General features: G+C 43.2%; 1 protein-coding gene across 1 annotated transcript; it reads right to left on the bottom strand.

The window, feature by feature from the left end:
• Nucleotides 1–49493: 49493 nt before the first annotated feature.
• On the bottom strand, nt 49494–124470 carry EFEMP1 (EGF containing fibulin extracellular matrix protein 1). The gene is made up of 11 exons (XM_066595744.1): nt 124281–124470; nt 107873–107951; nt 94525–94573; nt 91612–91899; nt 75818–75940; nt 71486–71605; nt 67568–67687; nt 62027–62146; nt 57061–57187; nt 53535–53730; nt 49494–51879 (listed from the first exon to the last, which is right to left on the bottom strand). Exons 2-11 carry the CDS (start codon nt 107948–107950, stop codon nt 51718–51720), a joined length of 1383 nt encoding a protein of 460 aa, XP_066451841.1. The 5' UTR covers nt 107951; nt 124281–124470; the 3' UTR covers nt 49494–51717.
• Nucleotides 124471–144179: the final 19709 nt, after the last annotated feature.

Here is a 144179-nt window from a genome sequence, read left to right as displayed (position 1 = left end):
CTATAGCTGGGTGAGTGATAGCCAATCCTATCTAGCTGCAGCTATTCTAGCATAGCATTCACACCCCATCCAGTTTTCTGATGTGGCTGCTGGAAGTTTCTTTTTGGTTCCTGACGAAACCAGGCTTACTGGTAGAAACGCGTCGAACCGTTTTATAGAACCGGGTCGTGATAACGATCTCCTTTAGATTTGCTGGTCGTGATAACGATCGCCTCTTTGATTGGCATATATTACTGGTTTATCCAGTCTTTTGGCAGAAAATTTAATATTTTCCAGGGTTTAAAGTCACAGGGACATATAATTGTCCTACAGGACCCTTTTATATTGATGTGAGCCAAGCGCTTTTTGGTCTGGCTTTCTTGATTAAGGATACCTGTCCTGGTATAGAGGGCTTTCTGCATAGAGGCATTGTTCTTGGCCTCTCCCTCTTGCCCTCTTTCTTCCTTTCCCTCCAGCCCTGGTTTCTACTCATATAGTAGGACTATGAGGAATTTTTTGTGACTTTTTTATGTTTGTGTCCTATTTCCAGACTTTCTTAAGTCTATTTTAAGTTTTGAGTGGATATTTATTAAAAGTTACATTTTAAGCTGCAAAGAATCCTAAACCGTGAAAATTCTTAGTCACTAACAGTGCCGTCCTGCGTCTGTTAAGACCCTGTAGCTCTGCTGTGACACTAGGCACATCACCTGGGTCGAATAGTGGAAGTAACACTGCTTTTTCTCTGCACTACATACTGTGTTTCCCCCGAAAATAAGACACTGTCTTATATTAAATTTTGCCCCAAAAGAGGCACCGTGTCTTATTTTTGGCGGTGTCTTGTACTTACCCAGCCAGTGGCATATGAGTCCCTTGCACTGGTATCTGGCACTACGGCAGGCTGCCATGTCCTCAGTGTTGGCATAGCACTCTCTTCCTGGTGATGGGACTTTGAATACCCCGCCTCCAGCAAGTGAGTGCTGTAATTGGATGATGAGCGCCACTGGCTCAGCCAATCAGAGCCGGCACTCGAGGAATGAATCGCAGCCATTCAGGGATGTCATTCAGTGAATGGCTGTGAATGATTCAGCGCTGGCTGTCATTGGCTGAGCCAGCGGCGCTCGTGATCTAATCACAGCATTCACTTGCTAGAGCTGGGGTATTCAAAGCCCTGTCACCAGAAAGAGAATGCTATGTCAATGTTGAGGACTCGGCAGCCTGCCGCTGCACCAGGGACGAGCGCGAGTGGCTAGGTGAGTATTGTTTTGTTTTTTTTCAAGTAGTTTAGCTAGAGCTTATTTTCGGGGCAGGGCTTATGTTTAACCCCTCCCCCCTGGAAAATCGGGGTAGGGCTTTTTTTTTAGGGAAACATGGTAGTACTCATTGAATGCTATGTAGCCTGTAAAGGAAAAGGCAGAAGCAGTTAAAAAGTACTTCTGCCTTTGTCTCTGGATCCTTGGCTGTGACTAACAGCCGAAGACCCGACCTGCTTTCTGCTAGCTTGCAGAAGCTTTTATCCAGCGCCATACTTTTGCTATCAACTGGGATTAAAGCTCAGAATCAAGCACTGTAAATTTACCGCACTTGGTGCTTAGGGCTCAGTCACACGGGCGCATCGGCACCGGTGTACAGATGCCGATGCGCCCGTGTGACTGAGCCCTTAAAGTGTTAATGAATGTGTTTTTGAAAATGAAGACTTTTTGTAATTGGTTTTCATTAAAAACTTCCTATCATTTGATTTTTATGCTCATATTGTTTTCCAAGGTACTGTAGACTGGAGGACTGAAATCGTAGCAAATTCTGTCAGTCGGAGTAAATTGATAGGTTGTTGCTCAGCTCCTCCCTTAGCCTGCCCCCCTGTTCTGAATGTGCATTCACTGCCTTTCCACTGAGCTATTACAGAGGACTGTATGACAGTGCCGGGGCATGGTTAAAAAGATTAGGAGGGCAGAGAGCAGAGGAGAAAAAGCTACTGTTACAGAGGGCTGTAATTTTCTGATCTTATTAGCAATGGGAGGAGGAATGGGGGAACAGACCAGCAACTTTTCAGAGATAGGATGAGATAGATGGAGAGATAGATGTGTAGCAGAGGGAGACCAGCTGATCAGTGCTGGGAATGTCCCTGAGCCAGAAACTTGTAGGTAGAAGAGCCTGCAAACTAAGTATGAGGCTTTTTAAGTGTGAGAATTAAAACTCAATGCAAAAAAAAAACATAGAAGTGCATCATTTTTTCTGCAGGTACTTAGTACGATATGTGTGCTGATAGTTCATCCACAAAGGTTCCAACGGCCTTTAAAAAAATGTATCTTGTACAAGGTGATCATTATTAAACTGGAGGTGTTCAAAAGTCTCTAGCGAAGAAAAAAAACTATGGGGCAAAACCCTATTAATTTGGTGTGTATGCTCAGTGGGGTGTGAAGTTTAGTTTTCTCAAAGAAAAAACAACAGTACCATATGTTACCAGGGGAATATTTGGCGCTTTATTTGAATGGTATGGTGTATAAATGCATCAGATAAAGGCATTCCGTCAATTTGTTGTTCAGATCACTACAGTACAACTGCAGTGCATTGACTCATATTGCCTGAATAAGCCTTGCTGGTCAAACTTTATGACCAGTGAGGTGGTAACAAATTCAATAAACAGGTACAAGGAGCACACATTGTCTGTAGAAACGTGCAAGAAACACACATTAATTCATATCTATAGGTTTTTCCAACATGATAAATCACTGAGCCATTATACAGTGAGCATAATGCACAATGGATGCTTCCAAAGGCCCTTTTACATGGAACGATTATCGTTCAAAAAAAACATTCAAACAAACGAAAATAAATGATAATCATTCACTGCCAATGCAGCCAACAATCGAACGATAAATCATTCGCTTTACGTTAATCGTTCACTTTATGAAGGTGTAAAAATCATAGTTGGCTCATTTGCTAGTCGGTCGGTTTAAATATCGATCATTTGGTTGTTCTCATTCACTTATACAGTAATTGTGAAGCCTGAACGAGCAGCCCAGATTAATGAGCAAACTTTGACATCTTTCACTCTTTGAAATGACAAATGTTCATTTCATTCAGCCTTGTGAAGGTCCCCATGGCTGCCATGGATATTTCCCATAGGCAGAACTTAATAGGATGCCCACAAAAATATAATCTATTGTTATAGAGAAGTATTGCATATTTTGTATAAGCGATCAAAGGATTGCAAGTTTAAGTCATCTATAGGGACTAAAAAAACTGGAAAAAATCAATTAAAAAAATACTATTTGATTATTTTACCCATTATTACTAGAGATGAGCGAGCATACTCGTCCGAGCTTGATGCTCGTTCGAGTATTAGGGTGCTCGAGATGCTCGTTACTCGAGACGAGCACCACGCGATACTCGTCTCGATTAAACGAGCACTGACCATTGAATTCAATGGAGCCGGCAATACAGCCGACTCCATTGAAAGCAATGGGCTGCCTGCGTACGCGGGATGAATTGTCGGGAAGGACTTAAATATATAAGCCCTTCCCTGCAATTCATCTAGAAATGTGTAAAAATAAAAAATATATATATACTTACCTTGTCCCGGCAGAACGATGTTAGCCCATTGAATTCAATGGAGCCGCAATACAGCCGACTCCATTGAAAGCAATGGGCTGCCGGCGATCGCGGGATGAATTGTCGGGAAAGGGTTAAATATATAATCCCTTCCCTGCAATTCATCCAGAAATGTGTAAAAATAAAAAATATATATATACTCCCCTGGTGCCGGCAGGCTGCAGTTCTCCTGAACTGCTCTGAACAGCTGTTAGTAGTATTCAGCAGCCGGGGATTTAAATTCCCCACCTGCTGAATAAGATGCCTCTGATTGGTCACAGCCTGACCAATCAGAGGCCAGCCCTCACTCACACCCATTCATGAATTCATGAATGGGTGTGAGTGAGGGCTGGCCTCTGATTGGTCAGGCTGTGACCAATCAGAGGCATCTTATTCAGCAGGCGGGGATTTTAAATCCCCGGCTGCTGAATACTACTCACAGCTGTTCAGAGCAGTTCAGGAGAACTGCAGCCTGCCGCGCTGAACTCCGTCTGCCGGCACCAGGTGAGTATATATATATTTTTTATTTTTACACATTTCTGGATGAATTGCAAGGAAGGGCTTATATATTTAACCCTTTCCCGACAATTCATCCCGCGATCGCCGGCAGCCCATTGCTTTCAATGGAGTCGGCTGTATTGACGGCTCCATTGAATTCAATGGGCTAACATCGTTCTTCTCTGCCACAGCTGTTACAGCTGTGGCAGAGGAGAACGATCGTTATGCTGACAGTGCAGGGGGGGGGGGTCTCACTCTTGCCGCTATTGTGGCTTAATAGTGGGACCTGGGAACTTGAGATACAGCCCAAAATGTAGCTCCTCTCCTGCCCTATTCGTTTCTGTGTCGTTTCCATCACTTTCTTGTGTTTTGCAGATTTTCACAAATGAAAACCTTAGCGAGCATCGGCGATATACAAAAATGCTCGAGTCACCCATTGACTTCAATGGGGTTCGTTACTCGAAACGAACTCTCGAGCATCACTGAAAGTCCGACTCGAGTAACGAGCACCCGAGCATTTTGGTGCTCGCTCATCTCTAATTATTACCCAATTATATGCCCATTTTTAATATTTCCATCAAATAATTGTCAGATATTAAAAAAGTGATACTTTTTTTAACCCCTTAAGGACGAAAGTGTTTTGGTCCTAAAGGAACAGACTCTTTTTAGGGATTTCACCCATGTAGTAATTTAACTGCTCTATTTTCTTTCTTCAGCTACCAAAGTTATTTTTGCAGCTTTTTTTGTTTGTGGCATATAGGGCTATTTTTAACGCTTTGCAATCCAATTTTGGATTCAGGGTTTCCTAGGGTGCTTTCTCTTTCTGCCATTATACAATGTCGCCACCTGCTGGCTAGAGCCAGTACTGCAGTATGGGTCATGCTGAAGAGGCCCCCGCCAACAGAGTGGCCAGTAATATACAGTAAGAATACCCTGCTAGACGTCTTGCGACATCGGAGCTTTACAGCCTTCTATCAGAATGTCTTCAGACGTCAGACAGTGGATTGGAAAGGGGTTAATATCTTTTTGCATTCGTTTTTTTCTCCATTTTTTAGTTTCATTGGTGGTAAAAAGCGAAAAAAAATTTTTTTACAATTTATAGGTGGCTTCACACGAGCGTGTATTTTGAGCGTACATACGCACGTACAAAGACACGGTTCTATTAGAACCAATACCATATATACCGGCGTATAAGGCGACGGGGCGTATAAGACAACCCCCCAACTTTCCCCTTATATGCCGGTATACAGTGGAGAAAAAAAAAAATCATTACTCACCTCCCCCGGCGTTCTGTCGCGCTCCGGCAGGATGTCGCTCGCTCCTCGTCCCCGGCGCAGCATTGCTTTCTGAATGCGGGGCTTGAAATCCCCGCTTCCAGAAAGCTAATACACACGCCGGCAGCCATGACATCATTGAATGGCTGTGATTGGCTAAAACACACGTGGCTTCAGCCAATCACACTATTCAATGACATCATTGAATGGGTGTGATTGCTAACACGTGCGCCTTCAGCCAATCACAGCCATTCAATGCTGTCATGGCTGCCGGTGTGTGTATTAGCTTTCTGGAAGCGGGGATTTCAAGCCCCGCATTCAGAAAGCAATGCTGCGCCGGGGACGAGGAGCGAGCGACATCCTGCCGGAGCGCGACAGAACGTCGGGGGAGGTGAGTAATGATTTTTTTTTTTTTACACTTTTTTTTTTTTGTATTACCGGCGCATAAGACGACCCCCGACTTCAGAGCAGATTTTTCGGGGTTCAAAAGTCGTCTTATACGCCGGTATATACGGTACATTCCCAATGGTGTGTTCACATGTCCGTGTTTTACAGGTGCGTGCCTGTAAAGATAGGACATGCGTGCACCATAGGGAATGCACGCATTGTCTTCAATGGAGCCGCAGCGGCTGCCGGTGGCTCCATTGAAGGCAATGGTCTGTCAGCACTCCTGAATTGTTTTTCAGAGAAGAGTTTTACATGTAAGCTTCTCCCTGAAAAACAAGAATTTTAGTGTAAGCAAAAAAATAAAATAAAAAAAATACTTACCTGTCCGCCACTGCTGTGTCCCCGCGTGGATGAAGAACACATCTGCCGCATGTGGCAGATGTTTCCTTCATCCCTGCGAGGAAAAAGAATTCCCTGCTGCACCTGCCACATCTGTGACACATGCAGCAAATGAATTATTAATCCCTGCAGGGAATAAAGCTGTGGTAGGGAATCCAGCTGCTGGCATCCTGTAATTGTGTTTCAGGGAAGGGATTTAAATATAAGCCCTTCCCTGAAAAACAAGAAAAAATGGTGATGAAAAAAAAAATACTCACCTTTCTTCAGCTGCCGGGGCTCAGCTGCCTCCAGCTGCCTCTTTTCCTGCACTTCATTGAGGAGTGTCCAGCAGGTGGGGATTTAAAATCCCCGCCTGCTGAAGGGGCTGTCTCTGATGGGCTGAGCACTGTGACCAATAAGACGCAGCTCTCAGCTATTGAATGGCAGCTGGGAGCTATAACTGATTGGTCCCTGCAATCAGCCAATCAGAGGCAGCACTGATTCATGAATTCATGAAAAATAACACAATTGCTTTTTTTCACCCCACTTGGACATTTTTAAATTTTCTTAGTACATTATATGGCATTTCAAATAATACCAATTAAAAAATGCAATTTGTCCAACAAAAAACAAGTCCTCATGTGGCTATGTTGGTTTATATAATTAACATTTTTTATAATTTTTTTTAACGATTCACGAAATAATTAAATTAGCTTCAAAAGTAAATTAAAATCAATCTGGCTAAAACCCAAAGTTATGTGCGTTAGTAAAGTAAACACATTACAGCAGTCAAATATAAACATTTGAGCTTTCTGCTGAATGTTCCTCTAAGGTTTTAAGAACATGATGTGTATCAACAGCATAAAATGAATTCCATGAGTGATATGCAGCTTTGATTGGATCTAAATCAAATTATACAAATTATGGTATATTTCTATTTTAAGAGTTTGAGTGAAAATATACGGAATGAGAAACAACATAAGAAAGTCCATTTAACAAATTGTGGCATAATATAAAGTGTCAAATTATACTATATCTGGCTATTATAAGACTTGTGTAATTTTCATGTGTAGTTTTTTTGCCTTTGCTCCATCTGTAATTGTTGGTTTTCCTTGTACTTTGCTCCAGGGTGGTTAGAGAGTTGGTTATATGATGTCTCTCATACTCTGCACACATATGGATGAGATCGCACTCACTGAAATCTCAGTAACATACCTTCCTGAGCAGCAACATGAAGGACATTATACAGCAGTACTGAGCAGTACAGATGTGAATCCAGCCCTGGGTTAAGACAATAGAACACCTGGTAGTGGCAACCATAATTTCTGTGTGGCTCTACCTCTCTCTCTGTCTGCAGCTGCTCCCTCCTCCTTCTTTTCCCCCTCACTATTCATTTCAACCAGCATTCAAGGCCTAAATGCATTTCTTGAAAAACATAATATTACAAGTTGTGGTACCAGACTTCTGGACATAAGACATTGATTCAGGGATTTATTTTGATTGCCATATTTGGTGTCAGGAATTTTGCCCCTAATATGGGGCAATAGGGCAATTGGCTTGAAGTAACTACTGTATGGAACTATGTAATAAATTAATTAACCAAAAATTTTGTGTATATAAAGGACAAAAATAATGTGATGTTCAAGGGTAGAAATTCACTTTAAGGCCTCTTTCACATCAGTGCATTTTTACATTTTCACGTCCACACCATTTATTGTCATAAATAGACCTTTTTCCGTGATCGCGGCCAGCTTCTTCTCATCCATTCACATGACCATGAGCGTCGTTTTTAGCAAAAAAATACGTTGACCCCGAAAACCCTCGCTCTTCAAAAATCCTAGGGATGCCTTCCAATGCCTATACAGAGGCACCTGTAAACCTTTCGCAGTGTTGGACGCTGTTAAAATGTCACCCCCTCCCTTTCTTTGCCCAGCTCCCATAGGAGTCTATGGGAGCCTCTGATGTATATCAGGCAGAAGATAATTTCAGAACTGTCTTTTTGCCCAGCGTATATGTGTCTGCACAAATTTTGGTCACGTATGTTCCATTTTTCACAGTTCGACATTTTTATGCACCGTATATTCGCCCATGTGAACAGATGCATAGGAAACCAATAGCTCAGATAGTCTCGTATATTGGTTGGGTATAAAAACGCCGCCATTTATGCACTCATGTGAAAGAAGCCTAAGGTTGAGATATGCAACCTGTGACTTTCCAGTTTCAAGAATGTTCATCAAGACGTGATGGATGTTTTCACAATGAATATGGTTATTTAAGACTGTTTGAAACTCTAATTTCAATTATACCAATGACCGATACAGTTAACTCCGATACTCATTTATTTAACTCCTGTAGCTAAAGTTCATATGGTAGATTTAATTTATTACCAAACAACCACAACCTGCAAAACCTGTAGAGAAGTCTGATTAGTTTACAAAGATATTGGGATTTTATGTTTTTTTTGTAGCAGCCATTTTATGTCAAAAGTGACAACAGGAAAGGCAGCCATATTGGTTGTCACTTTTGAAACAGGTTTTCAGAAGCTGTTCGTAAAACTGGCACATCGTTTGATTTATTTTTAAGAAGCTAATTTAAAAGTGACAACTGATATAAGGCTTCTTTTCTTGTTATCAATTTTAAAAATGAACTGTACAACAAAAATAGAGGAAATTTAGTACAAGGTGCATTCAAATTGTACATTCTCCTAATTTTTTTTCTTGGGAATAGGAGCAGATAGAAACATGGGACGCATTTTAGTAGACATTAGAGATGAGCGAGCACCAAAATGCTCGGGTGCTTGTTACTCGGGACGAAATTTTCGCGATGCTCGAGGGTTCGTTTCGAATAACGAACCCCATTGAAGTTAATGGGCGACTCGAGCATTTTTGTATATCGCCGATGCTTGCTAAGGTTTTCATTTGTGAACATCTGGGCAATTCAAGAAAGTGATGGGAACGACACAGCAATGGATAGGGCAGGCAAGGGGCTACATGTTGGGCTGCATCTCAAGTTCCCAGGTCCCACTATTAAGCCACAATAGCGGCAAGAGTGCCCCCCCAACAATTTTTACTTCTGAAAAGCCCTCATTAGCAATGCATACCTTAGCTAAGCACCACACTACCTCCAACAAAGCACAATCACTGCCTGCATGACACTCCGCTGCCACTTCTCCTGGGTTACATGCTGCCCAACCCCCCCCCCCCCCCGCACGACCCAGTGTCCACAGCGCACACCAAAGTGTTCCTTCGCAGCCTTCAGCTGCCCTCATGCCACGCCACACTCATGTCTATTTATAAGTGTGTCTGCCATGAGGAGGAACCGCAGGCACACACTGCAGAGGGTTGGCACGACTAGGCAGCGACCCTCTTTAAAAGGGGCGGGGCGGGGCGATAGCCCACAATGCTGTACAGAAGCAATGAGAAATATAATCCTGTGCCACCGCCATCAGGAGCTGCACACGTGGGCATAGCAATGGGGAACCTATGTGCCACACACTATTCATTCTGTCAAGGTGTCTGCATGCCCCAGTCAGACCGCGTTTTTTTATAAATAGTCACAGGCAGGTACAACTCCGCAATGGGAATTCCGTGTGCACCCACAGCATGGGTGGCTCCCTGGAACCATAAATATATCCTATTGCAGTGCCCTGGACAGCAGAGCTAACGTCAGATTAAATGCAGGTGGGCTTCGGCCCACACTGCATGCCCCAACCTGACCGGGGTTTTTAATTCATAGACACAGGCAGGTACAACTCCCTATTGTGAAGTCCCTGTGGACCGACAGCATGGGTGGGTGCCAGGAAGCCACCGGCGGTACATAAATATATCCCATTGCATTGCCCATCACAGCTGAGGTAATGTCATGTTTAATGCAGGTGGGCTTCGGCCCACACTGCATGCCCCAGTCAGACTGGGGTTCTTTAGAAGTGGACACATGCAGTTACAACTCTGTGTGGACCGACAGCATGGGTGGCTCCCTGGAACCCACCAGCGGTACATAAATATATCCCATTGCATTGCCCATCACAGCTGAGGTAATGTCATGTTTAATGCAGGTGGGCTTCGGCCCACACTGCATGCCCCAGTCAGACTGGGGTTCTTTATAAGTAGACACAGGCAGGTACAACTCCCTATTGTGAAGTCCGTGTGGACCGACAGCATGGGAGGGTCCCAGGAAGCCACCGGCGGTACATAAATAAATCCCATTGCATTGCCCAGCACAGCTGAGGTAATGTCATGTTTAATGCAGGTGGGCTTCGGCCCACACTGCATGCCCCAGTCAGACTGGGGTTCTTTATAAGTAGACACAGGCAGGTACAACTCCCTATTGTGAAGTCCGTGTGGACCGACAGCATGGGAGGGTCCCAGGAAGCCACCGGCGGTACATAAAGAAATCCCATTGCATTGCCCAGCACAGCTGAGGTAATGTCATGTTTAATGCAGGTGGGCTTCGGCCCACACTGCATGCCCCAGTCAAACTGGGGTTCTTTAGAAGTGGACACATGCAGTTACAACTCCGTGTGGACCGACAGCATGGGTGGCTCCCTGGAAGCCACCGACGGTACATAAATATATCCCATTGCAGTGCCCAGCACAGCTGAGATAATGTCATGTTTAATGCAGGTGGGCTTCGGCCCACACTGCATGCCCCAGTCAGACTGGGGTTCTTTAGAAGTGGACACATGCAGTTACAACTCCGTGTGGACCGACAGCATGGGTGGGTGCCAGGAAGCCACCGGCGGTACATAAATATATCCCATTGCAGTGCCCAGCACAGCTGATGTAACGTCAGCTTTAATGCAGGTGGGCAAAAAATTAATTGGATTACACTGTAGGCGAGGGCCCAAAAAAATTGGTGTACCAACAGTACTAATGTACATCAGAAAAATTGCCCATGCCCAACCAAGAGGGCAGGTGAAACCCATTAATCGCTTTGGTTAATGTGGCTTAATTTGTAACTAGGCCTGGAGGCAGCCCAGTTAAAATAAAAATTGGTTCAGGTGCAAGTTTCAACGCTTTAATGAGCATTGAAACGTATAAAAATTGTTTACAAAAATTATATGACTGAGCCTTGTGGGCCTAAGAAAAATTGCCCGTTCGGCGTGATTACGTCAGGTTTCAGGAGGAGGAGCAGGAGGAGGAGGATGAATATTATACACAGATTGATGAAGCTAAAAGGTCCACGTTTTTGATGGTGATAGAGAACAATGCTTCCATCCGCGGGTGCAGCCAACGTATTGTTTAGGTATCGCTGCTGTCCGCTGGTGGAGAAGAGAAGTCTGGGGAAATCCAGGCTTTGTTCATCTTAATGAGTGTAAGCCTGTCGGTACTGTCGGTTGACAGGCGGGTACGCTTATCTGTGATGATTCCCCCAGCCGCACTAAACACCCTCTCTGACAAGACGCTAGCCGCAGGACAAGCAAGCACCTCCAGGGCATACAGCGTGAGTTCAGGCCACGTGTCCAGCTTCAACACCCAGTGGTTGTAGGGAGCAGAGGCGTCACGGAGGACGGTCATGCGATCGGCTACGTACTCCCTCACCATCCTTTTACAGTGCTCCCGCCGACTCAGCCTTGACTGGGGAGCAGTGAGACAGTCTTGCTGGGGAGCCATAAAGCTGGCAAAGGCCTTGGAGAGTGTTCCCCTGCTTGCGCTGTACATGCTGCCTGATCTCCGCGCCTCCCCTGCTACTTGGCCCTCGGAACTGCGCCTTCTGCCACTAGCGCTGTCGGATGGGAATTTTACCATCAGTTTGTCCGCCAGGGTCCTGTGGTATAGCATCACTCTCGAACCCCTTTCCTCTTCGGGTATGAGAGTGGAAAGGTTCTCCTTATACCGTGGGTCGAGCAGTGTGTACACCCAGTAATCCGTAGTGGCCAGAATGCGTGTAACGCGAGGGTCACGAGAAAGGCATCCTAACATGAAGTCAGCCATGTGTGCCAGGGTACCTGTACGCAACACATGGCTTTCCTCACTAGGAAGATCACTTTCAGGATCCTCCACCTCCTCAGGCCATACACGCTGAAAGGATGACAGGCAAGCAGCATGGGTACCCTCAGCAGTGGGCCAAACTGTCTCTTCCCCCTCCTCCTCATCCTCCTCATGCTCCTCCTCCTCAACGTGCTGAGATATAGACAGGAGGGTGCTCTGACTATCCAGCGACATACTGTCTTCCCCCGCCTCCGTTTCCGAGCGCAAAGCGTCTGCCTTTATGCTTTGCAGGGAACTTCTCAAGAGGCATAGCAGAGGAATGGTGACGCTAATGATTGCAGCATCGCCGCTCACCATCTGGGTAGACTCCTCAAAGTTTCCAAGGACCTGGCAGATGTCTGCCAACCAGGCCCACTCTTCTGTAAAGAATTGAGGAGGCTGACTCCCACTGCGCCGCCCATGTTTGAGTTGGTATTCCACTATAGCTCTACGCTGCTCATAGAGCCTGGCCAACATGTGGAGCGTAGAGTTCCACCGTGTGGGCACGTCGCACAGCAGTCGGTGCACTGGCAGATGAAACCGATGTTGCAGGCTGCGCAGGGTGGCAGCGTCCGTGTGGGACTTGCGGAAATGTGCGCAGAGCCGGCGCACCTTTCCGAGCAGGTCTGACAAGCGTGGGTAGCTTTTCAGAAAGCGCTGAATCACCAAATTAAAGACGTGGGCCAGGCTTGGCACGTGCGTGAGGCTGCCAAGCTGCAGAGCCGCCACTAGGTTACGGCCGTTGTCACACACGACCATGCCCGGTTGGAGGCTCAGCGGCGCAAGCCAGCGGTCGTTCTGCTCTGTCAGACCCTGCAGCAATTCGTGGGCCGTGCGCCTCTTCTCTCCTAAGCTGAGTAGTTTCAGCACGGCCTGCTGACGCTTACCCACTGCTGTGCTGCCACGCCGCGCGACACCGACTGCTGGCGACGTGCTGCTGCTGACACATCTTGATTGCGAGACAGAGGTTGCGTAGGAGGAGGAGGAGGTGGAGGAGGATAGGGGGTGGTTAAGTGGAGGAAGCATACACTGCCGCAGATACCACCACCGAGCTGGGGCCCGCAATTCTGGGGGTGGGTAGGACGTAAGCGGTCCCAGGCTCTGACTCTGTCCCAGCCTCCACTAAATTCACCCAATGTGCTGTCAGGGAGATATAGTGGCCCTGCCCGCCTGTGCTTGTCCACGTGTCCATTGTTAAGTGGACCTTGGCAGTAACCGCGTTGGTGAGGGCGCGTACAATGTTGCGGGAGATGTGGTCGTGCAGGGCTGGGACGGCACATCGGAAAAAGTAGTGGCGACTGGGAACTGAGTAGCGCGGGGCCGCCGCCGCCATCATACCTTTGAAAGCCTCCGTTTCCACAACCCTATACGGCAGCATCTCCAGGCTGAGAAATTTGGCTATGTGCACGTTTAACGCTTGAGCGTGCGGGTGCGTGGAGGCGTACTTGCGCTTGCGCTCCAACACTTGCGCTAGCGATGGCTGGACGGTGCGCTGAGAGACATTGTTGGATGGGGCCGAGGACAGCAGAGGTGAGGGTGTGGGTGCAGGCCAGGAGACGGTAGTGCCCGTGTCCTGAGAGGGGGGTTGGATCTCAGTGGCAGGTTGGGGCACAGGGGGAGAGGCAGCGGTGCAAACCGGAGGCGGTGAACGGCCTTCGTCCCACCTTGTGGGGTGCTTGGCCATCATATGTCTGCGCATGCTGGTGGTGGTGAGGCTGGTGGTGGTGGCTCCCCGGCTGATCTTGGCGCGACAAAGGTTGGACACCACTGTTCGTCGGTCGTCTGCACTCTCAGTAAAAAACTGCCAGACCTTTGAGCACCTCGGCCTCTGCAGGGTGACATGGCGCGAGGGCACGCTTTGGGAAACAGTTGGTGGATTATTCGGTCTGGCCCTGCCTCTACCCCTGGCCACCGCACTGCCTCTTCCAACCTGCCCTGCTGCTGCACTTGCCTCCCCCTCTGAAGACCTGTCCTCAGTAGGCATAGCAAACCAGGTCGGGTCAGTCACCTCATCGTCCTGCTGCTCTTCCTCCGAATCCTCTGTGCGCTCCTCCCTCGGACTTACTCCAATTACTACTACCTGAGTGATAGACAACTGTGTCTCATCGTCATCGTCCTCCTCACCCACTGAAAGCTCTTGAGACAGTTGCCGGAAGTCCCCAGCCTCATCCCCCGGACCCCGGGAACTTTCCAAAGGTTGGGCATCGGTCTCCGACAAACTCCTCCAGTGGGAGAGGATTCGGAACCATTGCTGCCCATTCTGGGCAGGGGCCCGAGAACAGTTCCTGGGAGTCTGCCTGCTCCTCAGAATGTGTCATTGTAATGGAGTGAGGAGGCTGGGAGGAAGGAGGAGCAGCAGCCAGAGGATTCAGAGTTGCAGCAGTGGACGGCGCAGAACTCTGGGTGGTCGATAGATTGCTGGATGCACTTTCTGCCATCCACGACAGGACCTGCTCACACTGCTCATTTTCTAATAAAGGTCTACCGCGTGGACCCATTAATTGTGAGATGAATGTGGGGACGCCAGAAACGTGCCTCTCTCCTAATCCAGCAGCAGTCGGCTGCGATACACCTGGATCAGGAGCTCTGCCTGTGCCCACACCCTGACTTGGGCCTCCACGTCCTCGCCTGCGTCCACGTCCTCTAGGCCTACCCCTACCCCTCAGCATGCTGTATTACCAGTAGTGCAGAAACAGAACGCCGTAATTAAATGTGCCGCTTATTGGCCTGTGGTTGGAGGCTGACTTCGCTTACGGAACGCACAGCAGAGCCAGGAAAGAATTTTGCGCAAGCCTGCTGTAACACTTAGCTGGCTGCGTATGAATTAGGACAACTACCCCCAGCAGAGACGCAGTACACTGAGGACGGTCACAGGCAGCCCAAATAGATTTTTTTTCCCAAATTTTTTGGAAAAGCCCACTGCCTATATAGACTGTATATGTCTTTCACTGTCCCTGCTTTACCACCACTACTGGCCCTGGACTATGTAAAATTACTGCAGACTGTTTCACTCTGGACAGGATGACAGCGGTGATGTAAGAGGCAACGCAGAGCCAGGAAAGAATTTTGCGCAAGCCTGCTGTAACACTTAGCTGGCTGCGTATGAATTAGGACAACTACCCCCAGCAGAGACGCAGTACACTGAGGACGGTCACAGGCAGCCCAAATAGATTTTTTTTCCCAAATTTTTTGGAAAAGCCCACTGCCTATATAGACTGTATATGTCTTTCACTGTCCCTGCTTTACCACCACTACTGGCCCTGGACTATGTAAAATTACTGCAGACTGTTTCACTCTGGACAGGATGACAGCGGTGATGTAAGAGGCAACGCAGAGCCAGGAAAGAATTTTGCGCAAGCCTGCTGTAACACTTAGCTGGCTGCGTATGAATTAGGACAACTACCCCCAGCAGAGATGCAGTACACTGAGGATGGTCACAGGCAGCCCAAATAGATTTTTTTTCCCAAATTTTTTTGGAAAAGCCCACTGCCTATATAGACTGTATATGTCTTTCACTGTCCCTGCCTCACCACCACTACTGGCCCTGGACTATGTAAAATTACTGCAGACTGTTTCACTCTGGACAGGATGACAGCGGTGATGTAAGAGGCAACGCAGAGCCAGGAAAGAATTTTGCGCAAGCCTGCTGTAACACTTAGCTGGCTGCGTATGAATTAGGACAACTACCCCCAGCAGAGACGCAGTACACTGAGGACGGTCACAGGCAGCCCAAATAGATTTTTTTTCCCAAATTTTTTGGAAAAGCCCACTGCCTATATAGACTGTATATGTCTTTCACTGTCCCTGATTTACCACCACTACTGGCCCTGGACTATGCAAAATTACTGCAGACTGTTTCACTCTGGACAGGATGACAGCGGTGATGTAAGAGGCAACGCAGAGCCAGGAAAGAATTTTGCGCAAGCCTGCTGTAACACTTAGCTGGCTGCGTATGAATTAGGACAACTACCCCCAGCAGAGATGCAGTACACTGAGGATGGTCACAGGCAGCCCAAATAGATTTTTAGACTATGTAAAATTACTGCAGGACGCAATGCTCTGCACGGCCGATATACAAAAAAAAAACGTGCAACACTGCAAAAAGCAGCCTCAACAGTACTGCACACAGTCAGATGTGGCCCTAAGAAGGACCGTTGGGGTTCTTGAAGCCTAAAATCACTCCTAACACTCTCCCTATAGCAGCTCCACCATCAGCAGCACTTTCCCTGAGCTATGTCAGAATGCATCTGTGGCGAGCCGCGTGAGGGGCTGATTTATATACTCGGGTGACACCTGATCTTCCCAGCCACTCACTGCAGGGGGGTGGTATAGGGCTTGAACGTCGCAGGGGGGAGTTGTAATGCCTTCCCTGTCTTTCTATTGGCCAGAAAAGCGCGCTAACGTCTCAGAGATGAAAGTGAAAGTAACTCGAACATCGCGTGGTGCTCGCCTCTAGTAACGAGCATCTCGAACACGCTAGTACTCGAACGAGTATCAAGCTCGGACGAGTACGTTCGCTCATCTCTAGTAGACATGGACATTCTTTGGAGATGAGTGAGACAGATGACAGCATTGTCTAATGATTAGAACCCACGCGACTGTGGCTAAAGTTAGAAGCGTTTTCAGTAGTTAAATTATGATGTTCACATTTCAAGAACAGCGTGCAATCATCTGTTTTCACTTGCGTGGAATGACACCCATAACATTCATGGTCAGTTCGGTGAGATATCAAGTGAAAATGTCATGGACATTAAAAATGTGCGTTCATGGGCGCGACAGTTCAAAAAAGACTGAATGTTGTGAGAACAAACCCAAGTAGCCTCAGCCACACACCAGCCGGTCTGACAACATGATTGCTTTTCTTGATTGCGTTTCTTCAAGCCAACAACTTTGAAGCGGCTTCTCATACTTCTTACTGCCCTATGCACTTGACCTTGCATTAAGCATTTTTTGGCTTTTTCCAATGATGAAAATCACTCTTTGTGGTCACATGTTTTCCAGTCATGCCGCTCTTATCAGAGATTTTCCACTGGGCATAACAGACCCCTAAAGAAGCGTTCATGTACTGATGGTGTCAACATTGTAATAAAATGTTTACATTAAGTGGGAGATTATCTGGAGAAGTGACAAAACTTTCAGCTTTTTGGGGTACATAGTAAGTAAATTAGGAGAGCTTAGAACTTCAATGGACCTTGTATTTCTGAAAGTAAATGAAATATAATCGCCAAACTGGGCTATTACTCTTAAAAGTGCTTTTAGATAATAATTATCGTTCAAAAAATTCATTAAAACCGGCAAAACTGAAAATAATGGTTTGGTCTAAGTGCGAGTCAATGACACTGAATGACAAACATGAATCGTTCCCTTTTTGCTCGTCGTTCGTTTTATGCAGGTATAAAAACCATCGTTGGACCATTGTCTTATCATTCTGTTTAAACAGCACTCATTCAGTCGTTCTCAGTCACTTATACAGTGAATGTGAGTAGGTATATAGATGTAAGCAGCACCATATAGAGCTCTTAGAAAATCATTGTGAAGCCTTCACGGAATAAAATTCCAATTTTCATCTTTATTGGTAAAAAAAAACTCCATTAGCAAGAAAGGAGTAAATGTGAAAGACTGAAGGTTGCTTATTTGAACGAACCAACAATGTATTTGCCTGTCTAAACAGGCTGAATGAAAGCAAATGAGCTAGCGATATCACTCACTTGTTCAAATGTAAATTGGCTCGTCTAAAAGCAGCCTACATTTGATTTAACAATATATGACCAATTAAATGTTTTAGGTAAAAACCCTCTTCAACTTAGGTCAAGTTTATAAAAACTAGCTAACTGAATTTACTTTTCTGTCATTATTCACTTGGGTTTGCTCAATGTATTATATCCACTATTGGCTTGTACAGTTTGATTAATTTGCTTAATTACTTTCATCCTACAGTACATTTATTACTATAAGTCCAGCGTGCCATGCTAACTTAATCAGAACCTGTGATATTCTATTGTAATCACGCTGTTTCTGGGAGGAAATCCAGGCTAAACATTAAAGAAATGAGAAAAAAGTATTTCAATGATCTCTTTTGGACGACATACTTATCAGTTTTTGGATGCCTCCCATATTCTGAATTTAGTTGGAGTGGAAGCTACACTGGTCTCCTTTACCTATTCGGCCTGTAGTAATAGAATTGACTATAATCACATAATAAGAAGGTGTTGAATGCTATTTAGTGCCACACCATTTATAAGCATACAATATTCTTACCACACCTTACCCTCCTCTTCATCGTTTATCATTAAAATCATTAGAGACCCACAGCGTGAAAACATTGAATTTGTAAACTACAAGTTGAACATATTTTTCATACATGCAGATGAGTAAATTGGGGGTTATAAACATGGAGCAATGGGATCATTATGGTGGAGAGAGGTCATTAAAACCAGCCTAGGGTGCAAAAATGTTGAATTTGAGCTTGATTATTATTACAAGCTTCCAGCTGCTCCCCTGGACTCTTTTTAACTTTGCATCCAACTTTACTACAAAATGAGAAATTATTTCTACATCAAAGAACATGATGTTTGTGTTCTTTACATCAAACAATTAGAGAAGATGCAAATGCAGCAAATAACGCTTAGAGTTTTACTGCACAGTCTAAACAAATTTCCATAGAACAGCCACAAGAAAAAGTGTAATGCTACAGCAGCTTGTAATATATAGTTTTGAAGTGCAGAGTTTTCTGTTTTTTTCTGTTGTTTTCACTGTATAAATAAAAAGTTCTCAGTTGTGACTAGCAGATATTTAATAAAAATGTATTGAACCATAAATAAAAACTTCTACAAGTTTCTAATATACTATTCTTTCAACTTCCTATTTATAGCATTTCTAAACTTTCAGATGACTTTTCAGAATAAACTGTCATGTGTACATGAGGAATAACACCATTTCTGGTCATTATGTTACTTGTGGATACATCTAAAACATATATTGCTGCCCTGATCCAGTCTTGCCTTGATGACTACAACTTGCTAAGGATCAGTCTTACCCTCACTAAACTCTCTCCTTTCCTATCTATCCTGAATGTAGTAGCCAGTCTTATATTTTTGTCCAGCTGCTACACTAATATCTCCACCCTGTGCCGGTCACTATACTGACTGCCTGTCCATTACAAAATACAATTTAAACTCACCATTCTCATCCATAAAGCTCTCCACAGTGCTGCACCACCCTATAGCTCTTCCCTCATCTCTGCCTACCACCCTACCCATGCTTTCCTTTGCTAATCACCTTAGACTAATAACCCTCTTAGAGGAGCCGATTCTCGTTTGACCTCACTAGAGATGAGCGAGCACCAAAATGCTAGGGTGCTCGTTGCTCGAGTCGAACTTTCCGCGATGCTCGAGGGTTCGTTTTGAGTAACGAACCCCATTGAAGTCAATGGGCGACTCAAGAATTTTTGTATATCGCCGATGCTCGCTAAGGTTTTCATTTGTGAAGATCTGGGAAATTCAAGAAAGTGATGGGAACGACACAGAAAAGGATATGGCAGGCGAGGGGCTACATGTTGGGCTGCATCTCAAGTTCCCAGGTCCCACTATTAAGCCACAATAGCGGCAAGAGTGCCCCCCCTCCCAACAATTTTTACTTCTGAAAAACCCTCATTAGCAAGGCATACCTTAGCTAAGCACCACACTACCTCTAACAAAGCACAATCACTGCCTGCATGACACTCCGCTGCCACTTCTCCTCGGTAACATGCTGCCCAACCCCCCCGCACGACCCAGTGTCCACAGCGCACACCAAAGTGTCCCTGCGCAGCCTTCAGCTGCCCTCATACCACACGCTGGCCTCATAGCCACACCACCCTCATGTCTATTTATAAGTGCGTCTGCCATGAGGAGGAACCGGAGGCACACACTGCAGAGGGTTGGCAGGGCCAGGCAGCGACCCTCTTTAAAAGGGGCGGGGCGATAGCCCACAATGCTGTACAGAAGCAATGAGAACTCCAATCCTGTGCCACCTCCGTCAGGAGCTGCAAACGTGGGCATAGCAATGGGGAATCCATGTGCCACACAGTATTCATTCTGTCAAGGTGTCGCATAGCTCAATCCACACTGCAAGGGGAAAGCCGTCAGCGCTCTGCCCTCTACCCAAGTCAGTCAGTGTCTTTGCACCAGACAGGTCAAACACCGTGATGGGAACTAAGTTTTCACCAACAGCATAGGTGGGTCCTAGGAAGCCCAAGACATGAACAAACAATTGATCTGAGCGGCCAAACATGGCAGACTTGCACCGCGCCCACGACATAGGCCTCGGCCCACAGCTTCAGCAATCCTAGGCAGGGAGCGGACTTTCACTGCACCCAGGACATAGGCCTCTGCACAAACCATCAGCAATCGCGTGCCTACAGCGGACTCCAATGCTAGCGTAGCTGTGCATGTCTCATTAGCGCTGTATTGCTCCTGTAGTTTGTCCCATTGCAGTGCCCCGGATAGTAGAGCTAACGTCACATTAAATACAGGTGGGCTTCGGCCCACACTGCATGCCCCAGTCAGACTGGGGTTCTTTATAAGTAGACACAGGCAGGTACAACTCCGTGTGGACCGGCAGCATGGGTGGGTCCCAGGAAGCCACCGGCGTTACATAAATAAATCCTATTGCATTGCCCAGCACAGCTAAGGTAACGTCAGATTAAGTGCAGGTGGGCTTCGGCCCACACTGCATGCCCCAGTCTGACCGGGGTTTTAATACATAGACACAGGCAGGTACAAATCCCTAATGTGAAGTCCGTGTGGACCCAAAGCATGGGTGGCTCCTTGGAACCCACCGGCGGTACATAAACAAATCCCATTGCAGTGCCCTGGACAGCAGAGCTAACGTCAGATTAAATACAGGTGGGCTTCGGCCCACACTGCATGCCCCAGTCAGACTGGGGTTCTTTATAAGTAGACACAGGCAGGTACAACTCCGTGTGGACCGAAAGCATGGGTGGGTCCCAGGAAGCCACCGGCGTTACATAAATAAATCCCATTGCATTCCCCAGCACAGCTGAGGTAACGTCAGATTAAATGCAGGTGGGCTTCGGCCCACACTGCCTGCCCCAGTCTGACCGGGGTTTTTAATACATAGACACTGGCAGGTACAAATCCGTAATGTGAAGTCCCTGTGGATCCACAGCATGGGTGGCTCCCTGGAACCCATCGGCGGTACATAAATGTATCCCATTGCAGTGCCCTGCTCAGCAGAACTAACGTCAGATCAAATGCAGGTGGGCTTCGGCCCACAGTGCATGCCCCAGTCAGACTGCTAATATGTACCTTAACAGTAACCGCGTTGGTGGGAATGTGGTGCGACTGCGGACCTAGTAGCGCGGTTTTATTTAGTTGGTTTTCGGAATGTGGCCAGGATTAAGTGGGCCGTGGCGGGGGGATGGTGGGGGGGCTCTCTTGTTGTGTCGTTAAAGGTGAAATTCTTGGACTGCCACCAGACGGACCAATGCAAAGGTATTTGCCAAGAATGTTTTCATTGTTGGAGGAGGAGGGGGATGTTTTTGAGGCACTATGTGTCCTCTCCACGTGTCCGTGGTTATATGCACCTTAACAGTAACCGCGTTGGTGGGAAATGGCTTTGCCGCCATCATGTCTTTGGGAAGCCTCCGTTTCCACACCCCAGTGACATAGCATTAGCAGCGGTATAGGCAGAGCCCAGAATTAGTAACATTTCAGCGGTAGCATTAGGGACAGGCCCCAGTAACATATCACTAGCAGCACTATAGGGGGAGCACAGTATTAGTTCCATTTCAGTAGTAGCAGCAGTCCAGACAGGCCCCAGTAACATATCACTAGCAGTAGTAAAGGGGGAGCAAGACTATCTGTTGCGATACCTGTATTTAATCTAAGTCTTGATCAAACCTTTATCATAAGAACAAAAATTTGGGAAGAAATGCGCAATTAGAAATAAATTCGCCCTCACCTAAATCCGAGTTTTATGAAATAACGACAGCTACCGTATTATCGTAGAAATACATGGCCCTTTCTGAATTTTAAAAGGGTACGAAAAACTAAGCGAGTGGCTATAGTCGTTTACCTCTTGAATAAGGTCAACATACTAACAATTTAGAGGGTTATCTGTAGTGCCCTGTTGTTTGTTTTATGTTTTTTAAAAAAAAGTTATTCAATAAAAAGAAGTCATTTTAAATTATGTCTAAACTGTGAAGGGCTTAAATTTGAGAAGTTAGACTTTTTTCTGCCTCTGTGAGTACATTTCAGTAATAGTAGCACTCAAGACAGGCCCCAGTAACAATTCCGAAGCAGCAGTATAGGGGGAGCACAGTATTAGTTCCATTTCAGTAGTAGTAGCAGTCAAGACAGGCCCCAGTAACAATTCCGAAGCAGCAGTATAGGGGGAGCACAGTCTTAGTTCCATTTCAGTAATAGTAGCACTCAAGACAGGCCCCAGTAACAATTCCGAAGCAGCAGTATAGGGAGAGCGCAGTCTGAGTTCCATTTCAGTACTAGTAGCACTCAAGACAGGCCCCAGTAACAATTCCGAAGCAGCAGTATAGGGGGAGCGCAGTCTTAGTTCCATTTCAGTAAAAGTAGCAGTCAAGACAGGCCCCAGTAACGATTCCGAAGCAGCAGTATAGGGGGAGCATAGTATTAGTTCTATTTCAGTAGTAGTAGCAGTCAAGACAGGCCCCAGTAACAATTCCGAAGCAGCAGTATAGGGGGAGCACAGTCTTAGTTCCATTTCAGTAATAGTAGCACTCAAGAAAGGCCCCAGTAACAATTCCGAAGAAGCAGTATAGGGGGAGCGCAGTCTTAGTTCCATTTCAGTACTAGTAGCACTAAAGACAGGCCCCAGTAACAATTCCGAAGCAGCAGTATAGGGGGAGCGCAGTCTGAGTTCCATTTCAGTAATAGTAGCACTCAAGACAGGCCCTAGTAACAATTCCGAAGCAGCAGTATAGGGGGAGCGCAGTCTTAGTTCCATTTCAGTAAAAGTAGCAGTCAAGACAGGCCCCAGTAACGATTCCGAAGCAGCAGTATAGGGGGAGCATAGTATTAGTTCCATTTCAGTAGTAGTAGCAGTCAAGACAGGCCCCAGTAACAATTCCGAAGCAGCAGTATAGGGGGAGCACAGTCTTCGTTCCATTTCAGTAATAGTAGCACTCAAGACAGGCCCCAGTAACAATTCCGAAGCAGCAGTATAGGGGGAACGCAGTCTGAGTTCCATTTCAGTAATAGTAGCACTCAAGACAGGCCCCAGTAACAATTCCGAAGCAGCAGTATAGGGGGAGCGCAGTCTTAGTTCCATTTCAGTAATAGTAGCAGTCAAGACAGGCCCCAGTAATGATTCCGAAGCAGCAGTATAGGGGGAGCACAGTTTTAGTTCCATTTCAGTAGTAGTAGCAGTCAAGACAGGCCACAATAACATTCCCGTTGCAGCAGTTTAGGGAGATAACAGTCTCTTGCACATTTCAGTAGTTGCAGTATAGACAAGGCCCCAGTTACATTTATGTAGCAAAAGTGTAGGCCAACCCCACACACCTTGCTGTACCATGAGTGCAGGCGAAGCCCTTAAAAATTACTAGGATTACACTGTAGGCGAGGGCCCAAAAAAATTGGTGTACCAACAGTACTAATGTACCTCAGAAAAATTGCCCATGCCCAACCAAGAGGGCAGGTGAAACCCATTTATCGCTTTGGTTACTGTGGCTTAATTTGTAAGTAGGCCTGGAGGCAGCCCAGTTAAAATAAAAATTGGTTCAGGTGCAAGTTTCAACGCTTTAATGAGAATTGAAACGTATAAACATTGTTTACAAAAGTAATATGACTGAGCCTTGTGGGCCTAAGAAAAATTGCCCATTCAGCGTGATTACGTGAGGTTTCAGGAGGAGGATGAATATAATACACAGATTGATGAAGCTAAAAGGTCCCCGTTTTTTATGGTGATAGAGAACGATGCTTCCATCCGCGGGTGCAGCCTACGTATTGTTTAGGTACCGCTGCTGTCCGCTGGTGGAGAAGAGAAATCTGGGAAAATCCAGGCTTTGTTCATCTTTATGAGTGTAAGCCTGTCGGCACTGTCAGTTGACAGTCGGCTACGCTTATCCGTGATAATTCCCCCAGCCGCACTAAACACCCTCTCTGACAAGACGCTAGCCGCAGGGCATGCAAGCACCTCCAGGGAATACAGCGTGAGTTCAGGCCACATGTCCAGCTTCGACACCCAGTAGTTATAGGGAGCAGAGGCGTCACGGAGGATGGTCGTGCGATCGGCTACGTACTCCCTCACCATCCTTTTACAGTGCTCCCGCCGACTCAGCCTTGACTGGGGAGCAGTGACACAGTCTTGCTGGGGAGCCATAAAGCTGGCAAAGGCCTTGGAGAGTGTTTCCCTGCTTGCACTGTACATGCTGCCTGATCTCCGCGCCTCCCCTGCTACCTGGCCCTCGGAACTGCGCCTTCTGCCACTAGCGCTGTCGGATGGGAATTTTACCATCAGTTTGTCCACCAGGGTCCTGTGGTATAGCATCACTCTCGAACCCCTTTCCTCTTCGGGTATGAGAGTGGAAAGGTTCTCCTTATACCGTGGGTCGAGCAGTGTGTACACACAGTAATCCGTAGTGGCCAGAATGCGTGTAACGCGAGGGTCACGAGAAAGGCATCCTAACATGAAGTCAGCCATGTGTGCCAGGGTACCTGTACGCAACACATGGCTGTCCTCACTAGGAAGATCACTTTCAGGATCCTCCTCCTCCTCCTCCTCCTCCGGCCATACACGCTGAAAGGATGACAGGCAAGCAGCATGGGTACCCTCAGCAGTGGGCCAAGCTGTCTCTTCCCCCTCCTCCTCATGCTCCTCCCCCTCCTCCTCCTCCTCCTCAATGCGCTGAGATATAGACATGAGGGTGCTCTGACTATCCAGCGACATACTGTCTTCCCCCGCCTCCGTTTCCGAGCGCAAAGCGTCTGCCTTTATGCTTTGCAGGGAACTTCTCAAGAGGCATAGCAGAGGAATGGTGACGCTAATGATTGCAGCATCGCCGCTCACCATCTGGGTAGACTCCTCAAAGTTTCCAAGGACCTGGCAGATGTCTGCCAACCAGGCCCACTCTTCTGTAAAGAATTGAGAAGGCTGACTCGCACTACGCCGCCCATGTTGGAGTTGGTATTCCACTATAGCTCTACGCTGCTCATAGAGCCTGGCCAACATGTGGAGCGTAGAGTTCCACCGTGTGGGCACGTCGCACAGCAGTCGGTGCACTGGCAGATTAAACCAATGTTGCAGGGTCCGCAGGGTGGCAGCGTCCGTGTTGGACTTGCGGAAATGTGCGCTGAGCCGGCGCACTTTTCCGAGCAGGTCTGACAAGCGTGGGTAGCTTTTCAGAAACCGCTGAACCACCAAATTAAAGACGTGGGCCAGGCATGGCACGTGCGTGAGGCTGCCGAGCTGCAGAGCCGCCACCAGGTTACGGTCGTTGTCACACACGACCATGCCCGGTTGGAGGCTCAGGGGCGAAAGCCAGCAGTCAGTCTGCTCTGTCAGACCCTGCAGCAGTTCGTGGGCCGTGTGCCTCTTCTCTCCTAAGCTGAGTAGTTTCAGCACGGCCTACTGACGCTTGCCTACCGCTTTGCTGCCACGCCGCGCGACACCGACTGCTGGCGACGTGCTGCTGCTGACACATCTTGATTGCGAGACAGAGGTTGCGTAGGAGGAGGAGGAGGAGAAGGAGGAGGGTGGTTTAGTGGAGGAAGCATACACTGCCGCAGATACCAGCACCGAGCTGGGGCCCGCATTTCTGGGGGTGGGTAGGACGTGAGCGGTCCCAGGCTGTGATTCGGTCCCAGCCTCCACTAAATTCACCCAATGTGCCGTCAGGGAGATAACCTAGTGGCCCTGCCCGCCTGTGCTTGTCCACGTGTCGGTTGTTAAGTGGACCTTGGCAGTAACCGCGTTGGTGATGGTGCGTACAATGTTGCGGGAGACGTAGTCGTGCAGTGCTGGGACGGCACATCGGGAAAAGTAGTGGCGACTGGGAACCGAGTAGCGCGGGGCCGCCGCCGCCATCATGTTTTTCAAGGCCTCCATTTCCACAAGCCTATGCGGCAGCATTTCCAGGCTGATCAATTTGGCTATGTGCACGTTTAACGCTTGAGCGTGCGGGTGCATGGCGGCATACTTGTGCTTGCGCTCAAACAGTTGCGCTAGCGACGGCTGGACGCTGCGCTGAGAGACATTGCTGGATGGGGCCGAGGACAGCGGAGGTGAGCCTGTGGGTACAGGCCAGGAGACGGTCGTGCCTGTGTCCTGAGAGGGGGGTTGGATCTCAGTGGCAGGTTGGGGCACAGGGGGAGAGGCAGTGGTGCAAACCGGAGGCGGTGAACGGCCTTCGTCCCACCTTGTGGGGTGCTTGGCCATCATATGTCTGCGCATGCTGGTGGTGGTGAGGCTGGTGGTGGTGGCTCCCCGGCTGATCTTGGCGCGACAAACCTTGCACACCACAGTTCGTCGGTCGTCTGCACTCTCAGGGAAAAACTGCCAGTCCTTTGAGCACCTCGGCCTCTGCAGGGTGGCATGGCGCGAGGGGGCGCTTTGGGAAACAGTTGGTGGATTATTCGGTCTGGCCCTGCCTCTACCCCTGGCCACCGCACTGCCTCTTCCAACCTGCCCTGCTGCTGCACTTGCCTCCCCCTCTGAAGACCTGTCCTCAGTAGGCGTAGCAAACCAGGTGGGGTCAGTCACCTCATCGTCCAGCTGCTCTTCCTCCGAATCCTCTGTGCGCTCCTCCCTCGGACTTACTGCCCTTACTACTACCTCACTGATAGACAACTGTGTCTCATCGTCATCGTCCTCCTCACCCACTGAAAGCTCTTGAGACAGTTGCCGGAAGTCCCCAGCCTCATCACCCGGACCCCGGGAACTTTCCAAAGGTTGGGCATCGGTCACGATAAACTCCTCCGGTGGGAGAGGAACCATTGCTGCCCAATCTGGGCAGGGGCCCGAGAACAGTTCCTGGGAGTCTGCCTGCTCCTCAGAATGTGTCATTTTCATGGAGTGAGGAGGCTGGGAGGAAGGAGGAGCAGCAGCCAGAGGATTCAGAGTTGCAGCTGTGGACGGCGTAGAAGACTGGGTGGTCGATAGATTGCTGGATGCACTTTCTTCCATCCACCACAGGACCTGCTCACACTGCTCAGTTTCTAATAAAGGTCTACCGCGTGAACCCATTAATTGTGAGATGAATCTGGGGACCCCAGAAACTTGCCTCTCTCCTAATCCCGCAGCAGTCAGCTGCGATACACCTGGACCAGGAGCTCGGCCTGTGCCCACACCCTGACTTGGGCCTCCGCGTCCTCGCCCACGTCCACGTCCTCTAGGCCTACCCCTACCCCTCAGCATGGTGTATTACGAGTAGAGCAGAAACAGAACGCTGTAATTAAATGTGCCGCTTATTGGCCTGTGGTTGGAGGCTGACTTCGCTTACGGAACGCACAGCAGAGCCAGGAAACAATAATGCGCAAGACTGTAGTGAGACCTAGGTGCGTATGACTGAACTACTGGAATTCACAGCGCAGAACCAGTCAAGTGGCCTTAAGTATTTTGCTTCTATTTTTTAAAATGGTGAGGTGAAAAACCAGACAGTCACCGTATGCAGCGTATATTATATATACTGTTTCCCTCTGGCGGGATGACGGCGGTCATGTAACGGGCACAGCAGAGCCAGGAAACAATTATGCGCAAGCCTGTAGTGAGACCTAGGTGCGTATGACTGAGCTACTGGAATTCACAGCGCAGAACCAGTCAAGTGGACAAAGGCCAGTGGTAGGCCTTAAGTATTTTGCTTCTATTTTTTAAAATGGTGAGGTGAAAAACCAGACAGACACCGTAGGCAGTGTATATTATGTATACTGTTTCCCTCTGGCGGGATGACGGCGGTCATGTAACTGGCACAGCAGAGCTAGGAAACAATTATGCGCAAGCCTGCTGTAACACTTAGCTGGGTATTAATTAGCGACTACTACACCCAGCAGACACGCAGTAAACTGAAGATAGTCACAGGGATCCCAAATATAGTATTTTTCCCCAATTTTTTTGAAAAAGCCCACTGCCTATATAGCCAGTATACCTCTTTCCCTGTACCACTGTCCCTGCCTCACCAGTACTGCCCCTATACTCAGTGAAATGACTGCAGACTGAGGACGCTATGATCTGCACGCCCGATATACAAAAAAAAACAAACTTGTGCAACACTGCTAAAAGCAGCTTCAACAGTACTGCACACGGTCAGATGTGGCCCTAAGAAGGACCATTGGGGTTCTTGAAGACTGAAATAACACCTAACACTCTCCCTATAGCAGCAACAGCATCAGCAGCACTTTCCCTGATCTCTCTCAGCGTGCATCTGTGGTGAGCCGCGGGCGGGGCAGATTTAAATACTCGGGTGTCATCTGATCCCCCCAGCCACTCACTGCAGGGGGGTGGGATAGGGCTGGAATGTCACAGGAGGAAGTTGTAATGCCTTCCCTGTGCTTCTATTGGCCAGAAAAGCGCGCAAATTTCTCAGGGAAGGAAATGTAATGGAGTCGAGCACCGCGTGGTGCTCGTCTCGAGTAACGAGCATCTCGAACACCCTAATACTCGAACAAGCATCAAACTCGGACGAGTACGCTCGCTCATCTCTAGACATCACCACTAACTCATTTGCACTTATTCAGTCTGCTTAGACAAGCAGATCATTGTTGAAAATCCTTCACTTCTATGTGAAATATTGAGCAGGAAGTGTTTAAACGCAACGATAAGTCTTTAGTCTTGCTAAACTGAACGACGAATGAAAAGTGCACGATTCTCATTCATCATTTGTTCGTTGGCTCACTTTTAAACCGAATGATTAGCATTCACTTTCGCTAATATGAACAATTTTTTTGAACTGTAATCATTACATCTAAATACAGCATTAGTTCCTCTTTAATCTAAACCTCCCACTTTCATCTTCAAGACAGAATGTGAGGTTCCGATTATGGAGAATTTAGGGTACTTTTCGACCAGCCGATTTATTATTTGGATGAGTGAAGAAGCAAGTGATGTTACTGCTAGCCCATTCACTCTCATGCAGCCTGTTAGGCAAGCAGATACATCGCTGGTTCGTTCAAATGAGGGATTGCTCAGAATCGCTCAGTTTTTCTTATTTCTTGTATAAGTGATAAGAATGACTGAACAAGCGCTGTTTAAACCAAAGCTAACGAGCCCGTGATGATTTTTATGTCTACCTAACATGAACGATGAATAAAAAGTGAAGGATTACCGTTCATCGTTCAGTTATTCATTCGGGTTTAGACTTAACGATTATTGTTCTCTTTTGCTTGTTTAAACAATTTTTTGAACGATAATTGTTCGTCTAAAAGCACCTTTAGTATGAAATCATTAATAAAATGGAGAGCATGGGTAAGGAGGTAGACAGATGTAGGGTGGTGCAGCGTGTTGGAAAGCTTTATGGATGAGAATAATGAGTTTAAATGAAACTACTAATGACCAATTGTCTGTTAGTATGTGAGTGATTCTCATGCTCCAGCCCTGATGACATCATCGCTCCACCCCCTGATGACATCATCAAAGGTCCTACAACTTATATAAAACATAGATCCTGACTGACAGAAAAACAACGCAATTAGGGCTCTTGAAAAGGGGAGGACAAAAATAACAAAATGAGAATACAACTAAGCTGTTATTATCTCAGACACAACTCTGTGGTCCTCACAGAAGTCACCGACCTACCACCACCCACAAAGATCCGGTGGGCTGAAGAACCTGCGGTGATGTCACTGCTGTGGGAGGAGCCACTGTGCAGTTTGGTAAAAGAGATTCGGTGGTCTGAAGGATGTGTGGTAACATCACTGCTGTGGAAGGAGCCATTGCGCAGTTTGCTGTGAAAGTACTGTCTACTGGGTAAACCAACAGCAGCTACTACCAGAACCTGTGATGACGTCACCGCCATGTGATCACCTGTGTGGATGGTGTTAGGAAGCACATGACCAGAGGTGATCACTGTATCCAGGGTTCTGGTGATGTGTGGAATAGCAGATCTGTGTGTGAATCAGGATGTAGCAGAGCTGTGTGTGGGTCATGTGCTGTCTGTGTGATGTGTTGGGTAAGGATGGATGTAAATGGATTTAAAATGTAGCAGAGCTGTGTGTGTAATGTGCTGTGTGTGTGATGTGTTGGGTCAGTATGCATGTAGTAGAGCTGTGTATGTAATGTGCTATGTGTGTAATGTGTGGGAAACAAGATAGATGTAGTAGAGCTGTGTGTGTGATGTATGGGAATCAAGATGGATGTACTACAGCTGTGTGTGGCAAGTGGTAGAGGTGTGTATGAAATGTGTTGTGTGTGTAATGTGTGGGGTCAGGATGGATGTAGTAGAGCTGTGTGTGGGGATCATAATGGATGTACTATGTAGCACAGCTGTATGGCACATTGCATCACCAGAAACACTGGTACTATAATTTCACAATAATTACTAGTTGTATTTTATAATGGACAGGCAGTCAGTTCAGCGATACACACAGGATGAAGGCATCAGTGTAGCAGCTGGACAAAAAGATAAGCCTGGCTACTGCATTCAAGATAGATTGGAAAATGAAGAGTATAGTGCAGACTAGTCTTTTACACGGCCCAATTATCATTCAGATTCTCTCAGCTGGGTTGCTAGGTTGACTGTTGGTCATCGCTCAGTGAATGGAGGCAGAGCCGGACACAGCCTGCCATCCTGCATTCTCAGTAAACAGGCAGTCGATAGCATCTATGAACAACCGCCTGTGTACATAGGCCTATTGTTGTTTTATTTTTATGCTTACACGATCCGAACGACGAATGAATTATTGTTTGTTGGTCAGATCGTGCAGATTCCTTTGATCCAGAAAGAATCTGAATGATAATAATCGTTCGGTGTAATAGGGCCCTAAGAGTAACGTCAATAATGTACCAGGGCAACAGTTAGCATTTTTGATGTATTCACAGTAATAAAATGGTAGTTTCTGGAGATATTTTGAGGTGCAGGTGACATGAGTATGCAAGAGATTGAGTATAAGGAGTGTAGGAAAGAAAGAAATCAAATATGACCCTGAAATAGTGGGTATGCTGCCCAGGGGTTATGGAAACACTACACACCAAGATGGAAATATCATGTTTAGGTAGGATAATATATAGCAAACATAGGAAGTCCAGTTTTTAAAAGGTTCATTAAAAAATAAGAAAGATCATGATCTTAGAGACAGCAGATAGACAATCACTGGTGTTTTTTTTCAGTAATGCAGTACTGAGCAGTGTAGCTGTGAATCCAGCACTATGGTGAGATAAAGACTTACTAGAGGCTATAGGTACTTTTCTTTCTGAGTTTCTCGGCTTTCCTTCAGCAGCTCCTTTCTTCTTCCCCTCGTCTATACATTTAAGTTAAATCATACTAATTCAAAACCTGGCTTTAATTTTTCTTCATGGAGCATGGGGGTCAATGTTAAGTATACCGGTGTAAAAATAACTTTTAGTGCTAACAGAAGATCTTATCCCTTGTGTTCCGATTAAGAGAATTGTATCATCAATCCAACATCTGTTCTAGATTTGTAAGATTGTTTTACAGGGGTAAACATTCACCATTAGTGAAAATTGAACATTATTTGTTATTATGAAGAATAGAATTCAATAACATCCTCTTATTTCTGAAGCCTCAATTGTTGAATTATTCCTTGGTGACATACAATATCTTATCAAACTTGTACGAGGTTCCAAACTGCTATTTTGTTTACTTCTCGTAAATCCCTTTTCAGAGTAAACAGCGTACATAAATAGCCTTAAGAGACACTAGGTCTCTCGTGAAAATGACCTCCATGGCAGATTCACACCATTCTTCTGACATTAAATATGGAATTTACAACATCAGTAAGTGGTTTCATCTGGTTGTGATCTGGAGGAGGACTCTCCCAAAAGATCGGATTAAACATGTTTAAATCATCAAAAACATGTCACTTTAATTCAAGTGTTTGCTGTTGCATAATCACATTCATAAATCATTCCAACATATTCTGTATAGCAGGCTTAGGAAATATGTAATTCTCCCACTTGCTCTGGCACTGGAATACTGGGTTGATACAAAACTCTCTATACTTCGAGGGGCTAAGGCAAGTTAAATTCTATCTGTTGTTTCGCATGACTTCAGGATCAATCATCTGTCACGGCCCGCTGTTTGCCTGTCAATGGAGCCACATTAGGCGCCACCACTCCCCATGTCCTATATGCCACACTTCCTCCTCACTCTACTTGGACTCTGTCCGTAGGGCTAATGCACAATCTTGCCCACTTTCTTAAAGGACCAGTACACACGCCTTAATTCAGTTCTTCACCAATCTTACTGCACCTCCGGTTGTATTAGGCATCCACCCTGCATGGTGATAAAGCCCCTGGTTGTGTTTATTCTGGGTCTGACACTTGCCTGGTTTTGAAAATTCTGATGTCTGTACTCCCTGACCTCAGCTGACCTCTGGTCTCTGTTGTTATCTGCTTCCTACCTTGACCTACAGCCTGGACCTCATTATTGCATATGTGCTGCCAAGTTGGACTACATCCTGTTGCCCTGCTACGCTGCTGTTCAGACCTTCTGGTACCATGCTTTGGTCCGGTGCAGCATCCACACTACTGGGAGTCTCTGTGCAAGTAACAACTTAGAGGCGCTGCAGCAAAGACTGTATCCAGCTTGGACGAGTTAAGGATAAAGACCAGAATTCCCCAAGTGCAACTCCCAAAGTCAAACCAGTGTATGGCAAGATGGATCCATATCTACCTGCCTGACACCATCAAGTCTGTGTACATAAGGAATAGCACAGCTCCTGGTTATTATATAATCTATACATACTGCATTCATTGGTAGATTTGCTCTTTGCAGGCTGTAATTGTCAGTTTTCCCTGAGCTAGTGGGTAAAGACTAGCTGCTATGATGTCTACCATATACAGCACACAGATACAAGAAGAAATCCTGCTTTCCTGTTTCTAACTCAGTAGCAAGAACATGGAGGACATTATACAATTATATTATTTCCACAGATGTTTTTTTGCTGCAGCATATACAAAAATCCAACTAGAATTTTTCCAGAACATGTGAATGGGGTTACAAAAAACACATTGACGTACATTGTATACGGAATGTTACCGGTTTTGATGGTGATTGAGGCGCAGAATCTATGCCTAAATTCTCAGCAAATCCATGATATGTGAACTTGGCCTGAGTGTTCTGTTATTTGACTAAGCAATGACTTTTTAACTGGCCAGTTCAACAGTTAGCCAGAGCCTATTGACAGCAGTCTTCATATTTTTTCCCCTTATTGCTTTAATTTACTCAATTATATATCCCTGGTCAGACCATGATGGAAGTGTGTACATAGCCTACTAACTTGTCACAACCTATGCCCCAGCTAATGAAGACAATGTAGAAGTTTCAAGCAACAAACAGACCCTTAAGCTTCCTCAACTGATCCCCTATGGTGGTAAGCTGTTCTGATATTGATTGTACATCTCCACGTATAGAATCTTGCATGATGAGGATGATTAATCTATTTAGAAGAAAACTAAATGATATTCAAGGATGGCCATTCGATTTAAAGGGTTTGTTCAGTCTTCAGAGCTTTCTCATCCTAAGGGCTCTTTCACACGGCTGTAGGCGTTTTTACGTGTGCCCGCTGGTGCCATAGAAACGCGTGAATGGGCACACGAATCTAATGTCTGTGCGGCATCGGCCCAGTGCATATACGCCGAGGCCCTCATGCTGTTCCCCTTTCCCTCCCCCTCATTGGCTCACCCCCTCTCTCCTTCCCTCTGGCTGTTTACAATAGGACGGGGGATGGGGGGGCAGAGCTAAGCTCCTGCCCCCTCCCCGCCCCTTGTCCGCCACCAGCAATGGGAGGAGGCAGGACAGGACAGTGCTTAGCCCTTCCCCCATTCCGCCCCCTCCCATTGCAAACAGTCGGATGGGAGCAGAGAGAAGGGGGAGGGAGTTCAGCAATCATGCTGCTAAACTTCCTCCCACCTCCCTTTTCTGGCCGCTGTCATTGGCTCCCATAGAAGCAGATTTAGCGGGTGGCGTATTCCAGCCAGAAAGATAGTTCCAGGACTATCTTTTCAGCCTGATGTAAAAGCGCCCAGCACTATATTGGCCGAGCTGGGTGCTTTTACACGGCGGGAATTTGGCCATGCGATCTGATGCATTGGCTGATATACGCTCGTGTGAAAGAGCCCTTAGGCTAGGTGTACAGTAACTGAGAATGTGAGATGTGCCCATGAGGCTCTGGCGCACATGGACAGATTTACATGAACACAGCACATTGACATGCATTGGCATGTCTTATTAATCCTCATTGATACAGACAGGAATAGGACATGTGATGAGTTTTTTCAAATTGACCATCAGTCCATGTGAAAAAAACTTCAATATGTGCAGCCTTATAAGTGGATATGCATTAATTTCTGGAGATGGTGAACTGTTTAAGGAAAAAGAAGGGCAGCCGTCTTATCGCTCCAGTATATATCCACCTCCTCCGATGCATGAATCTTGCATAGCTAGGCAACAATCACATAGATTGATAAACACTGTGGAACTTTGTTTTTCGCCATATATTATACTACATCTATGTATGTAAGCATGTCATAGCAGGGGACCCCTGTCATATGAATGTTGATTGGGCATTTGTTATTTTAACGCTTTAAGGACATGGCCTATTTTAGCCAATAAGGCAGTTTCAAATGACGAACTGTAGTTGCCTAATACATGCTTTCCTGGCCCCCTCCATAATGTCATGCATGTATGTTTTCTGTAGATGCTCTGTGCAAAACTGTCTCATCATTCTGTTATGTGTATTGCACAGCTTCAGAAAATGAGAGGTTAATGCCTGCAAAGTGAGAGCTGACTATCTGTGAATGTATCAGTTTATATCCTGTCATGTGGTATGAGAGAGTCTATAAATGCGAGTGATTAAGAGCGGGAAAGGAGTTCCATGTCTTCTGGAGTCGTAGTCAGGAGGTCCAGCTGCATGTGGGGACCTTCAGCTCTCATGTAGTGGAGTATGGAGGAGGAGGGGAGATTTCCCGAGTGTCTGTATCTATGAAGAAAAAGTGAGCACCCAAAAGAGAGAGAGTGAGCAACAAGTGAGTAGGACTTTCTCAAGGCCCCGTACAGAAGTACCCTTTTTATTCTTCAACTGTTCACACCCAAGCATCCTGAAGTTTGGGACCGCTGGGTGGAGGTACTCGTCCGCAGTTGTCACACGCACAGGCGTAATCAAGTCTGGGATTGCTGTGTGGAGGTACTCATGATCACGTCTGTCTGTAAATATTAATAACTCTTTCTGCACGTGGAATACTGTATATTTTTGCCTTGTATTGCTTGGAGTTTCAAGTAAAGCTATTCCAGGCCCTGACCGTTTCCAGGGACTTGAGGTACTATAATATTGTCTGTGGCTCATTTATTTTCCCTGCCAAGGTTCATGCTGGTGGGTGCCAGAATGGTGGCGTCACCTGTGACAAGCTCCGCACCTGTTCTACTGTTTATTAGGCATCCCCATGCCGGGGGTGTCCGGAAGAGGCCCAGCGCTGCCCTGGCCTTGGCTGCGTGCGTTCCCCCGAGAGGTAGTGTGGTAAGTGTCGCCGTGACAACCTAGCACCTTGCCCTCCCAGCTCCTCAGTGTATGCCATGTGTCCGGGGTCACCCTACGGGATGCTGCACAAGCGCAATATCAGGCCGTCATTCACAGCTCGATATCACCCTCACTATCCATTTAAAAGCCCAGTTAAAGCAGCACTAGCCCCATTAAAAGTAATGAAAGTACCCCGTGATCCTGTGTCTACCGACAATCTAACGTTGGAGAGACAGTCTATAGAATCCTTTATGGGTGACACCAATTAATAGGGAATACCATTCTGCTATAATCCTTGACTGTGCAATAGGGAGTTGGGAACAATCTGTGACATTCAAATCTCGTAATTTTATTACATATTGGTCCACTCTTGCTCAAAAGATACATCTGTTAAAGAAACAGGAGGGGGGGGGGGGGGGTTGATGTTTAGTTGTGCCATATATGTGGAGGCCCACAAATGATTTTATTTACCTATTATTAAATGTTAAGTTTTAAGAATCGATCCAGTGAAAACTTTATATGTTGTGATTTACATTGATCGTGCCATGAAGGGGGTTAACAGTGGGGATCACTGTTCCCATTGATCCTTGTTGTTGCAGCAGGTGGTCGGATGTCAGTCACAGATGGCTTCCGTTATGGATCCCGGGCCATCCACAAGATATAAGTTTACCCTTCAGCCAGGACTTAAACTTACGTCTTGTAGTATTAAGGTGTTAAATATGGTGGTAATTTTTGGCAACATTGCAATGAAGAAGGACGTTTGTTACATCTGAAATTTGTTTGCATATGGTGAGCTGTTAAAATATATTTTTTTCTAAATAATATCTGATTAATTACTATATACCAAGACCCCCTCCTCCCCCACCAGACTCTGTATTTCAGAGATGATATGACCCATTTGTTTAGCTTTCACAATTTGACTCCTATCAAAGTCTCACATATATTTTTTCTTTCTCATTTTCCTGCTTCGAGCACGTCAACTTTAAGAAATGACGGTTCACTTGCTCTGTAATAGAAATGTTTTTCTAAAAGACACATTATAAAATGAATCATCACATTTTGGATCTATAAAGAGAACATGTTAAGATCCAATATTTCATTTTTATTGGGTGGATTACAAGGTCTATAGTTACATTAGCAATTGAAACTACAATAGTATTAGGACAAATCATTGTTCCCATGATCTTTCCCTCCATTTGATCATATTAATATGGGAAAACATCAGATATTTATAGAAATTGATTCCCTTCAGATCTTTCTAAATGCTGAGTCAACTTCATCCAATACTGGATAGAAAACTGAAGAATAATAATGAAAGTTTGGTTAAAAATGAAAATAGCCAGAGGATGCATGGACATATTGATGGCATACATCCAATATAGTAGATTTGAAAAGCCTGTGCATCTGAGAACAATCTTTCTTTCCTCATTTGGTCATTTTGGCTCATTTACATTCATTGCTTATTTAATTTCCACTCAAATAAGTCCAGTATTACCCTTGTGCTTTTTCCCGAGAAGAAGCTCAGAGAACACATAATGTAATTCATCCTGCTATATGATGATGTTCTACTAATACATGCTGTATATAACAAACCTCAACGTAGTTCTATATTTTAGCCTCATAGCTTCTTAAAGCAAATTCCATCGTGGGAGGTCTTGGCATGAAACCAAGGGTTGTGGGGTGGTTTCTATTTATGTATCAGCTGTATTGTAGCAAACAGTGTTTGATGCATGTTGACATTGTTTGCCTTGTAAGTGTAACCCCATGTACGTGGCTATTGACAAGGACTTTCCTACGAGTAACATCTGTTTTCTGTACGCTCTTAAGACAGGCAGCAAAAGCAAAAACATGCTTTTTTTTATAATGGGGAACAAAAGGTGAAGTTGTAACCAAGAGATTTGTATTTAAAATGTATATAATATGTACAGATGCCTGCCTATTCAATGGATGGGGTAAGGGCTTGTCTATGCAATGGCCCACAAATAGAAGAACGAAGTTGCAAAAGGGCAACCAAAGGCCTATTAGTTATGCCCCCACCAAAGTAAAACATAACCTTTATTATATAAGTGAAATAAAAAAAAATCCTAGGAGGATATTAAAATCACAAGACTCTTGCAGCTCCCGTAGACTAAAGTATTCATGGATCATGCCATCATAGTATGGAAATGGCTCCTATCAAGCTTTGGTATGAAGGGATTGAATGCTGGCAACAATCCCCCACACCTACAGTCTATAGAGAGAGGCAATAAGGTCCTGGGCCAAAATGTAGCCACTAGTCCACGCCCCCCCCCATCCCCCCTCCTCAACATGTTTCACCTAACTAGGCATCATCAGCCCTGATTCTTTCCCCTGATGACTTCTAGTTAGGCGAAACATGTTTGGAGGCTAGTGCCTACATTTTAGCTAGAGACTTAATTGCAGTTTCTATATATAGTATAAATAGAGGATTGTGGTTGGCATTCAATCCCTTCACACTAAAGCATGATTGGGGTTAGTTTGATGACTACTCATTTCCATACTATGATGGCGTGATCCATGAATATTTTAGTCTATATGAGCTTCAAGAGTTTTGTAGTATTAAATATCCTTTTAGGTGTTTTTTCGCTTTTATAATAAAGGTTATATTTTACTTCGGTGGGTTCATAACCAATAGGCTTTTGGTTGCCCTTTGGCAACTTTGTTCTTCTATTAGTGTAATAACCTGGCATGACCCTGGGCAATTCCTTAATTATTTTTTAATATCTGTTGCTGACCTGCACCTCTGAGCTATAGGCATTATGTCATAAAATGCTGGATTATTGAAATATTGGATCACTTCTATGAAAAATTCACACCATTATATAATGTCTAAAATCAGAGATATGTAGAGGTGTGGAAGGCCACACAGAAATCTATGGCATTATATTGCAGCTCTGTAAAACTCCACAATACACTTGTGTACTTGAGACCTTATGAGAAAAGACTTGAAATCATGACTAGTTACTCGGATTATGGTTCCATTTTTAGGGTAGGTTCACGTGTTGCGGAATACACATTGGCTAAAAGTTGGCTGAACTTGACGATTTTGGTGGAACTGCCTGTATATGAGAATGTCCCAACTTTCTAAACTGAGGAAAACCTAAGACTTGAGGAAGGGAGAGGACGCACAAACATTACAGCATGTCCAAGTTTGAGGGTGTGAAGGAATGCTGGAAAGAGATTGGTGCTTCAAAACTTGTAGGAGACTTTTAAAAAATAAATTAATGAAACCTTGTGTATTTGTTTAAAAAGAAGATAAAAGTGGTAAAAATACAAACAAACATTGCTGCATGTGTTTTTTTTTTATTGGTGTTTGATGTTCCAACTTCCAACCTTTCCTTGATGGCACATATTGGAGGAAAGATGGATTGGGCATGTTGGGTTTTAGCATGCTTGATGCTTTGTTCCTTTAGGCTATAAGCAGCTGCCAGAGGTGTATGGCAGGTGCTTGTTCATCTCTCCCCTTTGAAAAGACATGCACGCTTAGCCTGGCTCTTTGTTCAGCTCATCACTGTCATCCATAAAATACTCCAGAGTGCTACACTACCGTATATCTCCTCCCTCATCATCTCTGTCGACCACCCTACATATGCTCACCATTCTGTTAATGATCTTAGACTGCTTTCCTCTTTAATCCGAACCTCCCACTCCTATCTCAAAGAGTTTTCCCCGAGCTGCTCCAGTTTTCTGGAATGTGCTACCCCAGACAATCAGATTAATTCCTAATGCCCACAGTTTTATCCCGAACCCCTTTAGCCCATTGTATCTCTCACACATCCAAACACCGTAACATACTGCATATGTGTATTTACATAGATACTAACTGGTGACTGGCTAATACAGTTCTACGAATTCTATTAAATTTGCATTCTTTGCCCCCAAAAAATCAAGCACCTAGAAGGAGTTGTTGTTTTGCTGGAAAATTCGGCATGCAGTTACATCTCAGGCAGATATACAAATGATAAGAGATGTGGTGTGATTAGATGAACGGTCTTGCTACCTAAGGCCCTTAAAGTAGTTCCACCCTTAGCCTATAATAAGTTTTTCAGAGGCTCCTTGTGTGCAGTCACCTCTTTTTCTGCTTGTGTAGAGCTTGTTGACCACTAGATGCCTCTACAACACAGAGAATAGATTTCACCCCATTACCCGAGTTTAAGAGGGGCACATTATTTTAATGCGAGAAACTGGATGGTTGTATCGACAAATTGCCAGCACCCTGTGCCATTCTGACCAGACTGTTAGGCGGTGTTGGAATCAGTGGATGCGTGAAGGCACACAAACAAAAGGCGACCAGGCTCAGGACACCCTTCACAGACCACCAGTAGAGAGGATTGTCTGATCATCTGACAAGCATGAGCAGCTCCAACTGTTTCATTGTCCGCCATTTAGAGACAAGTGGCACCATTGTTACATGAGCCCATTATATGTACTACGTTTGATTCCCACCGTCGCCTCTGCTTGCAGTTATGTTGTGAACAAAAAACGGAGTGGAACCATGTTGTTCTCAGCAACAAATCCGAGTTTAGTTGCTGGTGTGATGATCAGGGGCTCCAAAACATATGACAGTCAGTCACCCCTAACAGCAGTACAAAGGAAAATGACAGCTCAGCGATATGTTCAGGACATACCGCAGCCACATGTGTTCCTCTCATGACAAAGCTTCCCAGAGGCATTTTCCATCAAGATTATGCTCGGCCGCACAAACAAGGGGGTCACAGGAATGTCTCCATAACTTGCAACACTTCCATGGCCTGCCTGGTCACCATGAACAGCGCTCAAATGAATTTATATATATATATATATATATTCAAAAATATATACGGAGGGGGGGGGGCGTGGCCTGGAAGGAGAGCTAGATGGTCGCATCCTAACACAGCTCTCCTCCTAGCCTGCACAGCGACGGCAAAAGCGACTAAAATATCAGCCTAAAACCTAACATTTCTACTCCTGCAGAAGGCGAACACCTTCCACCATGCCTAGGAGGGTTGGAAAGCTGTCTCCGAAAAAATTAACGGACTTTTATGCCACAAGAAGCCGAGGAGAAGAGCCCAAAGATGGAGGCCTGCACTCCCGCGCTCAGGAAGAGAGGGGGGAGCCTCTGGACGCCATGGAGAGATCTGCTGAGGGGGATACAAGCCGCGGCGGGGGACGAAGCCTCCCTGAACTGCCTACAAGCAGAAGAACTCTCCCCTCCACTTCCACGCAGAGTTCACCGCTGAAATCGTTTCGCAGAGACAGCACAGCCGACCACTTGAGCCGGAGACCGAGAGACCCCCCCCCGCTTCCATTGTTATGGACTCCCTGCAGAGCTCTCCGACCGCTGATGCTGGAGACCGCTCAGACTGGAGACACGGAGCTTCCCTCACAGCCCCAGGCTTACCTGCGGGACCTCCGGCGGCACTGCATATAGAGAGGGAGAACGGAGGCTGGATCCAAACTCTCCGCAGCTCCCCCGTCCTCATGGAGCCTGCTGTGGAACTCTTGCCCGTACCGCTTGCTATGAGCGCCGCTGACAAGCCGGACTGGGCACAAGAAACACAGGTGGGTGAAGTAGATCTCTCACACCATATCCCAGCTGTCAGCCCTCCTGGCCAACCTGCCGCCGTTGAAAGCTTCCATGGGTGTCCCTCCCCAGCCTCTCGGGCTTATGCTACTGGCCAGACCCCCTACTGTGCTACACCACAGACCAGTCACCAAACCACCAACAATGACTACTCAGAGCCAAGGGCTGAAGCCCCAATTAAAGCAGGGGATACCCCTCAAGACAATATAAATGCTGTTTCCTGCTCACCAAGCACCTATAGGGAGAATGAGAGCAATGTGGGTCCGAAAGACTCACGGATCTCCCCCCGACTAACGCCGGTTAACGGGCTGCCGACAAAAGGGCCCCTCTTGACTGGCAAAAACCATTCAGACCAGGCTTGCATGAACCAAAACAACTCCTCCCCTGCCGACTTAGCGGTAACAAGCAGCAAAAGAGGCATCCAACACTCCCCACTTAACACAGGAGGGATGGAGCACAAGTCAAATTCTTCTAGCCCGCAAAAACAGGGAGCTCCCTACTCTTCTGGCTACGATCGAACAATCAAACCTTCACTAAAAGACATGCCAGCTCATAACCACGCTGCTTCGGAGAGGTTTATGAAAGAAGCAATGCTGGCGCTTCATACATCAATACAAAAAGATATCCCCAATAACCTTGCAGGCATAAACGCGACTGTGGAAGAACTAGGAGAAAGAGTGGACCATACAGAGCGTAAAATGGGAGACTTTGCAGCAGCCCACAACTCATTAGTGGACTCCCATAACAATTTGGAAGAAGAGGTAGAATCCCTGCGAAACAAACTGACGGACATAGAAGACAGAAACCGCAGAAATAATAATAAATTTAGAGGCATTCCTGAAACAACACCTCCTTCTGAACTTATTGCGTATCTTAAAAGCCTAATTCGGGCGATTATCCCACAAATTTCAGCCTCGGACCCCACAATAGACCGGGCCCACAGACTGCCAAGAGCTCAGTCTGTTCCACCATCCTACCCTCGAGACACAATCGCACGGATACACTTCTTCCACATCAAAGATCAACTTATGCGAGCCTCAAGACAAATACCCACACTACCAGCTCCTTTCCAGAATATTACACTCTACGCTGACCTTTCCCAAGCTACAATAACAGCAAGAAAGAAATTGTCCCCCATAACTTCAGCCTTACGAAACCATGATGTAAGATACAAGTGGGGCTTCCCGACTAAAATTATCATCACAAAGAATGGGAGAACCCACGCAATTGCCACCCTGGATAAAGGACTGGAACTACTAGAGAAGTGGAACATCCCTTGTCCAATACAAACGGATCAAAACCTGACCAAGAGGAACAACCCTTCCCCCATGATCGCACAGGAGTGGAGAGATGCAACGCGTCGCTCATTACCGGCTCTACAAGGACAGGTTATGTCACCATATTTCTGCAGACTTTCCCCAAGTTTGTGCAGTTTGACTCACTGTACGATTATGTTTTTACTTACACTCACACTTATTCAAATGTTTTTTTCTCCCCATAAGGTACCTAATTGTTTGTTCTTTACAATCTGCATATCTTCGTTAATTCTTTACAATATCTGTTGTTATGCAGAGTGGCTGTCATCAAGTTACGGTTTCCTTAGCGTAAAATCACCACAACCCAGATGGCACTGAAGATTATGTCTCTTAACGCAAAAGGCTTGAATAGCCTATTCAAAAGATCCCTTCTGTGGAGAGAAATTAAAAGGTCCAAAGCGGAGGTGGTTTGCGTTCAGGAAACTCACCTTCAAAAACGCAACTCCACCAGATTGATTAACAGGGACTTTCCCCAAATTTTCTATGCTAAGGCCCAAAGAAAAAAGCGGGCGTTCTTATTGCAATAAAAAAAAATGGTTGCTTTTCAGCGACAGAATGAGGTTCTGGATGAAAGGGGTAGATATGTCGCTTTAGTATGTACAATTAATAACGTGACCCTAACTATAGTGAATGTCTACGCCCACAACACTGCACAGCTCGCCTTTCTAAACGCTCTGCTTAAGCAGATCTCGCACATAATCAAAGGCAAGCTCCTTACATGCGGGGACTTTAATATCATTTATAGTCCAGACTTGGACTCTACATCGAAAAGCGACAGAGCTCCCCCTCATCTTTATGAGTGGCTACGGAAAGAAGATCTTTACGATGTATGGAGATGCAAACATGCATCAGAGAGAGACTACACATTTTTTCTACCACAGACACAACACCTACTCTAGCATCGACATGTTTCTAACAACAAAATGGCTCTTACTAGAGATGAGCGAGTATACTCGCTAAAGGCAATTACTCGAGTGAGCATTGCCTTTAGCAAGTACCTGCCCGCTCGAGATGAAAGGCTCGGGAGCTGGCGGCGGGAAGGGAGCTGCAGGGGAGAGCGGAGCAGAACGGAGGGGAGATCTCTCTCTCCCTCTCTCCCCCCCCGCTCCCTCCTGCTGACAGCCGCTATTCACCGCTCCCCCGGCCCGGCACCCGAACCTTTCATCTCGAGCGGGCAGGTACTCGATAAAGGCAATGCTCGCTCGAGCAATTGCCTTTACCGAGTATACTCGCTCATCTCTAGCTCTTACCAATGGTAGCAGAGTGTGAGATAGGAGACATCACCTGGTCAGACCATGCCCCGATTACCCTGTCCCTCCGCCTGTCCCACTCGCCCTTAAGCACTTTCATTTGAAGAAACAACACTTATGTCATGTCCCTTAAAAGCAACAGCACTACCATGGGGAAAATGCTCACTGAATTCTTTGCTCTCAACTCTCACCCCTCCATTAGTCCTTCTACGTTATGAAATACGCATAAGGCATTTGCAAGAGGTCTTCTCATTCAACAGACAGCATATTACAATAAGCAACGCAACTCAATCACACTTGACCATCTAACAAAAGTTTCCACTCTGGCTGCGATTCACAAGACAGACCCTTTCCTGGGAAATTTACTCCCCTTTAAAAAAGCAAGAACGGAACTACAAGCGCACCTTGCATTAGACCACAAGAACCACATAAAAAGACTTAAAATGCAACACTATTACTCACACAACAAAGCGAGTAAATTAATGGCCAATAGAGTCAAAGCAACTAAAGCAAACTCGAGAATCCCTTACCTAATTTCTCAGACAACGAACAATAAGATTTACAGCCCACAAGAAATCGCCGACGAATTCAGTAATTACTATAACTCACTCTACAATTTAAACCGCGACAAAGACACCCCCCAACCTAATTAGGAGGCAATCGACGCATTTCTATCCACACTATCTTTCCCATCTCTCTCGTAAAAACAAACACAAGAGCTGTGCCTACCCATCACACGTCAAGAAGTAGAACAACCTATCCGTTCATTAAAACCTGGCAAATCCCCAGGCCTCGGCGGATTTTCGAACGAATATCTAAAGCTATTCATACCAGCTTTGCTCCCACATATATGCGACTTCTTTAATCACATAATGTCAACAGGCAAAATTCCCCCTGAAAACTTAAAATCAATTATAGTCACCATTCCCAAGGAGTGTAAGGCCCCCGAGTCTACAAGCAACTTTCGACCCATTTCACTCCTCAACTCGGATATCAAACTTTATGCAAAAATAATAGCCAACCGACTATTTCCCATCCTGCCCCAACTTATTAAAAACGACCAGGTGGGTTTCACGAGAGGACGGCAGGCTCCGGATGGAATAAGACATCTGATCAACCTTATAGCCAAGGTCGGCGCTACGCGGATGCCTTCTCTGCTTCTTGCTCTGGATGCAGAGAAGGCATTCGACTGGGTGCACTGGGGGTACATGCACCCTGTGCTGAAAGGATTCGGCTTTTCCGGGTCGATTCTCTCGGCTGTGACTGCCCTCTATACTGCTCCATCAGCTTCTGTTCTAACAAATGGTGTCCTGTCTAACCCATTTCAAATAACCAACGGCACACGCCAAGGCTGTCCATTATCCCTACTCGTATTTTCAATGATAATGGAACCATTGGCGGAGGCAGTAAGGTCCAACCCACATATTGAAGGCATCCCCATAGGAACATGCATGCACAAAATTAACCTATTTGCCGATGACATAATATTGACTCTAACAAACCCGAAAGCCTCGCTTCCCCAGGTGATGTCTACCTTGCAACAATTCAGTGCTATCTCCTACTATAAAGTAAACTCTACTAAATCACAAATGATGGGCATTAACTTATTCAAAGCAGACGAAAAATCCCTGAGAACTACGTTCTCATTCCAATGGTGTCCTTCCTTGTTGCCCTACTTAGGCATACTCCTAACGCCTTCAGTAGATGACCTTCCTTCAACAAACTTCCCCCTGCTAAAAACGCAATTACAAAAAGAACTGGATCGCCTGGCCAAATTTGAGCCTAGCTGGATGGGCAGAGTGATACTGTACAAAATGCTTATTCTTCCCTGCATTTTGTACCTTTTCAAGACCATCGCTGTGCTCATTCCAAACTCTATATTCCTATCACTTCATCAACAAATGAGTGGATTCATATGGAGAGGAGTAAGACCTAGAGTGGCATTCTCTATTCTAAACAGACCTTTGAAATTCGGAGGCTTGGGTCTCCCCAACCTCCGAAACTATCATAATGCTTTTCTGATTGACCAAAGCAGACACTGATGCAACACGGAGGCGAACAAAACGTGGGCCCCCATCGAATCAAACCTAACGGGCACAACCAATTGGAAAGCATATCTTCTAGCAAATTCAATACATCCTCAGGAAGCCTTGCAACACTCTCCCTCAGTGAAAGCCACACTACAAGGATGGAACGCATTAGGCCAGGGATCAAACCTGGAGCTAAACATATCAACAAAAATCCCACTGCCCCTGCTCACTCTAAAGTTCTTAATCCCTGACATCTCCTTAAACAACTGGCCACACAGAGAAACCATGTATGTTTCAGACCTGTACCAAGGGAACAGTTTGCTCTCCTTTTTCCAGCTGCAAGAAAAATATATACGGAGGAAAGAGGGGACTCACCTGGTGCCCGCAGTCTGACCCAACATGTAGGCGTCGACCGCTGCACCTTATGAAATGTCTCTCCAACTTTCAACCAATTTGCTCCCTTCAAAACAAAGAAATGGTGACCTGCAGGACTTCTTCACCGGATGCCAGAAGATCGCCGAGACAATTAGACAGGGAAGGCAGCTTGAGAAAGGGGAGCGAGTACCCTGAAACGTGTCGCACCTGCCCTTCCTAGATTTTTTATGTTGTTAGTCTGTTTTATATGTTTGTCTATTAAATAGTGATTTATTACCCTAAAGAGGCTTGGACTTTCCTGTGAAGGCCTGCAGGATTCAAAAGGCTTATACTCCAGAATTGGAGGTCTCCATGGAGGGGACCTCCCATAGAAGTAAGTGATTCAACTTTATTACTTTGCTCTTGAAAGAAGCGTAGGAAAACTTTTTTACATGTATTTCTCTATCTTGTATCCAAGCTAGAGGTGGAACAACAGGGTTCTAGAGCCTCCATGCCCACCGGTATGACATCTTGTATCCAAGCTAGAGGCCGTACAACAGGGCACTAGAGCCTCCATGCCCACCGGTATTACATCTTGTATCCAAGCTAGAGGTGGAACAACAGGGTACTAGAGCCTCCATGCCCACCTGTATCACATCTTGTATCCAAGCTAGAGGCCGTACAACAGGGTACTAGAGCCTCCATGCCCACCTGCATCACATCTTGTCTCCAAGCTAGAGGCAGTACAACAGGGCACTAGATCCTCCATGCCCGCCCGTATCACATCTTGTATTCAAGCTAGAGGTGGTATAACAGGGTACTAGAGCCTCCATGCCCTCCCGTATCACATCTTATATCCACGCTAGAGGCAGTACAACAGGGTGCCAGAACCTCCATGCCCCCCCGTATCACATCTTGTATCCAAACTAGAGGTGGTACAACAGGAAACTAGAGCCTCCCTAAAAGGGTTTAGTTTTCTACAATAAATTATCCTTTTGCTCTGATCACTTACTTATAACAATGTTACAATCACACAGAGAAAGTTTCCTTCGATTCCAACAACTTCTTCTAGGGAATGGATTTTTTTTTTGACAATGAGTGTATTTGAAAGATAGTAGAACCATTACACAGAAAAAGCACTCCTGCCTCTCGTATCACTCCTATTTCCTTATAGCCTGTAAGCTCTTGTGAGCAGGGCCCTCACTCTTATTGCTCAAATTTTCTTTTGGTTTAATACTGTATGTAATGTCTTATTTTGTATATGTTCCCTCTGACTTGTAAAGTGCTGTGGAATATGTTGGCGTTATATAAAGTTTACCATTATTATTAGTAGTGCTATATGTTAGGTAATGTTCACAAACTATAACCTACTGGCCAGAAAGTGATCATATAGCATTCTTGCGTAAGTCAATATAGTTTTTTTCACTATATTTGAGTTTTCAAAGGGGCCTCCAAATATGATCAGCACAATTTTTTTTTTTAATGGAAGCCAATGACAGGTGTCTTCACTGTACAGGCATACATATAAAGTATACCTTTGGCAATACTGTAGAGACATGGGGACAGAACATATAGCACGTCACAGTAGGATTACTTGGTAAATACTCTACTGAACTGTACTTCTCTATAGCACAATGATAGCATTCACCTACTGTCACACGCTGTATCTTCCATGTAATACATTCATATCACATTCTACTAAATCATGTTGACAGTCCATGCAGAAATTTTTTGCAAACGGAAGGCAACAAAGCAACTTGTGACCTTTTTAGTAATAGTTAACATTTAGTTTAATAAAAACTTTGTACATTGAAGAAAAGCACTAAAAGATGTGAGAATGCCCTGATAATACATGACTACAAAATAATGAAATAATATGGAATTCTAAAAAAAAAAATCACAAGAGATATAATACAAGTATTTCTGTTCACATGTATTGGACAGACACATAACACATGTTTTAACATACGAGATAAAAAAAAACTGAGAAGCTTTGAATTATATTGGATTTCACAATGCAGGTCCATATAAATACCTTTAAATCCCTTTATTCTACCACATTTATAGATTGTATGTCTATGGTGCGTTTGTAGTCATACTCGTGTATATAATTATTAGCAATGCTGCTCAATATGTTAAAATGAATTCCATTAGTATTTTAAAAATATAATTTGCATAATTTGCTGTTATACTACGATCTTAACCACATAATTGTATAGGATGTAGCTATTGTATCAGACGGAGGCAGCTGATCAGATCGCCATGTACCATGCCTTATGGTAGTGTGCGCTTTAAAGATGACCTGTCACTTACTTTGAAAAGTGGGGGGTCAGTAACCCTGAAGTGAAGAGGATGGTGGACATGGGACCCCCATTCTGGAAATGGATGTAGGTCTTAGACTTTACTATCGGGTTCCATAACTAATGGGAGCCATTGTGGATTTTTCCACCGTCAGTGAATGGAGTTTGTTAAATCCCCTGTACATTGCTGCAGAATTTTGTCTCACTTTCCACAGCTGAAATTCCAAAGCAATTCCACTGTGTTTCAGCTCACCCTTCATTTATTGATTGTTATACTGAAGAAATCCAGACCCTTTCTTTTTTCTTGCAACACCAGGTGTGTCTTAGAAAGTTGGTGTACCTATATGCAATATTTTAGTTAACTATTGTTAAAAATTTTGTATAAAAAGACACCAAACTAACTTGCAAAAAATGTCTGATCCCTGAAGTGCCTGGTACTGTAGATAATCACAAACGCACCTCTATTCACTTGAGTGGGTCTTAGCTGCAATGACAAGTACAGCAACATATATGGACTAAATTCTACACCTTCGTCCTGATGATCATTCAGGGTCTTGGGCTTGGACACATTTTTCTGAAAACACCTTTATAATAGCTTTTTAAGAATGTTTTTTATTTTTTACTTTAAATAGCCCCCTTAGAAAGTGTTCCCGCTGTGAGATTCCATCAAGTGATTCTGCCACAGCTTCCGAAAATAGCACTATGATGGAACCCTTGAACGGAAACAAATGCAACCATTTACTTTACAAAAGTTCCAATAACTTCAGTTGTATTTGAGTATAGAAAAGCATCTTCTATACTCCACATATAATGGAAACAAATGGATCCCTTGTAGAATGGACATCAAAATGCTGTCAATTTCACTAATGCAAATGAATAGTTGCATTCATTACCGTTTGGAGGCTCAGTCACAGTGCTGTTTTCCATGATGGAATCTCACAGTGTAGTAAAAACACTGTGAATGTTGCCTTTTAATCTACTAATACAACAATAATTAATGCATCCCGATAAAGGGCCACTCTGGCAAAAACATTTTTCCATCCCAGTTTCCCTCACCCGATTGACTGCCACACTCTGGAGTTCTGTTTTGTGTATTGCAGCCACCTTCCATGCAGTGCAGTTCCTATCGGATGCTTATCAGTCACCATCTTGACAGAGAGATTTTTTACTTTCACTTTCAAATCAATTCCATGATGCATCAGCACCGCATTGGCTAGAAAATATACCATTTCTGCCTGCTGGGTGGACAGTTTAATTATCATTGCCTTCTATATTCACCTAAATAAGCTACAGATCATAAGTGTACAGTCAGGAGTATGAGCTGTGATCTCCTCTATTATAACTGTGCGATCATAATCAGTAATTGTGACAGGACTGCTTGTATCCCTTTTAGACAATTTTTTTGTGTGAAAGATCCATGTAACAGCATCACACAGACTGAGAGATTGACTAGCTTCAGACATTATAGCCCCAAGTAGATTTGAGCTGGTCAGAATTGAGATCACATGACCATCTGAGGAGAAAGAGGCCAGGAGCTTCAGATAAAAAGGAATAACTAACCAAGGTAACACAAGCTCACTTATATATACTAGGAGCTAGCTACATAATGCATGAATAAAAAGTTTTACCGGAGTGGCCCTTTAATCAAATTTCGATGACAGGACACAAACCTATTATTCAAATCTTGCTTTTTCAGTAACACCTTGTAAAGCTAAATTTAGTTTATTTCTATAGAGTATAAGAAAAGGCACGATACTATTGAATCTCATATGAAACAGTTTCATAGTATGGTAAACAATGCATAGAAAAGTATTAGAATGAAAGATTATACAATAGGAACACAATTTCAAGAAAGGAAATAAATTTAACATATCTACTAGAAATATATTTACATGGTATAAACAAAATATAATTGCTGTAGTGTTTGAAATTCTTGCATATGTGGATAATAGAAAGACATGTTTCATGTATCATCATTTGCAATGATGATAACTATGTTATACCATCAAGCTGAATTCTACAAAAGTAGTTTATTAAAGGGGGCCAGTTGACTCTCCTGGCATGGCTGTTGTGGTAAATACAGCATTTGCATCGCCCATGAAAGAGCAATGCTAGAGCATTTTTATTAGAACTCTGTTGTATTGTTCCTCTTTTATTTCACCAGTACATGGGTAACTATATTGACGACCGGGTGTTTACTATTAGGGTATGTTCACACAGCATAGATTTCTTATGGACCAATCTGCCAAGGAGTGTTCAGAAAATAGGTGGCATAAATCTAAAGTTGAAGGTCAAATTACTGTCCCAGATAAGCCAGCAGATCTGCACACTGATTAGCTCAATTGTAACTCAATGGAGCTAATCTTCTGCTTTCCTATCTAGAATTGGTGGCAAAAATTAACAAATAAATGAAAAGGCTATAAAATATATAAAATACCCCAATCACTTACATTACTAGTGAAATGCCAGTGAGTCCTGTCAGGACTTAGGTTAAAATTCCGAAGAGGTGGATGGAGGTGGTGAGTTCTCCTTCAATGGAACCCTTCAAACAGAGGTTGGACAAACATCTGTCTGGGATGCTTTAGTGAATCCTGCACTGAGCAGGGGGTTGGACCCGATGACCCTGGATGGGTCTATGCTTCTATGTGAATATGATGTTATCCTTCTCAATGAGGTGTGTCCCTACAGCACTGAGAACAATGTCATACTTTGTAGTTACATGACCCTTTGGTCAAGTGAAATGGTTCACACCCAGTTGATAATTTATGCATGCATTTCCTGGAGTAATAACAGTCAAAAGGCACAATGTAGAGTTCTAAAACTAAAAGATGTTCCAGGAAATACATATATTTCCCAAAACGGACATATCTGGAGAGCTGATAGGTCTTCTTTAATTACCTTGGAGTTAGAGATACCACTGAGATATCAGGCCTAGTCATTGTTGGTCCTGATAATAAAATGGTTTCCTCCATTTGATGAATACTATCAATGCAATTTGAAAAAAAACAATGCATTTCAAGAGTACCATAATTACAAAAAGATGTGAGTGGTCTATGTATACAATGTGATTAAAACAAGAAACATCTATAAATAAAAGGTAATGCATGTAGAGTGGAATATGTTACTGCTTCCAGTGTTATTGTGAAGTTACTAGAATGCGTATGGGCCAACTATTATAGTAAGTCGTAAGATAGAACTCGAACGGTAGCTCATTAAGCTGTTAACAGTCACCATTTCCAGGTCAACAATGTATTCTCTTGGTCCAGCTAGTGGTTTGATCAGGACAAGCATCGCACTCACTCCACTTGTATGCTGCAATGTAAATGGAAATCATTCATTAAGTCAGAATAATCCGTTTTCATTTCAATTAGCATTTTTTAAATTGTCATTATCATTATGTATTTATTATAGTCGAAAGGAGTATCACATAGCCACTCATTTGGCTTCACCTATCGCAATTATCTAAACCCACAGGTCAGGTCAGTTTCAATATGAAAAGAGGTTAACTTGATGGGACAACCCCATTGAAGCCCATTTACATAAAACACTCAATAATTACCTGCTTACAATTCTATAGGACTGAATGATGATCAAGTTACAGATTGGCCTTTATTGTGTTGTCTATTTCTATTTTTTGTAACAATTGTTATCAACATATATATTCATATAAATGAATCTAATTTGCACACTCTTACATTCCTACTATGAATACACATACCATTTGGACTCAGGACTTGTGTAGCTAGAGAGAAGAGCAGCTCTTTTTCTTCCATCCAAAAGCCGGACAACTGAGTGGAAACCAAACAGACCCCATTGTAGTCAATAGGGTTTGTTCGGTGCTGTTCGGGTCTGCCGTGAGACGGAACCATTTGGCCATGGGGATTCCCCTTTCCTACTCCCCGAATGGAGCAGGAAAGTACAACCTGTAGCACAGGTGTAAAACCAGCCTTAGGCTGTCTTCACAATGCCATCCGGTGTTACCAGCTGTGGTTCAGTTGGCAATTCTACCCTCTTTAACAGAAAGAATTGCATGTAGCACTATTCTTACTGGCAAAAAGCCTAAAACCTCAGGAGAACCCCGACAGACAAAAATATATGTCAGTAATATCTGTCAGATAACATTTGGATTTGTCATACAATGGATCCTACAGAGAGTCATGACTTTCAGTGTAAACATAAACCTAATGCTGCTCTGCTATTTTAGACCTGGCTCTGCCATGTATTTACATGGTCTGCCATTCTTTCGGATGGCCAGCCACAAATACCTCTGCCAAAAACAGCTGTCAAACGGTGGTTTCAGAAGCAGGTCTAACAAAGAACAGCTAATCCTCGAGGCGGCTTCATTTATAAAGATGGAGCATTTTTAGACAAATTATCTATAACCATCATGTCATAGAATGGTAGAGTTAGAAGGGACCTCCAGGGTCATCGGTCCAGCCCCCTGCTCAGTGCAAGATTCACTAAGTCATCCCAGACAGATATTTGTCCAGCCTTTGTTTGAACACTTTCATTGAAGGAGAACTCACCACCTCCCGTGTCACCAAATTAATTCCACTGGTTCAACAATTTTTTTTGAGTGGTGCTACTGTAGAGGTTTCCTGAATTTATCTAAGATGCCGAAAATCTTACAGTAGGCAGCTATGGTTTTTGGGACCACGACATTTAAATATAACTGCAGGAGGAAGCTTAAGGTAAGAAAAGCTTCCAGTATTTATTGCTATAATTTATCAAGGATGTACCACGGTTGTGTGCTAACAGTTCTGTTGACCATACTGGCTTTCTCTGTTGGTAGAGCCTATTGCATCTACTCAAGCCAGCTCACCGCTGGCAGAATTAATTCATCAGGAAATCTGAAGAACTCCGTACAGAATAACTGCAATCCTAGTAGTAGAATCTTTAATAATGCTAGTACAGAAATAGAAAAACCTTAAAAATAAAAAATAGATATTTTGATGAGACAAACTCACTCGTAAGTAGAAGTCTCCATTTTCATTTCCAGATTTAATCCTGAAAGTGTTGATTGTATTAGAGTAGATTAAAGTAGCCTGAACTTGGAAGATGTCAGAAGGTACAGCCCGATTGGATCTGATGCTCATGTACTTGTAGACAATACTGTAAGGTTGATCTCGACAAAGAGGATTTGTACCATGGCAGACACATCGGCTGAAAAAAAAGGTGTAATTTTTAATGAATAAAACAGAGATAATGAATGTTCATAGATTGCTGTCAACCAAATAAATAACTATTCTGACAAAACAGTTTAGGCTCGTTCACATGGGGGTTTCGGTCGCCTAAATACACTGTATTTACGTGACCAAAAATCATTGTCCTGCATATTTCACCTGCTCCCAATGGTTTTTATGCGTGCAAATACACTATATATTTGCACACGCGAAAAAGTATGCAGAAGGGCCTATTGAATGTAGATATTCCCTGCATATTCACTGCGTATTTGTACTGTCCCCCATTCACATCAATGGCCTCACTAAAACAGGTCATGCTGCATGTTTTTTCACATGATTGAACATTGTGTAAAGAAATACACATATGAAGAACTCATTGAAATCAGTGTGTTCTATTCAATGCATATTACACATGTAAAATTGTGCGCGTAATAGATGATTCAAATACACCCGTTTGAGCAAGCCCTTTATAAGTCTAGCAGTCTATATTTACAATCATTGAGTTGATGTCCATCATGCTTATGGTGTGTAGTTTTTCAAAAATAGTTGGTGCCTAATTTTTATGTATGAGGGATTAAAATCTATATTAATGCATACAGTGTGGAGCTAATGGCTTGTGACCTGAAGTGTCTGATCAGAGCTTGGCTCTTTAATCTTTTCATCCAATCTACCCATAGAGCTCTTCGAGTAATTGGACAGGTCACTGTCCAGACCCACAATGCTTGACTGAATTGGCTGACCTGACCTCACTCACTTGCTATTCTAGTTGCTTATTGCCTTAGAATGGCATACAGGGATCTCTATAACACCCATCATCTCTAATTTATTGACTTCCAGCGGTCTCATCTTTAATTCAATATGCTGCCATACCCCAATGGAAGCACTTCATTAGATACGTGTATTTCAAGAATAAAGATGGTATGCTAAAGTTCATCAAGGATGTGTGATGCTTACTGAATCACCAATATGAAGTCTTAATTTGGCTCATGGAAAAAGTTGCTCTTAGTTGATTTCCATTTGGATCCCTGGTGAAGTGCAACAATTGCTTTTTATAACTTAATGGGGAAAATTTACTAAGCCCAACATTTCCAGCGACAGGCTTAGTATAATTCCCCCAGTCGAATGGTGCACTAAATACATGAGGCTCTCATGCCTCCATCTGCCTAAAAATAAATATATGCCAGTTTCTGGTGTAAATTATACAGAAATCTGTCAGTCCAGGGTGGCCATGCCCCCTCCCAACAAGCCTAGCCCACGTTTTAAAAAAGTAGGGGGTGGGGGGTGGCACAAAAAGGAGAAAAGTCACAGATTTTCATGCAAATACACTTGTTCTAAAATTGTGACTTTTTGATGCCAGAAACTGGTGTAAAACCTTTTATAAATCTGCTCCAATGACTTGAGAGACTGGATACTTCATGTTTTTTGCTGCACACAAGTGGTTAATATGGTTAGATTCAGCACTGCTCACTTTTTAAACTTCATTGCATTCTACAAAGGGATACTGTTGCACAAATTATACATAAAGTCATTATCGTAAAGTAACTCAATACAATCTCAACGTATCAAAAAATCTATCATCAACATCCAATCTATTTATGCAGATATGGATATAATGTACATAACATTTGAGGAGGAATAGGAGGCAGTCCAAGAAAGCCTTAAGGCATCAAATGTATCTCTGGTGTCCATACGTGGTGTGTACTTTTTCAAAAAGCATAAGTGAAATGTGTTTTTTAACCTCTTCAGTAGATAAATAGGTAGACATACATTTAGAAGTAATGTAAATCTTCATGGTCATACCTATAAATTGGATAAGTCTTAAAGTTAATACTAGGAAAACTGTGTCACCTAGATGAAACTGGTTGCCAAATATTACATTAAATGGGTTTGATATTTGCTTCCAAAATGAATGAACAATTGGATACATTCACGAGATATGCAAATGATCACCCTATGCATCTCAACCACAGAAACACCCAGTAGAATGCAATTCAGTATGGGCATAATAAGCATGGTGGAGAACCTTAATAGCAGTCTCCATAATTGAGACCTGATAGCTTTCGTGACCAGCTCACAACCACAGGACCATCTAGAAGAGGATAAAGAGATATTTGGGTTGGCCTTCCACTGGAACATTACCAGATGGGAATATTCCTTCATGATCCGTTAGACAAATTAGTTAGAGATTTAAGGAATTGAAACATTTGGAAAAAAACAGAAGGTTTCCTCTGGAGTTAGATACTATAAGAAGAACAAAAGTCCTCCATTCTAATAGGTTTATTACTAACTAGGAAATTGGTGCATTGAATATTAATTTTATAAGATATTTAGTCAGGTGAAACTGTTTTATAGATTTCGATCTGGCTAACCAATATTTCAAAATGTCTTGTGTGGTAAGTCTTACATTGATTAAAGACCTTCTAATGAAGACCTTGTAAGCCAGCCATGGGCTAGTAGATGAATTATAAAAGTTCCTTTTTTAAAATTTAATGGCAGATGCAGCTGTCAGAAAATGATAAATACAGCAGTACGTGCCCATCCTTGGCTCCGGTGATCTAGTGCTGCAACCTTGCAGTTGTCCTGGACTCTATTGATAGCGAAAGTCAAGTGACCTCTGGCAGCAAATCAGAGGCCACAGCATCATTTTTTCAGAAGTCTAGGCATTATGGCATAAAGGATGTGAGCAGTAATGCCAGGAGAACTGGTAGTGACACTGCAGCCTCTAATTAGCAGTTGACTTCAGTTGTCAACAGAGACTGGCACAACAGTAAGGCTGCAGGACCAAGGATGGGTAAGTAACCAGACAACCCCTTTAACTCTAAGCAAGGGTGATTCCACAACTGTGTAGGGGACTCCGGTTTTCTGCAATATTTAGGTAGCAGGAAAGGGGAATCCTTTGGCCAAATGCCTCTATCTTATGACAGAACTGAACAAAGCTGAACAGACCCCATTAACCAGAATGGGGTCCATTCGCTTTCCACTCAGCTGCCTGGCTTTCTGCTGGAAGAAAAAGCAGTGCATGCAGTGCTTTTTTCTCTGGTATTTTGTAGTAGATCTGCGACAGACCCTTCAACGCAGGTATAAAACCTCCCTAAGATATGGTTTTGAGTGATTATTTTGTACCTAGATGGTGTCTTTGGACTGTAGACATATCAATGATCCCTGGAAGAGGACTCTTCAACATATATAGGATTGAAAAAATTTCAGTTTAAACTCACACCCTCATACACATGAGATTAAAGCTCTTAACTCATGTCTATGGCCAGGTGAAAACATAAGAAGGAGAACACAGTATATTTAATGTACTTACTTATCTGACATACGAACATAAGGGTCTTGGCAGGGGTTTGCTGGGTAACATCGGAATCCGCCATAATAATTCCAACACATGGCATCTTCTCCACAATCATGAGCGTCACTTTCACATTCATTTATGTCTAGAAATACATTATATAAGGAGAACACTTTATATAATTGGGACAAAAAAATTGAATTTCATTCTGTGGACAAGAAGAGGGATGATAACTGTTTCCTCAAAAAGTAAGCATCAAAGTACAGATTGTGTCCTTGTATCCCATTATTACAGCTTTGAACAAATAATTACATTGTATTACCAGCCTAATATTATTTCATAAATATATAATTTGAATCACATTATAAAATTAAATTGCATCCTGTTATTAGCATTTTATAATCAGTCAATAATTATTTTACATTATTTCATTAATTAAACATTTGCTTTGTGCGTTTCCAGTTCAGCAATATGCTAATGATTTTCTCATAAAGGAGAATACATTTTTCAGTGAAGATGTTTCCATACAAATGTGGAATATATAATCTTCAAATCTGTGAATTGGTAAAATACTATAACGCGCCTAAACCTACGTGTTAGGCCTTAGTCAGACGGGCGTTTTTAGCCGCGATTTGCGCATGCGCATGCGTCCGGCGATTTTATAAAACCATTGCTTTGCAATGGTATCGGACACATGAGCGCTTTTTATGCGCTCGTCCGATAAATTATAGAACAAAAAATCGCAGATCGCACCTATCTGCGATCTGCGATTCCTGTTCTCTTCTCTATATGCGCTCAATGGGGCCGGCGTTAGCAGCGCCGACCCCATTGAGAACATACAGAAGACAAATCATTCTTCTCTGCCACAGCTGTAACAGCTGTGACAGAGAAGAACGATGTTTGCCCATTGAATTCAATGGAGCCGGCAATACAGCCGCTCCATTAAAAGCAATGGGCTGCCGGCGTGCGCGGGGTTAATTGTCGGGAAGGGCTTAAATATATAAGCCCTTCCCTGCAATTCATCCCAAAATGTGTTAAAATAAAAAAAAATTGTATACTCACCTTTCCGCTGCAGCCGGAGTCCAGCCGCGGCCGCTGTCAGTTCTCCTGAACTGCTTCTTGGCACTATTCAGCCGGCGGGGCTTTAAAATCCCCGCCTGCTGAATGATCTGCCTCTGATTGGTCACAGCCCTGACCAATCAGAGGCCGGTTTCACTCACACACCCATTCATGAATTCATGAATGGGTGAGTGACTGCTGCCTCTCAGCGCTGAGCCAATCAGGGGCAGGTCTGACTCACATCCATTCATGAATTCATAAATGGGTGTGAGTGAGGCATGCCTCTGATTGGCTCAGCGCTGAGCCAATCAGGGGGCAGGTCTGACTCACACCCCCTTCACACCCACTGCAGGACGGCCGCGCGGAGCTCCGGCTGCCGGGAGAAGGTGAGTATACAATTTTTTTTTATTTTAACACATTTTAGGATGAATTGCAGGGAAGGGCTTATATATTTAAGCCCTTACCGACAATTGATCCCGGGCTCGCCCGCAGCGCATTGCTTTAAATGGAGGCGGCTCTATTGCCGTCTCCATTGAATGCAATGCGCTGGACAGCTCCGGCCCGCTTCTAATGAAACGCGGCTAGGAGCAGATTTTCGGGCGACTTGCGCGCACCGGTCACGCGATTTGCGGATGCGCATCCGTCATACGATCCGCAAATCGCGTGAAAAAACGCCCGTCTGACTAAGGCCTTAATGTGTAACTAAATGGTTTATAAGTTGATGTGTAATGTATAAATTTTTAGTTTGTCATTAAAGGTGCAGTAAGGCTGACTTCACTTTTTGTGGAACACCTCAATGCAATATATTTGCACTATGAACAAGGGTTTTTTGCATGCATATCAGCGCATTTTACTGATCTTTTTGTGCATGCAGGTAATGCTTACTTGGGTTCGGCAGATCAATACGCTCAATTTAAAGGGCTATTTAGCATAATTTGTTCCAGAAACATTTAACAGTGAAATTACGCAGTGTTTCACACATCTCTTTGCGTATTGGGTGCCTTTTGCACACACCCCATTAACTTTTAATGGGGACCTTTGGTTCAAAAATGCGCAGAAAGATAGAATATGTCCAATCATCTTAGTGCAGCTGAAAATGCGCACGCAAAATATGAACATGGGTCACGTTCGTCCCGGGCTGCTAACAGAACCCTGAGATGACTTAGTACTAGAGATGAGCGCGCGTACTCGGCCACGCCCACTTTTCGCCCGAATACCGCGATTTTCGAGTACTTCCGTACTTGGGCGAAAAGATTCGGGGTGCGCCGTGGGTGAGCGGGGGGTTGCAGTGGGGAGTGGGGGGGAGAGGGAGAGAGGGCTCCCCCCTGTTCCCCGCTGCTACCCCCCGAGCCACCACGCCTCCCCCCGCCCCCCGGCGCCCCCTGAATCTTTTCACCCAAGTACTGAAGTACTCGAAAATAGCGGTGCTCGATCGAGTAATTACTCGAAACTAGTACGTTCGCTCATCTCTACTTAGTACTTGAGCGTTCAGGACTGTGGACTACAAGAGGTGGTGATCAGAGCAGGGCACTCTGAATCCCCCCGACAGAACCCACCTCGCAGCAGAGCACCCGTCGTGATAGGGACGACCCCACTACTTCCATGAGGACAGTTCCAAGGTCAGGGGGGAACCAGATTACAATAAATCAGGGACAAAGACAAACTGGCAATAAATAAAAGACGAGAACACAGAATGCAAGACAAACAGAAACATAGGGGACAAACCAGAAAAGCCAGACAACAGACAGGAGAACTGAGCAAGCTTATTTGATCAGGAACACTGAAATATAACCAGCAACTCCCAGCCAGGAAGAGCTAGATTATATAGGGAGCAGGGAGAAACTGATTGGCTGACAGAGCTGTCAATCACCAGCCACCATCTCAGCTAACAGCTGCAGGACTATTTAACCCTAACTAGACAAGACTGTAGATATTAACCCTAGCTAAAACCCACAGTAACAAAGGTGTACTGGCAGTGACGTGACAGCATGTGATGATGTGAACTAACACATTGAAATCAATGAGTTCTATTGACTGTTTATTGCAAATACATCCATGTGAAGCCAGCCTTAGGGCTCTTTCACACAAGCATATATCATCCGCCGTTTTCACGGTTGGCTGATATACACTTTGATCTGATGCATTGGATTCCAATGCATCAGATCACATGGCCGTTTTCCCGCTAAGTAAAAGTGCCCAGCCGGCCAATATAGCATTGCGCATTTTTATGTCGGGCCCAACAGATAGTCCTGGAACTATCTTTCGGTCCGGAATACGTTAGCTGCTGCATGGGCTCCTAAGGGAGCCAAGGACAGCAGCCAGAGAAGGGAGGTGTGAGAGAGTTTAGCAGCGTGACTGCTAAACTCCCTCCCTCTTCTCTCCTCCCCTCCGGCTGATTGCAATGGAAGGGGTGGAGCTAAGTTCAGCCCTGTCCCGCCTCCTCCCATTGCTGGCTGCGGACAAGGGGAAGATTCGGGAGCTTAGCTCCGCCTTGCCATGCCCCCTTCCCATTGCAAATAGCTAGCAGGGAGGAGAGCGGAGGTGAGCCAGTGATGGGGAGGGAAGGGGCAGCAGCATGGCGGCCTTGATGCATATGCTCCAGGGCCTATGCCGTATGAACGGGCGCACAAACGTTAGACTTGTGCGCCCATTCACGAGTTCTTACGCCTCTGATCGTAGCGTATATCGGACGGCCATGAAAACGGCGGCCTTAGTCTATAGAAGAGTAGTAATGTGTTTGTTCATTTTTAATCTAGTGCAACTATTTTTGTTGCTAAAACTTCCCTTGGGGATGGCCATTTTGGAGGCATACATTTGCTTCCTGTATTGTCTGTTTAAGGCCTCATGTCCTTGGGCAGATCTGATTCTGAATGCGGATTTACACAGAGGGAGACCTGCGGAAACCATTTGCAGGAGATCGCGGATGTAATATTTTTTTCTGTGCGGATGTACACGGATGCACTTTGGATCATCCGTGTGGAAAAAAATCCGCAACCCCAGCCTTTTCCCCACCTCCCTAATTGAATTTAACCTTCAAATCCGCAATGCATCCTCAATTGTATTTGCGGATGCACTGCGAATCGTCCGCACCCATTGACTTTTATTGAGCCCGTCCGCATGGAATCCGCACTGAAATGGAGCATGCTGTGATTTGTTTTCCGCACCAAATGGTCCGCAAATCAAATTCTTATCGTTGAGCGTTTCACATGATCAATGTTTAAACTGCCCGATGAGGATGAGGAAACTAGTTGGCACTGATTAATATGCTGCCCGAAACAGAACCATGAACGAGAACCGGCTGATTCTTGTTCATCGTTCAATTGTTGTCTGACATTCAGTTTTTCACGCATTTGAATGATTTTCTGAGTAATAATCATTCAGTCTAAACGCATTATTTAGGTCTCCAGCAGTACAACAGAGCTGTCAATATATCCTTCAATATAAGAGAGGTTTCATACAGCCATATGCGCAACTACACTCGCTGGTACAGGGCATAGTTACGCATGAATGGGATTTTCTTTCCCTTCTCAAACTTTTCAAACTTTTCAAATAGTGCAAGATTTTGAAAAAACAGCAGGAAGATAGGTCCTGCCCTATCTTTCCTGCACATAGTATTAACTACATGCGGGAAAGATAGCGCAAGTCCTTTGTTTTGTCCCGTTAAGTGATCGTGATTATCATGGCCGCAAAACAGGACAAAAACGCGCCCATGTGTTTAAGACCTAATGATCACGTGCTGACTCTGCTCATTCTGTATGTCTACACAGCAATGCTTTGTCTGATTACCGGCTAATGTAAAAACTGAAAGATTTTAGATTTTTTAATATAGTCACATAACAAATGCCACTAAAATAATAATATAGTTATAATAGAAATATCATATGCTTTTTTCTTATGATACATATCCTTTATAAAACATACAAACCTTGACATGATCGAGTTCCTACAAGTTGATATCCTTCTGGGCATACACAGGAGAATCTTCCAGGCTCATTAACGCATTGATACTGGCAGTAGTAATTGGATGTTCTGCATTCGTCGATGTCTGTTAAACAAGACAGTTACAATGGGAACACTGACAATAAATGTTTTCATGTGTATTTGTCTTTCAGCAAGTAATTAGTAATAAATGACTAAGCATGTTGACAGATTTCATTACAAAAACAAAATCTGCACAGCAAAATTTTGTTCCTTAAAGGGAATGTCTCGTGTATTTAATTTTAGTCTCGTTAATTAAATTGAAGTCTGTTGAAGAGTAATAATGCCCACAGTAATCATTGTGTTTATGTGACTTTTACAGTAACTCACAAAAGTTGACATAGCTTAAGTAAAAATTATTAAAGAAGTTATCAAATTATATAAGATCTTCTTACAAAATAAAATTTATAAGTAATCAAGATCATCTGAAAAGTTGTAGTTTGTAAAATAAATTAGAAATGTAATTCAAAATATTAAAGCTATTGCTACACGATGACTTTGACATACACAATCAAACATCGCAGTATTGCCATACTACATCACAACCAGAGGCGTAACTTGAAGCTGCTGGGCCCCAATGCAAAATCTGTAACAGGGCCCCAAACTATAATGCTTTATTCATAGTACTGGGCTCCCTATATGGAGTTGAGAAGCCTTATGGGCCCCCTAAGGCTTCTGGGCCGGGTGCAACCGCATCCCCTATAGTTATGCCAGTGATCACAACCTGAGTCTTTCTTTCCCATGAGCGTATATCGGCCGCCGTTTTCACGATCGGCCGATATACGCTACCATATGTGGCGTTTAAGCTCCTGAACAAGCGCACAAATCTAACATTTGTGCTCCCGTTCACATGGCATGGGCCCCGGCACATATACACCAAGGCTACCATGCCGTTGTCCCTTTCCCCTCCCTCCCCTCCGCAGGCTTACCTCTGCTCTCCTGCCTGCTCGCTCTTTGCAATGGGTGGGGACGGGACAGGGGCAAAGCTAAGCGCCGCCCCATGGGCCTCCTCCCATTGCTGGCTGTTGACAAGGGGGTCAGAGCCTAGCTCCGGGACTTAGCTCTGCCCCAGTCCCACCCCCTCCCATTGCAAAGAGCGAGTGGGGAGTAGAGCAGAGGGAGGGAGTTTAGCAGCCACACTGCTAAACTGCCTCCCATCTCCGGACCCTGTCATGGGCTCCCATAGGAGCCCATGCAGTGGCCGATGTATTCCGGCCCAAAAGATAGTTCCAGGACTATCTTTTGGGCCCGACATAAAAACGCTGGGCATTATATTGGCCGGCTGTGAGCTTTTATGTCACGAGAATATGGCCATGTAATCTGATGCATTGGAATTCATTGCATCAGATCACAGTGTATATCGGTCGACCGTGAAAATGGCGGGCTGATATATGGAAAGAAGCCTAAGGGTGGTTTCACACCTGGCTCTGGGTTCTGCTTTACTGCTCTATTCAGGAATGCTCACGGCTGAATGACTCTGTCTCAGGACGGAACCGAAGAGTGCTGAAAGGACCCCATTGATTATAATGGAGTGTGTTTGCTTTCGCTTAAGTGCCCAGCTTTTGGACGGAAGAAAAAGCGCTGCATGTAGCACTTTTTTTTCCAGTATTTTGAGCCAGATCTGTGATGGAAGCTTTGAGTGGAGGTTCTAATGCAGATGTGAGACCAGTCTAATATAAGTACATATGGTCAGACTCATGTTGCAACTTGCAAGTTACTGTAACCACAACCTGATAAACACAAAAAATCCAGGAAGCGTGTATTTTGTGCGTGCATACGTACGCACAAAAACGCGCGTCTATTAAGCCCCAATGCATTCACTATGGTGTGTGCACATGCCCGAGCTTTACAGGCGTGTGCCTGCAAAGATAGGACATGTGTGCACCATAGTGAATGCACGCATTGTTTTCAATGGAGCCGCGGCTGCTGCCGGCGGCTCCATTGAAAACAATGGTCTGCCAGTACCCCTGCATCGTTTTTCAAGGAAGGGCTTTACATATAAGCCCTTCCCTGAAAAAGAAAAGGTTTTAGTGTAAAAAAATAAATAAATAAAAAATAAACGTACCTGTCCGCTGCTGCCGTCACCCCCGCCGGGATGAAGAACACATCTCTGCCGCATGCAGCAGATGTTTCCTTCATCCCCGCTAGTAAAAAGAATTCCTTGCTGCTACATCTGCCACATCTGTGACATGCAGCAGAGAAATTCATCAATTCTCTACCGCAGCTGTCACACATGTCAGCTGCGGTGGAAGATTCTGCTGCTGGCACCCCATCAATTGATTTCAGGGCAGGGCTTTAAATATAAGCCATTCCCTGAAAATCCAGTAAAAGTGCTGTAAAAAACAAAAAAAATACATTCTCACCTTGCTTCAGCTGCCGGGGCTTAGCCGCGTCTTCTCCTGCTCTCCCCTGCACTGTGGTGCTGATCTGTCAGCAGACAGGGATTTAAAATTCCCACTTGCTGAAAGAGCTGAATGTGATTGGCTGAGGTGCCAAAAAAATTCCTAAAAGTTCAATTAAGCCTGAATTAGTTTGAACCGAACAAGGAATTCACCAAAACTTGTGTATAACACTGTGTAAGAACCATAAAATGCCCGTATGACATTTGGAGTGTTAAGACCCTTTTACATGGAATGATTATCCTTAAAAAACATTTGAACAGTCGAAAACGAACGATAATTGTTCAATGTAAACGCAGACAACGATCGAACAATAAATTATAAATTGTACGGTTTTTGTTCATCTTACATTTTATACAGGCATAAAAATCAACATTGTCTCGTTCATTAATTGTTTGGTGAATGTAAACGACTGAACGATTTCTCATTTGAACGAGGCAGTGATGCACCTGCCTCTATCTCACGAAAGATAAATCGTTCACTCGTTCAGACGATATACTGTTTGGTCTAAACAGACCCTTACATAGGAATTTTAGGGCTCTTAGACAGTGTCATACACCAGTGTTCAGGACTAGTGTTGAGCGAACCAAACCAGTAGAACCCTGTGGTGGGTAGAACTTTGCTAGAAGCTTAGTTCATTTTCGTGCCGAATCAAACTTTAGCAAGGTTTGTCCAAAAACAGGGTTCTACAGGTTTGGTTCGCTCAACACTAGTAGAGAGGGAAGTAAAGTGCTACCGGACATCTCTGGCAGGAGCTTATCTCCTTGAGAACAAAAGATCAAGTAGTTGGAATCGGACTGGCTGATCTTTATCTCCCCTGATATCTGTCATTTGGGGAGAGTCGTAGGCCCCCTCCATGCACATTAGATGATCAGTTGGAACCACTGATCATTGAGCTGGCCTTTTTAGAGGAGGGGTTGTCTTGATGACGTTCATCATAACCTAAAAATGCCATTAAATGCTATCCTTGATGTCCTTAGAGAAATATTTTCCTAAGCCTGACTTTGTGCCAGCGATTTTTTCTATTTGCCCCGTCAGTACACATGCCTTTAAAATGTCGAGATGAAATAAACTGGGAACCTAAATGTGTTTATCTCTTAATCATTTTTGTTTATTTCCGACACAGATGCAACATTAACTGAAACGCCTCGGCAGTTCGACATGATTCAACACAATTTGTTTAAAATGTGGAAATATTTACTCATTAGGAAAATAATTTTCAACTTGCCAATTTTTGCTGTGCTTTATGCTGATAAAAGGATTCTTTATTTTTGCTACATAATAGTAAGCAGCATTCCCTCAGCAAGTGATAAACTCCAAGTAAAATACATAAGGGAATTACTTAAAGAGCCATACCTTAGTATAATCTATTTCAATGTATATATCCATTGATAGAGCTCTAGATAATGGCCCTTATTTATGAAAAATGGTGCAATTTGCACCAATTTATCCCTATCTTCTAAAAAATTTCAACCACAAAAAATGTATCAAGAAATCATGCATCCTCAATAAATTGTATATTTCATGCAAATTTTAAGACAGCTCTGACCTTTCTAAAAATTGCAACTCTTTGCACCTTTTCACACACAAACATACTCAGAGATGTTCCGCACTTCACGCCTAAATGGAGACCACACCCCCTTTTCTTAGCATTTTTGAGTCTTGGCATTGAGTATGAAGCGGCAAAAAAAGAGGTTTTCAGCAGCTACACAGTGCATTATAGAGCGCTGTCTCTCAGCTGTGTTAGTCTTTTTAAAGAATTAGGTCATTTCATGTGTCTCTACCAAGCAATGGTGATAAAGAAACTCAGTTTACACTTTAAATAGAGGTTCTGTAGTAGCTGATGTATGTATTATGAAGAACAATGTATCACCTGCTATAAATTATTCATCTAGGAATTCCATGATCTGTGGACTAAGGTTGTCCTGATGGGATAATGACTTTAAAGTGACCTTCCAGACCTAGACAAACAAATATGGCCAAAACCAGCTTCTCTGACTGCCTGATGCATGCTAAGACACTAAATGCTGCTTTGATTGACCAGTGTTGCCCATATGAGCATGCTGGCCATTCAGAGCAGCATGTAGTGTCTTAGACTACCAATGCATACTAGTGCACAATGTGCATCAGGTAGTCAGAGCAGCTATTTGGCTATCTTCATAGAATCATAGAATGGTAGAGATGGAAGGGACCTCCAGGGTCATCTGGTCCAACCCCCAGTGCAGGATTCACTAAATCATCCCAGACAGATATTTGTCCAGCCTTTGAAGACTTCCATTGAAGGAAAACTCACGACCTCCCATGGTAGCCTGTTCCATCACCCTCACTGTCATTAAGTTTTTTTCTAATATCTAATCTGCGTCAGTTTCATTCCATTGCTTCTAGTCTTTCCTTGTACCAATGAGAATAGGGCTGATCCCTCTGCACTGTGGCCGTAATTCAGATATTTGTAGACAGCTATTAAATCTATAGCTATCTTTGTTTGTCCAGGCCCTGAGGGTTGCTTTAAAGTCATTATCTTATCAGGATAACCTTCATCCATTTGCCTAATTACAGAACACGGATATTCCCTAATTAGGCCCACCCACGTATGAATCAGCAACTCCGGACCTGCTAGCCCCACCCCCTCTTGGCCACAGATTGAATCACTATGAGAATCCCCCCAGCCCTGCCCCCTTTTCCCTGGAATCAGGGAAACTCTGGGAAAGCCCTTTAGCCACGCCTCCTATCTTTCCAAATATGGGGAGATATGTAAGAGATTCCCTGTAGCTCTGCCTCCCTGACTCTCCTCACTATGCGGGATTCCACAGCTGTTGCACAATCTTCTCCCATTAGTTTCAATGGGGGCCTGGCCCTATTTAAAACAATGAGCAACATCGCAGCTTTTTTGGATTGCAGCGAGGCTTGAGTGAACACATTGCAAATGAGAATGAAACCATTGAAAATCATTGGTTTCATAATCATGCATTTTCACTCACTCTCGCATTGCTAGAAAATCGGCAGTGGGTAAGAGCCTTAAAATGGAAGTGTACAGAAGCCAAATACATGCACTAAGAAATACATTAAATATACATAAGAAGGATATTTACCTTCACAATTGACTCTGTCTCTGCTTAGTTCATAGCCTGGATTACATTGACAGATGTATGAGCCAATCATATTGTAACATTCCTGTGCGCAGGGGCTACTGGTGCTACATTCATCCACATCTGAAGATTGAAGTACATATTTTCATGATTATTTATCATGTTATTTCATATATTATATATAATACTATAGAAACATTCATCCAAAGTCCTAAACAATAGGCAAATGAAGATATAACACATTTTGGTCTACGTATAATATATATTCCATCATTTTTTACATTTTTGAGTTGCTTCAAGGAACCTGCAGTGCATTTATATAATACTTATTCCATAAATAAGGTGAAAGGAGTGGCAGAGCACATGCGTGGCCATTTCTCCATTTATACATGGGGACACAGGGCACTAGTTTTCCTGATTGGTGGGGGTCTTAGTCGTTGGACCTCCACCAATCAGACAGTTATTTTCTAATAGAGGGGATTAGTTTTAAACTTGGCACAACCTCTGTAATAGAATATTTTGTTTTGCTAAACAAAAAGAATTCTTCACGCACACATCCTTGTTTTTATAAGTAGAGTTGTGACCGCTAATCTTCCTCTTTTTGCCAATGCAGCTTGCGCTTGAAAAAGGTAAAATCTGCAGCCTTCACAACTGCGTAGCCACGTCATTGCCATCACCTTCTTGGGAGGTTTCTGGAACAATACGGAACAACTTGACTTGTTTGTTGTTTGATAAACAGTTGTGATATTCTGGGACGATTAAGGTACTTTTCTCCAAGCACTTGTGTACTTCTGACATTTCTTCCACTTAAGTCACAAATTATTAGGAGATCGCACAACTTTGCGTTCAGGTATGGGATTATTTACTGCTTGTCATGGCACTGATCAATCCACCAGAGAGCAAAACACCTACAGGACAATCCGACCAAGATGGATCAGTAGAGTAGTCACCGACTAATGACCAAGACTGGAGGAACAAATTGAGGCAGTAAATAACAGAGAATAATGAAAAGCGCAAACTAACAGCAAGAATGAAGGCCATCCTAAAAGACTATAACTGACACCTTTCTTAAGGAGGTGCTGACTTAAATAGGCAGCAGGGGAACATGGTTGGATTGCAGACATGACAGGAAACAAGTCCATAAGTCAGCAGATAAAGTAGTGCTTTAAACTACTTGAATTTGACAGCAGAATGACATCAGAAATGTGGTGAAGCCTACCTCTCTATTTGCCCTATCACGACATTAACTGGGACACCCCATATATATTTCTTCAGGTATTTTGTTATACCAGGCTGATGAAGAGACCTAAGTAGTCTTGAAAGCTTACTGTTTATCAGCATTACTATTGTTATCCATTAAAAGATATCACATCCACGAGATTATTTTCTTTCTCTTACTGCCAACAATAGCAATTCAAGAACCATGTACATTAACATGTAGATGATTCTCCCTCGCTGTTACAATCTAGTTCTTTGGAGAAAGCTTTGCTTTAGATTTTGCAATATTACTGAGGGACTTCACATTACTACAACATTAAACTGGTCATTCACATTAGATGAATGTCGGCAATTTTGATGTTTGCTGTCAGTAAACAATTATTGGGTGTGCTATTCAACATGACCAATTCTTTCTTCCTCTGGGAGATGAGCAATCTCTTCCAGATGTCAAAGACTTTGGTTTTGGACGACAATTATTTCTATGTGTATGGTCAGCTTTACAGAGTTGAAGCACTGATGTTTGGTAATAAGGCCTTTAGTGCAGTTGGAGCTCCAATTCAGCAGAGGGCTTTCTATAATGTTGAGATCATGGTTTTGCATAGGCCAATCAAATCCTAACTTCCACATCAAGTTCTACAAACAATTTACTAATTTCCTCTGCTTAGTTCCTAATCATACTGAAACAGCCAAAAGTCTTTCTTGAACTGTTGCCACAATAGTTGGAATCACATAATTTTCTGGAATGCTATTGTATATTGTAGCTGTAGTAGATTTCATTTAATATAAGTGAGGGGCATTGCTAAATCCATGAAAAATGAACCAAGGCCTTTATTTCTACTCCATAAAATGTTTCACTTGGTACTTCGTATTTAAACAGAAATCATCTTATTTGCATCACCCACTAAAACCTGAGTCATCAATCATGCTTTGAGATGGTGCACTTCAGAGAACATAGCTACACTTCTTATGAGTCTACTGGAAATATGCTTTACACTACACTGACACTTGCCCCTCCACATAATGATCTCAGGCTTGCTTAGTTCCTGAGCCATGCTAACCCAACCCATGCAGCTCCAAATGATAATGTGGCCATACAACCTACAGAGCGGTTCGTCAGATGTATTTTGGGCCTTTAGCTATTCCTGCCCAGCCTTCTCCCTATACATGTACACATTGGACTACATCAAGATTGTATGTGTTCTTAATTGGAAAGCTGCTGCCAGACAGATTCTGTTTGTGGCTTATCTCCCTTGAGAACAAAGGATTGGGTTAGTTTTCTGAACTGTAATGAAAGTTGTAACGAAGCACAAATGCTTTAACGAGCATACTTCTGCACTCAGCAGCGCTTTCCCCTTTGGACTTGATGTCTTTGTACACTTTAGCAAGATCCATTCCACTGTTAAAGGGGTTTTATGCCCTTTTGTAACTGATAACCTATCCTCCAGATAGGTCATTTGTAGTTGATGGACAGGAATCCACTACTCGGGACCCCCATCCATCAGATGATCATCCAGCCTGATTTCCAGTGAAGCTGGACAGATGTTGTCACCACTGGTCAGAGGAGGAATTCCGAGTGCCATTTTCACTCCCATTGAAATCAATGAGAGCACTGCACTGCTCCTACACTTCTTGCTCAGGACCATGGTCAGCATGTCATATCCTGTCCTGAGTAGGAAGTGTGATTTGAATGGGAGTGAAACCAGTGCTCCGACATCTTCCTCTGACCAGTAATGATTATTTCTGGCCTTCTGCACTAGACAGTGTTTCAGATGATCAGCTGTTGGACTGGGGTTAAGTGGGATAGGTCATTAGTTAAAAAAGGGCAGAAAACCCCTTTGAAATTGATCAGTAGAGATTGCATAGTTTTATACTTGTTGTCCACGGCCTCAGAATAGGAGGCCCAGGTGCCTTATCCTCCTCAGCCACAAGACCGCAGCAAGGAGGAGTTTGAGTAATGAAGCTGTGGAATGAGCATTCTACTGTTCCACTCAAGTCTATGGCACTAAAGGACAGAGCCCAGCACAGCACTGTTTACATGGTGTATATGCTTTCATAAGGGTATTGTCATATTAGGGAATATGGACATCATTTGAACATTATATGGACAATCACCTGTCCAGGACCCTCTGCAATGACCAATAACAGAAACCTACTCTGTAAAAGTGGCTTTTGCCCTGGTAGACTTGGCCCATCCATGTATTCCTGTTATAGTCATACATCTTAATAGCCACTATATAATGCTATGTTCCTCTTTTTGTAGCCGCTGTCTGGCCTGGAGTCTTTTCCCCATCAGTACTAACTGATGGCTAGGGGTTCAAATAGCCAGCTTGATGATGAGCTGATCACAGCATACTGGCCTCCATTTGCAAGGAGTTGTCTTCATGAGGCAGCCCCTTTAAGGCACTTTAAGACTGTTTCAATTAAGTCTTACCGTATACTGATTTTTCTTTTATAGAAATCTTTTATTAAATGTCACTGTAGAACTGGATACTCATTTTAGCTAATTATGTTTAATTACAAATAAGAGGATCCTGTGTATTCTTTGAGAAAATATTACAAATTTGTGCCTTTTCTACAAAGTAAAGAAGCTGAATAATATACGTACTTGCAATGTTTGATTAATTTATAGCCAAAATGATCATGGTCTTTTATAAAGAAAAGCTCATTTAAGAAAAAGAGAGGGAATTAAAGTACAGAACTTACCGATACAGGTGTAATTATTGGCAGCAAGCTGAAAGCCTTGGTTACACTGGCAATAATATGAACCAAGTGTGTTCACACAGTGATGGTGACAGAATGAAGATAGTGAACATTCGTCGATGTCTGTATTGTGAGATAAAGGAAAAATGTGTATAGTCGATACTCTAGTATTATTAAATACAATTGTACAATAAGCCAATGCGATTTATACAGACAGGATGTACTACAAGTTAGGCTGATTTCACATTGTGTTAGTATGATCTCATTTTAGTGTTTTGTAACATCCTTCTAGCACCCTAGGAGTTCTGCGGAACCAAACGAAAATAACCACAGGGTTCTATGAGGATATAAGTTCCGTTCAGTAGAAGCATAGAAACATAGAAAATTGATGACAGTAAAAGAGCACATGGTGCATCTAGTCTGCCTTTAACATTATTTTATTTCTATCTGTACAGATCTGTACTTATCTCAGGCAGCTTGAATTTACTTATTGTTGATCTTCCAACTATATCTACTGGAAGCTTGTTCCAAGTATCTATTACTCTTTCAGTAAAATAGTATTTCCTGACATTGCCATTGATTTTTGCCTCAACTAATCTCCGATTGTGCCTCCTTGTTCTAGTGTTTAGCTTCCTATTAAAAACACTTCAAAAACACTATACAAATTAAAGGGGTTGTCCCGCGGCAGCAAGTGGGTCTATACACTTCTGTATGGCCATAATAATGCACTTTGTAATATACATTGTGCATTAATTATGAGCCATACAGAAGTTATAAAAAGTTTTTTACTTACCTGCTCCGTTGCTGGCGTCCTCGTTCCCATGGAGCCGACTAATTTTCGCCCTCCGATGGCCAAATTAGCCGCGCTTGCGCAGTCCGGGTCTTCTGCAGTCTTCTATGGAGCCGCTCGTGCCAGAGAGCGGCTCCGTGTAGCTCCGCCCCGTCACGTGCCGATTCCAGCCAATCAGGAGGCTGGAATCGGCAATGGACCGCACAGAAGAGCTGCGGTCCACGGAGACAGAGGATCCCGGCGGCCATCTTCAGCGGTAAGTATTGAAGTCACCGGAGCGCGGGGATTAAGGTAAGCGCTCCGGTAAACTTTCTTTACTTCCCTGCATCGGGGTTGTCTCGCGCCGAACGGGGGGGGGGGGGGGGTTGAAAAAAAAAAAAACCCGTTTCGGCGCGGGACAACCCCTTTAAGTTCTTTAAGTCTTTCCTGATAAAATTTGTTCTTGAGACCTTTCACAATTTTTGGACTCATCCTATTTTATCAATGTCTTTCTGTAGATTAGGTCTCCAGAGCTGAACACAGTATTCCAGATGTAGTCTTATCAGCACTCTATACAGCGGGATCACAATCTCGCTCTTTCTACTGGTAATACCTGCCTGACCACATTGTGGACTCATTTTGAAGCTTTCAGAAAGCAGAAGCCGTAAGTCCTTCTCTTTGGAAGACCTGGATAACAAAGAACAGCCAGTACAATACTCGGTCCAGGTATTCCTGCTCCACAAGTGCATTATTTTACATTTGGAAACCTTGGACTGCAGCTTCCATTGTTTTGACCATTTATCCATTGAAGCTAAATTGTTCTCCCCGTTCCACCCTATTGCATACTTTTGTGTCATCAGCAAACAGTCAGACCTTACCTATTAAGCCCTCTGTTATGTCACTTACGAATATATTAAAAAGAATAGAGCAGACCCTTGTGGTCACCACCTGTAACTCATTCCTGTTCAGAATACACTCCATTAACAATAACACTGACATCTAACTTTTAACCAAATATGAATCCACTGGTCTATCAAATGATTAAGTCCAATTTTCAATAACTTATCTATGAGCTCATTTTGTGGGCTTGTATCAAAGGCTTTAGTGAAATCCAGATAGATGATATCCATGGCACCACCTTCATCCACCACTTTTGTGACATAGTCAAAAAAAATCAATAAGATTAATTTTACATAATCTGCCCATCGTAAAGCCATGCTGTTTAGGATCCAACAGGTTTCGAAGTCGTCAAATGGGAGTGTCTCCATTTTGCAACCACAATATCAGCAATGTATTCAGATTGAAATACGGGTGTGTGAAACCAGCCTTAGGCCTAATTCCGACGGAAATCCACAGCATTTCACTGCAGCTATTAGGTTCTATTAAACCCTATAGCTCAATATACATGTTGCAGAATTCCACAGCATGAAATTACCCACGGCATGTCCTATTTGCCATGGGAGTATGCGTGGACGGCTTCCATTGTAGTCAATGAAAGCTGCTCGTCACGCTATACTTCCGCTGTAGCACAGCAGAAGTATAGCGTAAATACACGCCGCCGCGTCATGCGCTGTTCTGGCCATGCGCGTCAACGCGTCATGCAGGACTTCGCGCACCGGATCCGGAGGTAAGTATGGGGTCTTTGGGAGGGCTCTGAGGTATTCCGCTTGCGGAGCCCATCATGGCCGTGTGCATAAGGCCTTAGATTTACTAGAATCTGAAGAAAAAAGTTTGATATTATGTTAGTCAGTAGAGCAAAATGTAATTCTCCTCAGTAAGAGAAACTAAATAGATATGATAATAACCTTTAATGGCTAACAAAAGGAGGGGCAATAATAGCATATATGTATATATATATATATATATATATATTTCCTGATGAAGAATCCCAATTAGATGTGACACCTTGCTGTAACATGTATGTGTGCATATATACACATATTAAACACAAGATATTAAATATGTATATATATATATATATATATATATATATATATATGTATATATGTATATATATATATATATACACATATATAAATATATACATATATATATATATTTATATATATATATATATATATATATATATATATATGCATAGATACATGAAAGGGCACATATGTGTGATCCATTTGTACTTACTAGAATACCGGAACAGAATGTGCAGGGGAGTAAATACTTAATTAGTCCACCAATAAGGATGCGAAAGTTTTATGATATCTAAAGGCCCATTTAGACACAACGATTATCGCTCAAACATTGAGCGATCACATTGCGCTCCGGAGGATGCAGAGAACAAGCGGGGGGCAGCTTGTTCTCTGCATGGAGCGCCCAGCTGTCATACAGCCAAGCGCTCCCAGCAGAGGATGCAGAAGACAAGTGGAGTGTACCCGCTTGCCTTCTGCATCCAGCTGTTCCCCGATCCGAGTGCCCGGCTGTTATACAGCCAAGCGCTCTGAGCGAAGGATGCAGAAGACAAGCGGGGTGTCCCCGCTTGTCTTTTGCATCCTGCTGTTCCTCGCTTCGAGCACCCGGCTGTTATACAGCCGAGCTCTCTGAGTAGAGGATGCAGAAGACAAGCGGGGTGGCCCCACTTGTCTTCTGCATCTAGCTGTTTTTTGCACGGAGCTCCTTACGCGGTATCGAGCTGCGTTGTTCACACCCCCTGTCATCAGCGAGCAGGATACAGCTGGAATAATAGTATCAGCTGTATCCCGCTGTGAATCCCTTTGTTTTCCGCGCGTTTTTTTACGCGGACAAATCGCGGCTGTGTGCATAGGATGGCATTTTCTAAATTCTGCAGGAAATCCCACCGCACTATTTCCGCCCGTGTGCAGGGGGCCTTAAGGAGTAAATATGTAAATAGTCCACTGATAAGCGATGTGAAAGTTTTATTGTCTCTAAATTGGTGGTAGGGGGTCACCAGGCCAGCGTGTTATCTCTGCTCTAGAGTTCTCATATTCTCCACTGATGCAAGAAACCCCTTCCGAGGTTCATTCAAGTCTTGACAGTGTCAAAGATTATTATAAATTTGTGCTCCCAAATTCTTCTGTGACGTTGGGATTTGAAATAGCCTTTTAATATAGTAACTTTCATATGTTTTATGTTGTGTCTGTGACTAGAAAAATGCTCTGCCACAGGTAATTCTGACTAATCAATGGACCAATTAGGTGTTTACTCCTCTACCCAGTCTGTTCTGGAATTGTTTTAAGTGCCAATTAATTACACCATTTCTGTGCCTTTTTTATATATGTGTGTGTGTGTGTGTATATATATATATATATATATATATATATATATATATATATATATATATATATATATATATATATATACCTCTTCTGATCTATTCCATTTAAGTCTGAGGAAGAACCCTGAGTAGGTTTGAAAGCTCGCTATAACATCATATATTTTTGTTAGCCATTAAAAGGTATCATATCTACAAAATTACTTGGTTTCTCTTACTGAGAACAATCACATTTTGTTCAAATGTGTAAACTCTGTATGCTTCATTATGTAGTGCTATGATTCTACCTATTAGGAATCAAGACAGAAGCTTTACTCACCAATACACTGCTCTCCTCGTCTCTGATATCCTCTGGGGCACTGACAAATGAATGATCCCCTGGTATTACTGCATACTTGATCTGGTCTGCAACTGTGGGCTCCGGTCAGACATTCATCTATGTCTATCAGAAGAAACAAAACATACATGATTTACATACTACTCTATTAGAAAATGTTATAGGTAAAATAACATTTTCAAATTTTTCTGTTGTCACTACTTCAGACTATAAATGTACAATAAGAATATTTAAGAAAATTAATGAAGACCTAGAAATTGTTTGGCTAAGGCTCTTTTTAGATTTCTATTTGGGCTTCCAGTCATGTTGTGCTCCTAGGGCTTGTAGTTCTATATACTTCCATGAGCATACTGCTGCCAGTATGGGTTGATTTGGCTCGCTGACTGTATGGATTGCTTCAGCCAGCCAATCACCTGGGGTCTGTGCACATAAATACCAGTGCCTCTTTCTAGAGGGTGCTGATCATTATACCAACCTCTTATGTCCTATGTCTGAATTCACCCTCTGTCTGTAGGTTTGCAGACACCTGGTGTGAATTATGTCCTGTTTGTAGTTGCTGTGTTTATATTTGTTCTGACTCTGTATGGTGTTCCCTATTTCAATCTTAGGCAAGTTAGGTTTAACCTAGGTTCCGCTGTGTTCCTTTTCGGGACCATACCTTTTAGGCAGATTTCCCCAACTTTAGTAGTGTAGGGTCAGACTTCCCCTTTTCCCATATGTTGGTTCAGATTTTCCTATTGTTGTTATGACCATGTATTTGTATTCTATACTTGTATTAAAACCATTATGTGTTTTCCACATCCGGTCTTGAGTGCATTTCCCTGTAGCTATAAATATATTATATTTGTGTAGGTTGCTGTTCACGTGGTTTGCACTAAACGTAACACTTCCATTGAACAGAGTCTCCTAATAAATTCCATTATATTTTTTTCAGAAAACCAATGGACACCATAATGGGAATGCAACAGAACCCATAATAGTCAACGGGTTCTGTCAGGAGCTGCTGGTGCCTATTATTAGACACATTCGGCATTCCATTGCTTGGAAGAATGGAAATTATAAAAGGAAATCTGAACAGTCTAATCTGAGTCTATTTATTTGAAAGTTTCAGCTCATTGAAAATGCTGCTAGATAACAAGTACAGAACACAAGCCTTGTCAAATGTGAAGTGCAAACTTTTGAAAAGTTTGGTTGTTTTGCCGAATTTGGACAAAAGGTTCATTTTGATCTGAATTAGTTCAAACCAAATCAGGACTTCACCAATACTCCAGAAACTGGTTTAGCGTATAGGAGCATTAAAGCCCTGCATAACATTCTTAGGCCACCTAGGAGTGTATCTAAGTATATTTGATCTCTTTCAAGCAGAAAGAGGTCTCACTGATTTTTGAGGGATAACTGATAATCTAACTTACAATGGGGCACCCTAAGCATCTGATTGTGTACATGTGTTTCATCGACTACAGCAAAGCATTTGACTGTGTCGAACATGACAAGATTTGGAGGTGTCTGAAACAGATGGGCATCCCAGAGCATACTGAATAGCTTATAAGTTTGTTTTGCAACAACCAAGAAGCAACAGTCAGGACAGCTTATGGAAACATGGATTGGTTTGGAATCAAGAAAGCAAGGCTGAATTCTATTACCAGTCCTTTTCAATCTGTACGCAGAAACTATCATGAGAAATCAGAGTCAGAAATCGGTGGCAGAAGTGTCAGCAATCTTCAATATGCAGATGACACCACCCTGCTTGCGGAAAGTGAAAGGGACCTGGAATACCTTATCCGACATGGAAATGGAAAGTGGATGCATGGGACTGTACCTCAACGGCAAGAAAACGAAAGTCATGGCCATGGTAAGCAACGGTAGAGTGAACATAAAAATTAGCAACAAAGAAGTCAAGTTGGTCCAAGAGTTCATCTTTCTTGGATCCAAAATCAATTGCAATGGGCAATCTGGACCCGAGATCAAGAAATGGATTACACTTCGTAGGAATGCAATGCAAGGAATGGAAAAGATCTGGAAAAGCAAGGATATTAGCATTGCAACAAAAAACAGACTGGTCAATGCAATTGTCTTTCCTGTAACTATGTAAGGTTGTGACAGTTGGACGCTCAAGAAAAATTGATGCGTTTGAACTATGGTGCTGGAGGAGAATTCTACAGATACCTTGGACTGCCATGACAACGAACAAGGTAGCGTTAGATTGTGTCAAACCAAAAATATCACTAGAGGGCAATATCATCAAACAGCAGCTCTCTTTGACCATGTGATGCGCGCTAACTCACTGGAAACAGTACTGATGCTTGGCAAAGTCAGTGGAAAGAGAAGATCAGGGTGACAAAGAACAAGATGGCTCAATGCAACCAAGGCCACTGAAAGATGCGATAAAAGACAGGAATGCGACTAAATGGATAATCATCAAGCATCTGATTGGAAATTTTCATGTTACATTTCAAAGTAACTATCCTTTTTCATGTAAAATGTGCCTTATTCATCTGACAGCTATCTTGTGTTTATGGCCAGCCTAAAAAAGACCATGTAAGATTAGTTTTGGCCCAATTTAAAAACGTTGTTATTTCACATAGGATTGTTGTCTGTGGTTAAGGGAAAGGAGAATTTGACAGGTTGCATTTTTACCTACCTAAACTTTTAGACAAGTCTCAAGCCTCTGGCTCTGCAACTGCTGTAAAACTAGACCTTCCAGTATACCCTGCAGCTATCAGTATATACTGGGATTTGTGGTCTTACGACCGATGGAGAAAAACAGATGAAAGACTACTTGTTTAAAGGCAAAATAAGATATCTAGGATTTTCTTTTTGAAAAAAGCATGTTTTTGATAAAGTTATGGGATGGAAGGGTAATTGGTGAAAGCCTTCCTCCCTGATACCATTAACATAGCAGTTTGGCTTCTTGGAACATCCCATATCTCATGATCTTTGCTAGGACGTGGATCAGTTCCCAGATTGCTTATCTTATGGTTGGGTATGACATCTTTTCTGTGTATATACATGTATACCTCTTCTTTTAGTATTCTTTCTTTTGTACATAGATTCCACTGCTGTAATGACTATTTCTATTTTGTGTACCCCATTATTGAGCCTGAGAGCTTGTTGTTTTCTTATCTCTTCAGTGTGTATATGGAAACTCAGTAGACATGAGGTTGTTTATTTATACGGTTTTCATTCTAGTACATTTTAAATAAGAAGGAAGTTTATATTTTCGCTGCAGATGGTCAATTCATAATAACTAAATTCCTTTTTTCAAATATAAAAAGTAGAGGAAAAAATAATCTCATGCTCCGTCTTCTGAATATGGAATGTAAATACACAGGGTTATGCAATTCTGCAAAACAAGCCTGGGAAAATAGGAATCCAAGGAGGAAAATGTTTGACTGCTTTTAGATAATACACCAGATAAAATCTTCCCTGCAGTTCGTTCTAAAACTCTGTGAAACTGGCTTTTATAGCTGACCACAGAGATATTTTTATGAATTACTGTAGATGTAGATGAATGTCTCATTTGTATACAGATCATGATATATGACCATTCACCCCAACTGTCTGATTCACATGAATACTGAAGAATTCACTGAGGTTGTACTGTTGGTCTCTGTATTATGGTTCTGTGGTCTACCTGTAAGTTTAGAGTTAAAATGGGTTGTCTGGAATTTTTAGGACTTTTACTATTGATGACCTATCCTCGGGATAGGTCATCATTAGTTGGCTGCGGGGGTCTGGCACTAGGAATCTCTATCGATCAACTGATTCGCAGGCTTGCTATAGCGCTGCCTGTATTGCATCGGCATGGTTTGGTGTTGCAAGCACAGCTCCCATTGAATTTAGTGGGTTCGGTGATTAGCTAATTGGTGGGGATCAGGAGCAGCGGACCCCTGCCGAACAATAGCGAAAGGTCCAAACATCTCGGACAATGCCTTAAAGGACAGAATTGAATTTCATCCTGCAAGAGCAACATATATAAAGTCTTTCCTGCTCTCAATGGCTGGGAATCCACGCGCACGGTGTCCCTGTGGTCCCATGCTATGAAGCAATTAGTACTCTGTAATCTGCTATATGATGTCATCATATGGCTGTTTTACAGGGACAATCTCCTCTAGAAGCACAAAATATTATGAAATGGTAGTATAAAATCACATACCGAAAGAGTGCCAGCCTCAACTTGCATTAAATTGATAGAATCCACCTCCCAAAAAAACCTAATGTATACATCTAGCTTAAAGGGAACTTGTCACATTGTATTAATTTAAAGCCATGCTTTTTCTATGCTTAGGAGTCAAGTGGGTGGTGCTATGTGATTGACAGCTATTTCTGTGTGCATAGTCATACAGAGAATGCTGCCAATCACCGAGTAGTACAATCCACTGGACCTGTAACCTCAGAACAAGCAGGGATTTAAATTATAATATGCAAATTATACTGAATATATTTTCCTTAGAACTGCAGTATATTTCAATTTGCTCAGCTCCTTCTGATCTATACCATATTGCTGGCATATCAGCTACCAACATGACAGGTTGCCTTTAAGGTTTCCAGATATAATATTTAATTGCTATTTGTTTCTGAGGCTTCTAGAAATTTGCAATGGGCATTTCATTTGAGTATAGGCATATTGTGTATAATTGTGGTTTGAATTATGCATAAAAATGGAATAAGCATCAAGTGTCCATCAGGCAGGTGCATGGGAATAGAAACACTGGACTGGGGCTTGGTCACATGGTAGATGCAGCAGATATATTCCAGCATTGATCAAAAATAAAAGCCAATTCTTTATCGAAAACGAATTAAAAAGTCAGATGTGCACATGAATAAAAATTAACTGTTTACACATTTCGGCTCACTTTGAGCCTAACTCATAGCAACAAGGCTCTAAGTGAGTTGAAACGCGTAAACCATTAATTTTTATTCATGTGCAGATTTGACTTTTTAATGTGTTTTCAAGAAAAGATTGGCTTTTATCTTGAATTGGTGCTGGAATATATCTGCTGCATCTACCTTTATTGGAAGGTACTGATTCTACAGAGATGCTGATTGCAGCAAGTTTTTAACTCACAATTTGCTGAAAATGGTATGCAAAATAATTTTCCTCCAAAGGGGAGAAAAATGTTTTTCTAGTGCCACCTAGAGGTGTATGTTACGATCCAACCATTTAAAGAGTTTTAAAACATTATCAGCCAAAGCAGAGACACTTATCTGCAGATAGTACTGCTTGAGCTAACCAGAACCCTACTCTCTACTGATGAGGACCATCAACAGTTGTGTTATGATCATGGTCACAAGGAATGAAATCGCTATTGTATAGAAAGAGTCCCGCAGCACACCTTAGTAATGCACAGCGCGTGCAGAGGTTCCAGCAGAGAGAAATGCAGAGTCATCTGTGGGACCACGGACCTCCAGTCCCGAGTGTAATCCGTAAACAGCAATAAACTGGAAGCATCAATGGTGTAGCATGTAAAAAATAGGTTTATTGCTCCATAAAAATGGCGATGTTTCGACTAGGAGAATCTTTATCAGGCTTGATAAAGACTCTCCTAGTCGAAACGTCGCCATTTTTATGGAGCAATAAACCTATTTTTTACGTGCTACACCATTGATGCTGCCAGTTTATTGCTGTTTAAGGAATGAAATCGCAACCAGGCCCAGAGGGGAAGAAGGCTTCTTGTCTCCTTGAGACATGGGTCCATTTGAAAAATATGAAGGACTAATTACACTGGCAAATAACAAGCTGCTCTAGGCCTGCTGGATTCTAGGGCTATGGAGCAAGAAGAGGATGTAAGGTGGCAGCATCACTGCATTGTGTGGCCTGTTGGGTCATGGACTGAAGGTCTAAAGACCCATTCACTTAGTGTGAGAATGGACTTAGATAAGTTTTCTTTTTTTTTACATTTTTATTTGTGCGAATGGGGCACCATTATTATGCATGAGGGTCACAAAATAGACATTATTATATATGTTGGACACACAGGGGATTTTTATGTATATGGACACAAATGGGGACATAACTATTGTATGGGGGCACAGAGGAAGGCATTATTAAGTAAGGAGGAAAAATGGGCCATATTACTGTATGGGTCACAAAGGGTACATTAATAGTACTTTAAGAAGACACAAAGGGAGTCATTACTGCATAGGGAGCACAAAGTGGGCATTATTACTGCAAGGGGGCACTATTGCTATGTAGAGGCACAAGCATGGCACTGTTACTATTTGGCAGGGCACTGTTACTGTGTCGGTAACAAAAGAGGAATGCTTTTACTGTATAGGGCATGGGGGAGGCATTGTTACATTCTGGGGAGCTATGGGTTGAGTGTTTCTGTGGCGACATGGAAAACACGGGTCAGAGTGCTGGAAAAGTGAGAAGCAAAAAGATGTCTGTGAATTTAATTCTACAGAAACAGGTTGAAGTATTCTCCATGGCGGTCTGGGCTGAATGGAAAGGAAAAGTGAAAGACTGCAATCAGAGAGGACATTATCTGTGAGTCACTGGATATAACATGGCATTATATTGCCTGTGTTGAACTGATATCTATCGCTAAATAGTCACTGTATGGTAATAGCACTGGTATTTGTATAGTGTTGTTTATTAAGTATCCGTATAGTAATATTTGGCTCCTCTATAGTGGTATTAATGGTAATAATGTCCTTATTATGCTAGGTACTCTTCAATAACAGCAGTATGGATGTAATATCTGTAACTTGTATTGTGGCTGTATTAAATACAATGTCTTCGAGATACAAAAATGAATGCTGCTAAACAGCAAGCTTTTGAGACTACTTGGGTCTCTTCATCTATAGCAAAATATTTGAAGGAAGACATATACAGGGTGCCCCAGTTAATTTTGTGACAGGGCAGATAGTAAGATAAACTTCAGTGCATTGCTGATACCCTCAAGCTGTCAAATTGAAGTAATTCAAAGAATAATGTCTCTGCATGTTCAGCCAACAGCTAATTGGTCCAGTCCTTTATAAGGAAAACCTCAGTAGAGAACGATATCTGCAGCTCATTCAGCAACACATCGACATCTTTATTGAAGAATTACCATTCACACAATTCTGTTGGGCAGACTTTCAGCATGACAATCTCCCAGCGCATCGACTACAACCTATTCGAGACTAGCCAAACGACATTTTTATGGGCCGTACCCTCTTATTCACTAGATCACACATCAACTGATTTTTATATTTGAGGGAAGCTGTTACGCCAGTGAATGACGTCATCACCCTGTATCAAAGAATAATGGGCACAGCTAGACAGTTAACACCAGGCATATTAATTGCTGCTGAGTGCCAATCCATATATTGCAGCTGAAAGAGGACACATTGAAAACCTGTTAAATTATTTTCTCTTAATGCAATGAAATCTTGCAATTACAAATAAAAATGTAATATATGCTTTAATCAGTTTTCACTCTGCTTTCCATACTTATAGTTTCTTAGCATTACACATCAGCAATGTGGGGTAGGTACAAATTTTCCTCTGTGGCTGATAGAACTCTAGTCACATCCCTGAGCATCAACTTTCGAAACAGTACTCTCAGAAGAATGGTGTTTCTGGTTTGGCTGATAAGCCAAGTCATGTTTCATAGGCTTAAAAGGCTTTCATTTACGGTGCGGCCCCCTCCTTACGCAATTTCTGGTCTTTCACAGCTAGCTATGCCTGCTTTTGTTCTGGTTAGGTTCTTTGATTGTTGTTCCACATTACAAACAAATTAGAAACAAAACTGAACATAAGTTTTTTTCTAAACTATAGGGCGTGCCGCATACCCCTCAAAAAGCCTAGTGCTCCTGGGTACTCTCTTTCCATTATACAAGGTATTGACTTCTTGCTAATCAGCCTATCTCAGCTTCTTTCCACAGGTATGCACTAATTTCATAATATGCCACCCCTCATTGCCCATGTTATGCTTTTCATTCACAGGAGTCCATGTCTTATACACAGTAAATCCTGCACTGAGCAGGGGGTTGGACCCAATGACTCTGGAGGTCCCTTCCAAGTATACCAGTCTATGAGTCTACAGTGTGAGGCAAAAGGAATGGTACATGTCGCAATCAGTTTAAGTTTGCGAGACCACAGAGGACAGAGGCTACCTTGTCAGGCCATGACCCTTTTACATAATGTAAAAGTTGCCCAGACGTACGAATACTTAAGAGTCACAAGGGAAACCTGAACACGCCAAGCAAAATTGATTTTTTTTTTCCATTTTGTGTTGACTACTGTATCTCTAAGTTATATATTGCCTTCTCATCAGCAAACTTATGGAAGATGTATTTCAAAATTTTCACGCTATCAAAACAATTTGTAGAGTAATCTGATTTGGATGGGAAAGTTTTGGAGCAAATTCAATATAGAAGAAAATATTAATCAAAGGTATGTGGTTTCTTTTGAAAGGTAATTTTTGACTTAGCAAGGATTAGCCTGTCCACTTGCTGCAACAAGGTTTTGCAACCTCCTAACTAAATAGTCAGATTCTTGAGCCAATTCCAGCAGTAAAAATTCTTTCAGCATTATCGTGTTGATCTTGTTTTCTATTGCATGTCTGTGCTTATTTTTTTCACTTTTAGGTTAATGCGTACTTCACACCTGCTTCTATGCTGAAATGTTTGCTATTGCCTGATATACATAGTAGACTTCACAAATCATGTAAAGGTATACATGAATTCACAAGTCTGTCCATTGCTTGTGTTTGGGATGTAAACAAATTTGTTGACAAATGCTTAGCTATATAGGTGGTTAGTGTGGAAGCTAGCAGGCCACTTCACGGCTCCTGGTTATACTGCTAGTCCCTACAATAACCAGGAGTCCAGCAGAACCGCACACCGTTCACACCGCACGCTGCAACAGGACATTACACAGACTGCAGATCACACAGCAAGCTGACACAAAACTGACAGAATTTAAACGTACAAACGGACATGAACCAGATCACACTGCAAACTTCACCAGACAAGGATTCATGACACTTTCACTCCTGCTCACCTTGAACTCTAGACACAGACTGACCAAGAGCTGGGTTTATATGTGAGCACAGACCCAGGAGATTGGCTAGCAGGAAATACCACACCCAGCCAGCTCAATCAATTAACCCTCCACCTCCTGTGGAGCTGTGCTGCTAGGAAGCCTAGAACAACAGATTCCAGCAGCACACATAACACTAATCTGCTATATTATTAGTAACATAATAGAAGATATACCCACCTTCCACACTCCCCCATTACTCCCATTTCTCTTGTGCCCTGTCCCCACTGGTCTTCACTTCTGGGTGCAGAATAATCTTGTCTTGTCACCAGGGCAGGTGACTGCTACAGCTAACAAGTGGCTGAAGTGAGCTGGTGATTGACTGCAGAGGTCAAATGGCTCTGGTATCGGTGACATCATCACTAGCTCCCTGCACCCAGAAGTAAAGATAAGCAGGGATCTAGGCTTAAGTGGACCAGGAGACAATTTAACACATGTGGGGTCAGCCTTACCGTCCCCAGTTATTGAGACCAAACAAGGATCTGACCCTTGATACCTGATGCTTTGTTCAACAAAGCGTTAAGTGCAGATGGATACCCCACTTCCTATGTTAATAAACCTACATGCTTAGGCAAAATATCTAATGAACAAATAAGTACTTGGCCAACAGCTATTGGATGTCTATATCTATCATTGCCTATAGTGATTGACAGGCTATTGTGTGCGCATATACCCAGCAGCCTGTCAATCACTATCATGAGAAGCAGTGGAGCACTCACCTTAAGCATATATATATGAACATTATGACTACATGGACACTTGCGTTCAGTAGTTCTGTTTTCTTGCCTATCTTTAACCACCACAATGGGAATAGAACTCTGCCTAAAGTGGAAAGAACCCTTTTCCTAAGACTTCCTTTGAGAATTTTTCTCTTCTTTATTCCTATTAGTGGGGTTGTAGTTCAATTTTTGGTAATTAAGAATGAACAATAGAATGCTCATATATGCATACATCTTCAATGCTACTAATAGAGCCTAACTAATAAAACTACAGATTCCCTATCTTTCTTGCAAATTCACCCAAATCCAATCCATCATGATACAACATTGCAGGTGCAGTTGGAGGTGGAGAGCTTTCTCTTGTACAGCAGCCTCTGACTGACAAATTTTTCCATCTTCATGATTATGCTGATGAATGGAGAAGGTCTGAGGTCCAAACTGGCAGTTTTTAAGTTTTTTTGTTGTGTTTTTCTGTAACTTCCCGCATTTCTTTAACAATCCCTCTACCAAACTGAATTCCACTATTAACGTCCTGTCCTTAAAAGGGTTGCTTGAAAGTTAAAAAAAATAAATAAAAAAGAAGTAGCCAAATAAAAAAGACAAATACGGTAGTACTCAACCCTTTGACCCTGCCACTACTCCAGCCCCAATGCCAGTAAAGTCAGCATGTATGTGATCATATGACTCCTGAGACCTGTGATTGTCTGCAGCAATCGTGCTGGTATGTAATCTTTTTTCAGGATCTCAGTAAAGATGAGTGAGGGACCCCCCAACCATTTTCTGCTTTTTTAAAAAAAACTCTTTAATCCCTTTAAATACAGCAGTATGAGGGAGTTGTTATGCCCAATTTATGATGCAGAATAAGGCCAGTTTCCGACAAGTGCATGGAGACACATCCATAATACAGATCTGTATTATGGACGTGTTTCAGACGACATTACAATTGTATGTCACCAGTATTTGCATCCATATGTTTAATTTTCTACCGGGAAATACTGATCTATATTTGCCCAATAGAATAGAATAGCAATATGAAGGCAAATACACCCAAAATACGCCATGCTGTGTTTGAAAAACATGGCGGTGAAAAATACAGCCATGTCAATAGATAGATAAATTTACTGAATAGATAGATAAATTTACATTAGCCCCTTATGTAGCGCAGAGTGTTAACCTGAAGGTTACAGGTTCAATCCCCACAAGGTTCAGGTAGCCGACTCAAGGTTGACTCTGGCTTCCATCCTTTTTGAGGCTGGTAAAATGAGTACTCAGCTTACTGGGTGGTAAAAGATGACTGGAGAAGGCAATGGCAAACCACCCTGCAAAAACAGTCTGCCAAGAAAACATCACAATGTGACGTCACTCTAAGAGTCAGCCATGACTCGGTGCTTGCACCAGGGAACTTTACCTTTACCATGGGTCACAAAATATGAAGCTATATACACTCATTGAAAGCGGTCTATAACTTACAGACGCAGAACCATATATACACACAGACATATACACATATAGACACATGCAAACACACACATGCATTCTCATATACTTTCTAAATGCCAGTTGCTTACTACAGTACATAGAGAATGATATTCTTACACATGGCATAACTCTTTAACTTCTCTGTGGACGCCATTAAACGAGCATACACATTTTTTCAAACTCACACTTCCAATAAAAATACTAACATATTCTATGTCAAATAAAAACGTAAATAGAAAGTTCAAAGTCATTTTCTGCATGAGTCATGAGTAAGGATCCATTTATTTGAAGCCAAAAATCAGAGGAAAAACATTTTGCTTACATTATCAGATTTAAACTGTGCAATGCTCGGAAGGGAGTGGACAAATGTATCTAAACAGAAGGTCCTTTAGTGTGCAGCATGATGTCAGTAAGAGTATTACAGCTCCCTCGAGTCAACTATTATTTTTAAAATGGGTCCCACAACATCACGTTGCTCGTAAAATATAATTTAGTGCCGCTGGAGTGGAAGAAAAAGGTCATACATCTGTGGGTAATTACATGAGGGTGCACATCATGTTTTGATTAACTCTACAATAAAATCAACTTAAAGTGTGACTCTTGATGCATGCATGTGTGCTGTTTATTCCCCACATGGATTACAGTTTCAGCAAATAAAATGAAGAAATTTCGGTCTACCAATGAGAGCCAAGGATAATCTGTAGATTGTAAAACATATGCCAGTTTTCTAGGTAAAAAGTTTACGGCCTCATGTTACACGACCACATTGCAACAAATTGTGCAGAGCAATAAAATAGTATTCAAAGAAGCATAGAGGGTCCTACTGTACCTCTTCTGGCCTCCAACTTCATACAAAGGGTTATTTTGTGACAAAAAATCATGCCGTGTCCCGTCATCTGACACATTATGGAGCTACCGTTCCCTGGAAGTATTGCTGTTAAAGGGTTTTTTCAAGGCTTTACTATTGATGGCCTATCCTATCAATCGTTGATCAGCAGAAATCTACCATTCGGGATCCTGACTAATTAGCTGCTCAACCAGCCCAATGTCAATGCAGGCAGAATCAGAAGTGGATAGTACTCTCAACATTGCAGCAGCCCGAAGTAGTACTGCGGGTGTAGTTCCTATCTAATCCAATGATTTATGCCCCCGCAATACTGACCAGGGCTGCTGCAGTATAGACAGAGCTATCTGATTTTGGCTATATTTCAAATTTACAGTGGGCCAGGTAAACAGATGATCGGGGGGATCCTCTGCCGGTCAAATATTGTTGACCTATCCTGAGGATACATCATCAGTGGTAAAGTCCCTTGAAACCCATTTACCATAGTTTCTAGAGGAGAATATCTCCAAAACATTGTCCAAACAAAGTATGTTTTACAAGGAGTCTGTAAGGCTCAGTAGGACAGGACTGCAGAAGCTCTGTTTTCCTCATACAGCTTCCATGCGCAATTACACCTGGATCCAACTTACAGGTAAGGCTGGGTTGATACGGTGCGGAATTGCCGCAGACTTTCTACACAGAAATTCGGCCTGCAATCTTAAACCCGAGACTAAGCAGCAAAGTGGATGAGATTTGCAAAGCCGAGCTGAAACTGACATGCCGCGCGGAATTCAAAGCCACGGCATGTCAGTTGTATTGCTGTTTCCGCTGCGAGCTCTCTCTTTTCTATGGGTAGAGATTCCCGCAGCAGAATACAGGTAGACAAGATGCTTCAAACCTGTACCAAACAGCACGGGTTTTGAAACTGCCTTTCTGCTGCAGAAATCTTTTGCAGTCCTGCTGACATTCTGCGAAATTTCCGTGGGATTTCTGTTCCATGAGAATGCGGCCTTACAGTATTTTTCCACTTCTCCTGGGGTTCCAGGTCCCAGTTCTCTCCACTACTGGTACCACCAGCTCTTTGGGGTCAATATCTCTCCAGTTTTAAGAATGATATCCTACCCAGATTTACTGAAGAACAGATTCACCCTTAAACACGTAACTTATGCTGCTCTAAATAAAAGAGAAGTTGAATATTACATCCTACCATCTTACAACCTTAATTGAAGACTGGCATCACAATACCAGTTTTTTGGTCCTCACACTTCTAGCTTGCCCACCATTGGTGGGTCCACCTAGTTGTCAGCACCACCATTATCTATCTATTTTTTTGCAATCCCCTCTAAGGCATTTGGGTTCTGGATATTTATCTGAGACATGAGCCTCTGACATTATTCGGTTTGCTCCACTCCTTTCCTTTCTCCCTCCTCCCTGAAAATTTGGATGCTCTCTTCACCGTGCATGCTCTGATCTGCTGTGTGCAACCTCTTCCCCTTCCTTGCTGCCATCTTTAACACTGAGTGAAGGAAGAGGTAGAGCAGAGAAAACCAATATAGCCAGGAGCAGTATGCTGTTAGATTTATGTAAGAAACAGCAGGGCAACTGGCTATACAGTGTGAAGCAGTTACACAGACTCTACTGCAGAAAAATGGTAGGAAATGTTTAATAAAGACTATTTAGAAAGTTACTTAATTTTACATTTAGGAAGCAAATGAATGGGCTAAAATAGCTTGATGATTGGGTTTATCTCTAGTAAAGATTCAATACCAGAATTTTACTCCATGCTCCTGGATCTTGGAATTGTCCCATGAGGATTATTAGGGCCTATGGACATCATAGTAGGGGATCCCCTGCTCTGTTAGCTGGAATAGAGAAGGACTCCAGCTCAGAATGACTCATCACTACTACACAATCAAGCAGATTTACTAAAGCTATGTAGTATTTAGACAGAGCAAACTTAGACAGTCTTGAAATATTCCAGATCTATTGCAATGGCTCATGCTGGATGATAACGCTAACGCATCTTTAGACACTCCCATCTAACTTTATACCACCTATTAGTTGGTATAAAGTGTTCTTAGTGTACTCCAATTTTTGCACCAAACTTTTGGTACCATTTTTTGGCACATGATAGCACTTCTATGAAGATTATAGAACACAGAGTATATATTGTTCTGCCTAATTATATTACTACTATAAGATCTAAACTTTTAACATATTTACCATCTGGCCTGAAAAAAATATTTGGGAAATCTATTGTACATGCATAAATAATTCAATGATTTAAAATTAAATACAATTAAAAATGTAACCATACTATCAAAGATAGACTAAAACATATAATTTGACTTCTATCACAATGAGGCAATATTAATAGATAGTTTCTAATTAGTTTTATAACTTAAAAGTAGATAACTTTAATTCAAGTGATGAAGTTTACTAATTTAATAACCCAACAACAGGAAATGTGCCTGGGGGATTGCTCAACTGGATTATCACAGATTAGTCATAGATTCTGTAAAAATGGAAACCATGACACTGGTATAAACACAGCTATCTACCGTGTTTCCTGAAAATAAGACCTATCCTGAAAATAAGCCCTACCCTGATTTTTTGTGATTTTCGGGGAGGCTTAAAATATAAGCTCAACCCCCAAAACAAGCCCTAGCTACACTGCATAAAAAAGGAATACATTACGTAGCAGGCTCACTCCGGGTCCTTCAAGCTGCTCTCCAGAGATCTGTGCTGTTCTTGCAGTCCTCGCAGTCCTAGTTGCTCGTACAACAACACTTCCTGGTTACAGTATTCATAAATCCCACCTCCGGGAAGCAATTGGTTCTCGAGTGCTGCTCAGCCAATCAATGTAGTGCTCAATGAACCAATCACAGCCGTCGCATTGGTTCATCCAGCGATGCATTGGTTTGCTGGGCCACATCACTCCAAGAAACAATCAACAGCCATCTTCTTGTGGAGGCGGGATTTATGAATTGGCTGGCTGTTGCTCAGTCGATTCATAAATCCTGCCTTCACAACGCGATGGCTATTGATTGGTTCTTCGAGTGCCGTCTCTCAGCCATTCAATGCAGCACTGGATGAACCAATGTGATGGCTGTCATTGGTTCATCGAGCACTGCATTCATTGGCTGAGCAGTGCTCGAGAACCAATCACAGCCATCGGTTCCTGTAGGTGGGATTTATGAATCCCATAACCGGAAAGTGATGTTGTACGAGTGGCTAAGACTGAAGAACAGTGCGGACCTCTGGAGAGCGGCATGAGGGACATGGGCACAGATCTATCTTTCTATCTATCTATCTATCTATCTATCTATCTATCTCATATTTATCTATCTAAAAAAGAGAGGTAAAATAATTAGACATATATAAAATAGTAGTGTACAGTAATCTGGTATCATGAACTCTATTGCAGTTTTTTCAACATTAGTTGATGTTTGAGTTTGCATGTATTTTCATGTTAAAATTGTCATGAAACTCCAGACTCCATCCTAGGTCAGGATATATTACCCTTTAAAGTGTTGCTCTACTAGGGCAACTTGGCTAAATGTATATATGAGAGGAGAAAATAAGCAAAATATATTTGATTTGCACTTAAATGTATATTTTTCATATGCTTCTACATGCTCCATGTTCCATATTCATGTATAAGAATTATCTGGTTGTAAAACTATGATATACGAATTTAGAAAGAACATAACGTTTTTCTTACCTTGACACAAGTTTTGTGAATTTCGTTCATAGCCAGACACACACTGCATTAACTGAACAGTGCTGGGCACATTGCGTGGTGGATCTGGAGGACTATTGGGTCTGTCAACATACACATTTTGGCCAGTGCTTGGTTGAGCTCCAGAATTTGGTTGGACAATTGTATCTTCTTGCCCATTATTTAGCAAAATTTGTGCAGTTCTTGGTAGGCAAAGGTATCCTCCATAATGGTTAACACATTTCATTCCTCCCTTGCAAGGCTCTTGCATTATTCCACACTCGTCAATATCTGTAAGAAGGGAACAGATAATTGATTTGCAATAATGAATAGTGTAAGAATTGACCTGTTTATATCTTAAAGTCCAGATTTTTCTTTACATTAGATAGACAGCTATATTTTGCCCAGAGAAATAATAGCTTGCTATTAATAAGTTAATGGATAATTAAAATCCATAGGTATATGGCTTCCATGTATAATATCACCTTAATAGGTTCATATTTGCTACTACAGGTGTGCATAGAGGTAACCCCTACAGCTTGGCATCTCATCTAATGTTGGACTCATCCTACTTTTTCAAGCACTGTTACTAGTATCCTCACAGCTGTAACCATGGCCAGCCTTAGCTACATGCAACTCATGTGGTCACATAGGGCACTGGCCAGCAGCTTGTAGAGGGGTACCAGGAGGTTGGGGACTATTGTCTCCCTTAGGTCTGCTTAGCCAGATGGTCTTTTTTCTCCATGTAGCAGTGTCTTGTGGAGCTACGTCAATCATCTTTCTCCTCACTCAGCGTCCTCCCCTCTGATGTACTGAGGTACCGATGCCAGCCCAATAGCAGCCCTGCAACACAACTGCTTAGTTCTGCTATGGTATTTATGTTATGAGCTTGGTTCTAGTATTGCATTTATGTGCCTAATTTGGGTATGGTGCTCTACTTATGTTGTGAGCTGGGTTCTGCTGCATTTACATACTGAGCTTAATTCTGTTGCTGCATTTGTGTACTTAACTTGGTTCTGGTGTTACATTTATGTAATGAGCTTGGCTCTGGTACAGTATTTACAGGCAAACAAGCTAAACCTTCCACAAGCTGATAAAAGCATGCAAATCTAATATAAAAAAGCCTTAGAAAAGTACTGGAGAGATAAATAGATAATATCATTTTGGCAGTACTGGGGATGATACTCCTAACTGTGATTGTTTGTTTCGTGTACCTGACGATTCCTTTTACTATACAGTGATCTGTCAAGTTACAGTGGCCTCAGGATACAATATTTTCAACATACATTAGTCTTTCATGGCCATTGTAACTTGAAACCAGATTTAACATATAATGTCACAAACAACCCAGACCTGCAGCATATGCACTTTACTGGAATTTACAGCCAATCGACATGGGCATTTCACAGGTGCCATACACTGTAAAACTCCTGTATAACTGAAGTACAGGCACGGATTGGCACAAGTGATTTCTCCTCCTGCCCTGACCGCTGCACCTTTTACCGGCATCTCGGCGTCTTACCCGGGAGTTGGGACCTTACGCTCCTCAGGTCTCCGACTGTGTCTAGTTTTAGTTTTTAATCCAGCTGAACTGATGAAGGGGTTTTGTCCCGAAACGCATTTTCCAATGCTGGCTGTCTATATACCCAAATACGTTTTCACTTAATCCTTCTAAGTATTTGATTGCTCTAGGAGCTTTGTGCCAAGCCACCAATTTTTTTTTTGTTTTCCTCCATTCATGCCCACTAACTTGGGTGGAGCAGTATCTGGTCGGCAGCATCTCCATTACATCTTACAAACTCTAAACTTTTTCGACCCTTGCCTCCCTACTCGTACTATATGGGTTTGCTACACCCTTTTTTCTATTCTGCATCTTAATTATGTAAGGACTTGGTTACCTGTTTAATTTGTTTAAATCGTCGCTTGGCATTACTTTTAGTTGATATTTTAGGCACTTCAGAACCAACTATCAGTATTGCATAGAATGATTGTGCATATGTTGAAATTCTTGTATATTAAAACTAAAGTTGAGCCAGAACCAATTAATATTTTATCTGAGGGACCGCTGCATTATTTTTTTGCCTTCCTTAGGCTACCAACACATTTGTCCAAATTGCGCTCGAGAGGCCAGTGACCCTGCATTGATAATTAGAGAGGGTTGTTTACCTTGATTTCCAATAAAATTGAACTTGTCTCTCGTGTGTTGGTAGGGTTTGTTAAGCCCCATGTAGACACGATGTTTATCGCTCAAAATTCGCTCAAAAGCCATCTTTTGAGCGATAATCGTTGGGTGTAAATGTTCCCATCTTTCACTTTTCTGCCAAACGATGGATTTCAGTTCGGCATGAAATCCATCATTCTGCAGAACAGCTCATAAGAAGGACCACATACTGTGTTATGCCCGGGGAGTGCTGATTACATTGTCTCAGCTGTCTGCCCCGCGGCAGAACAAAGGAAATGTATTCAGCGAACAGCGTGTGGTCTGTTCTCTGAATACAGTTCCCAGCAGCTTACACACTACTAATTGTTACTAATAGGCATTAGCACCAATAGTAGTTTATGTGAAATGATCGCTTAAAAGCCATCTTTTTTTGAGCGATGATCTTTGTGTGTAAATGCACATTTATAATTTTATGTCAAGTGCATCTCTCTACAGTGGGAAGCATGACAAATAAAGGCGATGTAATTAGTATTAGTATTGCAAGCAGAAAATGTAATTTGAGTGCAGAGAAGTGCTCCTAATAATAAATAATTTATTAATTAGAATTATGCAAATGTTGTTCCAATATATTCTGCCCTGATTGTACTCTGTGTTTAATTTATGATTGTATTCCTATATGTTTCTGTGTATATTGTAGCAGTAATAAAGAAGGAAAAGCAATCATATACAGGAATAGAGAGCCTGAAATCTGTTACCTTTGCATTGCTGCCGTATCGGGTCCCACTCGTAACCATCAGTGCATTGCTGTATGGGAACAGAACATTAATATAGTAAATATTTTTCTGGAGTCACAATCATAAATTTCAGGTGTTAAAATTGACTGTCAAGGAGAGATCTCATGTTATAAATCTTTTGAATCAAGCCAATGGTATAATTCATTATTCTGCGCCATCAGGTTACGAGATTATGATGTTTTTCTCTCTGGAATGATTTATTTATACACGGCTCGATTTATAAAACTATTTTCCAAGCTCTCTGAAACTAGATGCACATTTTTTAGAGTCCAAGTTAAAACTTCTGTTGTGTTACAGTGTTTTCTTGTTGAAAAGTAATATCCACTGAATCTGGCACACAGATGTTGGTCACTGCTCAGTTTAAAGGTTCATTGTACTTAAGGGAGTAAATGTAAGTTCACTGGATCAGCTGTTTTATTACTGCATGTTCATTTGCATGTTCTCCAGATTTGGCGGTTTAAGTTATATTTTTTCCTAAAAAGAGTAAAGATACCCTTTGTGACGATTTGGATCTTAGCATATGGGACATGTTGGAATAATCAAAAACCTCTTCTGGTGTTCAATGCTAACTGGTTATCTGTTACCTAATTATTTTATTAATATGGACTGTTCTGGTCTCTTTTTTATGAATGTTAGGGTGCGGGCAGACGAGCGCATAAACGGCGCGTTTTTGCGACCAAACGTATATACGTGACCATCTGAGGCAATGGTTTCGAATGTATTCGTTCACATGGGCGATTTTACGACGCGTAAAAACGGCAACCCGAAAAAAAAACGGAACATATGCGACCGAAATACGCGCCATGATCGGTGAAAAACGTTCTCTCGGGCGATTATACGTTGCGCTCGTGCGAACGTAAATACACCTACGCTCGTCTGCCCGCACCCTCAAAGGGCTACTTTTGCGAAAACACATTTTTCCATCCCTGCTCCCCCCCACCCTGAACTGATTACCTGTCACACTCTGGAAGTCTCCTGTGTGTATTGCAGTCACTTCCAAGCAGTGCAGCCTCCTGTCTAATGCTTATCAGGCACCATCCTGAGAGATTTTTTAACTTTCACTTTCACATCTATCCCCTGTTGAATAGGCCCAGCATTAGCTGAGGCTATACAATTTTTGCCTGTTTGGGGGGACAGTCTAATTATCAATAGCTCTTATAATCTTCTAAATAAGCTACAGACCATAAATATACAGTCAGGAGGATGAGCTGTGATCTCCTCTATTATAGCTGTGTGACAGGAGCTGTGTGATTATCTTTAGTAACTGTGACTGGAGTATATGTGTCTTTCTCTAAGCAATTTCTTTGGAAGATCCATATAACAATACCGCAAAAAGTAATAAATTGCCTACTACTAGTAGAAAATGAATACATAATCGCAAGTAAATCTGAGCTGGTCAGAACGGAGATCGCATGACCATCTGAGGAAAAAGAGGCTAGGAGTTTCAAACAGAAAGAAATAACTAACCAAGGTAAACCTAGCTCATTTATACACACTGGGGGGCTACCTACATAATGAATGAATCACAAAATCACCAGAGGGGCCCATATACTTTAGACAAAAGTTGATAAAAATAGTTGAGTTCAACTACGACGATTGTTCGTTGGGTGAAATTTAACAATGAAAGGTCATCTTAGCCAAGTAAAGACAGACTGCATAATCTCAAAAGAAACATGCCGTGCTTGACGTTTTCGGCAGGCAGTTGGTGAAAGATTTTTCTTCCATGACCAATCTTTCTTTGAAAGAATACTCCCCAAAATATTGTTCATCCTTCGCCTGATGTTATTGAATATATACAAACCAATTGAAATGAATGAAGTTGCCAATATGGACATGAATGATTAAAGAGTGTTGGGTTGTTAGTACATATGGGTGAATTTATATACGATGTATAATTGGCGAACTCACAGCTTAGTGAATGGATTCGTCCATCTCTAGCAATCGCAAAAATTAACAATAATTTGGTCATCTCTAAACTTGCACCAAAAGCATATATTACTATTTTTTTCATGATTTTAAAATAAATCATCTCATATACAAAAATAAACCATTTCATATATACACTTGTGTACATATATACTTAGGACAACCTAACCTGATCACATCTATGAAGCTCATTTGGCTATATACATCCTAATTGCATATATTCCATGCAGTTAAGACATCTATAGCTGTCCACAGCATATGCTGTATATGGAGCTCTATACATGGGGTGTATTGTGGGTCTTTGAAGGCCGACACTCATCCACAACAGCCACTCTGATTGTGGCTGTAAACACTTTAAATGCCACTGTAAGTTATGACCGTGGCATTTAAATGCCCCGAACGATTGGGATCTAAATGTCTTGAACGGCCCTGCTGCGATAACATAACAGTGGTACTGTTTGGGTGTCATGCTTGCCTATTAAATACATGCCTATGGTATTTATTTAATAGTCAGCCAGTTAAAATACAATATAATGCAATATCATAGTATTGCATTATACTGTGTATGCGATCAAACAATCTCAATTCAAGTCCCCTATTGGGCTTAATACAAAAAGTATAACTTTTATTAATCAATCAATATAAAATGATTGGGCCTCACAAAAAACAGAGCAAGAATTTTAAACCCTGGAAAAGGACCAGAGAAAATATATGCAATTGACACCTCTATTACAATGCAGAAGTATCCTGCAACGTGAGACACTCTAATGCACTCTTTTTCAGTCACCATTGGGGATGGATGTCACCCAAAGATTAGAGGACCATATTAGGATGCGTCCTTCACAAAAAGATGAAAGGAGGATGATCGTTCCATCAAGGTAAGTGGTTTACGGAACACCTCCAATGGTGACGTACATTCGGGCTCCTATTGTGTCTCATCAGCAAGGATCAGAATTATTAGAGGTGAAATGACAAGAGGCCACCAGGCCTATGTCTTCTTAGTACACAAACCCTCTTAAATAAGAGATAAAATCTGGTTCTTGACCAGGTAACTGCCCTATCTGGATAATAGCACCGGGCTAAAGATGCTGAAACAGTAGGACACCAGCAGCAGCCTATGATAGGTCCTTGTCCGTGATGAAAAAAGAACTGTATATAGTTTCGTTTAGAATGGACAAACCACAAGCAAAGCTTCTGCTGATGCCCCCCGAGAAAAAATACACAAGTGGCTGATAGATTATCAACCACAGGTTATCAATCAATGAAGAATCAAATTCTGCTAGAAATAACCAGAGAACCACTATTAAGGTACTGATGCGTTCTCATGCAGAATATAGCTTCAATAACCATTCAGGACGAGATTCAGAAAAACCTTCTGAGAGAATTATTAATGCAGAAATGGTTCGTACTGGTTCAACGCGTTTCTGTCATACACAGACTCATCAGGAACCGTAATCTATGATGGTGTCATCAGACACGAAATTGTCCTTGGTAGTTATAACGTTTCTCTAATCTATGATACAAAGGTGCCATACACTGAAAATAATGCTGTTATCAGGCAATGAATATGAAAACCTGAACTTCCCTAAGTAGTTAAGTCCTCCTAGATGAGAAAAGGAGGAATTCGCTCCTCTAGATAAACCTAACCAGATTAAAAGGGACACTAAAATAGAAGATAACGCGTCCCAAATAACCCAAAAATTGATTAAACCCCTAAAAAAGGGGAGTTTTGGGATAGAAATGACAAACTGGGAACAATATCCACAGAAAACCAGCAACCCCACGATATGTGGAGAAAGCTTCTAACAAAAAGGTAAACCCTAATCCGGTAGGAGACAGAGCAAAAAGTTGGAAGGAAAGAGTGAGAACAGCAGCTCCTGTCTTGATGGTAGACAGGAGGGAAATCAATTTTTTCTAAACCATGTATGCCATTAAATTAGATCCCCACTCCTGAAATGGTGCAATTGCAGGAGTTTTTCCCATTTTGAAATTTTAAAAAGTCTTGCAATACATTATATGATAACATTAAAAAATGCAACTCATCTCACAAAAAACAAGCCCTCATGTAGGTATTTTCACCAGAAAAATCTAAAAGTTACGATCTTTTGAAAGTGACAATGCCAGAACTATAGAATGTTACACGAACACATGCACATTAATGACCCTTGGTCATGATGGGGTTAAATAACCCTAGAACAGGACTTGTTTCTATCACTCAGCAAACTCTGGTTTAAAATGTCCATTACTGGTGTGAAAAGTAAAGCGATATTCTAGTTTCAGCAACTGAAGTTTAATCACTATTTGAGGAAGGATTAGGAAATTTTATAATCTACTATATTTATATTTTGTCTTGGCCTTCAAGAACTCTGCTAACACACATTGAATGAGAACCTTTACTATTTACTTCCAGATTCTGCAGATCTGTTCTGATCATGTGATGATCAGTGGGGTTCCCAGCAGTCAGACACAAGCCAGCAATTCATTCTCTATCCCCCTCTTTAAGAATTGGCCTATTTTAGGCGTTCAGGACCCAGCATTTTTTTCGCCAATGCATTCTAATGGCTTATTCACATGAGCATAGGCCTTTTTTATGTTCACCTGCCGGGATTGTAAAAGCACGTGAACGGGCAAACAAAATACATTATTTTAGTGAGAATTTTTTAATTATATTTTTATTGCGAAGATGTTCATTGTATTAAATTTCATGGCACATCATTTAAGTTTTTTGTTCCTCCTACAGGACTAATACATGTGGTCCTTGCATAGCTTAAATAAAGCTTTTCAATACCTTTTATTGAAAAGCATTATCGTCTGACAGTGTAGAACTAACAGGCAAAGTATTAGGCCATGTCCCTGACATGGCCTAATAGGCGGATGTCTTTGGTGGATCTGCTGACCTTTGCCAGGCACAAAAGGTCTGTCACGAAAACTCATTGGCATTCTGTGACCACATTCTGGGGTGCCGATAGGCCACAGTTGCTAGAACTAACTGGAATTGGAGGCATTTCTGCAGCAGGATGTTGGCTATCTACATACAGTATTACTCCAGTGTCATCCATTGTATGTCCCGTTGCATCCCTTTGTGGTAAGAATACTACAATTTGGACATAATGGTACATCGATCTGCGGGAAGCCTTGTACCTATGTAATCATCACTAGCATAGATTTCTGCCCTCTGGAAGTAAATAATGAGGGTTCCAATTCGATGACTATTAGCAGAGTTCATTGGAAAGAATAAATAAAGTATATATAAGGAAATTGCATTCATTTTCAGTATACAATGTTCAAGGGGTCCTTAGGGACTTTGATTATTAGAATAGGTTTTACAGTTGCAGGAAGAACACCTAGATGTATAACTAATTTGTCACAGTGAGGGTTCTAATAGAACCCTCACTGTGACAGATTATTAGAATAGGCCATCAATATTTAACCCTTTCCAATCCACTGTCTGACCTCTGAAGACATTATGAGTTAAGGCTGTTCAGCTTCGATGTTGGAAGACATTAATCAGAGTTCCCTAACTGTATATTGCCATCCTCTCTGCTCTTGAAGCCTATCCAACGTGTCACCTCATGCAGTACTGGCTTTAGCCAGCATATAGCGCCGTTGTATAACAACAAAGAAAGAGTAAGCCCCTAGGAAAACCAGAATACAAATTGGATTGGAAAGGGTTAATGGATAGGGTCTCAACTCTGAGCCCTTGACTGATTAGCACAGACCTGTTCATTATATATGCATATCGGGCTATTTGTATGAGTCACTATACCTTATACTACAGCCCCACCCATTTACTTGTTTTTTTATTTTCTTTAGTTATTATAGCTGACCTTACCCCAGATTGTGCCTGCAGAACATTTAATCAAAGTCTATGCAGAATTAGTGGATAAACACGTTTTCCCTAAATCCCATAACATATTATAATTTTACAGCAAAAGCCCAAACTAAAATTGCTGAAATCTCGCCAACTACTTAGCATGACACATACTAAAAGATTAGATTCTGACAGCAGATGAAGAAAATCAGTTTATCTAACTTTCCATTTTACTTGCTAGTGGCTTAAATGCACATCTGCATGTATCTCAGGCAACTTTTCAATTTGTTTACTGATTTTTCCTACCAGTTCTTATCCATAGAAAAAAACTGTAAGCACCAAGGCAGCTGAATCAGCCTATTTGCTATCATTTGGGAATTCTCCAAAATCTTGTGATGATCTCTCTGCTTTTTATTACTCATCTCTCCTTTGGGATAGCAGGGTGAGGTCTAATGAGAAATTAGTCGAGATTCTTAAGGATACATAATATAACAACAATCTCAGAAAAGTGAGTAAAGTAACTAGATTCGGTCACCCTTTATATTTTCTACTCAATCATCATTGTCTCTGTCTTTACTGTGATATATCTTATTTCATTGATAGATGAGAGAAGCCTGTCTAAATTTCATAACACTTTTGGATGAAGCTAAGTTATATAGTTTTTTTATTGGGTTTCAAACCTTTATGTAGTTGCAGACACCAACTTATTCAGATGAAGGCACCAAGTTAAAGTAGTTTCCTGGGACTTTAATATTGATGATCTGTCCTCCAGATAGGTCACCAATATCTGATCTTTGGAGGACACTAATTCCTGGCATTCCCACCAATCAGTTATTTGACTAGGCCACAGCGCTCAAGCAAGTGCTGCAAACTCTTTATTGTATACCAAGCCTAGTGCTGTACATTGTTCAATGGCTTTGTCTGAAACTGCAGCTCACTCCCATTCACTTGAATTGGATTGAGCTGTTAAAAGACTATGCAACTGATGGGGGAGATGACCATAGGCAGACTCCCACCGATCCAATACTGATGACCTATTCTATGGATGAGCTATCAATACTTAATTTCTGGAAAACCCCTTTTAAGGTATAGGAAATTTGGCTTCTACCCTTGTAACATTGTATGCTGATTAATTTGATAACCTATCATTATAGGAGTCAGGAAGTCTTTTTGATACAGAGTTCAGGGAGGGGCACAGATTCAGACCCATCAGATGTAAGGAATCTTATTTTTAAACTATGCTCCATGGGAAAAGTATGCAAAGTCAGCCAAACCAGAGACCCCTCTAAAAGGCGCGAAACCCATCTGTACAAGTACTTCTGGTCTAGCTGCGTCTAAGGCAAGCAGTACTCTGAAACAGTCTGTCCACAGATAGGCCCAAAAAGTACCCTTTGTTAATGACTGTCCCCTCTGATAAATATGTCCATATGCCTAATAGTTTATTAGAGCGTCTTTATGAGACAGTGCCTTTAAATCTATCAAAACATTGAACCTGAACCAAGCTTTTAACAAAGTTCTATCTAAAACAGGGTTCTACTAGTCCTAAACACTGATGTATAACACTGTCTAAGAACCATAAAAGCCCTCTCACAGAGTGTTATACAGGTCTTTTACAGCTTTTAGACAGTGTTATACACCAGTTGTAGGAGTTTTGGTGAACTGTTGGTTCGGTTTGAACTAATTTTGACCAAACCAAACTTTTTGCTAAACTTTAGGGACATGGCTGAATCCAACTTTTCAAAGGTTTGCTCATCACTACTTTCTAATACAGCAGCACAGCAAGTAAATGCATATAACACTTTTACTTCCTCTACACATATTATTTTAATTAAAGTTCTGTTCTAATCTAAGGGCCTTGTAATTAAGGAGCTGTGAACAAGTTTTTAATCAGATTCCTATTGTTTATTTTGATGGATATATCAAGTAAAGATTAACACAAGCTTATTATGTTGTGAATATGTTAGGGGTCACAATAGTAAATTAATTGTTTTTCTTTATTTTGTTGAATTTTATCTGCCAGTATTTTAATTAACATAGTTGTCACAGTCTGTTTTGTAAAACTGTGGATTGTAAATGGCTGTTGTTGTGGTGTGATGGGAGAGTCCAGTTGCTTACGGTACGTAGGGACACGTTCTTCCATAAGGGCTGTCCTTAGATACAGAGCTATATAGTGTTGCAAGAGATACCGTGTGATGCAACCTGACTAAGAGGAGTAATGCAGTTGAAATAAAGAAGAATGAAGAGTACAGAGAGGAAGCTTCCGTGAAAAGTGTGGCATTGCAAGTGAGGCAGTAAGCCAAGAAAGAGATTACCATAGACACAGTAATGCTTGTTCCTGGACATGTCTGCCATAGCCGAGGCATCAAGAATCAGAAGAAGATTGTTAGCAGCCCACTACCATATTGTACTACCAGCCATAAGACTGGAATTATAAACTAAGACAGTGGCTGTAATTAACTGCTGCCTGACTGAAGCAGCAGGTAATTACATCTCATTGGTGTCTACAAGTCAGTGTGTGGTGCCTAATCTCAGGCAATTACATGTCAACTGTGTGACCACTATTTCTTCAGCTTGTATGGGGCAGCCACTAATGGGATGGTGAGGGCATCCCTAATGGCAATTGATGATTTTGCTTTTCAATAACCCAGAAAGAGAACAGAGAAGAAGCTTTCAAATAGCTGTTCAGACAGTATTTTATGGTACTTAGCTGAAGTTTATATTCACATACAACCTTTAAAGGGTAAGTAATTAGTAATGTATACATATGAGATCAGAGGTGTAACTTAAAGCTTCTGGACCCCAATGCAAAATCTGCTACAGGGCCCCCAACTATAATGGTTTATTCATAGTTCTGGGCTTCCTACATGGAAAAGAGATGCCTTAATGGGCCCCCTAAGGCTTGTGAGTCCGGGTGAAACCACATCATCTGCATCCCCTATAGTTATGCCCCTGTTTGGATAGCTCTGGCTCCTGATGGACCTAGTGAATTTTGTATCACAGTCGGTGGAGCAGCACATAGGAATCCATAAACATTAGATAATTTCCATATAAACGATGTCGTTTTATCTATTCCAACATACAGACAACGTTTGGACAATAAGCTATGGTCTTTGTCAAGTCTATGACCATAAGAATAGGCTTAACAAAGACCATAGCTTATGGTCGAAACGTTGTCTGTATGTTGGAATAAATAAAACTACATCGTTTTTATGGAAATTATCTAATATTTATGGATTCCTATGTGTTGCTATACCAACTGTGATACAGGATTTTGGTGGATATTGTAGGTCCTAATCCTTGGTGAGCGTGCACTCCTTACAGCTTCCACAAATGTGTGTCTTGGTTTATGACACAGTGCTGCTGACACGTTGTGATTTATATATGGACCCAGTGGATTTGGCTGACTTCCATTCCATGTCTATGGCCAGTAGAAAGGGAATCAGTCACATTCAAAATGCAGTCCTGTTGAATGGTAGCATGTTAACGAGCAGGAGATTTCTACATAGGTTTGAGGGAAAAAGATTCAGTATAACTTGTAATTTATTAATTTAAATCTCTGCTCATCTGAGCTTTGGAGTCCAGTGGGCGGTCTCAGTCAGCTTTCGCTGCATAAACATGCAGACAACAATAGCTGTCTATCACTGATGAGACCGCCCACTGGACTCCTAAGCCTAGAATAAGTAGAGATTTAGATCAATAAATAACAAGGTAAACAGAATCTTTCCTGACTAAAATATATATCAATCTGCTCAGCTCCTCCTATAGTATAACATGCAGCTCTCATTGTTCAACATTCCAGTTTCCATTTAAGGGTCACCATAGTCCTGGTGATATTAATGTTTGGAGAGCTAATGGATTATCTTAGAGTTCCCATGTGCTGGCATAAGGAGGGATAATTTCCCAACTTTCCTACAAATTAACCCATTTAGGACCAAGCACTGTAAATTTATGGCACTTGGTCCTGGGCTTTAAACCCAGTCACTTGTAAAAATGTTGTGCAGATTTAAAGCCCCTGCTTCTGCAATCAAGCAGGAGCATGTCGGGTTGTCAGCTGTTAGTCACTGCTAATAACCCGGAGGAGAAGGCAGGTGGAGTTTTTAACCCTTTCTGCCTTCTCCTTTCCTGAGTACACAGCGATAAATGAGCGCTCTGTACTAAAAAGTGAAAGTGGAATTATAGCTTCCACTACACGAGCCGGCAGTCACGTGACCGCCAAGATTTCCTGCTACAGCAGAGCTGCAGGGCCGTAGCAGACCCTGGTCAGCTCTGCCAGTGACTATTGTCACTACAGGGGATGTTTTCCCTGTAACTGAGGCTCCTATGGATGTGGCTCCTATGCCTCAGCTACAGTGGAAATGTGTCAAATAAAAAAACAACAACATGTGAATGCCCCCCAGAGGTCTTATATGACGTCATGCGGGACATAGATAGTAAAAAAAATAATTACATACATAAGTAAATATAAATTACAGAATACAATAAAAATATAAACATAAGAAAATAACCCAAAGCCAACGCTAACCAAAACCCTCGCTGTATGCGCCCTGTAATCCAAAACCATACATATTATATATCAAAATGTCAGAAACAATATAAGGAACCCATTCCCATAATCTATTTTAGCGTAAACAAACTAATAAAAAAAAAAAACTATAAATGTTAAAAAAAATAATTTTTTTTAGCTTTTTACCCCCCAATAAAACGAAAAAACTGAAAAAAAGGTCAGTGAAAAATATATTTAAAAATAGCCCTATATGTCACGGGAAAAAAAGCACAGCAAAAATAGGAAAAAATCGGTCACTCAAACAACCACATGGGGTAAAAACTCTAATAAGTGTCTGGTCCTTAAGGTACAAAACAGCCTGATTTTCCTGGGGAAAGCCATGGTCAGTCAGGCATTTCCCCAACTGCGACTGCTGAGGGAAAAATGTAATATTACAGGATGGCCATTCAGATTTGCAAGTTCTGGTTCATTGAGGAGTACCCAAGCTGAGAATCCTATTTTTTGATGTTTATTTGCCCTAATAGCACATAACAACAGGGGTTGCCTTCTTCTGACCTGACAGTTTGGTAGAAGCCTCTTATGGTCTCCATATAATCCAGTTTTGGAAAAATTAGCTTAAAATAGACTAGTTTGGGCAGTGGAATTACACTAGGATAAACATTTTGAGCCATGCATGGTCAGCTTGAAGGGTCATTAGTGAAACTTTTAAACTGTTCCTAAACAACAGACCACTAGGCAAAATACACTAGACCAGAGGAGCCCCATGGCCTACACATCGGAGTACTATGTGTTTATATACAGGCTCCTCTGTGGTTGTGATATGTGCAGTACTACCATAGAGAATACTGTTTGTCTATATCTCATTCATAAAGCAATTTTCATAACCGCTGTATAATCAAATATTTATTCTATTCATCATGAAATATATGTTTTTTGCAAAACATTAGTTACTGAAGTCAATTACTTTTTTTTATTTAACCTAACTTACTCCGTCTAGCAAATGAAGAGTAATTTTATTCAGAATGGTAGAGTCTCTTTTCATGTTCCTCGAATTCACCTTTGCTTGCAAACTTGCAGAGTCATTATTTTGTAATAACACAGGAAGAAAGCCGCAGAATATTAATCACTCGTCTAATTTATAGAAATTAGGCCCCTGGGAAAAGCAAAGGAAAAAAAATGTGTGTGCGGATTGTTTTGGCAACTGTAGTTGAATATTAACATGGCTTTGCCAAATTAAATTAAAACATGTGGTCTGCAGAATATCACTGGGCTGAGGGAGGTTTGCTTGTTTTTATTATTATCATATATTATTTCATAGCTTTAGTTTGTTGTTTTTTGCTTTTCTCTGTCATTGTGTAATCCAGAGGAATGTGATCAAACATTAGCAACAAACAACAAAACTCCTACGTGTTTACCCTTGAAACGTTTCCAGGATCTTCATTTCGTAACTTCATCAAAATTACTCATCAAGAACTTGTAAGCAGAAATTGTATTTTTTAGAAGTGAGAGCAACTTTTTATGTATTAGTAGTGGTTATCTATGGTTACATCTCAGGAAGAACTGTGGCTCTGTAATAATATAGCCACAGTATATTTCTGAAATTGGCTAATATATCTGTAGACTTGGCACAAAGGGTACATGTCTCCTCCACCTTTAGAGGTCCTCTAGCAACCATGTGAGCCTCGTGTGGTGCAGAGTGTTAAGGCAGCAGAAATGCAATCCTAAGCTCTCGCTCACAATCTAAAGGTTGAGGGTTCAATCCTTTTGTGGTTCAGGTAGCTGGCTCAAGGTTGACTCAACCTTCCATCCTTCTGAGGTTGGTAAAATGAGTACCCAGCCTGCTGACTGGAGAAGGCAAACCACCCCGCAAAAACAGTCTGCCAAGAAAATGATGTGACATCACCCTAGGAGTCAGTCATGACTCGGTGCTTGCTTTACCCCCCAACTATACTCCCTTATGGCTGTTTGGTGACTCTATTCAGAAAAGTAGAGGTGGAAAGGTAGCTGTGTGTGTTGCTATTCCTTTTGAAGTCTAAATGAGTTGATGGATTGCTATCTCCATAGTGCCCATAGATTTCAGGGACCAAATGAAAAGGTCCACCAACAGCACAATAGATATTCTACCCTTTACAGAGGAGGCTGGATGTCTGCAAAGCTGATCCAAGGGAATGAACTCCAATTTCCCAATTACTGCAACATCCAAAAGTGTATGAACGGCAGCAGACGACTCGTGGTGCATAAAACCAGGCTTTTATTCGACCTCAGATAAAAGTTCACGCGACCTTTCAACCGTAAAACGGTCTTTATCAAGCATGCAACTTATTACAACCAACCCCCTTAAATACTAAAACATAAGTCATATAGATTTTAGGGTGGACCAGCATCCACAGCCTACTCTCTGTATGTGGTCAGTGAGGTCCAGGGACTAAAGGCTAATGGGCTTTAGATGGGACAAATGTCAGGCTCTTAAGCGTCTAACAGTTGTTCCAAAACTTATTGCTCCTGTGCTTTCACACAGGAGCGATAGTCGTTCGGTGAATGGAAACAGAGTGTAACGGAGATCTCTTCTGCCTGTCTGCCTCCATTCACTGTGAGCAGACAGTCAAAGATGAACAACTATCTGTTTATACAGTGAGCTGAAATGATTTCATGCTCAGTACCCTGTTGAGTCCTGTTTACTTGGGACAATTATCACTAAAAATCACTTGTTTGAGCAATTTTTCAGCTTATAGTTATCCCATGTGAAGCCACCCTTACATGAGTCCTGCTTTTTGGTGTCTCAGGGTCTACACACAGTTTACTGGGTTGATTTGGAGAGCTGTATTCTTTACAGCAATTTTTTGTAGGAAAAACTGATTTCCTACTGCATTATAAGAGCTGTTCTTTAATTGTAACAAGCAGAATTGTGAATGCAACTCTGGGTTACAGTACTGACTTAAGATCAGATTTATTAAAAACTAAGCTTTGCAATGTATTTATACAGCCACCGTGAGAATTGTTAGTATATGCTGTTAAAAAAATGTCATCCTATCTGCAAATGTATCAAAATATTTCACCATATGTCTTACCGTATATGTTATGGTCTCATCGGTCTCTTGTGTTGATATTGATGGAATCAGTGTTGCAAAAAATAGAATGCCCAACATGCTGAAATTTAAGAAACACATATGTAAAAAGTCAAACAAGGTCATCTTACTATAGAACTTGAGAAGCACAAATAATTCTGTGGTTGGAATACAGCAATCACCCATAATTACTTTCCACTTAGACTGGGGGATCAGGTTGAGTCTTATGAAGATAGAATGAAGAAATCAAAGCACTAGTGTTGAGTGAAACAAATAAGTAAAACCCTGATTTGGGTCGAACTTTACAAGAAAAATTGGTTTGGATTGAACCTGAATGGAGCTATTAGCAAAATTCTACCCCAAACAGGGTACTACTAGTTCGATTTGCTCAACACTAGCCATAAACATTGATGTAAAACACTATAAGAGCCATAAAAACCCTGTATAACCATCTCAGAGTGTTATACAGGGCTTTTATGTATCTTAGACAGTGTTACACATAGATTTTAGGTATTTTGGTGAACTTCAAATTCATTTCAAACTAATTCGGACCAAACCAATCTTTTTGCAAATGTTCAGCGAACTGGCTGAACCAGACTTTTCAAAAAATTCACTCCTCACTACAAAACACATTTTGCAGTGACGGATTTGGACTAAACTATGCATAGAGGTAATACTATACCAACTAATCTATAAAACCTCACTGGCAAATATTATTACATAATGCATATATTTTTATGTCACATCATTTAGGTCAACTCAAAGTTTATTTCTTTAAAATTATAGCTGTTATATCAACCATTAGTAGATGTATAAAAATTCCACCACCATGTAAGAAACAGGGGTAATGTTAGTAAACAGCTGGAGGCAAGACAAGTTTTTGCGGCACACTAACTTACTATACATATGATACATACAAATGCTGCATCGGAGGGCACTTTATTTTCAAACCTTGCAAACAGTAAAGTTCTGAACAACTACACCATGGGTGCAATAGCCAATATTAGGCTTTTAGACATGACCCTTTTCAGCCCCACTGGATGGTCAACTACTTAACTTTCCTGACCCTCTTGGCTTCTATGGCTTTAGTCTGGTCACTAGGCCAATAATTCAGTCCTTCTTTCTTCTGCTGAAATGCAGTCATGTCAACAACAGGGAACGTGGCTCAGGTCCCATAGCTCAGAGCGCCTATGTGTCACAGCCGGGAGTAGGACTTCAGTTGAGTGCATAGAGCCTATCAGATTGGCTTATGGCTTTTCTTACTTCAGTGTTGGAGCATGGCTCTCCCCCACCACCTTACACCTACTAAGTACTGCAAACTAGGTACGCAGTAGTCATGCATTCCTACTGTGTATTTTCACATACTGGTAGATGTGGGTAATGTGTATTGCATTTTTGTGTGTGTTTTTTCCTTAGTTGACATGATTTCCCTTATGCAGTTTTTGCATAGTACTGGCACATTTAAGAACCCCCTTACATTTGCTCAATCAATCCTTTTGACTGTTTTTATACATTTGCACCATGTGCACAAGCAGCTACAGCATCTAGATAATCTGTAATTAAAGTACAATACACTGTAAGCGCAAGTGAATCGGCATTGACCAAACCATGCATCCATATGCTTGAAGCAGGAAGAGTATCGTTTCCCCTTAAGGAGAGGACCTAGAAGGTGTGTTACGAGACAATTAGAAGGTGGAGGAGACTTATATGGCCATCCATGCTCCTCTGGGAAATATGCAAATAAGGAAGATGGAATAATATTTTTGCAGCGCCACCTATTGTAAGGCAGCATGCCTGCAAGTCAATGTCAGACTTTCTAGACAAGCCTTATAACAATGACTGAATACTGATAAAAGGCAAAAACCCCAAAGTAGCTGTCTGTGTATGGTATTCTGGCTTGGCTTACAATTCCCAGTCATTGTTATAAGGTTTGTCTACAAAGTCTGACTTGCAGGAATGCTGCCTTCCAATAGGTGGCGTTGAAGAGATATTGTTCCATCTTCTCTATTTCCGTAGACATGATGCTATATCTGAAACCTTTCAACTAAATGCATTTCAACAAAGCCCCATAGGCATGCTTTGGGGGGGGGGGGGGGGGGGGGAAATCCTACAGCTTGGAGAGTATGCTACAGTTTCTCGTATTTTGCAGTATGCTCTAACTGTCAATGACTATTGATGCATTTGCTATGCAGTGGGCCAAAATCTGCAACAAAATCTATAGAAAAACCTTCAAGCAACACACTTTTAGACCATGGATGAAATATAAAGGAACTAAAAGAAGAAAATCTCTTCCATCCCACTTTAGCAAGTGTATATATCCCATTATGCGGAACATATGGCTTTACTTTCTGTTGTTTGATGGCCTTGGAAAAGTGCAGCTTAAAGTGTGATAAGAAGGAACATGAAAAGTTTTATTTCTGTCATATAACACATCTCCTAACTAGAGATTGTGGATTCTTATATAAAGCGTTTATTTTTTACATTTTAGGGTTTTGCGAAAGCTAGGAAAATGAAAGGCAGGTGTTTCCCATTCACCACTGGAATTCTACAACTCAATAAAGAAAGCGGCAGATGTAAGGCAGCCGTAAGAAATTTATCTGAAGTGTTCTAGCTGCAGAATTCTCTGTTGAATTACTCATGAAAACCCTAAAGGGACTTTTGGCTGAGAATTCTGAGATATTTTTATTGTAAGAATACTGGTAGTATTATGGATCCTACAAAATGTATTGCCAATCACACCTGGCTGTTGCAGTAAAACCACAGTGGCAAAATCAAAGTACGATTGGATAATTATTTCAACACACTTTGTTCGAAAAAGTCAAATGGGCAGTTGGAACAATGACGCAGCCAAAACTTTTACTTAGTATAGCCAGTCAATGATGGCATATTGGTGGGCCGGTGGTATGTCCTGACTCCTGAACTTATGGTGACTTAGCAGGTTCAGCAAAAATATTGTGCTCAGCCTCTGTGATATGTTTTATGCCCAGTGCATCTTATTAACTGGAGTGCTGCCCAGGCTCAGGTGACCTAGTGTAAGTTGCTGTGCCCAGTTCCCAAGTATGCTCTTGGCAGGGGAGCATTTGGAACTTAAAATTGCAATGAACAGAAATCTAAAAGCGGCCTCATGTTGTAGTTTGGTCCAAATTATTAGCAGGTGGGGCAAAGATAAGAAGATGGGGTTAGTAAAATATTAGGTGTAGCCACATTGGTTTTCACACTTGCCATTTATATCTGTACATACTTACCAGTACAAGTAAAACCTCTACTAACATTGGTAATCCATCCAAAAGCAATCGGCTTTACCTGAAGTTGCTACTCGAGGTAATTATTTCCATAGGAATCAATGTAAATCCAATTAATTTGTTCTAGACATTCCAAAAAACACACCAAACCACATTTAGGCTGGGTTCACACAGGGCGGATTCCTGTCGGAAATCTCACGGTTTGGCCACAGCAAAACCCGCGAGATTTCCGCCGGGAGAACCGCTGCGTTTTAAGCCGCGGCGGCTTTGAAGCGGCCTGGCCGTTTGCTTTTCCGTTGTGGCCGGCGCTCCCATAGAGGAGAGCGTGGCCGCAACGAAAATAAACAAAAAAAGAAAGGTAAATAGACATGCTGCATCTTCTGGAACCGCGGCTGCGGCCGCCACAGCCGCGGCTTCAGCCGGACTTACCGCAGCGGATTGGCCGTCCCGTGTGCACGAGGTTTCTGAGAAATCTCGGCCACATGGCTGGCTAATCCCAAGATTAGCAGCCGCGGGCGTATTTACAATGGCCAAATGCCGCGCGGCAAAGCCGCGGCAAATCCGCCCTGTGTGAACCCAGCCTTAATGGAGAATAAATATGGTCTTTAACCCCTTCCCGCTCCTGGACGTACCTGGTACGTCATGGCAGCCTGGTACTTCCCGCAACATGACGTACCTGGTACGTCCTGGAGATAGCACGGGATCACATAAGATCCCGCGCTATCCCGCAGCGGGAGCCGGCTGTCAGTCACAGCCGGCGTCCCGCTCCAACAGCGGGGGGACATCGGAGATGCGCCCGCCGCTGTTAACCCCTTCCCTGCCGCGATCTAAGTAGATTGCGGCAGGGAAAGAGTTCACAGAGGGATTGCGATCCCTGTGTGTCTCCGGCCGGAACTCGCGATGTTATCGCGAGAGCCCGGCCTGTCACCATGGCAACAGGACGCCAGACACTGGCGTCCTGTATTGCCTGTGCCTATAATCGCTGTACAAGCGATAAGGCATGGGAGAGCAGTAGCTTTGCCATGCCTTATGACAGCGATCATAGGCACAGTGATGTAAGTCCCTCAGAGGGACTCAAATAGTATAAAAAAAAGAAAAGAAAAGTGTAAAAAAAAGAAAAATGTAAAAAAAAAAAATGTAAAAAACCCCTTTTTTATGCTTTTTCTAATATTAGCATAAAAAAAGGGAAAAAAAACTAAAACCCCACATATTGGGTATTGACGCGTCCGTAACGACGTGTACAAAAAGTTGAACATGCTTTTTATTTTGTACGACAAAAAGCGTAAAAAAAACCGCTAAAAAACAGAGGCAAAATGCTAATTTTTAGCATTTTGCCTCATAAAAAATGCAATAAAAGTGATCAAAAAAGCCGTACATTTCCCAAAATGGTACCAATAAAAACTACAGCTCGTCTCGCAAAAAATAAGCCCTTAAAGAGCTCCGTACATAGAAAAATAAAAAAGTTACATGACTTTGAATGCAGCTATAGAGAAAAAAAAAGATTTCCAAAAAAAGGGGGTTTTATTGCAAAAAAGTGTAAAAACCTAAAAAAAATATAACAATTTTGGTATCGTTGTTACCGTACCGACCCGCAGAAAAAATTTAGTGTGTCATTTATGCTGCATGATTAACGCTGTAAAAAAAAAAAAAAAAATCTATGGCAGAATTGATGCGTTTTCTCTCCCTGTTATCATTAAAAAAAAATAAAAAAATTTTACGATATTGTCTATGTACCCAAAAGTGGCACCGATAAAAACTACAGATCGCCACGCAAAAAACAAGCCCTTATACGGCCACGTCCACGGAAAAATAAAAAAGTTATGGCTTTTGAAAAATGGAGATGGAAAAATACCAAAAAATCGCTTGGTCCTCAACGCCAAAATAGGCCATGTCATTAAGGGGTTAATACCAAAAACAATAACAATCATAAATGAATCTAAAAGACTACTGTAAAGAATAACTGAACATTTAACATGCCATTGAACATGTTACTGTGTGTTATCTGTGGTGTTACATAGGACTGCAGATCACACCTACTACATCATCTATCCTCAGCGTTATCACTGTGTTCTCTGTGCTGTTACATAGGCCTGCAGGTGACATCATTATCTGTTCTCAGCGTTATCACTGTGTTCTCTGTGGTGTTACATAGGAATGCAGCTGGTATAATTATCTGTCCTCAGCGTTATCACTGTGTTCTGTGTGCCATTACATAGGAATGCAGGTGGCATAATTATCTGTTCTCAGCATTATCACTGTGTTCTCTGTGCTGTTACATAGGCCTGCAGGTGGCATAATTATCTGTTCTCAGCGTTATCACTGTGTTCTTTGTGCTGTTACATAGGACTGCCGGGGACATCATTATCTGTTCTCAGCGTTATCACTGTGTTCTCTGTGGTGTTACATAGGAATGCAGCTGGTATAATTATCTGTCCTCAGCGTTATCACTGTGTTCTGTGTGCCATTACATAGGAATGCAGGTGGCATAATTATCTGTTCTCAGCATTATCACTGTGTTCTCTGTGCTGTTACATAGGCCTGCAGGTGGCATAATTATCTGTTCTCAGCGTTATCACTGTGTTCTCTGTGCTGTTACATAGGACTGCCGGGGACATTATTATCTGTTCTCAGTGTTATCAATGTGTTCTCTGTGCTGTTACATCGGAATGCAATTGTATAGTTCTGTACTATAGTAGTGTATTACGCGTTGCCAATGATGGATAAGGGTGGGTTGCATTAGCAGCAGGGAGGAGACGCTGAGCAGAAGATCACGTGGGTTCAGCAGAAGGGCCAAGCAACCAATGTTACTAGAGACAAAAATTTGGGCTGAAAAAAATGGCCTTACTCGAAATGGGCCTTAGTAGATGTCAATGCTAGTAGAGGTTTTACTGTACAAAGTATGCCAACAATCTCTGCAATCCAGAAGGCAATAAATATGCGAGTCATGCAATGGACAAATGCCTTGATTAGGTGCAAAAGAGGTGAATAGACATGCCGCTGCACATGGATGAAAATATGGTTGTGTGCCATAGGCCTAAGTCTTTAGTGGAAATCAAAAAGAACCTATGTGATGGCACCTATATGCAGGAGTGTAGCTTAAGGTCCATAGGTCCTGGTGTAAAAGTTCAGCTTGTATCCCCCATTTTCAAAAGCTCTCTTCACGGCCCCCAGCCCCATATGATCCAGTTGTATTGCCAGGTCTCTTAAAAGACCCTTCGATGCAGTAGAATAGCAAGCGGCATCTTACAGGGAGTCTTACAGGCGCAGAGTTTTATTACATTTATACAATACCAGAAATAAGCTTACTACATAGATATAGTAACAAAACTGAGTTTACCACATAGAGATAGCAACATAACGAAGCTTACTACATAGATGCAGCACCTCAACCAAATTTACTACATAGATACAGTAACAGAACCAAGCTTGCTACATAGAATGATAACAGAACTAAAAATTAATACATAGATATGATACCAGAACCAAGCTTACTACATAGATACAGGGACTATAACCAAGCTTGCTGCATAGATACAGTACAAGAACTGAGTTCAATGCATAGATACTTCCAAAGTGTTGGAAAAATGGAGTGTGCTGCTTGGAATACATGCTGTCCTCAGAGCTGTGCTGTATTCATCAAAAAGTATGCCTTGTGTTGTTAAAGACTGTGAATGCTGTGATAGGCTAATTGAGGCAGCTCTATGGTGGATATTATGCAGCAGAAGATTTATAGTGCATCTGCAGGAAACTACAGCTTAAATTGAACTCAGTCCAATTTAGACTGCAGATCTTTTTCCAAAGCTTGTGGATCAGATTTCTTAAAATCTCAGATAATACTACTGTGAAAATTTGCAGCATTTCCATTACATATGCACTTACTCTGAAAGTTAGGTTACTGTCACATCTACGTTAGAGGCTTTGTTTGTAACCTCCATCACAGATTTGACAAAAATCCCAGAAGAAATAGCATCACAAGTAGAGATGAGCGAACGTACTCGGTAAGGCCGATTTCGCAATCGAGCACCGCGATTTTCGAGTACTTCACTACTCGGGTGAAAAGATTCGGGGGGCGCCATGGGTGAGCGGGGGGTTGCAGAGGGGAGTGGGGGGCAGAGGGAGAGAGAGTTCCCCCCTTTTCCGCGCTGCTACCCCCCGCTCCACCACGCCACGCTATGCCCCCCGGCGACCCCCGAATCTTTTCACCCGAGTAGTAAAGTACTCGAAAATCGCGGTGCTCGATTGCGAAATCGGCCTTACCGAGTACGTTCGCTCATCTCTAATCACAAGCCATGCTATTTTGTCCAGCAAAGTGCCATTCAGCACCATTTGATTTTGTCATAGGACAGATCCATTTAGGCAGAGATTCCGTTTTCCCATAATGGAGTTGGAAAACGGAATCCTGAACAGAAACCCAAACACATATAAGAATATGGCCCAAACATGCACAATGCACACAGAGAGGACGTTTTACAAACACACAGCACTCTAGGGAGGACTGTAGTAGTCCTTAATAGGTTGGACACCACTGCAGGAGGGAAACATGACCCTGCTTCCTGCTGCCGCCCCCTTCTATCTCCCTGCAATAATAGAGCTGAGAATTTGTGGCCCAGATTCTGCATCAGCATTGTGTAGCAGCGGAGCTCCACTTCCTGCTCAGCAATGGCGGCATTCATAGGTTTCTATTTGTTGACTCTGGATCCGTACCTCAACCCTGTACTACCAATCCGACAGTCTGCCAGGAGACCAAGGGAGGGTAATTAGCATACCAAGGTGCAACTGCTCATTCAGTGTTGCAAGTAGGGTCTGTGAGCCCCCTTGGCTGTGACCGTCACGACTCCTATAGCTATGTCACTGACCAGAGGCATAACTAGAAGCTCTTGGGCCCTGATGCAAAATCTGTAACAGGGCCCCCTACCTACCATGTGCTGTTTATAATACCGGTGTCTTCTTATGTGATTGAAGGGCCTTTGGGCCTCCTAATGCTCCAGGGCCCGGTAGCGACTGCTACCCATGCATCCCCCATATAGCTTAACCAGTGTCACTGACTATACTCCCCGATTTGTAAGCTGGGTGATAAGATGAAGAAAAATGCTGTATTCCCCCTGCCCTGGGGTCATTAACAGGCTATAATCTTGTTCCCTCACCTCACTTGCAGCTTTCCTTCTCCAACTCCTCTCCTAGGGTTATTTCCTATGAGCGCAGGCGTTTTTACGTGTGGCCTGGTGCATATACCTCGAAGCTGCAATGCGGTTGCCTCCCCTTCCTTCCCCCTCGCCTTCTCACCTCTTCTCTCCTTCCCTCTGGCTGTTTGCAATGGGAATGGGTGGGATGGGGTGGAGCTCAGCACAAGCTCCCTCTCTTCCACCTCCTTGTCTCCTGTCTGCAGCCAGCAATGGGAGAGGTGGAGCTTATTTCAGCCCCCGTCCCGCCCCCTCCCATTGCAAACAACCGGAGGGGAGGAGAGAAGAGGAGAGAAGGGGGAGGGAGTTTAGCAGTCATGCTGCTAAACTCCCTGCCACTCCCCTTCTCTGGCTGCTGTCATTGGCTTCCATAGGAGTCTATGCAGTGGCCGACATATTCCGGGCACAAAGATAGTTCCAGGACTATTTTTTATGCTCAGCAAAAAAGCGCCCCCGGTGCCCCCTGCCATCAGGGCGCTTTTACACCGCGGGAATACGCCTCTGTGATCTGATGCATTGGAATCCAATGCATCAGATGGGAGCATATATCGGCCAGATGAGAAAACGGTGGCCGATATACGCTCGTGTGAATAAGCCCTTACAGACACATACAGCCAGAAATTAAAACTTTTCATGCTGCTCCCCGAGGTCAAATGAGTGCTGCACCCCCAATATTGCAGCTTGAATATTAGTATCATGTGGAAGCTAAGATTCTGGACTTTAGTTTAGCTTTAGCTTTTTTCTAACAAGTATTAAAGCCATGACATTTTATATATGTCCTCAACAGTGAAAGGTATAAAAGTACTTTTACATATTAAAGAGCCCCTCCCATGAAATATTTTTCCATTCAGTATTCCAGGCACAGACTAATATTTTAAAATCCAATGTACATTATCACAATACGTTATTGTGTAATACGTTCACTGTATCTGGTCTAGCTACTTTCTTCATTTTCTATCTATGTTTAGTGACCCCACGCCTATAAAATATCTCCTCTTCCTCTGACATCCTGACCTCAATTGCTACTATTTTCCCTGTCCATAGTCTCCAATATCCTGTGAGCAGTGCATGATGGGAAAATAGGAGCAGAATCACTGTGCTCTATTGCTCATGTGCAGTTCAAAAGGTCCTGTCTGCAGGCAGCAGGCTTTCTCTGGCATTTTGACTGAAAGGGAGGTTGGTGCTAGTAAGTTGCAGGACCTGGGAACAGTGGGCGGAGCTGCAGCGCTGGCCAATAAACAAGTTCTATGCATGCTGGAAGCTGTTGGTAACAGTCTGTTGCTGTGTTTACTGTGGAAGTGATGTATGTAAACACAGCCGCAGATTGGCGATTGCACAGGATGAAGAAAAGCATCCAAAGTAGTAGATAAAGGGCTCTTGTCCACAAGCGATAGTTCATTGCGTTACCCACGGCGATAATCTGGGCTCGGGTAACACAGTGAACGCTTTCCATAGCACAGTCCTGCTGTCCATGAGCGGAGAATCATAGCGATTCACCGCTCGCGGGATTCAAATCGTGGCATGCCGCAGTTTGCCGTGATTCTCCGAGGTGAGCCTATCTCTCAGATAGGCTCATCACAGAGAACTGTCAGTTCTCTACCCTGCTCCCGGACAGCTGAATATCGCTAGCGATACTCAGATTCACCCGTGGACAGGGGGCCAAAAGGTACAGGTTGCTGCTACTTAGCTGTACTTCCTGTTTTCAGCATTTTCAGAATTTCCATTTTGTGCTAGGAAAACCTCCTTAACCACCCACCCAGGTATATATAAGTCAGCTAGTATTACCTTGTTTAGTTATTCCTTTCTATCTGAAAAATTCTCTTCAGTTGAGTCTTGTGACATCCTGCGAATTACGTGGCCTTTGATTGGTTGCAGCAGTCATGTGCTTCCAACCGGCTGTCTTCCCGGAAGCTGGGGCAGTGTGAGCAGCTAAGCTCTGCTTTGGGGGTCCAAAGTAAGGTATTGTCTATTTTCTTATTTTATAGTGGATCCAGAGGCTGGAGAAGTTTTTATACTCATGATAAAGCCCCTTTAATCCTCCATGACTGTATACTTATGGCCGTTAGCATATTTAGGCAAATGTATAAGTTAATAATATTTACTATGTCCTCCCAGCAGACAGAGGTGGTAGAGTCTGTAGCTGCTTATGTAACTCTGTGTTAATGCATCATGGGAATGATAGCATAGAACACAGTGAAAGTGAAGGCAACATAAAGATGGTGCCCAATGAGCATCAGACAGGGTCCATACTGCATGGAAGAGAGTGAAATATACAGCGGAGTCCTCCAGAGTTTAACAAGCAATCAGGAGAGGGGTGTAGAAATAGAAAAATGTATTTTCACAGGCGTACTTCTTCTTATATATTTTTTTAAATCACTAATTAGTGATATTCGACTCCTGATATTATGACCATAGTGTGGTTGTCTACACCAACGATAAATGGTACTTTAATTGGTTATTGATAATTTTATAATAGCTTTACACTAGATAATAAGTATTACATTGTATCAATCATTACGAATATGCAGGTCTTCAATTATCACAGTTCTGTCCTGTCTTTCATTCATATTAATCAGTTAGATACAGGATAATGTACAGGAAGTCAATGTACCTTTGGTATTTGCCATTCCTGCCTATCTAGAAGACTGGTCATGATTCAAAGCATAGAGCGCATCATAACATTTATTCTAAATTTATGATGGAATTTATTCCCTACTGTAATGGGCTCCATTTCCAAAAGTCCAGATGACCAGTTGCTATTTAGGGTAAGAAGGACATTCATTTTGTGTCCAAATTCTATAGATAAAGAAACAGAACAATTCTTTCATTTTGAAATGTTAGCCTGTGCCCAGAATTTTCGTAGCTCTTTGCCTCTTTTTATTCATAAGATTGGCGCTCTTATCTTCAGAAATATGCCTCGTTCGCCGTTGTTGATGATACAAGACTGGAGAGAAGTAGAGTGAATCTGCTGCACATCTGTACCTTTGTATGTGCACAATGTAGGATGGTATGATTCCAGCAAATATATTTCAAAGTATCAAGAATGCGCAGATTATTTTTAGATAAAAGCTTCCAGGAGTGAATTATCTTCTGTTATTTTATATCAAATCTGGATTTTCTTTTCTTGAACCGTACATATCTTATCAATTGTGCATATTGATGATAATGCATTTTTTCGAGTTATAAAGCTTATAAAGAGGTTGTAAAATTAAAGGGGTTTTCCAATGTAACAGGTCCCCTCAAATCATTAGTAGCAGGGGGGAAAGAAATTTATAGTAAAAATACCCGTACTACTTACCTCTCTGCTATGTGCTTCTCTCCGCCATCACTCCAGTCTTCTGTTTACTATGGCTGCAGCGGTTGTTTAATTATGTGACTACTGCAACCAATTGAAGGCCCTACAGGGACAACATCAGTGATGTCACATAAGCCTGCCTAGGGCATCTACATTAGTAGGCCATGTAAGAGACTTACAGGTCATCACTGGGGCAGAAGACCCGGTGATATCACCTATCAGAGTGCCAAAATGGCATTCCATTGTCATTGTGATCATATTGCTTTTATATAGTTTGGGGCATGAGGGGCCCAAAGGTATATATATAAAAAAAATAAGTTGGACAACCCTTTTAAGTCAATTAGAACATATGATAATCATAAAGGTGGGTGTCTCAATTGGGAAACCTCTTGTAGCCAGAGGAGAGAGACACTATAAAGAGCTGCTCTCACTCTAAAAGAGCTACCTGTTCATTCATTTGAACTGATACCATGTAATACTACATTTTCTCAAAGTTAAGTGTGCGTCGGCTTGCATATGTCCATCAAAAAGCGGAACTTCCAGCTGCCGTATCTGAGACAACTGGCTTCATTCTGAAAAGAAATTGTTGCATTAAAAAGCCCCATTAATTTACTGATAAGAGTCGGGGACAATAAAAGAACATAAACGGAATACAACAGTTGCAGGTGGCACCATAAAATGAAGTCCTAAATTGGAATTTCCTTTAATTAAACTTTTTGGGAAAGTAAGAATGATGTTGTAACTTGAAAAAAAAGTACAGTATCCAATAGTTGGAGAGTGGCTTGTGGTGAAAATAAAGACCTCTCAGTTTTTAAGGACAGCTGAGATTGCACTAGTGGTTCGGGATCTGATAGAAAGTGTGCACTGTTTTGTCTGTTGGAGACAGGCCGGTGTCAGCGGGGCTCCTTGAGTTGTAAAAGACTCCACTGGTGGAGAGGAGTCTTTCTGTTGAGTGACTCTGAGGGAATTTGGAGTCAATAGCTGGAAGACAGAACCTACCCAGTCCCTGCAAGAGATAAGGAAAGTAAGGCTGCCTGCAGACAGGCAGGTCAGATTCCACATGCGGAATCCCACAGTGGAACCCAACCCTGTGCCCAGCCAGCATCCGCACGTATCTGTCCTGAAGTCTTTTTATCTGTACTGCGGATGGTTTGCAAGGTGAGCCGTCAGACATGCGCAGTACAGTTTTTTTTTTTTAATCTCATCTTTTCTTGCGTCATCGGCTAGCAATGATGCAGAATCCGCAACCTTTCCGCAATGTTATTGTGGAAGGGTCGCGGATCGGACGGCTTTAATTGACATTAAAAGAAGCCGTCCGTGTAGAACCCGCACAGAAATAGAGCATCCTTCGCTTTCTCCTCTGCTTGTGGAAAATTGCGATCAATTACGGCTCATGTAGAGGAAGTCGCGTTTTGCCTGCTATGGGCAGTATTTGCTGCGGAATCCGGAGGCGGACGCTCGTGGCCTAAATATATATGTACCCTAAAAGACTAGACTGAGAACTGCTGGACTGAAAAGGGGAAAGTTCCATCATCACCCCACTGCCTGTCAAAGTCATGTTTAGGGTGTGCCTCTCAGTACTTGTACCTATTATGCATCTGTGCCTCTTCGGAGTCTAAGTAAGATCAAGTTCAATTTCACAACTACCCCTATGAAAGTTTTTTCTGGGTCTTTTGAGCACTATATCTGACATTCCTCTAAGCTGTTTCACACTATTCTATGTTTCTGGTAATGCAAATTCTGATCAGTAGGAAACAGGCTTAATTACATCCCTGCTGCTGCATTACAATAGATTTTGACAGAACACTCATTTGGCTGCCAGCTCATTTTCCTAACTTGACCAGAAGCAGGGGCAATTCCAGTGAGCATGGCTTTTTTTAAAAATACGGGAAGGGTTGTTAGTTGGCAGTGGCTTATCTTTCATGCAACAACCACATTGGCAAAACATAAATATGCCAAAACCCTTGGATGTCTAGGTTTGCCAATACAAACTTAACAATACAAATATTATCTGTATACAAAGATTATTGAGTAATTTGGCAATGACATACCACCAACAGAGTTCATCTGCTCTGCACGAATTATGTATTGGCATAATATTCCAACTTTAAAGAGCCCCATGAAGGTAAAAGTAGCCCTCGGCTTCAAATTATTGGAACTCATATGCTGATGGCAATGAACCACTATTAGCTAACAGTAGGGAACACTGTTGTTTAAAAAGGAGCTTTGTAAAAGGATAAACCCTTCAAGGCAAAGTCAAAAATTCCTTATGTAATGTTCTATTGAGATGGAGAACATGCTACTAGAAGGTTAAGGAGAAACCATTGTAACCTTGGCTAAGTTCTTAGTAAAAGACTACATAAGTGAGTTGCTCCCTTTGTGGCATTGCAGGAACTTGTTATAAATTACAATATCCATAGCACAGTATTACTACCAAGGGGACTACACCTAATGAATGTTGGCGGATATTATAAACTGCCTATCCATCAGGGAGAGATTGACTTAGTAGCCATAAGTAAGAGATTTTATTGAAGTTGGAGAAAATGTTTTCCATGTGTTATGTTATTCTATGAAATGTGAATTTTGACAAAAATGTTTAAGAAAGTGAGCATTTTAGTAGATATACTATAGTTTATATGCTATTACGGGGAAAGCAAGAGATATACAGTAAATGTAAGGCTTATTGCTTGTGAAATCTATCTATCTATTTTAACATGGCTCTTTCATTCATAATCATAAATACCACAATGCTTTGCAAAGTTACCTATGACAATAAGTTATACTCAATGCAAAATTTAAGTTGAATTCTTCCATTTTTGATCACTTCCATTCGTATGTCCAAAGATGCACTACAGTATTTGGTCATTTAGCAATTATACCCATATGTAGTTATACAGAAATGAATGAGTTATGCTTATTATCCTTCCTAAGTACATACTGTAGCTAGCTGTATAGTATATATCCTAAAGTGACCCCCTAGTTCTGCTAAGCCATATGTATTAAAGCAGCCAAGAAAAGCTATGATTTAAAATCATTAAAGGGAACCTGTCACTAGTATTTAGCAATGCAAACGAATATCAGTGCAACAATTGCGAATTGTGTGTCTTTGGCAATAACTGTGGATCAAAGCATACCTTATTAAAAACACTTTTTAATAAAAAAGAGTTTTGAAAAAAAAAAAAAAGAAAAAAAAAACTTTTTAAAATTTCCAGTAAAAGTGGCAGAATGGTGTGTTGGGGGTGTGCTGGACCGTCTCTGCTAGCTGCCTGGTTTTCACCAAAGTCCATCCCTTTGGCCTCCTCTAATGCGAATGATGCAAAAAGTCTCATACATGCACAGCTGTGAAGTTTTGTACCTGCACCGTGAGGATGGCTACTAGTGCATGTGCAGATAAGGACCTCGATTTTGCCCACAAATAGGAGAGTTTATCTGCTCATGAGCTGGTAGCTGACCTCATGACACAGGTGCAAGCCTTCGGCCTACTCTAACAGGGATGATGCAGAAGGCATTATCCATGCACCACTGTAGACTTTGGTGCAAACCAGGCAGCTAGCAGAGACAGTCCAGCATGCCCATTGGACCACTCTGCCTGATTTACATTTGGCACAGGCAATTTTCAAAGTGCTGTTATACTGATATGCTTTTATTCAGCGTTATAACAAAAGCAGTGCAGGAAAGACAGATAATGCTTTAACATCTGCATCACGAACTCCGGCCGGAGGTTCGGTCACAGATCCGACTCAAAATACCAGAAGAAAAAGTGCTTTTTCTTCCACCCACAAGCTGGGCAGCTGAGCAAAAAGTGGACAGACCTCATTACAGTCAATGGGTTCCTTCTGGTGCTGTTCGGTTCTGTCCAGAGATTGAACCGTTTGGCGCGGGAATTCCCTTTTCCTGCTCCCCAAATGGAGCAAGAAAGTGGAATCCCCAGAGCATGTGTGAACGCAGCCTATCTCATAATTATTTGCATTTCTAAATACTCGTGAAAGGTTCCCTTTAATAAAAAAACAGAGTATAGCAATATATTCATTTTGTGTTAAGAGTAGGCATCATGCATAAGGTGAATACTGGTCATTATTATATATATGGCTAAAAACTTTCAACTTAAACCACAAGTATACATTTTTTCCCAATACATTGTTACTAGTTTGTCAATATAGCTTCCATCAATAAATATGTATAAATTACATCAATAGTTTCATTATGATAAATATGATGAATTAATAGCTTATTACATCTTTACTCTTCCTATGCTACTGTGAAGGAAAACATAAAGCGATCCATCACGCTTTTATATTACCAAAAGTATAATACAAAAGTTTTTATCTATCATATCTACTAGGTTGGGCGCTACTGGAATTCTAAATAACTGTGAGTCAGCCATATATGACCTTACTAATCCAACCTTGGGATATCCAATGCTGGCAATGAAGAAATAAAGTGACTCCTAAAACTCTGAATTTCCAATTCCAGTGCATTTGATATCGTGAATAAAACATGAAAGTACGCAATGTTACAATGAACAACCGAGCACAACGTACTGCCAAAAAAAGTCAACATACCCTTATCAAAATAGCTAACATACAGTGAGGATTCATTGCTTGTCTGGAAAGTTGCATACATTTTTAGTATAATCTGTAACATAAAATATAAAGTTTGTGTATGGAAAAAAAAAATGCAGTTGATTTTCTTACTTTTAAAATAGGTCAGTGTTTGATCCGGTTGCAAATCATAAAACAAGGTTTCCTTTGCAGGTGAGAGGATGAAAGCAGGAATGAGATTAAAGCATGCAACTATTTAGTCAATCTCAGGGAGTTGAGAAGCGAGGGAGCACATCAACGCTCTGCTGCTCCAGGCATGTGGATACAGTGTTGAAAGGAGGTATTCATTTCAGCCTGGCTCCAAGGACACTCCTCTTTTCTTCTCTCTCACTCACATATCCTCCCATTATTTAAGCATATGTGATGTGTTAACTGAACCCTGCCAACTCATAAGCTAAATGCGACTTTCATTGAAAACACTATAACCCACGGTTATAAGAAAATGTGTAAGGTTTAATTATGTGACCTTTCATATACCACAGAATGTAGCATATTTTTATTGCTCTTACTCATAAGCCTCCATCATGCTCAATGCCTTTTAGCCATAGTTTGGCTAATGAACATACAGAGGTTATAATGTGATTATTATGTATTACTAATAGTCAATTATTAGTATCTAAGTATGTTTTCAGATGACACATTCACCTCTGAGGCCTATGTTCTATAACAAGTAGCAGAAGCACTAGTGATATTTGTTGGCAAAGCAATGAGGGTATAGTTGAGTAGAAAGTTTTACCTCTATCTGTTAAATATCCTTTCTGCTATAATAGACTCATTGACAAAAAAAAATAATGCACCCAGAAGGAGTCTTTCAAATAGAATGAAAGTTTATATGTGTAAATGTAATGATGATATATGTGTAAATGTAATGATGATTCACATCTGCGCTGGGACTTTCGGTCGAAGATTTCGTAACAGATCCGGCTCAAAATACAAAATACAGTGCTGCATGCAGAGCTTTTTCTTCTGTCCAAAAGCTGGGCTGGGAAGAAAGGGAATGGACCTCATTATAGTCAATGGGTTCCAACCAGCGCTGTTCAGTTGTGTCCAGAGATAGAGCTGTTCGGCCACTGGGATTTCCCTTTCCTTCTCCCCAACGGAGCAGGAAAGCAGAACCCCCGAGTGCAAATGTGAAACCACCCTTAGTGATTACAATATTAGAGCAAAAAGATATGTTCATTGGGGATAATTGCACAATTCAAAGGACGCTCTGGTACCCTGTTGAGCTGTCTCTAACCTGGATATGTGATGAGATACACTTGAGATTGGATGCATACAGATTCTATATGTTATTTGGTGTCGCATTTGCACATAGATGTCGTCACTGGACCTCTAGATCCTGCACACTCGTAGGCTGACAAAGCTGGTGTCACAGCTAATCCCATAAATGCTCAAATGGTGATAAATCTGCCAACCCAGCAGGCCAAAAAAGTGTGACAATGTTGCAGGGACATTCCTGTGACACCTTTGTGTGTGCGGCTGAGCATTATCCTGCTAGAAAATGCTCCTTGGAAGCCCTAACATGAGATACAACATATGTGGCTGCAGGATGTCCTGAACTTATCGCTGAGCTGTCATTGTCCCTCATATCACTATTAGGGGTGACCGACTGTCGTATGCGATGGCTCCCTACGTCATCACACAAGCAGTTGAGGCAGTGTGTTGCTCCACAGAATAGGCAGGATTGACATGCTCACTACGAGGCCTTTATACTTGAACACAACTGTCGTTGGCTCTCGGAGAGAATCTTAATTTATCGCTAAAGATGATACGATTACAGTATGTAGCAGTCTAGAATTCTTGTTCAGAACACCACTGCAAACAAAGGTGACGGTGTTGAGGTATTAATGGCAGGACACGAAATGGGCACTGTGACACCGAATTTCCTCCTGCTAAGCACCTGGCAATCTATGACTGGATGGTGGACAACGAATCTGTTGGATCTGCTCATGCTTGTTGGCGGATCAAATGATCTTCTCTATGGCTGGTCTGTCTAGGACGTCCATACCCTGTTTGCCGTGTGTGCCCTCATGTAATCACTGCTTTCAACACCTTTTAACAGCTTTGTCAGAGCAGGCAGTTCATTGAAATAACCATCCTGCTTTTCTCATTTCAGTGATGCACCCTTTTCAATGTCTGCATTGCGGCGGTTCTGGGATTGCTGCCTTGCTGATAGTCTGGTGCTGGTTTTGGAGATGTTTCTACATCTTCTGGCTCAGATAGGTGTGGTATTAGGTGCGGTGTGCTTAGTCGCACCTGTGGGTAATTATCAGGCCTATTTAGCTTGGTCTGATATTGAGCTGAGTTGCTGTTGATTTTCAATCTCTCTCTGGCTGGGCTAGCAGCCAGAGCTTGGTCCTGGACCTCTCAGTTTCCTATGCATCTCAGAGATAAGTACTGCATTTGTTTGCTTTCGTATTTTTGGATTCTTGTGTTATTCCCGTTTCCCACTTAGGGTCAACTAGGGGCCGAGGCACGCAGTCAGGGCCGTCCTTATCGGGACGATTGCCCTGCTTTCAGGCAGGTTCTCCCCTGTGTTTAATCATATAGTGACAGTGTTTCCTATATTTTTGGTTTGTTTTGTTTTATCACTATTTGTTTGCAGTTGTGGGAGCTCTGCGGGTGGAAGATCCAGCACGTCCAGGTTGGATGTAACATAATTAACAGCCATACTTACTCTGTGGGATATTTTCACTTATCCAATATGAATCCCATTGAGGTTTTGTCAAACCAGCTGAGGGTGCTGAAGTAAAACGGCAGCACCTGAGGGGTTGAGGTAAGGAGCCTAAACTTGAGCTACCTGATCCTTTCTCTGGAGACGGACAAAAATTTGCTTGCTTTAGAGTGTCTTGTAAGATGTATTTCAGGTTGTGCCTTGTGTCTTCTGGTGATGCGCTACAGAGGGTTGGCATTGCCATTTCCAGACAGCAAGGGGCTCCACAGGCATGGGCTTTTTCCTTGCCTCCCTCCTCTGAAGCTTTGTCCTCTGTGGATCATTTCTGCAAGAGCCCTAGGTTCAATCTATGATGATCCCGATAGGGTATCGCTGGCAGAGGGAAAGCTCAGAGGTTTACATCAGGGAGACTCTTCCATTGAGAATTTCTGCACTGAATTCCGACGTAGGGTAACTGAGACTTAATTGAATGACCCTGCTTTGTGAAGCTAGTTCTACTGTGGTCTTGCTGATAAAATGAAAGACTTATTGGTAGTTTATCCTGTTCCTCAAAGTCTTGATGATGCAATGTCTTTAGCCATCAGAATAGGTAGACGGGTTAGAGAGTGACATAATAAGCTGTCCTACTGATGAGAAGGAACCCATGCAAGTAGGTTCATTAGCTGGCAAGGTCAATAGAGAGAAAAGGTATCAAGGTAGAGGATGGAGCTTTTTCTGCAATCAGACTAGACATTTTGTGCAGAATTGTCCTCGCTGTAGGTCACAGTCAGAAAACTAGGGGGCCTGCAGGTTAGAGGGGAGGTTCCTCTAGGCCCACAGATTGCTTGGATGTCATCCTCCAGGGTCGTTCTTCCTGCTGAGATACTCTTTGGGGGTGATAGTGGTCCAATCATATAGTACATTTTTGAATTTTGTGCAGCTGGTGTCAACCGAATCCATCAGGAGATGGTAAAATGTTTAGGATTAGAGATAAAACCTCTGGTTTCACCCATTTATGTCTCTGCCATCGATGCCTCTCCACAATCCCAGAAGTGTTTAAAGTTCTGTGTTCTGGATCTTTGTCTCAAGATCGGATTATTTCATACTGAAACTATCACCCTTTATATTATATCCAAGTTGTCTTAGGTGTACCGTGTTTGCTTTTGCATAATCCCGTGCTAGATTGGAAAAGGGAAGACATTTCTAAATGGTGCTCTTTCTGTAAAACTTGTTGTATATCTGTAAAGGTGTCTTCTGTACAAGTGGATGATTTGCTTGATTATTTATCTGACTTTTCAGATGTCCTTGCACAGGAAAGGGCAGACAAGTTACCACCTCACAGAGGGGGGGGGGGGGGGGAATTGCTCTATTGAACTCATCCCAGACTTTAAACTGCTTAAAAGCCATATGTACAACCTATCCGCTCCAGAGAGACTGTCCCGGATTGGTTTATATCCAGGACAGTTTAAGGAAGAAGTATATATGCACCTTTTTTTTGTTTTGTTAAGAAAAAAGTTGGGGGTTTGCGGCCCAGTCTTGATTTCAGGGATCAAAACAAAATCACCAAGCGTAATCCAGACCCATTGCCTCACATTCCAGGTCTGTTTGGACAGTTGAATGGGGCCAACTGTTTTCCAAATTTAGATCTACGAGGGGCATAAGGAGGGGGACGAATAGAGAACCGCCTTTAATCTCTCCTAAGGGCATTTTGAGAACTTGGTGATGCCATTTGGGTTAACAAATGCTACTGCAGTTTTCCAGTCCTTTATTAATGAGGTACTCTATGAATTTATTGGCCACTTTGTTCTGGTATATCTCAACGATATTCTCATCTTTTTGTCAGATTTCAATTAACACATTTCCCACTTCGTCAGGTCCTCCAAGCACTGTGTGATAATAATTTATTTGCGAATAGGAAAAATTAGTTTTTTCAATGCAGAAGATCACATTTCTGGGTCACATTATTACTAGAGATGAGCGAGCACCAAAATGCTCGGGTGCTCGTTACTCGGGACGAAATTATCGCGATGCTCGAGGGTTCGTTTCGAATAACGAACCCCATTGAAGTCAATGGGCGACTTGAGCATTTTTGTATATCGCCGATGCTCGCTAAGGTTTCCATTTGTGAAAATCTGGGCAATTCAAGAAAGTGATGGGAACAACACAGCAACGGATAGGGCAGGCGAGGGGCTACATGTTGGGCTGCATCTCAAGTTCCCAAGTCCCACTATTAAGCCACAATAGCGGCAAGCGTGCCCCCCCCCTACCAACACGTTTACTTCTGAAAAGCCCTCATTAGCAATGCATACCTTAGCTAAGCACCACACTACCTCCAACAAAGCACAATCACTGCCTGCATGACACTCCGCTGCCACTTCTCCTGGGTTACATGCTGCCAACCCCCCCCCCATGACGCAGTGTCCACAGCGCACACCAAAGTGTCCCTGCGCAGCCTTCAGCTGCACTCATGCCACACCACCCTCATGTCTATTTATAAGTGCATCTGCCATGAGGAGGAACCACAGCCACACACTGCAGAGGGTTGGCACGGCTAGGCAGCGACCCTCTTTAAAAGGGGCGGGGCGATAGCCCACAATGCTGTACAGAAGCAATGAGAAAAATAATCCTGTGCCACCGCCATCAGGAGCTGCACACGTGGGCATAGCAATGGGGAACCTATGTGCCACACACTATTCATACTGTCAAGGTGTCCGCATGCCCCAGTCAGACCGCGTTTTTTAATAAATAGTCACAGGCAGGTACAACTCCGCAATGGGAATTCCGTGTGCACCCACAGCATGGGTGGCTCCTTGTAACCCACCAGCGGTACATAAATATATCCCATTGCATTGCCCATCACAGCTGAGGTAATGTCATGTTAAATGCAGGTGGGCTTCGGCCCACACTGCATGCCCCAGTCAGACTGGGGTTCTTTAGAAGTGGACACATGCAGTTACAACTCCGTGTGGACCGACAGCATGGGTGGGTGCCAGGAAGCCACCGGCGGTACATAAATATATCCCATTGCAGTGCCCATCACAGCTGAGGTAACGTCCGATTAAATGCAGGTGGGCTTCGGCTCACACTGCATGCCCCAGTCAGACTGGGGTTCTTTAGAAGTAGACACATGCAGTTACAACTCCCTGTGGACCCACAGCATGGGTGGCTCTCTGGAACCCACCGGCGGTACATAAATATATCCCATTGCAGTGCTCAGCACAGCTGATGTAACGTCAGCTTTAATGCAGGTGGGCAAAAAATTAATTGGATTACACTGTAGGCGAGGGCCCCCAAAAATTGGTGTACCAACAGTACTAATGTACGTCAGAAAAATTGCCCATGCCCAACCAAGAGGACAGGTGAAACCCATTAATCGCTTTGGTTAATGTGGCTTAATTGGTAACTAGGCCTGGAGGTAGCCCAGTTAAAATAAAAATTGGTTCAGTTGAAAGTTTCAACGCTTTAATGAGCATTGAAACGTATAAAAATTGTTTACAAAAATTATCTGACTGAGCCTTGTGGGCCTAAGAAAAGTTGCCCGTTCGGCGTGATTACGTCAGGTTTCAGGAGGAGGAGCAGGAGGAGGAGGAGGAATATTATACACAGATTGATGAAGCTGAAAGGTCCACGTTTTTGATGGTGATAGAGAACAATGCTTCCATCTGCGGGTGCAGCCTACGTATTGTTTAGGTATCGCTGCTGTCCGCTGGTGGAGAAGAGAAGTCTGGGGAAATCCAGGCTTTGTTCATCTTGATGAGTGTAAGCCTGTCGGCACTGTCGGTTGACAGGTGGGTACGCTTATCTGTGATGATTCCCCCAGCCACACTAAACACACTCTCTGACAAGACGCTAGCCGCAGGACAAGCAAGCACCTCCAGGGCATACAGCGCGAGTTCAGGCCACGTGTCCAGCTTCGACATCCAGTAGTTGTAGGGGGCAGAGGAGTCACGAAGGACGGTCGTGCGATCGGCTACGTACTCCCTCACCATCCTTTTACAGTGCTCCCGCCGACTCAGCCTTGACTGGGGAGCCGTGACACAGTCTTGCTGGGGAGCCAAAAAGCTGCCAAAGGCCTTAGAGAGTGTTCCCCTGCCTGTGCTGTACATGCTGCCCGATCTCTGCGCCTCCCCTGCTACCTGGCCCTCGGAACTGCGCCTTCGGCCACTAGCGCTGTCGGATGGGAATTTTACCATCAGTTTGTCCGCCAGGGTCCTGTGGTATAGCATCACTCTCGAACCCCTTTCCTCTTCGGGTATGAGAGTGGAAAGGTTCTCCTTATACTGTGGGTCGAGCAGTGTGTACATCCAGTAATCCGTAGTGGCCAGAATGTGTGTAGCGCGAGGGTCACGAGAAAGGCATCCTAACATGAACGACAGGACCTGCTCACACTGCTCATTTTCTAATAAAGGTCTACCGCGTGGACCCATTAATTGTGCGATGAATGTGGGGTCGCCAGAAACGTGCCTCTCCCCTAATCCCGCAGCAGTCGGCTGCGATACACCTGGATCAGGAGCTCGGCCTGTGCCCACACCCTGACTTGGGCCGCCGCGTCCACGTCCTCTAGGCCTACCCCTACCCCTCAGCATGCTGTATTACCAGTAATGCAGAAACAGAACGCTGTAATTAAATGTGTCGCTTATTGGCCTGTGGTTGGAGGCTGACTTTGCTTACGGAACGCCAGGAAATAATTTTGCGCAAGCCTGCTGTAACACTTAGCTGGCTGCGTATGAATTTGGAGAACTACTACACCCAGCACAGACCCAGAACACTGAGGACACTCACAGGCAGCCCAAATAGGTTTTCTTTCCACAAATTTTTTTGCAAAGGCCCACTGCCTATATTCAATCAATAATATGTCTTCTGTCCCTGCCTAAGCACTTCTGGCCCTAGGGTATGTCACAGAACTGCAGAGTGTTGCACTGTGAACTGCAATACAGCGGTGATTTCATAGCCCAGACAGAGCCAGGAAATAATTTTGCGCAAGCCTGCAGTAACACTTAGCTGGCTGCGTATGAATTTGGAGAACTACTACATCCAGCACAGACCCAGAACACTGAGGACACTCACAGGCAGCCCAAATAGATTTTTTTCCACAAATTTTTTTTGCAAAGGCCCACTGCCTATATTCAATCAATATGTCTTCTGTCCCTGCCTAAGCACTTCTGGCCCTAGGGTATGTCACAGAACTGCAGAGTGTTGCACTGTGAACTGCAATACAGCGGTGATTTCACAGCCCAGACAGAGCCAGGAAATAATTTTGCGCAAGCCTGCTGTAACACTTAGCTGGCTGCGTATGAATTTGGAGAACTACTACACCCAGCACAGACCCAGAACACTGAGGACACTCACAGGCAGCCCAAATAGATTTTTTTCCACAAATTTTTTTGCAAAGGCCCACTGCCTATATTCAATCAATAATATGTCTTCTGTCCCTGCCTAAGCACTTCTGGCCCTGGAGTATTACTGCAGGGCGCAATGCTCTGCACGGCCGATATACCAAAAAAAAAAAAAAAGTGCAACACTGCAAAAAGCAGCCTCCACAATACTGCACACGGTTAGATGTGGCCCTAAGAAGGACCGTTGGGGTTCAGCAGCTCCAACAAGATAGCACTTTCCCTGAGCTATGTCAGAATGCATCTGTGGCGAGCCGCGGGAGGGGCCGATTTTTATACTCGGGTGACACCTGATCTCGCCAGCCACTCACTGCAGGGGGGTGGTATAGGGCTTGAACGTCGCAGGGGGAAGTTGTAATGCCTTCCCTGTCTTTCAATTGGCCAGAAAAGCGCGCTAACGTCTCAGAGATGAAAGTGAAAGTAACCCGAACATCGCGTGGTGCTCGTTACGAGTAATGAGCATCTCGAACACGCTAATACTCGAACGAGTATCAAGCTCGGACGAGTACGTTCGCTCATCTCTAGTTGTTTTCCTTCCAAATGGTCTCTAAGGGCTTAACAATCTTTTCATGTCTTGAGGAGATGCTTTGTGACAGCTCTGGTTCTAGTGCATCCAGACCTTTCGTGGTGGAGGTTGATGCCTCAGACGTTAGGGTTGGGGTGGTGCTATCACAGTGAACTAGTACATTGCAAAATCTCCATCCCTGTGTATTTTTTTCACGTAAATTTTCTACTGCTGAGCAAAATTTATGACATTGGTGACAGAACTCTTGGCAAATAAGTGGGCATTTGAGGAGTGGCGGCATCTCCTTTGAGGGGCTCAGCATAAGGTGAACGTTTTCATGGATCATAAAAACCTGATCTTAGAGTCAGACAAAATACTTAACTCGAGACAGGTGCGGTGGTCACTATTTTTTTTGCGTTTCGACTTTCTGATTACAAATCATCCTGGCAATAGAAATGTTAAGGCTGATGCTCTTTCCAGTAGTTTTGTCCTAGTGATTTCTGATGAACCTCCTGTGCCCATTCTTTCTGAGGGGGTTGTGGTGTCCGTAGTTTCACTGGATTTGGAGGAACAGGTCTGTAAAGTACAGAATTCAGCTCTGGCAAGTCTTCCTGTGGGAAAGCTTTTTGTTCCTGTTCATTTGAGGCTCCAGGTGCTGTCTTGAGTACATAGTTCTGTGTTAGTTGGTCATCCGGGGATTAATAATATACAAAAATTACTCACAAGAATTTTCGGTGGCCATCATTGTGACGAGATGTATTCAGCTTTGTGTCTTCTTGTCAGGTTTGTGCCAGGACAAAATCGCCTCACAATTCCCCTGCTGGAAGGTTGATGCCTTTCCGAATACCTGTGAAACCTTGGACTCACTTTTCTATGGACTTTATTATGGATTTGCCACTTACGGAGGGTAATACTGTCATCTGGGTTGTGGTTGATTGTTTTAGCAAGATGTGTCATTTTATGGCTTTTCCCAGTCTTTACAATGCTAAAACCTTGTCTAGATTGTTACTTACTCATATTGTGAGGTTGCACGGATTACCATCAAATATCATCTCCGAGTCCACTTTGTTTCTGGTGTTTTTTCTTTGCTCTTGGTTGGGTATCAAGCTCTCATTTTCCTCAACTTATCATCCAGAGACTAATGGACAAACTGAGAGCTGTAACCAGAGTCTGGAACAATACTTGCAGTGTTATGTCTCAGAGAATCAGGAGGATTGTTTGGGGTGTTTGCCTTTAGCTGAATTTGCACTTAACAATAGACTTTTGGAGTCTATGGGGACGTCGCTTTTATTTAGTAATTATTAGAGATGAGCGAACGTACTCGTCCGAGCTTGATACTCGTTCGAGTATTAGCGTGTTCGAGATGCTCGTTACTAGAGGCGAGCACCACCCAATGTTCGAGTTACTTTCACTTTCATCTCTGAGACGTTAGCGCGCTTTTCTGGCCAATAGAAAGACAGGGAAGGCATTACAACTTCCCCCTGCGACGTTCAAGCCCTATACCACCCCCCTGCAGTGAGTGGCTGGCGAGATCAGGTGTCACCCGAGTATATAAATCGGCCCCTCCCGCGGCTCGCCACAGATGCATTCTGACAGAGATCAGGGAAAGTGCTGCTGGTGCCGGAGCTGCTATAGGGAGAGCGTTAGGAGTGATTTTAGGCTTCAAGAACCCCAACGGTCCTTCTTAGGGCCACATCTGACCGTGTGCAGTACTGTTGAGGCTGCTTTTAGCAGTATTGCACAAATTTTTTTTTGTATATCGGGCGTGCAGAGCATTGCGTCCGCAGTCTGCAGTCATTGTACAGAGTATAGGGCCAGTATTGGTGAGGCAGGGAAAGAGATATTCAGGCTATATAGGCAGTGGGCTTTTTCCAAAAAATTGGGGAAAAATACTATATTTGGACTGCCTGTGACCGTCTTCAGTTTACTGCGTGTCTGCTGTGGGTAGTAGTCCTAATTAATACGCAGCTAAGCGTTACAGCAGGCTTGCGCAAAGTTGTTTCCTGGATCTGCTGTCTCTGTTACATCAGCGCCGTCATCCCGCCAGAGGGAAACAGTATACATAATATTATACGCTGCCTACAGTATCTATCTGCTGGGGGTAGTAGTCCTAATTAATACGCAGCTAAGCGTTACAGCAGGCTTGCGCAAAATTGTTTACTGGATCTGCTGTCTCTGTTACATCAGCGCCGTCATCCCGCCAGAGGGAAACAGTATACATAATATTATACGCTGCCTACAGTATCTGTCTGCTGGGGGTAGTAGTCGTAATTAATATGCAGCTAAGCGTTACAGCAGGCTTGCGCAAAATTGTTTCCTGGATCTGCTGTCTCTGTTACATCAGCGCCGTCATCCCACCAGAGGGAAACAGTATACATAATATTATACGCTGCCTACAGTATCTATCTGCTGGGGGTAGTAGTCGTAATTAATACGCAGCTAAGCGTTATAGCAGGCTTGCGCAAAATTGTTTCCTGGATCTGCTGTCTCTGTTACATCAGCGCCGTCATCCCGCCAGAGGGAAACAGTATACATAATATTATACGCTGCCTACAGTATCTATCTGCTGTGGGTAGTAGTCCTAATTAATACGCAGCTAAGCGTTACAGCAGGCTTGCGCAAAATTGTTTCCTGGATCTGCTGTCTCTGTTACATCAGCGCCGTCATACCGCCAGAGGGGAACAGTATACATAATATTATAGGCTGCCTACAGTATCTGTCTGCTGTATCAGCTCAGCATTTTAAAAAAATAGAAGCAAAATACTTAAGGTCTACTACTGGCCTTTGGCCACTTGACTGCTTCTGCGCTGTGAATTCCACTAGCTCAGTCATACGCACCTACGTCTCACTACAGGCGTGCGCAAAATCGTTTCCTGGCACTGCTGTGCGTTCCGTAAGGGAAGTCAGCCTTCAACCACAGGCCAATAAGCGGCACATTTAATTACAGCGTTCTGTTTCTGCACTACTGGTAATACAGCATGCTGAGGGGTAGGGGTAGGCCTAGAGGACGTGGACACGGGCGAGGACGCGGAGGCCCAAGTCAGGGTGTGGGCACAGGCCGAGCTCCTGATCCAGGTGTATCGCAGCCGACTGCTGCGGGATTAGGAGAGACGCACGTTTCTGGCGTCCCCACATTCATCTCACAATTAATGGGTCCACGTGGTAGACCTTTATCAGAAAATGAGCAGTGTGAGCAGGTCCTGTCGTGGATGGCAAAAAGTGCATCCAGCAATCTATCGACCACCCAGAATTCTGCGCCGTCCACTGCTGCAACTCTGAATCCTCTGGCTGCTGCTCCTCCTTCCTCCCAGCCTCCTCACTCCATTACAATGACACATTCTGAGGAGCAGGCAGACTCCCAGGAACTGTTCCCGGGCCCCTGCCCAGAATGGCCAGCAATGGTTCCTCTCCCACCGGAGGAGTTTGTCGTGACCGATGCCCAACCTTTGGAAAGTTCCCGGGGTCCGGGGGATGAAGCTGGGGACCTCCGGCAACTGTCTCAAGAGCTTTCAGTGGGTGAGGAGGACGATGACGATGAGACACAGTTGTCTATCACTCAGGTAGTAGTAATTGGAGTAAGTCCGAGGGAGGAGCGCACAGAGGATTCGGAGGAAGAGCAGCAGGATGATGAGGTGACTGACCCCACCTGATTTGCTACGCCTACTGAGGACAGGTCTTCAGAGGGGGAGGCAAGTGCAGCAGCAGGGCAGGTTGGCAGAGGCAGTGAGGTGGCCAGGGGTAGAGGCAGGGCCAGACCGAATAATCCTCCAACTGTTTCCCAAAGCGCCCCCTCGCGCCATGCCACCCTGCAGAGGCCGAGGTGCTCAAAGGTCTGGCAGTTTTTCACTGAGAGTGCAGACGACCGACGAACAGTGGTGTGCAACCTTTGTCGCGCCAAGATCAGCCGAGGAGCCACCACCACCAGCCTCACTACCACTAGCATGCGCAGACATATGATGGCCAAGCACCCCACAAGGTGGGACGAAGGCTGTTCACCGCCTTCGGTTTGCACCGCTGCCTCTCCCACTGTGCCCCAACCTGCCACTGAGATCCAACCCCCCTCTCAGGACACAGGCACTACCGTCTTCTGGCCTGCACCCACACCCTCACCTCCGCTGTGCTCGGCCCCATCCACCAATGTCTCTCAGTGCACCGTCCAGCCGTCGCTAGGGCAAGTGTTGGAGCGCAAGCGCAAGTACGCCGCCACGCACCCGCACGCTCAAGCGTTAAACGTGCACATAGCCAAATTTATCAGCCTGGAGATGCTGCCGTATAGGGTTGTGGAAACGGAGGCTTTCAAAGGTATGATGGCGGCGGCGGCCCCGTGCTACTCAGTTCCCAATCGCCACTACTTTTCCCGATGTGCCGTCCCAGCCCTGTACGACCACGTCTCCCGCAACATTGTACGCGCCCTCACCAACGCGGTTACTGGCAAGGTCCACTTAACAACGGACACGTGGACAAGCACAGGCGGGCAGGGCCACTATATCTCCCTGACGGTACATTGGGTGAATTTAGTGGAGGCTGGGACAGAGTCAGAGCCTGGGACCGCTCACGTCCTACCCACCCCCAGAATTGCGGGCCCCATCTCGGTGGTGGTATCTGCGACGGTGTATGCTTCCTCCACTAAACCACCCTCCTCCTCCTACGCAACCTCTGTCTCGCAATCAAGATGTGTCAGCAGCAGCACGTCGCCAGCAGTCGGTGTCGCGCGGCGTGGCAGCACAGCGGTGGGCAAGCGTCAGCAGGTCGTGCTGAAACTACTCAGCTTAGGAGAGAAGAGGCACACGGCCCACGAACTGCTGCAGGGTCTGACAGAGCAGACCGACCGCTGGCTTGCGCCGCTGAGCCTCCAACCGGGCATGGTCGTGTGTGACAACGGCCGTAACCTGGTGGCGGCTCTGCAGCTCGGAAGCCTCACGCACGTGCCATGCCTGGCCCACGTCTTTAATCTGGTGGTTCAGCGCTTTCTGAAAAGCTACCCACATTGTCAGACCTGCTCGGAAAGGTGCTCCGGCTCTGCGCACATTTCCGCAAGTCCCACACGGACGCTGCCACCCTGCGCACCCTGCAACATCGGTTTCATCTGCCAGTGCACCGACTGCTGTGCGACGTGCCCACACGGTGGAACTCTACGCTCCACATGTTGGCCAGGCTCTATGAGCAGCGTAGAGCTATAGTGGAATACCAACTCCAACATGGGCGGCGCAGTGGGAGTCAGCCTCCTCAATTCTTTACAGAAGAGTGGGCCTGGTTGGCAGACATCTGCCAGGTCCTTGGAAACTTTGAGGAGTCTACCCAGATGGTGAGCGGCGATGCTGCAATCATTAGCGTCACCATTCCTCTGCTATGCCTCTTGAGAAGTTCCCTGCAAAGCATAAAGGCAGACGCTTTTCGTTCGCAAACAGAGGCGGGGGAAGACAGTATGTCGCTGGATAGTCAGAGCACCCTCCTGTCTATATCTCAGCGCGTTGAGGAGGAGGAGGAGGAGCATGAGGAGGATGAAGAGGAGGGGGAAGAGACAGCTTGGCCCACTGCTGAGGGTACCCATGCTGCTTGCCTGTCATCCTTTCAGCGTGTATGGCCTGAGGAGGAGGAGGAGGAGGATCCTGAAAGTGATCTTCCTAGTGAGGACAGCCATGTGTTGCGTACAGGTACCCTGGCACACATAGCTGACTTCATGTTAGGATGCCTTTCTCGTGACCCTCGCGTTACACGCATTCTGGCCACTACGGATTACTGGGTGTACACACTGCTCGACCCACAGTATAAGGAGAACCTTTCCACTCTCATACCCGAAGAGGAAAGGGGTTCGAGAGTGATGCTATACCACAGGACCCTGGCGGACAAACTGATGGTAAAATTCCCATCCGACAGCGCTAGTGGCCGAAGGTGCAGTTCCGAGGGCCAGGTAGCAGGGGAGGCGCAGAGATCAGGCAGCATGTACAGCACAGGCAGGGGAACACTCTCTAAGGCCTTTGACAGCTTTCTGGCTCCCCAGCAAGACTGTGTCACCGCTCCCCAGTCAAGGCTGAGTCGGCGGGAACACTGTAAAAGGATGGTGAGGGAGTATGTAGCCGATCGCACGACCGTCCTCCGTGACGCCTCTGCCCCCTACAACTACTGGGTGTCGAAGCTGGACACGTGGCCTGAACTCGCGCTGTATGCCCTGGAGGTGCTTGCTTGTCCTGCGGCTAGCGTCTTGTCAGAGAGGGTGTTTAGTGCGGCTGGGGGAATCATCACGGATAAGCGTACCCGCCTGTCAACCGACAGTGCCGACAGGCTTACACTCATCAAGATGAACAAAGCCTGGATTTCCCCAGACTTCTCTTCTCCACCAGCGGACAGCAGCGATACCTAAACAATACGTAGGCTGCACCCGCAGATGGAAGCATTGTTCTCTATCACCATCAAAAACGTGGACCTTTTAGCTTCATCAATCTGTGTATAATATTCATCCTTCTCCTCCTGCTCCTCCTCCTGAAACCTCACATAATCACGCCGAACGGGCAATTTTTCTTAGGCCCACAAGGCTCAGTCATATAATTTTTGTAAACAATTTTTATACGTTTCAATGCTCATTAAAGCGTTGAAACTTTCACCTGAACCAATTTTTATTTTAACTGGGCTGCCTCCAGGCCTAGTTACAAATTAAGCCACATTAACCAAAGCGATTAATGGGTTTCACCTGCTCTCTTGGTTGGGCATGGGCAATTTTTCTGAGGTACATGAGTACTGTTGGTACACCAATTTTTTGGGGCCCTCGCCTACAGTGTAATCCAATTAATTTTTTGCCCACCTGCATTAAAGCTGACGTTGCATCAGCTGTGCTGGGCACTGCAATGGGATATATTTATGTACCGCCGGAGGCTTCCAGGCACCCACCCATGCTGTCTGTCCACACGGAGTTGTAACTTCATGTGTCCACTTCTAAAGAACCCCAGTCTGACTGGGGCATGCAGTGTGGGCCGAAGCCCACCTGCATTAAACATGACATTACCTCAGCTGTGCTGGGCACTGCAATGGAATATATATTTATGTATCGCCGGTGGCTTCCTGGCACCCACCCATGCTGTCGGTCCACAGGGACTTCACAATAGGGAGTTGTACCTGCCTGTGTCTATGAATTAAAAACCCCGGTCAGGTTGGGGCATGCAGTGTGGGCCGAAGCCCACCTGCGTTTAATCTGACGTTAGCTCTGCTGTCCAGGGCACTGCAATGGGATACATTTATGTACAGCCGGTGGATTCCAGGGAGCCACCCATGCTGTGGGTGCACACGGAATTCCCATTGCGGAGTTGTACCTGCCTATGACTATTTATAAAAAAACGCGGTCTGACTGGGGCATGCAGACACCTTGACAGAATGAATAGTGTGTGGCACATAGGTTCCCCATTGCTATGCCCACGTGTGCAGCTCCTGATTGTGGTGGCACAGGATTATATTTCTCATTGCTTCTGTACAGCATTGTGGGCTATCGTCCTGCCCCTTTTAAAGAGGGTCGCTGCCTAGCCGTGCCAACCCTCTGCAGTGTGTGCCTGCGGTTCCTCCTCATGGCAGATGCACTTATAAATAGACATGAGGGTGGTGTGGCTATGAGGCCAGTGTGTGGCATGAGTGCAGCTGAAGGTTGCGCAGGGACACTTTGGTGTGCGCTGTGGACACTGGGTCATGCGCGCGCGCGGGGGGGGGGGGGGGGTTGGACAGCATGTAACCCAGGAGAAGTGGCAGCGGAGTGTCATGCAGGCAGTGATTGTGCTTTGTTGGAGGTAGTGTGGTGCTTAGCTAAGGTATGCATTGCTAATGAGGGCTTTTCAGAAGTAAAAGTTGTTGGGGGGGGGGGCACTCCTGCCGCTATTGTGGCTTAATAGTGGGATCTGGGAACTTGAGATGCAGCCCAACATGTAGCCCCTCGCCTGCCCTATCCGTTGCTGTGTCGTTCCCATCACTTTCTTGAATTGCCCAGATTTTCATAAATGGAAACCTTAGCGAGCATCGGCGATATACAAAAATGCTCGGGTCGCCCATTGACTTCAATGGGGTTCGTTACTCGAAATGAACCCTCGAGCATCGCAAAAATTTCGTCCCGAGTAACGAGCATCCGAGCATTTTGGTGCTCGCTCATCTCTAGTAATTATGGGTTCCATTCATGTTTTGGTCCCTTTTCTAAAGAGGTATCGGAGGTACCAGAGGAGAATGAGTACTCCTCTAAGAGCGAGGTGGTGTGGGAAGATATTCAGAAGAATCTTCACAGGAAGGTTAAAAATTTCAAGTGGGTGGTGGATAATAGACATTCCGAGGGAACTAATTTCTTGGTAGGAGACTTTGTGTGAGTGTCAACTAAGAACATACAAATCAAACAACAGTCTTTTAAGTTAGATCCACGGTTTATCGGCCTTTTCAAAATCATTGAAAAAATCAATCCTGTGTCTTTTCATTTGGAGATTCCTAGTTCTATTAGAATAACAAATGTGTTTCATAAATCTCTTTTAAAGAAGTTTGTTGATTCAGGAAATGGTTCACCTTCGCCAGCCCCCAACTGGTTGATGGAGTTTTCCATTTTGAGATAAGTTGCATAGTGGATTCTCGGCAACTTAGGAGATCACTACAGTATATAGTGCATTGGTGGGGTTATGGTCCTTAGGAGAGGACATGCGTACCAGCGGCAGATGTCCACACAGATTGGCTGGTGAAAAATTTGCACAGAATGAATCTGAATCGACCTGTTCCTAAGGGTCCTGGGGCTCCTTCTAAAAGGAGAGGTACCGTTGCAGCAGTTCTGGGATTGCTGCTTTGCTGATAGTCTGGTGCTGGTTTTGGAGATGTTTCTACATTTTCTGGCTCAGGTGGGTGTGGTATTAGGTGTGAAGTGCTTAGCCGCATCTGCAGGTAATTATCAGGGTGTTACAATCATGTGGGCAACTAAGCACGGGGCCCACAAGATCGTAACCAAAGGATACATATGGGTTTCGGACAACTGGCCCTAAACTACAGGGAGGATGACATGGCCCTACCTGAGCAGGGGCATCGCCCTGCTAAAGGGTGGCCCAGCGGTCTTTGGAACTGGGCCCTAGCTGCACCTAGGAACCATGCCACCAGAACAGGACACATAAACATGCCATATGACAGGGACAGAAAAAACAGCATACAGCAGCCAAAATGCAACCACTAGTAGCAGTTAGTGAAGCTGAATATAAATATCAGGTATTTATCACTGAGGCAGAAAAGTTCCCACTGGAACAAGAGTCAAAATCACTGATGGGAACCACTAATGGTAAAACTTAACTTTTATTAATGAAAATATATTTTAAAATGCGTAACCGGATTTTAAAATATATTTTCATTAATAAAAGTTACGTTTTACCATTAGTGGTTCCCATCAGTGATTTTAAATACCAGGTATTAGTTGACATTTTTATCAAAATGTAGAAGCTAGCGGGCCACTTCACAGCTCCTGGCTATATCGCTAGTCCCTACACTAACCAGGATTCCAGCAACACCGGACACAGTTCACACCACAAGCTGCAACAGCACAGACAAACAGAACACAAGTCACACAGCAATCTGTACAAAACAGGCAACAGGATACTAACAGGCACTGGCTTTACAGCAGGCTACAACATATAGTGCAAACCCCACAGACTCCACCCAGAGCACACAGATGAAACTCACAGCAAGTCTAACAATGTCCTCATACCAGGGGGATAGACACTCAAACACCGAACTGACATAGGGAACTGTGTCAGGGATCTACCAATTCACACACAGACAAGACATAAGACGTTTGGAGGCCGCACCTCTCGGGAAGGGAAAAGGGGTTCTGCATGTGCTACAGACAAGGACTACATGTGTCCAAATTGTCTTTGGGAAGCAGAGAGACACAACAGACCTACATACAAACAGCTCTGAGTGGGAACTAAACAGAGATATCTAAACAGTACAAACACCAGCATCAACTACTGACAGGAGCTGGGTTTATATGTGCTGCAGACTAAAGTAGATTGGCTGCTGGGGAATACCACACACAGCCAGCTCAATTACTCACCACCTGAGGAGCTGTGCTGCTAGAAACCTTAGTGCTATAGATCCCAGCAGTGTTTTGTTTTAGCACTATTTGTTTGCCCATGTGGGAAATCTGCAGGTGGCAGATCCAGCACATCCTGGTTGGATGTAACAGTCTGTTAACTGGGCAAAATGTCTTGGAGAGCATCATACAGGATGTCTAGTCGTCAAGGATCTCTCCACAAGAGGTACACTACAAAAAAGTACTCTCCCTGAGTCTCTCAGATAGGGCAATGGGGGAAACACTTTTATAGCCTTTGGTGGCAAGACACAGTGTATAATCAGACCATAACTATAATCATTTACATGTCTGCGTGAGACATAACTGCATGCCAGTTTTGTAGCAATCTAATATTTCTGTCTGGGTACACTATTTTTGTCAATGAATGTACTTACAGGGAACATGTCTGCAGAAAACGACATATTGTATAAAACGTTTTTATGTGAAATATATATTTTTTTAATTTTTGGTGATTTGATGTCATGATTGATATTAAGAAAAAATCCTAAAATCCTAATCACAAAGCCTAATAATCATAGAATCATAGAATGGTAGAGTTGGAAGAGACCTCCAGGGTCATCTGGTCCAACCCCCTGCTCAGTGTTAGATTCACTAAATAATCCCAGACAGATATTTGTCCAGCCATTGTTTGAACACTTTCATTGAAGGAAAACTCACCACCTCCCATGGTAACCTGTTCCATGACACTGTGACACCCTTCAGATATTTGTAGACAGCTATTAAGTCTCCTCTCAGCCTTCCTTTTTGGCAAACTAAACATTCCCGGATCCTTTAACCGTTCCTCATAGGACATGATGTGCTTTTTTCATTTTTTTGCCCAGATGTAGGACTTAGCATTTTTCCCTGTTAAATATCATTCTGTTAGTCACCGCCCACTGTTCAAGCTTTTCTAGATGTTTTTGAATACTCTCTCTCTCTTCCCTAGTGTTAGCTATACTTCCTAGCTTTGTGTCGTCGGCAAATTTGATCAGCTTCCTATCAATTCCCTTCTTCAAATCATTTATAAAAAATGTTGACTAACACTGGGCCTAGGACAGAATCTTGTCGTACCCCACTTGATACATTCTTCCACTTGGACGTGCAGCCATTTATGACCACTCTTTGAGTACGATCACTCAGGCAGTTGTGAATCCACCTAACAGTTGCCTTGTCAATGCCACATTTGGTCATTTTTTTCAGTAAGTATGGTATGAGATATTTTGTCAAATGCTTTACTAAAGTCAAGATATACTATATTCACAGCATTTTCCTGATCAACCCAATCAGTAATTCTGTCATAGAAGGACATTAGATTTGTCTGGCATGACTTGTTTCTTACAAACCCATGCTGGCTCTAGTTAATTACTCCAGTCATCTC

Source organism: Eleutherodactylus coqui, chromosome 3 (genome assembly GCF_035609145.1).
Source record: "Eleutherodactylus coqui strain aEleCoq1 chromosome 3, aEleCoq1.hap1, whole genome shotgun sequence".
NCBI lineage: Eukaryota > Metazoa > Chordata > Amphibia > Anura > Eleutherodactylidae > Eleutherodactylus > Eleutherodactylus coqui.
The sequence above is the reverse complement of the archived record's forward strand: the minus strand, read 5'-3'. Positions and strand labels throughout refer to the sequence as shown.

Bases quoted from the DNA above. Each gene is read 5' to 3' on its own strand.
- EFEMP1 (XM_066595744.1), bottom strand. From the start codon at position 107,950: ATGTTGGGCATTCTATTTTTTGCAACACTGATTCCATCAATATCAACA. The intron at 94,574-107,872 runs GTAAGACATATG...GTTCCCATACAG, and splicing joins ATGAGACCATAACATATACG to CAATGCACTGATGGTTACGA. The intron at 57,188-62,026 runs GTTTGTATGTTT...ATGTATTTCTAG, and splicing joins AGGAACTCGATCATGTCAAG to ACATAAATGAATGTGAAAGT.